The sequence below is a fragment of the Bidens hawaiensis genome, unplaced genomic scaffold (genome assembly GCF_021521415.1).
Source record: "Bidens hawaiensis isolate Kalapana, Puna unplaced genomic scaffold, B.hawaiensis_p1.1 tig00001960_1, whole genome shotgun sequence".
Lineage (NCBI taxonomy): Eukaryota > Viridiplantae > Streptophyta > Magnoliopsida > Asterales > Asteraceae > Bidens > Bidens hawaiensis.
The window spans coordinates 2518793-2662971 of record NW_027491108.1 but is presented as its reverse complement, the minus strand read 5'-3'; the positions used below and the strand labels follow the sequence as shown (position 1 = coordinate 2662971).

Sequence of the window (144179 nt, the reverse complement as noted above, 5' to 3'; positions counted from 1 at the left end):
TTAGGTTGTGCTAAAGGTACCTTACCAAACACAAAAGTAAAAACAATTAACATTAATTTCTTTTTGTCTTGTTCCGTTCCTCTCACTCTCAAAATTAGAACCGCTCGATTCTGCCTGTCAAACCCTCTCGTCCATTCCCTGATAAAAGCCGATATCCACATTTTATTTTAATTCCATACCATCTTGAACTAGTTTATGCCAGTTAACTTACCCTAGAACTAGTTTATGGCATCTTCACTTAAGCCCAATAGAACTAGTTTATGCCAGTTAACTTACCCTAGAGCCCATTTCACTAATTTGTTAGCCCATTTTAATTTCCTTTCAATATTTTCATTTGTAAATAATTGAATTGGCCCAAATTGGTCTGTTAGCAGCCCAATTTATTTTAACTTTTGGTTTCCTGGCAAAATCCACAATCACTTAAAATCTTTTAATGACCATTAAAAATATTTAAGAATGTTGAGGAGCATTCTAATTAGAATTATTGTTTTTATTTATAAAATTTAACTAAAAATACCTATATTTATAAAATTTATTCATTTTTTAAAATGTCCTAGATCGGATTCATCATATCCTCTATTCAGTTGAATAATATTTGTTCAATTTTTTTTATTATACTTTTTCTTTTTTGCTCACAAAATGAAAAAAAATATATGAGATGACTAGATGAGTATATGAAGTAAATAGTAATCCGTATCTGTATGAAATCAGTATTCAATTCACATATCAATACTATATTTTAGAGAATCGGAAGAAGAATTTGATATAAACCATCAAAATTTTCTTAAAATATATGATTGGAGATGATACATGAATTCTAATGTGAATACTTAATGTACCATTTCCAAACTATTGCTGTACACATTAATTTTTTCAAATCAACAAAATTTCTCTCTTTGCGTAATGTAAATAAAAACTTCTAATTTACTTTTTTATTTTATTTTTTTGTGTTACTTTTTTATTTGTTAATACTTTTATCATATTATTAATATAATGTTTTATTTATATGCATATATATTATTATACATATAATACTATATCCGTAAAGGCGTAAAGTAATATGAGAGACAAAATTTAAGACCTTACTTTTTTTAAACGGCTATGTATCATAACCAAGGCCTCGAGTTCAGCCTATAAAGGTACAAACACGAGCGTAATTAAAACATACAAGAAAATGTAAAGTAATAATTACATATTTAAGACTGACTAAAGTCATTAAAATCCATCACAAAGTATAATCTTCAAGTGGTATATTATATATTTGTGAATGATGAAGTATAGTTAGGCCGAACCAAATCTTTCACATAATAATGGTTTACTTCTTTGGGGACCAATGGTCTACCGGCTACATCAATCACAGCCAAATCTTGTAGAATACGACGTTGAAATCCAATTATGATGGAATGAAATCCAAACTGTCGGCCATGGAGATAAGACACCAACATATTTGAATTTGTTTCAACAATTTGTTCCTAACGAAGTTCCAACCAACAAAGAATCATGAAAGTGTGTTATGTAATTGTTTTCCTTCTAAGCTTCAAGCTACCAAAATAATGATTCTTTTCAAGTCACACCCGACGAGTAGTCGGACTCGGTTCTAGATATTAAGGTTGCTTTTGAAGATTTTAATAGAAACCCAAATTCGTACACCGTCATGCCAGTTACACTCTAAACTATCCTAAAATCTCTTAATCACACGCAACACTCCTCTCAAGTACCCTAAACCATATTACTTTTTGTATTCTTAGATACTTTAGGGCCATGAACTATATACTGCTTATTCTTAGAGGTTAAGTCCAAGTTTTCGAACATGATCGATCTATCCTTAGACGATGGTCCCGTGGTCCTAAGTATCCTCGTTAGGTTCCAAACCGACCATCTCAACTAATTTGTACATACTAAAGTTATGTGAAAATAAAGTTGGCGTTTGAACAAAACTTTAAAACTCTTTACTTTGCTTGCAAACGATCCGATTGGCTAAGGTCGACTCATCTAACTTGGGCTACCTTGACTTTGACTTCATAGCTCGTCAAAGCTTGTCTAGGCTAGCTTAAATAATATATTCAATAAACAAAACCCATTTAGTATATAAATTTACTGAAAGACTAAAACTAGCTTAGTTAAATAACTTAAAAAGTAACACGATTCAACAAAAAGATTGGTTGCATACAGTTATAAATTTCTTTCTTAGATTTATTAACTCACACGCCCTTTAAAATTACTCTTGAATCTACAAATTTATCTAAGATTAGAACCTTTAAATACTTAGGGAAGAACACCTAAGCACACAACTTCGTACCGCTAGGAGACGTATATGCAACTAGGGGTGTTCATCGGGTCAACCCGATCGGGTTTCGGGTTAATCGGGCCGGGTTAGTCGGGTTTTCCTTAAAAAATATCTAACCCGCAACCCGACCCTATTAAGGTTCGGGTTAGTCGGGTTCGGGTTATTCGGGTTGCGGGTTTGTCGGGTCGGGTTAATCGGGTTAACCATGTTACTTTATAATTTTAAGTTGTTTTTTATGTTTGTAACTTGTATGTCGAAAAATTTCTCATTCCACTCAATTTTCAATTTCTTTTACAAGAAATTATCTTATAATTACATATATAGACTTGTAAATGAATCGAACGGACATGAACAAAGATATGCCCGTGTTCTTTCATTTAACTTTTAATGAACACGAACACTTAATCGAACAAATATTTGTGTTCATATTAGTTAGTTAAAAACTAAGCATGTTCGTGTTTGTTTATGTTCGTTCATTTAAAATCTAAACGAAGAGTTCACAAACATAAATGGACATAATTAAACAAAGATAAACAAAGATGAAGGAACATATATGTACATACATTAACGAACACAAACATACATTAACGAACATAAATGAAAACATTTAAATAAACGCAAACAAACAAATATAAAACATATTAGGGTGATATAATTACTAAATGCAGATAGTATTTAATAATTTTCTATTAATATGTAAACGAACATGAACGAATGTAAACAAACTTAAATGAACGATCATAATTGAACATTCACAAACATAGATGAACGAGTGAAACATGTGTTCATGGTCGTTCGTTTAATAAATGAACACACCATAAATGAAATTTTCGTTGAAGCCTTCTAGCACCTCTCCTTTCAGTCGAGTGGCTTCCTAGATAGGGAGTACGAGCGGTAGTAAATGAGAGATGGTTATTAGTAAGAATGAATCGGCTAAACGGTTCATGAACAAACAAGATAATTAACTCCTCTATAAAGCTTACATTATTGCCTTTATAGTGCTTATTTCACCTTCTGATCATCGTATTTAAAGTTAAGTATCACCACTAATCGGGTTATTCGGGTTAACCTGAAACCCGACTTTTTTCCAAAAGTGAACCCGAAACCTGACCCTATTAACAATTCGGGTTAACCCGAATAACCCGATTAATACTTTTTGACCATATTTAACCCGACCCGAGTTTGCTTATCCAGGTTCAAGTTGGGTCGGGTTAATCGGGTGCGGGTATTTTGGACACCCCTATATAATGCAACTATATATAATACATAAAGCTTTAGAATAATAATAATAATAAAATACAATCCATAAAGCTATAGAGTAAGGAGCTTATAGCATGAACTGGACTCATTAAGTATTACATGCTTTTTTTTATGCGTACAAAAACTTCTAGCTTGAATTTGCTTGATAAAAGCTGGTAGACTCGTTCTAAGCCATAATCCCTGAAGAAACACTAAGGGACCCGGTGCAGATTATAGATAATCTGAGGGTTAAGTAATGTTTCCCACGAGAATGAGGTCCAACAGAGACGGTTGTTCTTCAGGGGACCTGCAAAACAAACACCGTAAGCTCGTCACTGAGAAGGGGGGGGGGGTTCCTCCTTGTGACCACCCTCCGGCGTGAGAATCAGACTAGATTGCTCTGAATATAAGTGTATATTAAGAGATTGCTAGATAACAGGATAGCAGATGATCTTACCATTCCAAGATGTTGTAGTATTTATAGCCGAAGGTAGGTTTCCTAGAAGGTACAGCCGGCTGAATAGTATTCCTGTTCTACCAACAGTGGACTATGCATAGGCCATACTGGTTGGTGGATAGGTTACGGCCAACAGTAACAAAGTCGGCTGCACTATTCCACCAACTGTAGATTATGCACGTCCCACCTACTGTGGATTATACGCCGGCCATGCTGGTTGGTGAATAGGTTACGGCCAACAGTAACACTATTCCACCAACTGTAGGCTGCGCACGCCCCGAAGTAAGGGTTGGTGAGTAGGCAGCGGCTAATAGTGACAAACAGTACTAGAGGGTGCTCCTCCTCGTACTGTTGTCGGTGAGCTGTCACCCTGTGATAGGCTCATGGGCTGTTCTGGTCAGATTGTCTGTCCTATCCATACCTTGGTAGGTATAGTACAGAAGATCTTTCAGAATCATACGGACTGGCTCATTTTGGCTGGATTGTTCCCGCCTTGCTCATTCCTTCATGTGACTACTGAAGTATCTATTGTCTTGTGCGTGTAGCCCTGCTGTCTGCGGGTAGCCTTCCCTGATGGCTTGTATCCGCAACTACGGGAACAGGCGGGGTACTTCACCATTGGGAGGCTTTCCCTGCGTGTACAGCTTGCGTACTGCGCGTAAGGTTCTCTGAGCATGGTGGGTCCTGCGGGAGCAGATGGCCTTTGCGCAGACGTCCCTGTTCAAGGTGAGTCTTGCGGGACCAACTGGGCTCTGCTGGGACCTACCTCTTCAAGTCCCCCCAGTCCAATGTTCTTCTCATGAATGTTTAATAAAGTGAGGTGAACTTTTGGACTTTAAGCAAGGGGTTTTGAAAAGGGTTTTTAGTTTTAAGGTTCTCCGTGGGGATTCTTCCCGCGGGTTTCCTAATGTCACTTGCAAAAATTCCCGATTTTTTTGCTTGATCTTTGGGTATGATGCGGGTAGGTATGTAACCTTCTCGCAAGTCAGGAGCGTTGAGTCTTACTTGTATATAGTCTCCATGGGGTTCTGGTGGTTTTCAACATAGTGATCAATTATGCTAAGACCACCAATTCCATCACGGAGTTTCAAACAATATAATTCTCGACGTTCCCGTTATGCGGGGATGTTATTCCTCTATCCGCAAGCATTGCCCATAAGATCCTTCTTGGTTTCAATTCTCTGCGGGGCGCTAGGTATGTGAAGGGTTTTGCCTTAACACTGTACCTGCGCTCGTCTTACGGTTACTTTACTTCCAAGGTACTGGGGTCCATTCCCTGCGGGTGCTAGGTATGTGAAGGGTTTTGCCTTAACACTGTACCCGCATCCGTCTTACGGTTACTTGGTTACCAAGGTATTCTTGGCTTCAATTCCCTGCGGGTGCTAGGTATTTGAAGGGTTTTGCCTTAACACTGTACCCGCATCCGTCTTACGGTTACTTGTTTGCCAAGGTAAGGGGTGTTTTCCCGCTTACTTTTGAATCTTTTTTGAATTTTGAATTTTGAATTTCGAAATTCGAAGAGTTGGTGGAAAGATAGGAACAGTCCAAACATTTGAAACGTCGTGCGACGGTTTCTTCTGACTGTGTCAGGACGTGCAGGAAGTTATGGTGACGTGAAAGTACATGGTCATTCCAGACGCCTTTTCAGGCGCGTGGGCGCGATTTTTCGGGCGCGTGGCCGCGAAATTAATGGTACGCGTCCTGTCAACAGCTGTTGCCAGCCTGTTTTTTGCCACGTGTCATAGTTTCATTGCACCTTCGATTTCTCTCTCCTCCGCATTAAATTCATCGCATTAATTGCGATTAGTATATAAAGGGGGAGAGGGTCCTTTGTAATTCACATCTTCACTTCTTCTCTTCATCTCTAAGGCGATTTCTGGTGAATACTCTCTTATTTAATTGAGCATTCCTCCGAAATCGTTTCTTCTTCCTCTGCAATATGTCTTCTCATGATGCTGAAGCTGTAGCCGACGATAGGAGTACTGCTGGCGAGTGCCAGTGTGCCCTACCTATCGATCTGTACCAGTATGTTGTCAGGAAATTCATGCTTGAGTCTCTTGAGCCTGAGTTTCCTGAACCTCATCAGACTGTGTACGATGCCCCCAGTGGCAAGATCGGGGTATATGCTGCATTCTTTGTTTATGGGAACCTTAGGTTCCCATTGACAAAGTTTGTGTACCGTGTCCTGGAGAGGCACGGTGTGCACCTGACCGAGGTGCATCCGATGGCGATTGCCAAGGTTCGGCACTTCGAGTGGGTGTGCCGAATTCTGGGCATTGAGCCCTATGTGGACCGCCTGATGACCTTCTATACTTGGAGGTGCATCCAGGGGTGGTACACCCTGACAACCCGGATCAAGGGTTTGAAGATTTGCGCGACCGAGCGCAGTCTCCGATCGTGGAAGCGGGAGTTCTTCTACATTTCTGCCCGCGCCATCCCCATTGCCATGAAGTTTAAGAAGGGGCAAGCGCTTCCGAGCCTTCACGCTTCTAGCTACCAGGAGGCGGAATGGTTCGCGAAGATATCTCTTGTCCAATCTCCGGTTTACCGGTTTCCGGAGTCCGGGATGGTAATGCTGGGGATGAGCCGGGTATGGAAGGAGGCGTCTCGGTTTCCCATCATTCTCGAATACGGTTTGAATTCTATTCCTTATGGTATGTCTTGTCTTTTTTGCTGATTTGAGTTTGGCTTCTAATTGTTTCTTTTCTTTCAGAGGGGAACAATTTGGAGTCGCTCCTGTACCCGCGGGAAGCTGACGGTCCCGTGCGGGTGGGTACTCGTGCTCTAGACGAGAACGAGTTGCCCATCCTGGAACAAACAGCGGATCGGTTTGTGGAGGTCTATCCGCTGGGCCACGAGATCCTGAGCCACCGGCGGCCAGGTAAGGCGTTATTCTATCCTCCCCCTCTTGATTGATGCCACGAGATGTGCAAGTCTTCCATCCTTGACAAATGCTTCAACAATGTCTTTCAAGGATGTGCACTCTTCAGTACCATGACCCTTTGTCCCGTGGAAATCACAGGACTTGCTTTGATCCGCATTAGGTTTCTGCCGGATCAATGGGGCTTTTGGCCATGGCAATTTTTCCGTGGCAAATATCTCCGTGACGCTCTTGGTGAGTGGCGTCCACCGGTGTTTTCGGTTTGAAGGGTGTGTGTTGTCCCTTCCGCCAACAAGAGGGCGAGAGCTGGATGAGGTGTCAAAGTTTACCCTTGACTGCCAAATACCTAGCCGCCTCTTTTTGTTCTGCCGGGCGGTCCTAACGTTGTTCTCCCTTGTCTTCTGCGTGTAGAGGTGTGTACTCTGGGGAAGATCTCTTCACAGCTGCTTCTCCGTCTCGGCAAAGCGCTTGGCTGCCGTCATGATGGCATCCCATGTGGATGGCATGCCGTCCTTACCCGTCAATGTGCGGATAAGCTCTGGGTACTCGGCGCCCTGGATGAAAGCGGCGCGAACAAGATCTTCACTTACGTTGCCCAGACTCAGCTTCTTGGAGTTGAAGCGGGTGATGAAGTCTAGTAAAGATTCATCCTCCTCTCTAACGCAGTTGAGGATCGTCCACTGCTCTTCAGTATACTTCCTCTGCTGGCTGAAGTGCTGGCTGAACTTGTTCTGAAAGTCCGCCCAGTCATATATGTGGTGGACCGGTAAACGATCGAACCATGCCCTGGCTGCTCCGACCAGAGTCATCTGGAACATGTAACACCACGTGGGTTCCGTCCAGTTACTGACGGTAGCCCCTGCAATGAACTTGTTCAAATGGTCGTCTGGGTCGGATAGACCATCATAAGTGCCAATGTTGGACATTTGTTTGGCACTTCTCGGGGCAATTGCTTCCGCAATGTCCCTTGCAAATTTTGACTTTCCTGCATTCGTAGCAGTTGGTCTAAAGGTTTTGGAGAAGTCACGCGGGTTTCTCTCCGCATTTGTTGGTTTAAAGGCTTCCCCAAAATTCCTTTTTGGCTGGGAGTCCGTTTCCTTACGCTTCCCTTTCGCCTTATGGCGAGGGTTTGCGTCGGTATCGGACTCCTCCCTCTCGTCGTCCGAGTACTCGCCCTCGCTGTTCATAATGAGGTGTTGGCGAGTACTGCCGAATTCGTCAGCCTGTTGAACTGAACGCAAGCGTTCGTCCAATTCAGCTTGGAACTCTTTCTGACGTGCTTCGGCTCACGCCTTCACTTGATCTAGTGTTTGGCGAGGGACCCTCTTTCGTTTTTCCAGCTGGGTATCGGTGAACCCCAGTGGAATATTTACTGCACTTGCCCCGGCTTGGGTAGTCGGGGTAGTGTTCGTAAGGATTGTATAACCGCCGGTGTTCCCCCCAGTTGCTGGGGTTGTTACCGGGGTTTCTTGGTCGGTTACTGGCCTTTGGACCGGAGTAACGTTAACCATTTCTTCAGAAAATTTGAAAAAACTAAATTAGTTCTAGCTTTTATGCACGGATGGCGCCAATGAAGAAACACTAAGGGACCCGGTGCAGATTATAGATAATCTGAGGGTTAAGTAATGTTTCCCACGAGAATGAGGTCCAACAGAGACGGTTGTTCTTCAGGGGACCTGCAAAACAAACACCGTAAGCTCGTCACTGAGAAGGGGGGGGGGGTTCCTCCTTGTGACCACCCTCCGGCGTGAGAATCAGACTAGATTGCTCTGAATATAAGTGTATATTAAAAGATTGCTAGATAACAGGATAGCAGATGATCTTACCATTCCAAGATGTTGGAGTATTTATAGCCGAAGGTAGGTTTCCTAGAAGGTACAGCCGGCTGAATAGTATTCCTGTTCTACCAACAGTGGACTATGCATAGGCCATACTGGTTGGTGGATAGGTTACGGCCAACAGTAACAAAGTCGGCTGCACTATTCCACCAACTGTAGATTATGCACGTCCCACCTACTGTGGATTATACGCCGGCCATGCTGGTTGGTGAATAGGTTACGGCCAACAGTAACACTATTCCACCAACTGTAGGCTGCGCACGCCCCGAAGTAAGGGTTGGTGAGTAGGCAGCAGCTAATAGTGACAAACAGTACTAGAGGGTGCTCCTCCTCGTACTGTTGTCGGTGAGCTGTCACCCTGTGATAGGCTCATGGGCTGTTCTAGTCAGATTGTCTGTCCTATCCATACCTTGGTAGGTATAGTACAGAAGATCTTTCAGAATCATACGGACTGGCTCATTTTGGCTGGATTGTTCCCGCCTTGCTCATTCCTTCATGTGACTACTGAAGTATCTATTGTCTTGTGCGTGTAGCCCTGCTGTCTGCGGGTAGCCTTCCCTGATGGCTTGTATCCGCAACTGCGGGAACAGGCGGGGTACTTCACCATTGGGAGGCTTTCCCTGCGTGTACAGCTTGCGTACTGCGCGTAAGGTTCTCTGAGCATGGTGGGTCCTGCGGGAGCAGATGGCCTTTGCGCAGACGTCCCTGTTCAAGGTGAGTCTTGCGGGACCAACTGGGCTCTGCTGGGACCTACCTCTTCAAGTCCCCCCAGTCCAATGTTCTTCTCATGAATGTTTAATAAAGTGAGGTGAACTTTTGGACTTTAAGCAAGGGGTTTTGAAAAGGGTTTTTAGTTTTAAGGTTCTCCGTGGGGATTCTTCCCGCGGGTTTCCTAATGTCACTTGCAAAAATTCCCGATTTTTTTGCTTGATCTTTGGGTATGATGCGGGTAGGTATGTAACCTTCTCGCAAGTCAGGAGCGTTGAGTCTTACTTGTATATAGTCTCCATGGGGTTCTGGTGGTTTTCAACATAGTGATCAATTATGCTAAGACCACCAATTCCATCACGGAGTTTCAAACAATATAATTCTCGACGTTCCCGTTATGCGGGGATGTTATTCCTCTATCCGCAAGCATTGCCCATAAGATCCTTCTTGGTTTCAATTCTCTGCGGGGCGCTAGGTATGTGAAGGGTTTTGCCTTAACACTGTACCTGCGCTCGTCTTACGGTTACTTTACTTCCAAGGTACTGGGGTCCATTCCCTGCGGGTGCTAGGTATGTGAAGGGTTTTGCCTTAACACTGTACCCGCATCCGTCTTACGGTTACTTGGTTACCAAGGTATTCTTGGCTTCAATTCCCTGCGGGTGCTAGGTATTTGAAGGGTTTTGCCTTAACACTGTACCCGCATCCGTCTTACGGTTACTTGTTTGCCAAGGTAAGGGGTGTTTTCCCGCTTACTTTTGAATCTTTTTTGAATTTTGAATTTTGAATTTCGAAATTCGAAGAGTTGGTGGAAAGATAGGAACAGTCCAAACATTTGAAACGTCGTGCGACGGTTTCTTCTGACTGTGTCAGGACGTGCAGGAAGTTATGGTGACGTGAAAGTACATGGTCATTCCAGACGCTTTTTCAGGCGCGTGGGCGCGATTTTTCGGGCGCGTGGCCGCGAAATTAATGGTACGCGTCCTGTCAACAGCTGTTGCCAGCCTGTTTTTTGCCACGTGTCATAGTTTCATTGCACCTTCGATTTCTCTCTCCTCCGCATTAAATTCATCGCATTAATTGCGATTAGTATATAAAGGGGGAGAGGGTCCTTTGTAATTCACATCTTCACTTCTTCTCTTCATCTCTAAGGCGATTTCTGGTGAATACTCTCTTATTTAATTGAGCATTCCTCCGAAATCGTTTCTTCTTCCTCTGCAATATGTCTTCTCATGATGCTGAAGCTGTAGCCGACGATAGGAGTACTGCTGGCGAGTGCCAGTGTGCCCTACCTATCGATCTGTACCAGTATGTTGTCAGGAAATTCATGCTTGAGTCTCTTGAGCCTGAGTTTCCTGAACCTCATCAGACTGTGTACGATGCCCCCAGTGGCAAGATCGGGGTATATGCTGCATTCTTTGTTTATGGGAACCTTAGGTTCCCATTGACAAAGTTTGTGTACAGTGTCCTGGAGAGGCACGGTGTGCACCTGACCGAGGTGCATCCGATGGCGATTGCCAAGGTTCGGCACTTCGAGTGGGTGTGCCGAATTCTGGGCATTGAGCCCTATGTGGACCGCCTGATGACCTTCTATACTTGGAGGTGCATCCAGGGGTGGTACACCCTGACAACCCGGATCAAGGGTTTGAAGATTTGCGCGACCGAGCGCAGTCTCCGATCGTGGAAGCGGGAGTTCTTCTACATTTCTGCCCGCGCCATCCCCATTGCCATGAAGTTTAAGAAGGGGCAAGCGCTTCCGAGCCTTCACGCTTCTAGCTACCAGGAGGCGGAATGGTTCGCGAAGATATCTCTTGTCCAATCTCCGGTTTACCGGTTTCCGGAGTCCGGGATGGTAATGCTGGGGATGAGCCGGGTATGGAAGGAGGCGTCTCGGTTTCCCATCCTTCTCGAATACGGTTTGAATTCTATTCCTTATGGTATGTCTTGTCTTTTTTGCTGATTTGAGTTTGGCTTCTAATTGTTTCTTTTCTTTCAGAGGGGAACAATTTGGAGTCGCTCCTGTACCCGTGGGAAGCTGACGGTCCCGTGCGGGTGGGTACTCGTGCTCTAGACGAGAACGAGTTGCCCATCCTGGAACAAACAGCGGATCGGTTTGTGGAGGTCTATCCGCTGGGCCACGAGATCCTGAGCCACCGGCGGCCAGGTAAGGCGTTATTCTATCCTCCCCCTCCTGATTGATGCCACGAGATGTGCAAGTCTTCCATCCTTGACAAATGCTTCCACAATGTCTTTCAAGGATGTGCACTCTTCAGTACCATGACCCTTTGTCCCGTGGAAATCACAGGACTTGCTTTGATCCGCATTAGGTTTCTGCCGGATCAATGGGGCTTTTGGCCATGGCAATTTTTCCGTGGCAAATATCTCCGTGACGCTCTTGGTGAGTGGCGTCCAAGAGTTCAGCCTATAAAGGTACAAACACGAGCGTAATTAAAACATACAAGAAAATGTAAAGGTACAAACACGAGCGTAATTAAAATTATAAAAGTTGAACCAGTTTTGGTACAAACAATTTTTCCGTGGCAAATACCTCGAGTTCAGCCTATAAATTACAAACACGAGCGTAATTAAAACATACAAGAAAATGTAAAGTAATAATTACATATTTAAGACTGACTAAAGTCATTAAAATCCATCACAAAGTATAATCTTCAAGTGGTATATTATATATTTGTGAATGATGAAGTATAGTTAGGCCGAACCAAATCTTTCACATAATAATGGTTTACTTCTTTGGGGACCAATGGTCTACCGGCTACATCAATCACAGCCAAATCTTGTAGAATACGACGTTGAAATCCAATTATGATGGAATGAAATCCAAACTGTCGGCCATGGAGATAAGACACCAACATATTTGAATTTGTTTCAACAATTTGTTCCTAACGAAGTTCCAACCAACAAAGAATCATGAAAGTGTGTTATGTAATTGTTTTCCTTCTAAGCTTCAAGCTACCAAAATAATGATTCTTTTCAAGTCACACCCGACGAGTAGTCGGACTCGGTTCTAGATATTATGGTTGCTTTTGAAGATTTTAATAGAAACCCAAATTCGTACACCGTCATGCCAGTTACACTCTAAACTATCCTAAAATCTCTTAATCACACGCAACACTCCTCTCAAGTACCCTAAACCATATTACTTTTTGTATTCTTAGATACTTTAGGGCCATGAACTATATACTGCTTATTCTTAGAGGTTAAGTCCAAGTTTTCGAACATGATCGATCTATCCTTAGACGATGGTCCCGTGGTCCTAAGTATCCTCGTTAGGTTCCAAACCGACCATCTCAACTAATTTGTACATACTAAAGTTATGTGAAAATAAAGTTGGCGTTTGAACAAAACTTTAAAACTCTTTACTTTGCTTGCAAACGATCCGATTGGCTAAGGTCGACTCATCTAACTTGGGCTACCTTGACTTTGACTTCATAGCTCGTCAAAGCTTGTCTAGGCTAGCTTAAATAATATATTCAATAAACAAAACCCATTTAGTATATAAATTTACTGAAAGACTAAAACTAGCTTAGTTAAATAACTTAAAAAGTAACACGATTCAACAAAAAGATTGGTTGCATACAGTTATAAATTTCTTTCTTAGATTTATTAACTCACACGCCCTTTAAAATTACTCTTGAATCTACAAATTTATCTAAGATTAGAACCTTTAAATACTTAGGGAAGAACACCTAAGCACACAACTTCGTACCGCTAGGAGACGTATATGCAACTAGGGGTGTTCATCGGGTCAACCCGATCGGGTTTCGGGTTAATCGGGCCGGGTTAGTCGGGTTTTCCTTAAAAAATATCTAACCCGCAACCCGACCCTATTAAGGTTCGGGTTAGTCGGGTTCGGGTTATTCGGGTTGCGGGTTTGTCGGGTCGGGTTAATCGGGTTAACCATGTTACTTTATAATTTTAAGTTGTTTTTTATGTTTGTAACTTGTATGTCGAAAAATTTCTCATTCCACTCAATTTTCAATTTCTTTTACAAGAAATTATCTTATAATTACATATATAGACTTGTAAATGAATCGAACGGACATGAACAAAGATATGCCCGTGTTCTTTCATTTAACTTTTAATGAACACGAACACTTAATCGAACAAATATTTGTGTTCATATTAGTTAGTTAAAAACTAAGCATGTTCGTGTTTGTTTATGTTCGTTCATTTAAAATCTAAACGAAGAGTTCACAAACATAAATGGACATAATTAAACAAAGATAAACAAAGATGAAGGAACATATATGTACATACATTAACGAACACAAACATACATTAACGAACATAAATGAAAACATTTAAATAAACGCAAACAAACAAATATAAAACATATTAGGGTGATATAATTACTAAATGCAGATAGTATTTAATAATTTTCTATTAATATGTAAACGAACATGAACGAATGTAAACAAACTTAAATGAACGATCATAATTGAACATTCACAAACATAGATGAACGAGTGAAACATGTGTTCATGGTCGTTCGTTTAATAAATGAACACACCATAAATGAAATTTTCGTTGAAGCCTTCTAGCACCTCTCCTTTCAGTCGAGTGGCTTCCTAGATAGGGAGTACGAGCGGTAGTAAATGAGAGATGGTTATTAGTAAGAATGAATCGGCTAAACGGTTCATGAACAAACAAGATAATTAACTCCTCTATAAAGCTTACATTATTGCCTTTATAGTGCTTATTTCACCTTCTGATCATCGTATTTAAAGTTAAGTATCACCACTAATCGGGTTATTCGGGTTAACCTGAAACCCGACTTTTTTCCAAAAGTGAACCCGAAACCTGACCCTATTAACAATTCGGGTTAACCCGAATAACCCGATTAATACTTTTTGACCATATTTAACCCGACCCGAGTTTGCTTATCCAGGTTCAAGTTGGGTCGGGTTAATCGGGTGCGGGTATTTTGGACACCCCTATATAATGCAACTATATATAATACATAAAGCTTTAGAATAATAATAATAATAAAATACAATCCATAAAGCTATAGAGTAAGGAGCTTATAGCATGAACTGGACTCATTAAGTATTACATGCTTTTTTTTATGCGTACAAAAACTTCTAGCTTGAATTTGCTTGATAAAAGCTGGTAGACTCGTTCTAAGCCATAATCCCCAAGCCCATTTTTGGAAACATCCTTCTCACCACCTTACCAAAAGAATAGTTGTGTTTATTATAGTTATAAAACAATACTATTTCAATAATAATGTTACTTTTTTAGAAAAAACTACGAGGTTTTTATATTAAAAATACACTTTGAGGCGATTTTCAAATATTTTGTTCTAAGCTGAATTTTGCATGCTTAATTAGTTAGATTTTCAAACATTTTGGGCGTATTTTAGCTCACGTGTAGATGCGACTTACATGGAAGTATTACGTGAGTGATGTGACATGGGAAAGAAGACAGAGCGATTTTTTAGCCGTTTTTTCATTGTGAGAGGGGCAAAGTCCATGCAAGGGTGGATGATGTGCTAGCATTTTTAAGCTTCTCGTTATGGATGCTCTAATGCAAATAGAATCTAACCTGTCCATAACTAAATAATCTAAATGAACGCTTCTAGTAAATGCAGTAAAAAATAAACAAGATTATGATCACCTCACAGAAAAGGGTTGAATCTTAGACCACTTGTGAGATCAGCTAGCCAGATTTCTTGATGGTTATACTTTTTGTCTAGATTCTTAAAGGGTTGCTGCTTCTGAAAGCAAAAGGTACATAATGGTTAGTGGTTACTAGGTGGGCACATGCTATGGGTATGCACTGTATCATTATAAGATAAGGTAACTGGACCGACAATATAAATGTAGAACACTAAATCTTTTATAACTTTATAAACAAGAGGGTAAAAGAAAAAGGATAATAAGGTAAGTTTAAAGTGTTTTGATAGTCTATTGAAATAATCCTTAGTCCTCCCCGTATATTTGTTAGTGAGTCCTATATATGATTGGAAGTGGTTGTGAATGGATAAAAAGAAATAGAAAATGTTATTATTAATTAGTATATATTTGAGAAGACATTGTTCAGTGTTTACTCATATTATTTTTTTAAAGTTGCAGTGAGTTTATTTAATTGAAAAAAAAAGGAAAAAAATTAGTAATTTTTAATATAATTTTAGAAACGAGGATGCCACTTCCACGTCACATAATAATTATTGTAATTTGAAAGTGGTTTGATAGTTGATATTGTACAGAAACATATACTACATACATGTTTGCATAAATAAAAAGAAGAATATCATTGTAAATTTAAAGTGTTTAGATACTATTGTATTGAATTACTACATATATGTTATTCCACTACGTATATAAAAAGAAGGATATCATTATAATTTTAAGTGATTTTATATTGACATACTACATATCTATGCTCTCCTATACCACGTAAATATTAAAGGACATCATTGTTATTTTAAAGTGTTTTGATATTGTATTGATAGACTACATATATGTTCCCCCACCACACAAGTAAGAAAAGGATATATGTCATTGTAATTTTAAAGTGTTTTGATATTGTATTGTATATTGAAATATTACATAAATATGTTCTCCCATCACATAAATATAGTAAGGATATCTATCAATGTAATTTCAAAGTGTTTGATATTCTATTGAAATATGTTCTCCCGTCACACACACACACACACACACACACATATATAAAGGATATCATTTTAACTCTAAAGTGTTTTGATATTGCATTGAAACACTACATAATATGTTCTCCCACCACATAACTAAAATAAAGGATATCATTGTAATTCTAAAGTGTTTTGATATTGTATATGCATTTTTAATCTCCCTAACTAAATGGCTTTTGCATGCCTGCAAATTGCAGGAGCTTTGTAGCACACTACTCCATTATTTTACTCTGTTGGTATACTTGCATGCTTGTAAACTTTTGCTACAAGTCATTGGATTGGATTGTGGAAGGGGACAGAGTGCATATTAAGCCACCCCACCCTGTCTCCATGATTTTGATTTTGGGTGGTGGGGTAAGTCTAGTTGGCAGTAAGGTACCAACACTTTGACCTTTATAAATTGAGGACTTCAAGGACAACTGAACATGTTGGATTTGGATCAAATATGAAGGTGGTAATTGTAGCATTTTCGTGGATTCTTATCTTCTTTTTCATAGGATTGCTGTTTCATAGGATTGATGTTGCATCTCTAGATTCTTCTAGAAGTGAAGGACTTCAAGAAGCAAGAAACCAAACCACCAATAGTGTAGTGATCAACAACAAAGGTAAAGCAAGTGGTGGTGGTGGTTATGGTTGGGGGTTTGGTTGGGGATGGGGCGGTGGAGGAGGTGGGGGTGGAGGTGGTGGCGGGGGAAAAGGAGGAGGAGGAGGAGGTGGTGGTGGGGGAGGAGGGGGTGGAGGAGGTGGATGGTGGAGATGGGGTTGTCGAAAACACCCAAGAAAGAGAAATCGCCGTCATTATGTTCAACATGGCGAGCATAGAAACTTTAATCCGACCGGAGAAAATTATTATGTGATTGGAGAGTTTGCCGAGTGCATGGGAGAAGGACAGTGTAAAGGGATGAAATTGGATTGCCCGCTTCATTGTGGTGGCCCGTGCTTCTACGACTGCACTTATATGTGCAAGCCTCATTGTCACCGTCGCAGCCACCATCACTAGCAAACCTCCTATGGTCACCTTCAAGTTTTTTATTTCTCTTTTCCATTTTCATGTCATTCATTTGATTGTTTTAAGGTTATGACTTATGATTTTCTTGTTTTATTTTTCTTGGATAAGCTAGATTGGTTTGTGAAGCTAGCATTGTTTGTTGTTATGATTTTGACTAATTTTGTTTCACTTGGCTTGGATATGATTTATCGCTTTTTATTATCTAATGTAACGAACTTTAAAATTTATCTATGATTTAACATTTTAACTAACCTTGAAGTTTGTTTATAGGTTGGTGCACTAGCTAGTAAACAAGATAGTGTGACGTTGGTTAAGGTGTTGTGTGGGTTTGTGTTTCGTAAGGCCTAAAAGAAGTTAAGAACCCTTGACAAGTAACCAACATATATCGCTAGTAACAAAAGTAGCTACGATAACTTTGATTGCTACAACTATACATAAAAGTTACAATTAGTTTCTAATTCACTACCAAAGTTAGGGGCCCATAAATAACTTGCCATTTTGTAAGCCACCTTTATCTCGATGACCTTTTTCGAATATTCTTAAAAGGAGTTGAGTAGGCTGTGTTCTACTTGAGATTATATTATTAAAGTTTGAATAATAGTTCAAGTTTAAAGAAGCTAAATGTCATGGGCCCTCGGTTGTTGGAGAGCCAATCATTTAGTCCGGCTTACAGTTAAGATCATCGGTTACGTTTTGTCTTGGACTCATTAGACGAGCGGCAACTACTCACGCCTAGTGATGCGTTCGGTTTGAAACACATCTTAACATGTCCATGTCTCCATCCCACTAAGGTAGCGTTTGGTACGCAGGAATGACAATAGGAATGGAATGATTCATTACGTAGGAATGAAAAAAGTGGTATTTGGTTGCTCAATGGAATGGAATCATCCATTACACATGGAATCCCATTCCATCAAATCCATTCCTTCCCACCCCCTTCTTTTTTTCATTCCATTCCTCTTTCACCCTACTTTCTCAACAATACCATCACCTAACAACCACCACCACCACTACCATCGGCACCACCACCAACTCCGCCGACACCACCACTGTTGCCACCACCATCGCCACCGCCACCACCATTTTCGTCGCCGGAGCTACCACCGTCACCATTGTAGGTTTTTTTTTTGGGTTTAAAAAGTATTCACTTTTTTTGAGATAGAAGTGTTTTTATTATTTCTATTTTATTTCTACAATTTTTTTAGATACCAAACAATAAAAATTAATAAATGATTTCATTCCTATAGGTTAACCAAACAAGGAAAATGAATGGTAATGATCCATTTTATTCCCTTGTCCATTCCATTCATTCTTCCATTCCATTCCCCTTTCATTCCATTACCTCCAACCAAACATACCCTAAATGATTCAGTGACACCCTTTTGCTTCGTAATGAGAAGGAAATCCGCCTAACAGAAACTATAGAAGACCAAACGAATCAGGTAGGATGTAACCGTGCTACCGCCTACTGAATACAAGATTAGTTTTAATTTTTTTAACAGGATCAAGTTTGGGTGTGCTATTAAGTGATCCTCATTTATAGCAATAAGAAATTAGAAAGTCACACCTCTTGGGACTTGGAAGGAGGAGAGGCCAATAGACCACCTTATGTGTGGAGCCAAATTCCAGATGGCCACTAAAATATCACACATGAAGAAACATGATCCTCTCCTATGTCACAGAAAAGAAAAGAGTAGAATTTCTAGATCATTCTTCAATCAAAGCAGTTTAAATTCAACAAACACAATTTATCCACTTGAAAATGTCTCACGGATCTCCCAAACCAGCGTTAACATGATTTTTCCTAACCAAAATAGTCCTAACGTTAACATATATCTATCTTCAAAATTGGAAAAATTCCCGACCCAAAATGACCCATTTGAAAAGAGGGATTCCAAAAATTGTCCCTCTAAATTCATCTTCACACATAAATTTTAAAGTCGGTGCGAGATTCAACAACCAATTAAAAACTGACACATGGCTCTCAATCTTATCTTCATGATGAGAATGGTCTTAGCATTGACTTTTGAACTTATGTGTGAAGATGAAGTTACATGTTATTTTAAGAATTTTTCATTTAAAATACATTTAAATCAGAATAAGTGAACCATGATAAGGTTTAGAGCATTCTCAATCCATCCATTATATTATGTGAGTGATGTTTTATAATATAGAAAATTATTTAGGGTGTTGTGAATGAAAAAAATAGAAAATGTTGTAATTTTTCTATATATTTAAAAAGTTTATGTAGAATCCTATAAATTTTTAACATTTTTTTTAGAGTAAAGGTGCATAGAGAAGATAAAAAATAATAATAATAAAAATATAAAAGATATTATTAAACTAAAATGAAGAGAAAAAATAGAATGATCAAATTTTTTGTAATTTTGAATTTAGAGATATGAAAGTGATCTTATATAAACATCAAACTTAATATAAAAAAAATATAGAAAAGCATTAATGATTATAATCTGTTTCCAAACAATGAACACGTTGGCTGACCAATAGCATTGCAGCAAAGATCCACATAGCCCAACACCATAAAAGCACGACACGTGGCAGTAACAATCTTATTAAACACGAAACAGAGCCTTTTAAGTTTTCACTTCCAGAGAAGGAAAAAAAATAGACAGTTAACAAATCCCAGCAAAAAAAACTCAAAAATGGCAAACAAATCTGTGATCATGGCTTCATCATTCACCGGAGAACCCTTCGAACCGGTCTACGTTGACGTCTCCGACTCCGATTCCTGGCAGGTCATCGATCCCTCCGATTCCGACATTGGAGAAGACTTCTCGTTCGACGAAAACGAGGATGGATCATCGGATTCCGATGATGTTCTTCAACAGCGTTTTGGGTCTCCGTCATCGGACATATCTGTGCAGTCTTTAGCAGATGAAATCAATCATCACTTTCAGGTAGTAATAATAATAATAATAATAAAATTGGGTCTTTTTATTTTCAAATTCAATTTGGAGTCAGATCTGAGTTTAATTGTACGGACAGGAACTTCAAAACGCATATGAAATCGATCACAATCGTGAAACAATTGATGACGTCACTGTGATGAAAGACGGTGAAGATGATCCGTACGAATCGGAGGCAGACGAAGAAGGAGGAGAAGAAGAAGAAGAAGATAATTTGGGTTTGGATTTGGATTTGGATGATGAATTGGTGCCGAAATGGTTGAATAATAAGTTCGAGAGGCAGAGGATGAGGAAATTGGGGAAAAAGGTGTATCCGAAGATGAAGAAATCCAAGAGATTGGTTTGTCAGTATAATAAACCTGGGTGTGTTCATGGAAAGCATGGGTTAGGGATGAAGCATAATCTTATTTGGTAAGGTTTAGGTTCTGGATGCTTTGGATTAAGTTAATTTGATGCTGAATTTGAATGGATTTGGTGATTGTTTTATGTTCATTTCAAATGTACAGCAGTTGTTTAGGGTTTGAAGTTGGGTTCTTTAGATCTGCAATGTATATATGAATTACTATCTGATCAAACTTCATATTGAATTATCTTATTGTTTCTTTTTGACTAGTTAGTAAATCGAATGCTCAGGGGGTGTTTGGGATTGTTTATTTTATGATTTATTAATTTTTGAAAAAGTTAAAAAGGTGTTTTGTATTTTACGTTATTGTGACGGGATAAGTTAATAAGTTATAAGGATGTAACTTATGGGAAAAGTTATAAGGAGATAAAATAAGCAATCTAAAACACCCCTTTAGTTTAATCTGTTTTGTTTACAATCATCAATGGTAAAGTTAATCATTTGGGTGGTTTTCATTAATTATGTGTTTGAATATTGAGCCGAACCGATTAAACCAACAAATAGCTGGAGTTATGGGTTTATTATGAGCAAATAGACCAGACATAAATTAACTAGTTTGCTTTTAATATAAACCGGAGAAAACTAAGGGAAAACTGTTAATGCTTGTCTCCTCTTTTAGAGATGAGCCGGTACCAGTATTTGATTTTCTCAAATTATTAACCGGTAACGAAAGTTTGGTGTGATCTTGGTACGATACCGGTGTTGAAAACAAAATTCAGAAAATACCGGTATCAAAAACTCAAATCTTACTGATTGATTACTGGTCGGTAACATTAGAAAGACAAAATTTATAAAATATCGATACCGGTACTAAAAACTCAAAACTTACTGATTGAATACCGTTTGGCCAATTATAAACGGATACCACATATTTGGGCCGAAATTGTATATGGTATGTTAGGCACTTTCCGGTCAATTGCCAAATATTTGGGTGGCTTTGGTGCAATAAAGTAGGATAAATGATAAAGATAATGATTTGAACATGTATGGTAACGGTTTAAAAAGCATTTAACTTTTAGAGAATTATCAAAAGTTGGGCTGGGTATCCAACTATTTTTCGTTGTTTTTAAAATTTGATTAATAATCAGCATGTTAAAACTATGAATATGGTAAAATTAGTTTTTTTTGATAAACCAGTTTGGGTGTTTAAATGCATTCGGTTACATTTTGTGTGATTTTTGCTGCTACGACTTTTCTTTCAAGTCCATTTTGTATGCCTAACAAGTCCATTTTATTCGATAAAAAATGAAAAAATAAAAACAGTTTCATGACAATTAAGAAACTACATAGTTGACAATAAAGTCGAAAATATCCAAATATTCATTTTGACCCAGTTAAATATTAAAATTGCTTCTTGAGAATTAAAAATTCATGCAACATCAATGGGGCTGATTAGCTTTTGGTCGGATGACAAAAATGTAATAGTTAAGGCTTGAAATTTTAAAGTCTAATATTTGAAACTTGACTTAATGAGGTTTTTTTGTAGTTGTAAACAGTTAACATTCCATTTCAGAAGGTCTCACTTGAAGTTTTGGAGACAGTTCCAAACGTTATTAACAAATATCATCAATGGGGTTCATGCAATTTTTAGAAAAATCAACAACAAAACAACACATGTCAATGTGAAGTGAATTTTGAGAATCACATGATCACTAGAAATTAGAAAAAAATGGCCAAAAAGGAATTTTACACACGTCCAAATTAGACAATTAATATTTTTTGGAGTCATGTATTACAATTTACGAAAGTCACATAGTCATATATACAAAAAAAAAAAAAAAAGGAGATATAAGATATTTTGAACTGATGAAAAATTGAAAATGACTCGTTGCCGGTGATACACATGTTGTTTCTATAATTATACCTTATTTTTATTTATTTGCTAAACTCTACATATTAATCTATATCGATTATCTTAAACCGATTTGGAACCATACACCATTATCCATACCGTTATGAATTATAACAAAAACTAATTACCCAGTTGATAAATGACATAAGATGTACTGTAGACAGGAATGAGATTTCACAGTTAGATTACATCCAATAGTTTTTATTGTTGTATGGGAGCTAAAAAACAAACTGTTTAGATATGTTCAACAATAATAAAACATGTATAGTTGTAGGCTATTGAACAATAGTACTAGTGTCGGTCTACTGCAACGACAGTAGAGACCATGGAATCTACACCGCATACGTTATGGCCTTTACATATCTTATAATATCCATTTTCTCCCCATTTTGGTCCCCAAGAATTCTTGATGATCCAATATGGTTTATCCTTCATTCTAATCGGTGAATGTTCACCGGAACCATTCCCAACCATTAACACACCATGGTCTAACCTCTTTGAGCATACATATGGACATGATACTCCCCCAACATAGGTTTGCATGTAAACCGCATTGACAGCCACTGTATTTGAACAAAATCATTAAAATGTTAAATGTCTGGTTTAAAATTTTACAAGTTATGATAACATATTTCATATTAGTTTTTTAAACTAGTTTTATTAAACTAATAGTTATATTATAAACTCATTCAAAATAATGGGGCAAATTAATTAGCGAATATTAAACGAATGTTATGTGTAGGAAATGATGCATACCAGCAAGAGGACCATGTTTTACAAGGTTAGCAGCAATCTGGTCCTCGTCAAGGGAGACGACACTGAAATTACGAACAGATGCTACGACCTTATTTTTATCAAATTTGCAGCTCCCGCTGTCTGATCCAGTGTATGGATAATCTTCTTCCCTCATAAGCCCACCGGCTTTGAGAGTGTACTCAAAGGCACTATTCATAAGACCTCCATCACACCCGGAGTCACATGATCCTTCTTCTTCTGGATCACACTTCAGACGATACCAAACTTATCATCTGTTTAAGGTTTATATGCATTTGTATATAAATAACCGAATCAATCAACTTAACTAACATTAAAACTATCCTTTCTATTTTTATAATTTGTAATTATTATATACGGAAAAGTTATGTTTTATACTTTTATAGAAAACATATTAGCGTCGTTTATTCTCCTATAAAAACATTTCTAATAGTGTATATAAAGCTCAGGATATGATTAACTTTATTACTTGAAGTTAGCTTGTATCTGCCTACATCCAAAGTCAGTTGGCTAACCAAATTAGCTAAACCACTTTCTATGATAACCTTATTTCATCTTCTACTACTATTATTGCTATTTCTAGTTATGCTTTTGTTTCTCATACAAAAATTTTATGCCATTAATTTGTAATTTGTAAATATAATAAGAAGAGGGTTTTTGAACATATTTTGTCTCACTGGTAGCAACATTTGACGAATCCATTTTCAAACGGTCATTTGACGAATCCTTAAATGGTTGTTTGACTATGACTTGATATCCTACCATTCAAACGACCATTTGAAGTCCCATGGCTTTTTCAAAAATATGAAGCTATGATTTAACATGTTAACTTTAAAACAGCAGTTTGAAAAATGTGTGAGATTAGATTAAACTAATCATTTATCCCAATCTAGTAACCGTAATAGGTTAAGTACGATTTAACTCATAAGTCATAACCAAACAGAACCGACAAGAAACACAAACAATAAAAGTCCAAAAAAATCAAACCTCATGATCATAATCTACAAGTTGCTGCTCACTAAGACTTTCAAGATTCCCAGTAGCAAGAAAATTGGCACCTTCTAACGCCCCAGTCGTACTAAACGACCAACACGAACCCTAAGTAATCACATTCACAATTTCAAATCAACATCGAATTAATTAGAATCATATTTAATATATTAACATAATAACATATACCAGATCCTTTACATCAGTAACAGCACCATGATCTCTCCAATCAAAATCACCCGGCAAATCCGCTGTCGGAAGGATCGGAGCTTTACTCGCATCGTCAGGGAGCCTGAGACGAGACCTCAGTCCGAGATGCTTTCGGAACTCCGATGACGTCATGTCGAAGAACCGAGTGACGTCGTGGACAGCAGTTGGATCAGCAGTTCGGCTCATGTTAGTCTTGAAAACGGAAAATCTGTAGTCATGCTCCTCTTGTGACGCGTACGATTTGCCGAACGTTCGCTTGAATACGCCGAAGTGGTACTCCTCTGAACCGGTCACCTGACGGATGATGACGTCATCGCCGGTGCCTGAAACGGCAGATGAAACTGCGAGAAGAGAGATTACAACGACAAGAAGGAATTGTAGATTCATTATTATCAATTATGCTTTCAATGGTGAAGTGATTTGTTGGGTTTGTTATATATGTTGTATGGATTGTTCGTCGTCGACGTGAAGAGCAAGGGAGGTTTAATAATATTAACCGTGGGAGGACACGTGGAAGGTTTTAATTGGTGGAGGTTGCTTGTTGGGTCGGTTATTCTTTATCTGTGCTATTGGACCGACCCGAATGAGATGCATAAAGCGGGATAAAGGGTAGTCTGTTACGTGGAATAGATTCATAGAATATCGTGTTTATTCATAGTTGGGCCAAGCAAGTTGCTAGTCACAGCCCAACCACAATAAGCAACAAACTCGTTTACATCTAAAACAACCTGACCCGGGCCCCACCTGACCTATTATTCTTTATGCAAATGTAATTAAACGTTTTAATATCTTCCACCATACTTACTTCACATCGTGGTGGTCATCTTGCCATCAAACACCCAAATATGTTAGAACACTTAAATATGCCGTTTAAAATAGAAACTTAAATATGCGTATTGTTTTCGAAACTTATATTATAATACGAAAATGTAGAATACATTTGTAACTTGTTATTTAACGATAATATTTTAGATAATCGGTTATTTTAGTATTTATCTCTCCATTTAAATTATCAATGCATCACATATAAATGTTAAGTTAGCCTACACGGTTTCTTAAATCTAGGAAGAGTAAAGACACAGCGGATCGAAAAATATAACAATGCTGAATAATGTAATATAATGTCGAGCAAAAAGACACAATGACGAAAATAAATAAAGAAACACAATAATAAATAGAACACACAATGATCTAAACAAAAATTTTAAAATCTACAAGTTAGAAACCAAAAAGCGAAAACTTAAAATCTAATGTCATAGAGTTTAACGAGACGGCTCCAACGCCGCTGGTTTGAGTTTAATCAGCGTCTGTCTAATACGCTTCCTAATTTAAGAAGAATATGTATTTGAATCCATACTCACGTTTAAATGCTTTTTGTTGTTTATCCATAGTCTTCAACATGGCCTATAAAGTGCTGGGCGTGGGATTTTGGGTTTTTAATATGAATATTTTTCAAACAAAAATCTAGAATGTTTAAAACATAATATTTTTAAACCCACTGACATTCAAAAAAATAAACCCAACTAAATCATGTAAGCTTTTTAGTTTTAGCTCATCTAAACCACTTGTCAATTAACCAATCAATACTCATTTAACCCAATTAAAAAAAAGTTAATCTAAAGCTACTTAAATAATAAACTATCGGCGAAAAGAAATTAAAAATCTGGGGGTGACGGTATGTTGACTCTGTTTACTAATCGGGTAAGCGGAACTAATTGCAATCGACGATCAGAGTTTTCGAAGGTCATTCAAGTAATCAAGTCTAATGCATGTCTATTCTTTATTTAAATAATTGATCAGCTATCAATAGGTCTCAAGTTTGTTCAAATCGATCAAATCCAAACCAATAAATAGGTTCAATAAAAATCCTTAAGCCTCATCAAATATATGGGTTTCTTCAAATGATTATTGCTTGATTACATGCTTAGATTAATATTTACATTATATGATTAGATTCTATAATTTGCTTGGTTATTGATTATGTCTATTCTCAAGTGATTATCGATTAATATTTACATCCCAATCGATCAACAAGTTTTAGGTTTGCCCAATCGATCAAGTTCAAACCAATAGACAAGTCCAATCGACAATCTTTCAATTCTCATCTCATCACAACTATCATCGCATTATTGAAATCTATTTCATATATGGGCCTAATTTTTCCAGTCATGGCATCCGATATCCACATTCTAAAATTTTGAAAATATACTATTTACATTAAAAAAATTATGAAGTTTAACATTATATTTATAAATTATGGTCATTAATACATGCCTTGCAAAGTAAAAACAAAACAAAGACCATAACTGTAAACATTTGATACCAATGTTTAGTGATCATTGTTTGAATTGGAGAGTTGAAGTTATCCGGCCATGAGTTTAGACTTAGTAATCAAGATTTGTATCAATAGTGTTAGTGGTCTACTGGTAAACACTTTGGAAAGCCTTTAAACACTTTGGGTTGGATGGGTTTGTGAGGTCTTTGAATTCAAGTACGATAGACAACCAAAAAAAAAAATCGTCGTTAAAAAAAAGTAACTAAGACTTGTGGTTGAGTCTAAGAAGGAACAATTTTTTTCTGGCATCAATTATGACATTGTTGGCATCATGCCAGATCATATCAACAAGCAAGCAACGATCATCAAGCAAAAAAATGGTATTTCCAACCCTAAGGTTACTAAGGGGATTAGTAGCCAGAGTGATATCATTAGTTTTTTAAATATGTACAATGGCCCGACATGAATTAATTGATAGAAAATGCAAGGATGGTTGACACAAGGAACCATGTCTAGAGCACGACAGGTAACCTCCGGATGGGTAATACAAGCAAGGGTCAACCAACGGCATTATAAATATAAAGATTAAAAACATGAGAATTTCAGAAAAATTTACTGAATGGAATATGAGAATTAGCCTTTTTTTTAAGAGCATTAGCATACAAACAAATTAAACAGAAGTAAAATGATAAATCAATTTATTAGGGCCGAAACCACGGGATTCAATTCCCAAGGAATCTTATAAAGCTCAATGTTATAATGAACTTCCTCATCAATCTTGGTCGAAAACCTTTCAAACACATCTTTCTTGGTCATAACTTAAGAAAAGAGAAAAGATGCTAACTTGGAAATGAAGAACGAAAGAGTCGTCGAAGAAGATAAAAGAGAAAATGGATGATGTAGAATATATAGGGATGTTAGTAAATGATTATAATTATTGAAATCGTCGTATTCAAGGCAAGACACCATGACATGTTAGACAGGAAATTAGAAACATCAAATAAAAAAAGGGGACTAGTACGAACGCTAGGCAGGAATGTTCAAAAAGACAGGGCGGTAAAATTGAAGCCTCATAGTAATAAAAATCAACAAGCAACAACAAGCCAATTGATACGAATCCAAAGCCTCGTACCAACTGACTAGGGCCCAAAAATAAAACCAACTAAAAATCAAGCTGCATCAACATAGACAATGACATCAAGTGGTCCTGAGAAGAGGTTACAGGTCGTTATCAAGAGTGGATCCCCAAAAGACCAAAAATATGTTGATAACGCAACGTTATGAATTAAGTGGTCCAATAGAAAGACCACTACCTAACATCATCATTATAGATGTGTATTCTATTTCTCTCTTGATTTTATTGTCATCTGCATCATATCAAATCTAAATTCTTTTTCTTTGATAAAGTGCATATGTTCAGTAACCTATCATTCCAGTGGTTTTTGCTTTAACACCGTGTTCATATGTTAATTTGCTTTAATATCGAAAGGAATAAAGTTGAATTAGTATCATGGATGGTAAGAACCTTTTGGTGAATGATTCTTGTTCGGGATCATATGTAGTAGAACGGTACACATGACTTTTCATTTGAGATCCAAATGTTTAAGTTTAGATAAAGTTAAATTTGTGAAAGTTATGGCAAATTGTTATGTTGATATCAATAACAAATCGCTGGCCGTCATTACATAAAAAAGCACCAAAAATATGTCATCTCATATCATGAATATACTAATTTTTAGAGACTGTATAGCGTATTAATAGCCAAAGATTGTACCAAACACCAAATGATCCATGCTATTGTAAACAAACCAAGACTATCAATATTTATGTGATCACCACCATATCCTTTTTTTTTAACGGAAATTAGTACTGATATTTGATATTTCAATTTACCCGTGTGAAGTGATCATCACTATTCTATGAAGAAATTTAAAAAACTACAGAATTCGCCTTTACCTTATTTTCTATTTAAATATATTATTCATGCATTGATGATACCTGCATAGTGTTAGCTTACATGATACACAGAGCCAAAATTAGTCAACCAAAGTTGAAGAACAAATCATATACATAACCTTAATCCAAATTAGCATATTATCGTAACCAGAATTCGCAGTCCTTTTTAACAAGAATATATAGACAGTAACACTACGATAATCAAACTATATATAACCCGATCATGGAGCTAAACATCAATAGTATGATGATGAATCATTGATCTTATATAGGAACCAAAGTATAAGGATTACTGAGAGAACCATAATCGTTGTGCAGAAATAGAAACAACATCTGAATGCTGTAGATTCTTTGCACTTGCACAAAGTTTTACCGCATCCGTAACAAAATGTGACACCACATCTGCACCAATTAATTAAGTTTAATGCAAAATTATAATTAGTTCGATAAAACCATATAACTTGAAATCTGATGTTTCCATTTGAATTTAATAATAATGAGTCCCAAAAACATAATATTAATATTATTAAAATAAACACAATATTATTACCTGCATTTAACACTGTTGCAACCTTTAACAAGGTCAACACAATGCCTACACTTTGGACACCTCTTCCATTTCTTCCTCTCAGACAAAACACCAAAAGCGACATCGTTTTGATCCCGAATTTCCCCAATCTCCTTACACTTATAACCAGTATGCCATGGGACCTTGCACCGAAAACAAAAGGGTTTCTTACAATTCGGACACGCACATCTCTTCAACTTACTTCCACCACCACACTCGTTGATAATCAAAGCCGAACAACCACTATTCGGGCAGTAAACCCGGTCAAGCCCGAGCACAGCCGAGTCACAGAGCATGTCGCACCATTTATCAAAAAGTTGGTGTGTAACTTTTGGGCGACATGATAACGGGTCCAGAGAGTGATGGCAGTCGAGAGCTGGGCAGTTGATGTCGGATACGTTGTCTTGGAGCTTGACTTGGATGTATTTGATGATGCATTCGGTGCAAAAGGGGTGAACGCATCGGTTACCGTTGTTGAATTTGGTGTTGGGGTGTGTTAATGGCTCGATGCAAATCTCGCAAGTGAATGTGGATGATGATGAGTCTTGTGGTTCAAGCTGTTGTGGGGTTGGTGTTGAGTTTTGTTGGGGTTTTTTATTAACGCTCCCCATAAGTTAAAGTTAAAACCAGAAGATGAATAAGGGGCAGTGATATTATTAATTGTGAGTATTGGAGGTATAAAGATTAAAGAGCAATAAAGACACAGTGGTAATTACATGGAAATTACTGCGAATGCCACTTTTATTTGATGAATATTATTATTATTATTATTATTATTATTATTATTATTATTATTATTAATATTATTATTACTACTACACTTAGTTGTTTTTAAGATGTTGAGTACATGTTATGTTTTTTTTTCAAGCATAGAGGATTTATATATATCAACTTATCAAATAATTATATTATAGGAAGAGGATATATAATAGTTTTTTTTTTTTTTGGAACAACAAATTAACAGTAAAGTCGTATGCGACGTCGCAATGTACGTCCCATCACCCCTTAGTAGCAGACGTGTTGTCAATGGGTCCACACTGGACCTTGGGGATCATCTGGTGTTTCTGGTAATACCCCCGCTCACCCCGCCCCGAAGGCACGATAGGTTTTTATGCATTAAGAAAAATCCGGGAAACATCAAGGCTCGAACCCAAGACACCCGGGTCATCCTATCATGTGTCTGGCCATCTGCGCTAGCCCAGATGGTTACATAAACACATAGTGACTAAAGAAACTTAAGTGTTCACCTCATTAAAATTACACCACGGTTGTTGTTGGTATAATTTATAGATACATTTCGGGTTGTTGTTTACCTATAAAAACTTTTTTTTATAATTTCTTCAGAAATCTTGGGGGTGACTGTCAGTTTATTGTTGAAAAGCTTGGCATTAAGTGTTTGTTAAATATACATTATTGCTAGTATTATGGCCATTAACATCATTTTGTACAAAGTTGGTATCTGCATTTGATTTCTTAAACTGTATGGCTCAACAAGAAAGTGCATTGTTGAAATTCACTTATCTCCACATGTTCATGCAACTCTCGCTTCCAACACCAGTTCTACGATATAGAGTTAATTTGTTTATTATATGGGTCCATTATTTTACACTTTTTAACTTTTTTACATCTCCAAGTCGAATAGGAATCTAAATTGGTAGTTTAATTTTATTTTTTAAGCATCCCACGGCCAGACCTCCTAAGAATTTTTCTTTTGCCCCAAAGGCCCAAACGTCTCCCATGTTACCCAACGTTTTTTAGTGTTTTTATTATTTTTCACAAAGGAACCTTCTTATTCCTTGTAGTTTCTAGATTATGAGTGAAGAAGTATGTTGGTATACTCCCCAAAACCAAAACCTCATTGATTAAACCAATGAGACAGTTTGGCTTAAAATAAAAAACAAGGAGCTGAATCTATACAAGCAAAAAACAAACAATTGACATGTTATGTAAACAAACTAAGTCTTATAATAACCAGAATTCACAGTCCTTACAGCCAATCAACAAGAATATATAGACGCTACGATAATCAAACTATATATAATATATTATATATAACCTAATCATAGTGCTAGATGTCTAGTTCTTTTTATATCTTTTGTAGAGTACGATAATCAATCTTATATACTAGAATAATTAGTGAGATAACCATAATCACCACGCAGAAAACCATAATCAATTCAATAATAGAAGCTTTACACTTGCACAACGTTTTACCGCATGTGTAACAAACTCTGACTCGACATCTGCACCAAAGTTAATTCAAAATTATAGATAGTTTGATAAGAACACATATCAACTTTAATCTGAAGTTTCCATCTGAATATAACAATGAATTAGTTATAATTCATTGGATTAACATCCCAAAAACATAATATTTTCCAACTATTTAGGCGATATTTATATCATTTTATTAGGTACAACTTATAATATGAATATTATTGCCTGCATTGAACAAGTGAACGCATCGGTTACTGTTGTTGAATTTGGCGTTGGGGAGTGTTGCTGGCTCGATACAAATTTCGCAGGTGAATGTGGATGATGATGAGTCTTGAAGTTCAAGTTTTAGTTGGGGTTTTTTATTTACGTTGCCCATAGTTAAAACCAAAAGATGGGTAGAGAATTTGCACTTTTGCAGTGATATTATGGAGAGTAAAAAGAGTATTAAGGAAATTAATGTGAAGGTCACTATTATTTGACGAAGACTTATTTTCTTATTTGTTTTTAAGATGCTGAGTACACGTTTAATATTTACTCTTTTTAACCGCATGGAATTTAGTATGAACTTAGTATATCGAACCATTCTAGCAAGAGAAAATATATACATGAGCACATAGTTACTAAAAAAGTTGGAAGTGTTCATCATATATACGTTTTGCCAAGCTCTTTACCTATTAAAACCGGTTTGTTTTATATTTCTTCAAATATTTTGGGGTAACTGTCGGTTTGTTGTTGAAATCCTTGTCATTACATGTTTGTCAGATACAACTTAATTATTGTCAGAATTATTGCGATTAACATCATTTGATTTGGGTGTCTATGATCTCTTTAATCGCTAGTGTCAAATCACAGACCAAACAAACTTGGCAATATGGAATGACGCAACAGGTGAATGGCAGATTCCAACGATTCGTTATATATAGTCCACACATCAATACTTTTCATATACAATAACTTTATTTTTAAAGGGTGATTAGCCTTGTCTAGCACTAGTTGATGCATTTCGGTTAACCCTTTAATTTGATATCCATCCCGAGAGATTATACTGGAAATTTGCCCGAGTTTCCATCTATCCGCACCCATTTTCATCTCTTTATGGCATTGTAATCTGACTCAATAAGGTAATACACTGTTGAAACTCCAACCGAAAGCACGTTAGTGTCAGTATCCTAACGAACTTAACCTATACCTATCGAATTCACGTTAATACATCGCCACAATGTGACGGGTAGAAACAAACTAAGACCTATAAATTTATATGTGATCATCACTATATTGTGAACTTTAAAAACCTATTGAGACCGGACTCATATTAGCAAGTAAATATATCTTTTTTAGTACAGCCTTTATCTTATTTTCATATATTGATGATGTATCTTTTGACCGAGATTCAAATTTATGCTTAGACACAATTGAGATCCGATCCACATAGTGTTAATTTACATGGCAAATTAATGAAGTCAACACGAGTCAACCAAAGTTGAAGAACAAATCATATACATAATTCAAATCCAAATTAGCATATTATCATAAGTTCATAACCAGAATTTGTAGTCCTTACAATTTAACAAAAATCTATAGACATTGCGATTATTAAACTATATATAATATACGATCATAGAGCTAAACCTCTAGTTGTTTACCAATGATATGATGCCGAACTGTTGATCTTGGTTTTAAATAGAAGAATGAGTAGAGAGACAAACATAATCACTATGCAGAAACGCGTAAGCCATTCGATAATAGAAGCTTTACACTTGCACAACGTTTTACCGCAACTGTAGCAAAATTTAACCCCACATCTGCACCAAGTTTAATTCAAAGCCATAATCAGTTTGATAAAATAACATATATCAACTAAAATGTGAAGTTTCCATTTGAATATGTTGGGGAGCAAAACGAGCCGAGCCGTTGTGAGCTACTCAAACAAAGCCTGGAGCCTAAGTTCGATCCATGTATGGCAAGATCGTTCAGGCTTGTCGAGATTAGCGAGCCTCAAGTATTTTTAAATTTTACCTTTTTTTACTTCAATGTATTAATTTAACAGTGCACAACCGAGCTCGAGTAGAGCCGTGACTTGTTTAAGGTACTGCACACTCGCTCGATCAAGCTATAGGATCATTAAGGTTTTTTTGTGAAAGTAAATAAAATAATTAAAAATGTATATAAATTAGTTAATAAAGAATAAATGAGCCAAGCCTGACCCGTGGTCGAGCTTGAAAAATTGACTCACGACCCAAACTCGGGCTCTGGTCGCTTCATTTACAATTCTATGAATATGATAATGAGTTAGTTTTGATTTGTTGGATTAATATCCCAAAAACATAAATTTCCCAAGTGTTTAGGTATGCAACTTCCAAATGTCATTCTCAAATTTGCAAATCAAGAGAGTCCGTACGATGTAAAACTTCCTCTTACTTCAACCACCCAGGCGATTATATCATTTTATTAGGTACAAGTTATGATCATATGAATATTATTATAAAAAAGAAAAAGACAATAATAATATTTACCTGCATCGAATCATGGAGCAACCTTTAACAAGCTCAACACAATGTCTACACCTTGGACACCTCATCCACTTCTTCCTCTCAGACAGAACACCGAAAGCGACATCGTTTTGATCCCGAATTTCACCAATCTCGTTACACCTGTAACCAGCATGCCATGAAACCTTGCACCGAAAACAAAAGGGTTTCTTACAATTGGGACACACGCATCTCTTCAACTTACTTCCACCACCACACTCATTAATAACCAAAGACGAACACTCTCTATTCGGGCAGTAAACCCGGTCAAGCTCGAGCACAGCCGAGTCACAGAGCACGTCACACCATTTATCAAAAAGTTGGTGTGTAACTTTTGGGCGACATGACAACGGATCCAGAGAGTGATGGCAGTCGAGAGCTGGGCAGTTGATGTCGGATACGTTGTCTTGGAGCTTGGCTTGGATGTATTTGACAATGCAATCGGCGCAAAAGGGGTGAACGCATCGGTTACCGTTGTTGAATTTGGTGTTGGGGAGTGTTACTGGCTCGATACAGATCTCGCAAGTGAATGTGGATGATGAAGATGAAGACGAGTCTTGTAGTTGAAGTTGTTGTGGGGTTGGTGTTGAGCTTTGTTGGGGCTTTTGGTTTACGTTGCCCATGGTTAAAGTTAGAACCAAAAGAAGGGGAGTGATGTTATATATTCCGAGTAAGAGTATTGGAGATTTGGAGGTATATAAAGAGCAATAAAGGTATGCTTACGAACGCGGAAGAGGTAGTTACATGGAAATTACTTTGAAGGTTACTTTTATTTTATGAATCTTATAAATTATTATTATTATTTTGGCTTATCAATAACTAAAATAATTTTGATTTATTTTTCAAGTTTTCCATCTCCATGTATATGTCATTGAATATTAATGTACTAGCTTATTGACTCGTTTTCGACACGAACGGAAATATAGAAATATTCAAGTAAACACATATATAATTTCAAACAACAAGTTGTTTTTTAATTTATTTTTTAAGATAGCAACATAATTTTTAATTGCAATTAATAAATATTCATACGCAAACAAAACACTGATATACATAATAAACTTACAAAAAATGACTTTACATTGTAGAATGTTTATGAAGAAAATTTAAAACTTTAAAATATAAACTTCTTAAACTTTAAAAAATAATATTAATATAAAACAAACAAGCTTCACTAACGTTAGTTTGGAAAACAAACAAATCAGAAAATAAGCATCTTGGAAAGATTCCCGATAAGCATCCAAGAATGATTCGTGCTTCTTTTCTTCCTGGACCGGAAACACGATTGATGACATAAACATTCATACACCAATCTAACAAACATGGTAACTAACCGAATACGAAAACTGTTTTTACATGTCATGTGAAAAGTCTTGCACCCTAATAAATTGAATCACGTCCAATGAGCATTTAAAAACCAGAATTAAATAGAAACCAAATTGACATGCTTTGACCAGAATCAAATCGTTACGCTTTGAGAATGACACATTTAACGCCTAACCAAATCGATATCTTCTAAACTTGACCCGGTTTGACTCGAACCAAGTCGATACGATTTTAAAAAGACTCGTTGAAACTCGAAACGAAATCGATATCTTTTTATATTGACTCGTTGACCAGAACTAAACTGATACCCTTCTAAAATGATCTGTGTTGACCCGAGCCAAAGCAAATCGAAACATTTCTAAAATGACTCATTTTCATAAATGAAAATTGAAATAATACACTTGAAGATTAAAAAGAAGACTGAAGGGCAACACATATTCTTAGCTTTTGAAATCCTTTTTACCAAATGCGAAATCATTATTACTTACTGTGAAGATCCAAAAAATATATATAAAGCTTCAACGACTTCAACTTACTTGAACGTTGAAAGTTGAAACTGATGTGAACATTTCACTTAATTAAAACAAACACCAAAGTGTAACATTCGTTAACTTTCAAACCCGAAACCTAACTGTGACAACCCAAAAACCAGGGTGCAACAAAAAGTTAGATTTACACAAAAACAAAGCCTTTTTATTGATAATCACAGCGGAAGTCTCAAGTATTTAGAAGCAAACCTACAACAAACTTGAATAAGGCTATGTTTATCAGAGTTCCTTGTGCCAAATATTTCTTGTGCAAAATAGCCACATGATGCCTTTTATAACACTTACTACTCTTATCCTGAAATACAAGCTAAAACAAGTCAGCTTTCGCTGGTGAGTTCTAAGTTTATAATTAATAAACAGTCAAACATAAAATGCTTTAGTATGTAAAATAAGTTTGGCACTGAAATTTATTTTAAGATCACGGTTACGGATTTTTAAGCCGCTCGTTTGGTTTCGGTTACCTATTAGAGTCACCCACTCTACGGTATCCTCTGTCTAAGCGTTGTTGGGTTATGGTTATCTATTAGAGCCACCAGCTCTACGATAACCTCGCCCTTTACTCGTCAATTCCAATGTAGCCCAGCTACTGAACTCTCAGTGTCACACTATACAGGTACACAAATACGCCAAAGCCTTAAGGTCTTACATGCGAGTTATCCAGCCCAAAGGCCCGTGTTACTAAACCACCCTCAATTGCACCAATTATTAATCACCCGAAGGTTAGTGGCATAACACCACCCTCCAATGCCCATAAGGTCTTACACAGAGTTTCCCAGCCGGCATACCCCGTGGTATAAAACCACTCATAAAAACATTTCGAATTAAATCATTTTTCCTTATGATCGTGCCAAGTTATTTCGTTATCTGCATACACAACGTTTCTAAAATCAATGTTTGAATTTAACCATGCTAATTCAATTAAAACCATTTCAATAATCTTTTTATTGAAGTGTTTTCTATAGTTTTAAACAAACTTTTAAAACATGTGAATATGAGACCATAGAATTTGAAAAGCATATGGTCCACATAATTAATTATTTTAAGCATTTATGGCTTAAATAAAATCAATATAAGTTTGTGTGTATGTCGGCTCAAAGTGATTAAGAATACGAAGCCTTAAAAACTTGTAGTTTTATTACAAAACTTGTAGTTTTATTACGAGACATTACACGAGCAGTATCTTAGCCCAAAAATAATATTAAAAGGGGGCAAGGTCATAGAACTCACCTATTAGTTGTTACCGGTACTCCAAGCCTTCTAGTTAGTATTGTCTTATTTTACAAATGTATCCTCGGAGTTGCTATACCTCGAATATAGACGACAAATACTCTGAATAACTTAGCGACTTTTATTTTACTAAGATAACATATGAACGAGTTAATCCGATATGATCTTTTTATGTATAAAACCCCCTCCTATATAAAAGTTTATTTCTTTATAAAACTTGTTTTTTATGTTTGATAGAATTCAGTTAGATATAAGAACTATTTGTGTTCATACAAGAAAATATAAACACTCACAATTCTCATTCATATAATTTTGGCATCGAGTTTTAAAGTGTTATTTAATATCAAACCAAATTTATTTTTCTTGGCATTATTTATTTAAACTTTGACTATGTATATTCTTATAAAATATACGCATTCCATAATCTTTATTCCTCACGCTCTCGTGTAGAATCTTAGTTATTATTATTATAGAGCATTCAACTCATTTCACTAAATGTTAGCCATATGTGAGAGCTAAACCCGACCACCTACTATATACTATTTATAATCAAATTTAATTCTTAAAAGTGTATATACCTTCCAATTAGAATAACTCGGATACACGTACCCAACCCGTAACCATTGTGTGCTTGTCATCGTCGTAAAACCGTTGTATCTCCGACATGGTACCGCCATCATCATGCAATAACCCGTCATCGGGACGGCCCTTGATTGTCATTAGTAGTGACCTTCGTGAGTTGCCGTTACACCGCCACGGTGATCATCTGAAGAAACACTAATCGACCCCGGGCAGATTACGGATAACCTGGGGGTTAAATAGATGTTTCCCACGAGGGGTTAGACCCGGCAAAGATGGTTCTTCTGATAACCTGCAAAACAGACACCGTGAGCTCGTCACTGAAAAGGGGGGGTACCTCCTTGTGACCACCCTCCGGCGTGAGAATCAGACTAGATTGCTCTTGAATATAAGTGTATATTAAGATATTGCTAGAGCAGATATCAGGTATAAGATGTAAGATACAAGATAAGATGAGATGATCATACCATTTGGGGTATTTATAGCCGAAGGTAGGTTTCCAAGAGGGTATAGCCGGTTGAATAGTATTCATGTTCTACCAACTGTGGCCTACGCACGTGCCATGCTGGTAGTTGGTGGGTAGGCAGCGGCTGACAGTGACCAGGCCTGCTGTGTACTATTCCTTTTCCACAAACTGCAGGCTATGCACGTGGTATGACAGGAGTTGGTGAGTAGGTAGCGGCTAATAGTGACATACAGTACAAGAGCATGCTGCTCGCCATACTGTTGTCAATGGGCTGTCGTATCTCTGGTCAGATCTTTTGCCCATACCTCGTCAGGTACAGTACAAAAGATCTTCCAGTATCGTACGGACTGGCTCATTTGGGCGGGAGTATTCCCCCTCCCGCCTTTGTGCGGGATTGTTCCCGGCTTTGCTCATTCCTTCAGGTGACTACTGAATTATTGAGAGCTAAGTGCCTTGTGCGTGTAGCCTTGCTGCGCGGGTGGCCTTCCCTGATGGCTTGTATCCGCAGCTGCGGGAACAGGCGGAGTACTTCACCATTGGGAGGCATTTCCTGCGGGAACAGCTTGCGTACTGCGCGTAAGGACGTCACGTCTCTGAGCATGGTGGGTCCTGCGGATCCAGTTGGTTTCTGCGCAGACGTCTCTCTTCAAGGTGAGTTTTGTGGGTCCAACTGGGCTCTGCTGGGACCTACCTCTTCAAGTCCCCCAGTCCAATGTTCTTCTCATGAGTGTTTAATAAGTGAGGTGAACTTTTGGACTTAAGCAAAGGGTTTTTGAAAAGGGTTTAGTTTTAAGGTTTTCCATGGGGATTCTTCCCGCGGAAGTCCTTATGTCACTTTCAGAAATTCCCGACTTTCCTGCTTGATCTTTGGGTATGATGCGGGTAGGTCTGTAACCTCCTCGCAAGTCAGGAGCGTTGAGTCCCACTTGTGTGGATGAGGTTTTGGTAGTTTTGAACATAGTGATCAATTATGTTAAAACCACCAATTCCATCTTGGAGCTTCAAACAATGTAGTTCTCGACGTTCCCGCTATGCGGAGATGTTATTCCCGTTTCCGCAAGCATTGCCCAGAAGATCCTTCTTGGTTTCAATTCCCTGCGGAGCGCTAGGTATGTGAAGGGTTTTGCCTTGACACTGTACCCGCACTCGTCTTACGGTTACTTTACTTCCAAGGTATTCCTGGCGTCAATTCCCTGCGGGTGCTAAGTATGTGAAGGGTTTTGCCTTTACACTGTACCCGCACCCGTCTTATAGTTACTTGGTCGCCGAGGTATTCTTGGCTTCAATTCCCTGCAGGTGCTAAGTATGTGAAGGGTTTTGCCTTAACACTGTACTCGCACCTGTCTTACAGTTACTTGGTTGCCAAGGTAAGGGGTATTTTCCCGCTTACTTTTGAATCTTTTTGAAATTTTGAAATTCGAAGAGTTGGTGAAAGGATAAGAACAGTCCAAACTGTTGAAATGTCGTCCGACGGTTTCTTCTGACTGTGTCAGGACGTGCAGGAAGTTATGGTGACGTGACAGTACATGGTCATTCCAGACGCTTTTAGAAGAACCATCTTTGCCTGGTCATTCCAGTACATGGTTCTTCTGTTTTGCAGGTTATCAGAAGAACCATCTTTGCCGGGTCTAACCCCTCGTGAGAAATGCTTGTGACCACCCTCCGGCGTGAGAATCAGACTAGATTGCTCTTGAATATAAGTGTATATTAAGAGATTGCTAGAGCAGATATCAGGTATAAGATGTAAGATACAAGATAAGATGAGATGATCATACCATTTGGGGTATTTATAGCCGAAGGTAGGTTTCCAAGAGGGTATAGCCGGTTGAATAGTATTCCTGTTCTACCAACTGTGGCCTACGCACGTGCCATGCTGGTAGTTGGTGGGTAGGCAGCGGCTGACAGTGACCAGGCCTGCTGTGTACTATTCCTTTTCCACCAACTGCAGGCTATGCACGTGGTATGACAGGAGTTGGTGAGTAGGTAGCGGCTAATAGTGACATACAGTACAAGAGCATGCTGCTCGCCATACTGTTGTCAATGGGCTGTCGTATCTCTGGTCAGATCTTTTGCCCATACCTCGTCAGGTACAGTACAAAAGATCTTCCAGTATCTTACGGACTGGCTCATTTGGGCGGGAGTATTCCCCCTCCCGCCTTTGTGCGGGATTGTTCCCGGCTTTGCTCATTCCTTCAGGTGACTACTGAATTATTGAGAGCTAAGTGCCTTGTGCGTGTAGCCTTGCTGCGCGGGTGGCCTTCCCTGATGGCTTGTATCCGCAGCTGCGGGAACAGGCGGAGTACTTCACCATTGGGAGGCATTTCCTGCGGGAACAGCTTGCGTACTGCGCGTAAGGACGTCACGTCTCTGAGCATGGTGGGTCCTGCTGATCTAGTTGGTTTCTGCGCAGACGTCTCTCTTCAAGGTGAGTTCTGTGGGTCCAACTGGGCTCTGCTGGGACATACCTCTTCACTAAATGTCAGCCATATGTGAGAGCTAAACCCGACCACCTACTATATACTATTTATAATCAAATTTAATTCTTAAAAGTGTATATACCTTCCAATTAGAATAACTCGGATACACGTACCCAACCCGTAACCATTGTGTGCTTGTCATCGTCGTAAAACCGTTGTATCTCCGACATGTTACCGCCATCATCATGCAATAACCCGTCATCGGGACGGCCCTTGATTGTCATTAGTAGTGACCTTCGTGAGTTGCCGTTACACCGCCACGGTGATCATCACATCCCCGCCAAGAGCCTTTGATTGTCGAAGGCAACCATACCATCTCTACTAAAACTACTCATCATCGATATATTCAGCTATAGTTGTTTCCTACAACTCTCAATTATCATCACCTCACGCTATTTTGCTCCTAATCTCCTCTGTTGGATTCTTCATTTTCCTTTCATTTTTATTTATTTATTTATTTTTTGTTTTTATCTGCTGATGAAGTCTACAGTTCATAATTATTTATAGAATAATAATATGGATGGTGACTCATCCTAAAAGAGACGTGGAGGATGCATAGTAATAAGGAAATGATGATTCATCATAGAAGGAAACGTGGCCTGTGATTTAACCGACCCATGGTATGAAGTTTCATAATGTTCCCTCAAAATAATTTAAAATAGCAATTATAAACCCTTAGGTTTTAATTTAATTATAGTTAACCTTTCAATTTATAAATATATTTAGTGGGTGTCACACCAACCCACTTTTTTTTTAAAAAAAAATTCTATTCTTTTTTTTTCGGATTCACACTTAATAAATAAATCAACGAATGCTTATTAATTTCTTTACACTATTTACATTTAAACTATCGGTTATGTGTATTTTAACCCTACACTTTGTTCAAGCAACTTTTGGTCAACATCCTAAACCCTAGGAAACATATTGCAAATATTTTAAAAGCCTTGCTTCCTCCCTTCCCTCTCCCATCGCCACTAACACAAACCCCCCCCCCCCCTTCCATTTGGCTTTGATTTGATCTGAAAAGTCATGGATTTGAATTCAATTGACCGATTCTTAATCAACACGCTAATGATCTATATGGTAAGCTTGGGTAATTGACAACCAAACCTTAACGAATTTGTTTAATTTGCTTCGACTCAAGAACGGACTGAACCGACCTTGTTATCCTATATAAACTCGTCCAACATGCAATTAAATTCACCATATCCTCACATCACCACGACGCAAAACCCCAACCCAAATTACACTAAGAAGCAGTCTAGAACCCATTTGCATCTCGTGTTCTAAGCCACTAACCTTAGGCTGCCATTCTTTGCCAATTCGGACTTGAAATCGGTAATCGTTATATAGTTTAATTTCGGATTTAATTGAGGAACAAAATCGCTCTGTCAATTTTAATTGACAGCAGGCAAACAATCCTCAATTGTACATTTGATGGATTTAAGGTTTATACAAGTTTGGGATCAATTTGAAATTTCATATAAATATTTTTTGTTTCGTAACATGTCCAGGTGAGACACCTGCCCCAGTGGCAAGTGCAAAACGTGTTACGGACGTTGAGCCAGCCATGGGCTCGGGTTCGAATCCCCTGATCTGGTTTGCTTCAATTTTGTTTCTCTTTTCTTTTTCTATTTTCTTTGTATTCATTATTTCTTAAATTCCTTTTATTAAAAGTTATTTAAAAGAACAATTATCAATTTTCACTCGTTTAACGGACTGAACCCCGTCAAACTTACAAAATACATTATCGATTTAACGTTTCCGTACATGTATATTTATAAATATACAATTTTATATGTAGTTATAAATTTATATTTTTCTCGATTTAAAAACCTAATATAAAAGGTAACTATATTCAAAATAGTTCTTTTTTACCACTAAACTTTCAAAGCGGGAGTTTGTTTATTATAAATGATTAAATATAATGTATAATATAATATTGGCTTTTTATGGAAAAGAAACTTGTAAATATATAAAAATTGATTACGTTTCTAATTCAACTTCATAAAGTTAATCTAAAATATATTTAACAAATTATCGATCCATGTCCGTTATAAATCCCCGTATATATATCATGTCTAGTTTATTTATTTTGATTAGATATTTATTCTATTATGCCTTTAAAATTAGGATAAATTGTCGGGACTTCTCGTGAAACTAACTAGTTCAGCTTACCCGTTACCATCTACTCATTAACGCTTTCCTTTATTCACATGAGTTTACATACCCCTGTTTATCTTTTACACACTTTGGGGGTAATATGTATACCTTATTTACATTACTTAGTTTTTGACCGTATCTATTCAAAACATAATTCAATTTATGTTTATGTGATTATTGCATGATCTATGACTCTGCTCTATGTGCTTAAGTATTTATTTTATGTTAGGTGGTTGGTATCTCATTCTTATCTAGCATGATCATACACTTACTCAAGTACGTTTTGTATTAATAGGAACGGGTTCACATCTATTTAGTTGTTTACATTTTCATAAGAATTGTAATGTTCATCATTTGCATATGAACTATTTAGTTGTAAGTGTTAAATAAGAAGTTTTAAGCATCCCACGCCCAGGCCTCCTAAGGAAAAAAAAAATTATGCCATAAACATCTCCATGCTACCCAACTAGTTTTAGTGTTTTTATTATTTTCCACTAAAGAACCTTCTCATTCCTTCTAGTTTCTAGATCAACATACTTCTCTATAGTAAAGCTCCAAACCACCTAAAAACAACAGGGAGCTAAATCTATACAGACAAAAAAAACAAACAAACAAACAACACCCTGCACCGTCTAACTATAACATTTTAAATCTATTGAGTTAAAATAAACTCAAAGTGAGTTGCACGAGTTATGTCATGTTATGATTTGAACTCTAGATCTATATTTCGTTCACTAGAATGCTTGAAACTTGATTTCTTCATCAATCTTCAAATGACAGCATCTATTCTTATTAGACATCAATCATTTATTGTTTTATAAATATAAATATAATGTAAAGTAGAAAATGGCATTTCGATTTTATATGCAACAAATGGGGCGATATGCATTTTGGTGGGGGTGATATACCCATAGACCACAGTATCAAGTACAATCAACTACGTATTTATAGAAACACAATTATAATGACACTTATCTTCCAATAAACAAAAATAATAAAGATGATGTATTCTAGCCACATTTATTTCTATCTTTAGTTTCCCTCATATTTTTCTAATCTATATTCTTCTTAATCCATGTTATAAATAGGTCATGAGTTTAATTTGGTTTAATATGTATAATCCATTACACTGCATTCTTGAGTTTTTTATTTAAGGGTTTGGAAAAGAAAAGATAAAAAAAAATTTCTTGTTTCATTCTTGAGTTTTTTTGTTAAAAGAAAAAGAAAGAGAATGGAAAGAAAAGTTTGGCATTTTTTCCTCTAAAACTTTCCTGTCAAATATGGCTGGATTGTGAAAGAAAAGTTTATATATTACTAATTTACCAATCTTTTCCTTCTAATCTAACTCAAGAATGGGGGCATAATTGTAAATTATAATTTTTTTTCCTATATTTTTCTTCCTATCTAACTCAAGAATGTAATTAACACTTTATTTTATTTTATTTTGTTTTATTTTAACTCTAGAATGTCTTTTAAATATATAATTCTTTTCCTTTATTCTATCATCCTATCTTATCATATATATTTTTTTTATTTTAAACCCGAGAATGCAATGTTAGTTCTAATCAATTAACTTAATTTTGAAAATCATGTTATCAAAATTCAAAATTTGAATGTTTCCGATAACTTTCTCTTATCTTTTATATTGTGGCTATTTTGCTTAAAATAATTTACTTAATTATAGTAAGTATTATTTAATAATATATGTAGAGTAGTGGGAGGTGTTGTAAACAAATTATGTTTTTAAGTTGATTTCAAAATTATATAACGTGCATATTTGTTTATTTGATTTCAATAACAATTTAATGTGCATATTTTTTAATTTCATTTTCACCATTTATTTTGTGTTTTCATATTAAATAACTGACCTAGTTAATTTTTCTAATTTAAAAAATCTCATATATCACACGGGCTTTTAAAACAATGCATACCGTAAACAAATATATTGTTGTTCAAAAGAAAAAAACAAATATGCACAGGTTCTTGCCGTCAAGTGAAGATGACACGTGGAAGACCTTTGTTGGTCAAGGTTGCTTGATGCATCGGTTATTCTTTATCGCGTACGATTTTGTAGGGACACAAATTAAAAGCATAAAGCGAGAGAATGGGTGTTTGTTATCTAGGGCTGTCTTTCCAAATGAGATGATTAATTGATAATATATTATTTTTTAAACAAATACTGGAGTTATTTTAGAAAACTTTAAAAAGAAGATAATCAAAGTGATGGATACAAATAACTATGCGTTGTAAATTCGTTTAAAAACTATAGAATTACTTCTAAAAAATATAGATTAATTGTCTCATTATTTCTCTACGAGATACTAACGGTATTGCATTGAAAAAACTAAGTTTAAAATAAAATAATGTGATCTCCCCTACTCATAACTTAATAACAGGGCACGTAAGATGTAACATTCGGCCTATCATGCCATCAATATTGTCTGATTTGTCCATAAATGACTTATCGATTTATTTTTGGTTGTCTAGGTGGAGACTTTCAAGTAAACACCTATCCTGATAATACTCTCATATAAGCATGCTGGTGAGTGTCGAATCCAGCAAATAAAATAAACCAACTTAACACACTAAAAATAGTATGAGTGGAAGTAAGGTTCGTGTCCTCAGGAATACAGATTAACTTTATTATACCAAAACGTTTTAAGTGCAAACACAATTGTTTTTAAGGGGGTGTTTCGATTTACAACTAGAATTAACGAAAATAAATTTATTATAGAAAACGTGAACTCAAATATTTAGAAACTAATTCCAATACTAAAGTAATTTCTTGATTTAATTTTAGCTTATGATCATTAACAATTATGGTGCAATGATTTTTACTTGAACGGTTTGTATCAATACTAGACGTCACGCCGTTCGGACATCCACTCTATCTAATGTCTAATCACACGTCGTTCGGTGATTAGAGCCAACCCGTTACTCCAAGCTCACGCCGTTCGGATCTTAGTGTGCGGGTTGCGTGATAGAAGTATCGATTATAATCAAACACTCACGCTGTTCGGAATGCTTAATTAGATCATGCGACTCTATAATAATTTTGGGCTCACAGACAAACTCAAAATATTATTTGTTACTTATATCAAAACTTAAAATCTGATTAGGGTTTTAAATCTTAATGAACTTTATTAGAAAAATTAATAAGTTGATCAGATTTATTAAAATTCTAATATATACCGAAGTAGAACCGGGTTTAAGATCAAGAATCACATAAACAAACCATTAAAACAAATCACACAATTGCTTCAAATAAGTTTCGAATCAAATCAAAATACCATAGTGTTGAAACTATATTGACTTAGCCGGACATGGTTGCTAAATCAATCAAACCGAATACAAAACAAAACATGAAATTAAAAACTTATGCCTTGCCAAAAAACTGCCGATGAAGTAGAACCCTCCTGCCGTCCAAGATCAGATATCTCCATTCGAACTCCTTCATCCTCATCTTAAAAACCTCCAAAATGTTGTGGGCCTGGTACTTGGGCTGGGGTTTTAAGCTAAAACCAATTAAATCAAATTTACGTTTTATCCCCTTGTTATTTGATGGCCACTCAACATAAATATTATATCTTTATATTGAGATTCAATCATTCAGTAATTTGTTATTCTCAATCGTCAGCTCTAACATCTTTAGCTCCTTGTCCAATGAACAATTGTTGACACAAATCCACCAGTTTAGCTCATGGCTTCTGAATAACGCTTTCAGTTCTTTCCAAGACCAGTTGTCACTCGCGACCGCTCCACACCTACAAAATAATAAAAACGATCCAAAGTAGACTCCGCTCCACAAAACAAATGTTTCACAAAATAACGGGACATAGGTATGATAATTGCATTATATATGGCGAAAATGAGTGTTTGAAGTGTTATAAAACACGCCAAAAAATGCAACAAATCTCCCCAAGCTTAAACCTTTCCTTGTCCTCAAGGAAATCAAAAATGGTATAAATCAAGAATTATAAATGCTAGGGATTTTTTTTTCTTTTTCTTTTTTTTTAATTATTTATTTATTTTTTTTACATGCAGATATTTATTTTTATTTTTTTAAAGCCCGTTTTGGTACCAGAAAGATTTGTAATGAGATCATAACCAGCATGCTATTTTTCATTCATTTGAATCCGGGAAGTACCGACACATGTAACTACAATTGTTAATATTCTGCGTCTCTTTAAACTCAAACCCGCTTAATCCCAACCAAATGCTTTCTGCTTAATAATATACAATATTACCAGCATATGTTCTATTGTCCCCACACCCGACACCTGTGACCAAAAACCTACCCGCTTCACGACTTATTGAAGATTTCCAAAACCACACTTGATGCGACCATGCACCCTAACCATAGCACAATAGCTATTATCTTTTGACCGCTTATTTTTTTGGCTCCGATTATGAAGATCGGGACTTTTCTCCCTTTATGATCCTCAAAACCATCGCTCGTGATTTTTTTTCTTTTTTTTATTTTATTATTATTTTTTTTTTGCTTTTCTTTTTCTTTTTTTTTTGGCTATATATTCATCTAGAGGTCAATTTTCACCTCTTTATCTTTTTCCGGTTAATATTTATGGAGGTGCTATGATACGAAGGCATGGTGTGTGATAGAGGAAATACAACTCAACCGATTTTAGTCGGGATTCAATCTATGACCACAAGCATTAGGATGGAATCTAAACACATATATTAATTAAGGTTATCGCATACAACATTGGCGTTCATAAACGGGCCGAGCCTATCAACACATTCCAAATTGTCACACCCCGACCAATGAAGACGGAAACATCGAGGCGCGACATGATTGCTCATTGCAAAACGACACTATAAAGTTACAATATTTTAACAACTCATTTAAATCCATATTATCATAAATAGCACAACAATTGTTCATACAAAATCCCAAATAGATAGACAAACAAATAACTTGTTCTTTCATTTTCTAATATCCTAAAGCCAAGATGATAAGTTTCTTCAAGTAATCCAATCAAGCTAACATCAAACCTGTAACATTGCATAAAATAGAGTTTGTCAACACAAAGGTTGATGAGCAATTTTCATAGTTTTGGACAATAAATATATAGTATGAAATCCACAACTAGTATATGAAAACAATAAATAATAGCAACAATTTAGATAATAAAACCGTCAATAAGAATACATTGACGACAATAATGAAATCATCAATAAGAATACATTGACAACACCTTTCTATATGGGGATACCATATATACTCGGAATTAACGTATGATCATACTTTGATGAGGCTACCCGCCTTAGCATTCAAGAATTTGCACATAATCATGTAAAGCATATAACACCAAATCGAGCATTTATTTAAGTAAACATTTGAATTTGAATAAGTATGCAATGCCACCCCCAAAACGAAAGATGGAAAACGGGGGATGAAAAAGTACTCACGTTAACAAGTAACTTGAAAGATAGTGTCGTGAATAATCGGAGAGATCGGTTTAACGAGCAAGACCTATATTAAATGGGTCTTGTGTTAGTAGGTAGTCTTGGAAGAGTTTAAAATAAAATACATGACAAATAAAGTAAATAAATAAAGTTTAGGATTTAAAATGTAAATATTTGAGAAATTAAAGAAACGAGTTTTGTAAAATAAGTTTACTCGAAACCGAGTCTCGGTATTCTATTCATTAGTTTTTTTCTTTTTTTTTTACTCAACCTATGTTAAGTAATAATGTGGGTTAACATGCAATATTGCAAAACCCTTGGTTATAAGAATACCAAAACGAGGTTTAAACGAGTGTTCGGGTTTGTTGGTTCGAGACTTGATAATTGACCAAGCTCGAAGTTAACTTCCTAAAATAATAAATGTTATGAGATAACTCCATAAAAATCAAAATAGACTTAACCAAGTATGTAGTTCTATTGTGAAGAACCTTAACGTTCGTTAAGCGAGTATACGACTTTATCGGTCTAAACTTGTTATAAGATCAAGTTGGTTACCGACATGCCAAGTATGTTTAGAAATTAACTAAAATTGATTTAAAATATAATCTTGAAGAAAAATATGAGTTTTGGTGGCTAAAAACACACTTGTGTGTCTTAAGCGAGTGAACTCGGTTTAGTTCGGTTTTTTTGGTTCGGTCCTTGACTCGGAATAAAACCGAGGATGGTTACCACATACCCAATTACCATGGAACTTGTAAAATAACTTATAAATAATAATACTCAAGTTTTACATTCAAAAAGTTAACAATAAAGCTTTTAAACAAAAGTTCGGTTTTTGGTTCGGTTCTCAACTCGGGATGAAACCGAGGCTAGTCACCACATACCCAATACCATGGAACTTGACAAATATGAACACAATAAACTAAAATATACAGAAGTTAAGCAAGTATAACAAGTGATATGGTTAGATTTGTTAAATATATAAACAAGGACTACAAAGTCTTCCATGTAACCTTGCCTTACTTGCCCGACATTTCAACCGGCCGAGATCGGAGAAATGAAAGACCGAAGGTAAACAAGGAGTGTATATTATATATATGTTGTAACCTCAAGCTTTAAGTATTGAGAAGTTAGTTAAAATAAAAGATTAGCTTATGAAGAACAACCTTAGAATTCAAGAAGTTGAGAGAGAAATGAGGAAATGAGCAAGCAAAAATGAAGAAGATGGGTGTGTATATATAGGGTAAGTTGAATGGGTCTTTCATAAAGGGTGTTGCATGAGAATGGGTTGGTTATAGACCCAAGAAAGCACCAACTACAAATAGGTCCTTCAAGTCTCCATTTTGGTAGTTTTAGTCCATTGAGTTCGTTTTGAGCGTTTTCGGGGCATTTTAAGAACTGAAAAGGGTGTTTTTTTTAGATCCAACAACTATAAAACAAATATGTAACATAAAATTCATCATTTTGATAATATCGAAAGGTTCGGGATACAATACGGGTCGGGTTTACATTAAGGATACAAGTATAAAATAACCCGAAATTGACAAATGTCACACAAATTATATATGTTTTCCTCCCCAGAATTACTATTTCACGTTTTAGCTTTAACATGCCAGTTTCCTATCATTTCTCATGTGTAACAAACATTTCAAACCATAAACGAGTCATGCAAATTTTTTATTTTATTATTTTTTTTACAAATCAAAATGCTATGCAAATATAGACTACTTATGCAAACTATATACAACCTAAATGCAATGCATAAACAAACTAGATGCACAACAAATACGAAACATACCTTTCAAATCTCCCCAAGCTTAAAATTCGGCTTCGTCCTCGAGGCTTGAAGTGAGGCGTGAAACGGAACTACTGAGGTGGAAGGAGTAGTCCGGCTTGAAGATTCTTTCTACAAACAAATAGCCGGTGGTGACGAAACGGTTCAAACCAATCTTTTGTCTCTACCCTTGAGTCAACGACCAACATAACCAAGTCAGTGTGATCTAATACCATATTATAAAATGAGAAACTCTTCTGTGAGCATGGTTGCCTCCCGACTGATTAATATTAAAGTCTTGAAATTTTGTGATGACAATTTTAAATCCCAAAACTGATTATCAAAATATTGAAGCTTGTTTGGAATTTAGGGACAGTGATGGAGGTGTGGATTCAGGATTAACGCTGTCGGAAATGGGCTCAATCGGTTATTTTGGGACAGTAAAAACAAGCGAGGGTGGATGTGAGAAGTGTAAGCAGCGGCAACGGAGGTGTAGGCGGCGGTTGAGGATGTGGATTGAAGGTGTATGGTGGATTGAAGGTGAGAGATGCTCTGTGTTTATGGGTTCAAGAAAACAAAAAGAATCTTATTTAAGACCTGGACACATTTTTTTTTTGGACATAAGCTTTACCCGGTCGAGTAAGTTATTTGACACACCCGGGTTAAACGTTTAGGTGATTGATTAAATTTCTACACGGCCGGTTCACTTTTATAAAGAATTTTTAGCACGGCCGGGTCACGGTTCTGATCAAAATTACCTTCACACCACTGGGCTGAATTTTTTTTTTGTTTGCAAAACAATACGAAACCACGGGTTGCCTCCCGCGAAGCGCCTTTCTTTATTGTCTTTGGCTAGACTTATTCTCTTTAAATTTTCCTTTAGCCGGGTGCCACCATAAACGGAAGAAGCCTTTGGCCAACAATTGGTAACTTTAGTTTTTGTGCTTTTGGCCTTTCTTTATTCTGTTTATCAATCTCCGTCAATTCCTCCCCAAGCTTGAACTTTTCAATCCGTTCTTTTGATGTAACTTCATCTGTACTTTTGTTTAAGACTAAGACTGAAGCATCATTGTTAGACAACTCAAAACCTTTATCGATTAGTGGTTCAACGACATCTATATAATTCAAAGATGAGACATCACTCGGGTAGCGTATAGCATCATCTATATTAAAATTTATTACTTCCCCGTCAAATTCCATAGAAAGAGTGCCATTATAAACATCAATTTTAGTTCTTGAAGTTTTTAAAAATGGTCTCCCAAGTAAAATTGAACTGGAATTTGGTTTGTCATCATCTTCCATGTCTAACACATAAAAATCAGCTGGAAATACTAACTCATTCACTAGGACCAACACATCCTCTAACACGCCTTTTGGGTATACTATGGATCGGTCGGCCAATTGAAGGGTCACCCCGGTCCTCGTTGTGACATCTGACCCGATCCGACCCGACCCAGGTACCCGTTTCTCTGACCCGATCTCTTTCTTTTATTATTTAATATTTATACTTATTTTACTTTTAATAATAATAATATACTTTTCCCTCCCGCCTCTTTCTCTCTCTTTCTTTCCGCCGTTCCGTCCCTCTTCCTTCTCTCTTTCCGCCTTTTTTTCCCTTTTGTCGCCGTCCCGCCCTTAAGCCTTGTTTCCCTTAACTCTTTGCTTGTCCTTTGGTTCTTCCCGCCTAAGGATGTCTGCAGCTCCACGCGCCAGACTCCTTACATGGAAGCCTGCGTGAAGACATCTTGTTCCTGCGATACGTGAAGAGAACTCTTCTCGCAGCGCGCTAAGAATGCATGTTCTTCCCGCAATGCGCTAAGAATGTATGTTCTTCTCGCGATGCGCTTAGAATTCTAGTTCTTCACGCAGCACGCTAAGGATTTGTGATTCTTCCCGCAGTGCGCTAAGGATTGTTGTGCCAGCCTTCGCGCTCGCGCACTCAGCCTTCCCGCGCTTAACCCTTGTATCTTCTGTTTATTCTAGCCGTTTGCTTTTGTCATGTCTTTTCTTCTGAGCTGTTGACCTAACCTATCTAATGTCTGAATAGTTTCTTTCGGCGCAGCATGCGTACCAACCCCATTGGTTGGTAGAAAAAGTGACTGACATTATCTTTTGAGATCTGCTTTTTCATGCTTTATCCAGTACCTTTATCTGATCCGCCCATGCCTGTTGCTGTTCCCTGTCAGCTTTTCTCTTGTCCCCTGCAGCTGCCATATCTTTTGATATCTTTACTTTTCAGAACTTTTTTACTGTTGATATCTTTTCTTTTACTTTTGGAGATCTTTTCTAGGGTTTGTGTCCCCTAGGGTTTGCCTATATATAGTACTATTTTCTTAACACTTCACACACTACACTTATTCTCTTCCTCCCTTTTTGCTCTCTGCCGTTGTTCTTCAGCCGCCTCCCTCCTCTATTGCCTCCGTTTTCTCCTCTCCTCTGCCCTGTTTTCCGGTAATATATATATATAATAATAACTTATTAATTATGCTAACTTATAATCAAGACTTAAAACAAATCATTAAAACAATAATCTTGTTTATAGGTTAACTTGTGCTTGTTTAAAGTTGGTTCTTGCTTTATCTTACACCGCATCGTTTATCAAGTGAGTTATCTCGTATCTAATCCCTTTTTATTTTAAATGCTTTGGGATGTTCATGTGTTCATACAAAACTTGAGTCTTAAACTGTTTATGAACTTTAGTCGCGCAGTATCCCATGTGTTGAGGACGTTTACTTGGCTGTTTATTTGTATGTGTGTATCATTAACCGCTTTGTTCGGCCTATTCCGCAGTTTTCATGGATCCATTAGATGAACACGGGAGACCTATCGTTTACAGTTTTCTTTGTTTACACTTGCACAGATGTTTTCTCGTTTTTGTGCTCAATTGGGAGCACGGATTGAACTATGAACTATGAGCTATGATCTATCTAGGCTTGATCACAATCTGATTGCACCCTTGTTAAACACCAGACATACACGTGTTGCGCGCAGATTTATGGCTATCTATGTATTGTATTAAACTTGATTTCTCACCAACACGCAAGTGTTTGACGTTTATTTTAACACATGTTCAGGTTTGCAGTAGCTGTTTTGGAGCTTGTGGACACGTAGGACGTTTTTACTTTTGGACCTAGAATTAAAATGTATCAAGACAAGTTAATGTTGTTTGAATGTTATAATTTATAATATATTGATTTATGTTTGATTTATGTTCTTTATTTTCCCCGCTGCGCTGTGCGCGATAAAATGTGTATTAATAAATATTGACACCAATAGTGTCGCGAGTAATGAAGCAATATGTGGCGCCCCGATGTATAATCCGCCTTTGGTCGGGGTGTTACAGATTGGTATCAGAGCTCGTTGACTTTAGGATAGGTGGTTAGACGTAACGGCCTAGAATACCTAAGAGTCCCTTCTCGCGCATGAGAGAAATCTCATGTTTGCGCGCTTATTGTTAATTACTCGTTATTTATGAATATGCTCGCACTTGCGCAGTATATGATTTTATGTCTTATTTCGCGATAGTTCGATTTTTGCTAAATTTCGATTTTTATTGATTTTTCTTGCCTATTCGTTTGTTGGGATTTGAAGATCCGAAAAGTCATGGTGATACATGAATAGTTGATTTTCAATTTCCATTTACGATTATGTTCTGAGGTTGGAGACTTGAAAAGTCATGGTGATACATGAATTGTCAACCTCCAATACTCATTTTCTTGTATGTTTTATATTGAGGATTGAAAAGTCATGGTGATACATGAATCGTCAATCTCCAATACTCGTTTGCTCGTATATTTTAAATTGGGAATTCGGAAAGTCATGGTGATACATGAATTGTCGATTCTTGATTCGAATTTGTTACCTTTATTAAGTCTGCATTTAGGATCATTTATTTTACTTTAACTGTTGACTGTAACTGACTCCGTGAAACCAAGCTTTATAAGATTAAAACTTTGCGCTAAAACCAAGATATTAACTAAAATTAAAATTTTTATAGAATGCCTCCGCTATCTCGCCGATTTCAGAGAAGAGAAGCCTCGCGCATGCGTAGACAGCAACGTTCCCAGGAAATGGCCGCCGCGATAGCCCAAGCCTTGAGCCAAAACAATACCTCGAGTTATAACATTAAGTCCTTTAACGCGGGTAACCCTCCAAAGTTCACAGGTCTTGAAGGAGCCACCGTGATGCTCCAGTGGCTTGAGAAAATAGAAAAAACTTTCCTTCACACCCAATGCCCCTCAGACAGACGAACCCTATATGCTTCCAGTGTCCTGGAATCCAGAGCGCTTACATGGTGGAATGGAGTAGCTCATGCGCGTGGCGCAGAAGCTGCTTCCAGCATGCTCTGGGAGGAATTTAAGGAAATTCTTACGCGAGAATTCTGCCCTCCCAACGAAGTTAAGCGCCTGGAGGAGGAATTTTGGAATCTTAAGCAATACAGTGGCGAAGCGCGCGAGTACGCGACGCGCTTCCACGAGCTAAGCTTGCTGGTCCCTCACCTTGTTACCCCTTCCCGCCGAGCCATAGAGAAATTCCTTGGGGGTCTTCCCATGGAAATTCAAGATTCTGTATGGGCCAGAAACCCAGTAACCCTCTCTGACGCCATCGAGTTGGCCGCTGTGCTCAGCGACAACCATGTCAGAGCAGGAACCCTGTTCCTGCGGGGAACAGAAAAGACCAAACCCACCAAGACTGTCCCTGAACCAACAGAAACCAAACCAGAACCCTCAAACCGTAACAACCTCAAGCGCAGGCGCAAAGCCTATGCGCTTACCAACCCGCCCATTACCCAACAACCCATTCATCAACCTCCAGTTCACACGCCTAACCCACTGTCAGCCTACCCAACTCCCCCTGTAGTTCACAACTATGCCCTAACCAATCCAGCACTCCCTGCCCCACCAACTAAGAAACCTTACACAGGAAACCAACCCCTTTGCCCAACCTGTAGACTTCACCACCCAACTCAGACCCCGTGTCGACAATGTAACCGATGTGGCCGCATTGGTCACTCAACCGAATACTGTAGAGTCCCTCCCGCCAACCCAATTGCGCCAACACCACCAGTCTACCCGCAGAACCCACAATCAATCTACCAAAACCCACGACCCAGGTCGTGCTATAACTGCGGTGATCCCAGTCATTTCCGGAACGCGTGCCCGAGACTGCAAGTGCAAATCACACAAGCGAATCCGGTGAACCAGATTTCAAACCAAGTGACGCTGTGGACGAGCTTTTAACATAACCGCGCACCAAGCGCAAGCGAATAATGACGTAGTTAATGGTACATTTTTGCTTAACGGATTTTATGCTTCTGTACTTTTTGATACTGGCGCCGATCGAAGTTTTATCTCTCGCGCCTTCGAGCAGAAGCTTGCGCGACCGCGCAACGATTTAAAAGAAGATTTTTCAGTTGAATTGGCTAATGGCGAAATTATTTTAATTAACTCGGTGATTAAAGATTGCACGCTTAACCTTAACGAAAACGATTTTCTGATCGACCTCATCCCTATGCCTCTTGGAAGCTTTGATGTTATTATTGGTATGGACTGGCTCTCGAATAATCGCGCCGAAGTTATTTGCGCCAAGAAGTTGATTCGCATTCCTCGAGAAAATGGTGATCTTCATATCTACGGCGAAAAACCCTCCAGTGGTCTTAAACTTATGTCTTGCGCCGAAGCCCAAAGACTCATGCGGAAGAAGTGTATTGCATTCTTAGCTCATGTGGTTAAACCTGCTGAAGAAAAGAAGCTTCGCGATATCCCCGTCGTGCGTGATTTCCCTGAAGTTTTTCCTGATGATCTTCCTGGTATCCCTCCCGCTCGTGAAGTCGAGTTCCGTATTGATCTTGTCCCTGGTGCTTCCCCCGTAGCCAAATCTCCTTATCGTCTTGCACCCGCTGAGATGCAAGAATTGGCAAGCCAACTTCAAGAGTTGACTGCTAAAGGATTCATTCGCCCTAGCTCTTCGCCCTGGGGTGCTCCGGTGTTGTTCGTTAAAAAGAAAGATGGATCGTTTCGCATGTGTATTGATTACCGCGAGTTGAACAAACTCACCATTAAAAACCGGTATCCCTTACCGCGTATTGACGACCTCTTTGATCAACTCCAAGGTGCCTCTTGTTTCTCGAAGATTGATCTCCGCTCTGGCTATCACCAGTTGCGCATCCGCGATGAAGATGTTCCGAAGACTGCTTTTCGAACTCGTTATGGCCATTTTGAATTCTTGGTCATGTCCTTCGGTTTAACCAACGCACCCGCCGTTTTCATGGATCTAATGAATCGGGTGTGTAGGCCTTTCTTGGATAAATTCGTGATTGTGTTTATCGATGATGTTCTGGTGTATTCTAAGACCAAGGCCGAGCATGAGCAACATCTCCGATTGGTATTGCAAAAGCTTAGAGCCGAGCAGCTCTATGCTAAGCTTTCCAAGTGTGAATTCTGGTCTGATGAAGTACAGTTTCTTGGTCATGTTGTTAACAAGATGGGTATTCATGTCGACCCATCCAAGATTGAAGCAATCAAGAACTGGATTACGCCATCCTCTCCTTCCGAGATCCGTTCCTTTCTGGGCTTAGCTGGTTATTACCGGCGATTTATTTCGAACTTCTCAAAGATCGCTTTGCCTTTAACAGCTCTAACGCACAAAGGTAAACCATATATTTGGGGCTCGAAGCAAGAAAAAGCCTTTCTAACGCTCAAGCGTTTGTTGTGTGAAGCTCCTGTTCTTGCGCTACCTGAGGGTAATGATGATTTTGTCGTGTATTGCGATGCATCCAACCAAGGTCTCGGTTGTGTTCTTATGCAACGAGGCAAGGTTATCGCTTACGCATCAAGGCAACTTAAGGTTCATGAAAAGAATTATACAACTCACGACCTCGAACTAGGCGCAGTGGTATTTGCCTTGAAGATCTGGAGACACTACCTTTATGGTACTAAGTGTATCCTTTACACCGACCATAAAAGCCTTCAGCATATCTTTGATCAGAAGGAACTTAACATGAGGCAACGCCGATGGAACGAACTCATCAGCGATTACGATTGTGAGATCCGGTATCATCCTGGTAAGGCTAATGTGGTAGCCGATGCGCTCAGCCGAAAACCCTGCCAGCTTAACTGTATTTTGCCGCGCACGCAGCTTCACTTCGCGCCGATTCAAAGCAACCTTGAATCGCGTATTCGTGACGCGCAGCGCGCATCCATCAGTAATAGTAACCTTCGCGCCGAGTTAGCGTGTGGCGCGGAAGCACTCTTTGTCCCTAATCTGGGTGGAATTCTCTGTTATCTTAATCGCATCTGGATTCCCTTTGATGAGAATCTTCGCGCTGATATCCTGAGTGAAGCGCACAAATCTCGGTATTCTATTCATCCTGGCGCTGATAAGATGTACAAGGATTTGCGCATAACTTATTGGTGGCCCGGTATGAAAAAGGATATTGCTGTGTTCGTAGCTAAATGCCTGACTTGTTCTAAAGTGAAAGCTGAACACCAACGCCCATCTGGTTTGCTCGAACAACCAGAAATTCCTACGTGGAAATGGGAATGTGTAGCGATGGACTTTATTACCAAGTTACCTTTGACAGCAAGCAAACATGATAGCATTTGGGTAATAGTGGATCGATTGACTAAGTCTGCTCACTTTCTGCCCATTCGTGAAAACTACCGTGTTGAGCATCTCGCGCAGCTTTATGTCAAGGAAATTGTCTGCCGCCATGGTACTCCTTTGAGCATCATATCCGATCGCGATGGCCGTTTTATATCTCGCTTTTGGAAATCTCTCCAATCTGCGCTAGGAACTCGCCTGGACATGAGTACGGCATATCATCCCCAGACTGACGGTCAGTCTGAGCGAACTATTCAAACTCTTGAGGATATGCTCCGATCTTGTGTTCTTGATTTTGGAGGTAATTGGGATTCGCACCTGCCTTTGATCGAGTTCTCTTATAATAACAGCTATCATTCCAGTATTGGTATGGCCCCATTTGAAGCACTTTACGGTCGTAAGTGCCGCTCCCCGATTTGTTGGAGCGAAGTGGGAGAAGCTCAAATCACAGGACCCGAACTTGTTCAAGAGACAACCGATAAAATCGCCAAGATCCGTGATCATCTGCTGACTGCCAGAAGCCGACAGAAGAGTTACGCAGATCGTAGGCGGAAGCCTCTCGAATTTCAAGTTGGTGATCTTGTTCTCCTCAAAGTGTCGCCTTGGAAAGGTGTTGTCCGCTTTGGGAAGAAAGGTAAGCTTGCTCCTCGATATGTTGGACCATTTAAGATTCTCGCGCGTGTGGGAAAAGTTGCCTACAGACTTGACCTGCCGCCCGCGCTCAGTAATGTGCATCCAACGTTCCATGTATCCAATCTCAAGAAGTGTTTAGCTGACGAGAACCTTCACATTCCACTTGATGAAGTTCAAGTTGATGAATCTATGCATTTCGTTGAGAAGCCTGTTGAGATTATGGATCGCGAGGTAAAGCAAACCAAGCGCAGTCGTATCCCTATCGTGAAAGTTCGCTGGGAGTCCAAGCGCGGAGCCGAGTTTACATGGGAAAGGGAAGATCAAATGAAGATCAAGTACCCGCACCTGTTCTCTGCGCAACCCACTTCGAGATAAATTTCGGGAAGAAATTTCTTAAAGTAGGGGAGACTGTGACATCTGACCCGATCCGACCCGACCCAGGTACCCGTTTCTCTGACCCGATCTCTTTCTTTTATTATTTAATATTTATACTTATTTTACTTTTAATAATAATAATATACTTTTCCCTCCCGCCTCTTTCTCTCTCTTTCTTTCCGCCGTTCCGTCCCTCTTCCTTCTCTCTTTCCGCCTTTTTTTCCCTTTTGTCGCCGTCCCGCCCTTAAGCCTTGTTTCCCTTAACTCTTTGCTTGTCCTTTGGTTCTTCCCGCCTAAGGATGTCTGCAGCTCCACGCGCCAGACTCCTTACATGGAAGCCTGCGTGAAGACATCTTGTTCCTGCGATACGTGAAGAGAACTCTTCTCGCAGCGCGCTAAGAATGCATGTTCTTCCCGCAATGCGCTAAGAATGTATGTTCTTCCCGCGATGCGCTTAGAATTCTAGTTCTTCACGCAGCACGCTAAGGATTTGTGATTCTTCCCGCAGTGCGCTAAGGATTGTTGTGCCAGCCTTCGCGCTCGCGCACTCAGCCTTCCCGCGCTTAACCCTTGTATCTTCTGTTTATTCTAGCCGTTTGCTTTTGTCATGTCTTTTCTTCTGAGCTGTTGACCTAACCTATCTAATGTCTGAATAGTTTCTTTCGGCGCAGCATGCGTACCAACCCCATTGGTTGGTAGAAAAAGTGACTGACATTATCTTTTGAGATCTGCTTTTTCATGCTTTATCCAGTACCTTTATCTGATCCGCCCATGCCTGTTGCTGTTCCCTGTCAGCTTTTCTCTTGTCCCCTGCAGCTGCCATATCTTTTGATATCTTTACTTTTCAGAACTTTTTTACTGTTGATATCTTTTCTTTTACTTTTGGAGATCTTTTCTAGGGTTTGTGTCCCCTAGGGTTTGCCTATATATAGTACTATTTTCTTAACACTTCACACACTACACTTATTCTCTTCCTCCCTTTTTGCTCTCTGCCGTTGTTCTTCAGCCGCCTCCCTCCTCTATTGCCTCCGTTTTCTCCTCTCCTCTGCCCTGTTTTCCGGTAATATATATATATAATAATAACTTATTAATTATGCTAACTTATAATCAAGACTTAAAACAAATCATTAAAACAATAATCTTGTTTATAGGTTAACTTGTGCTTGTTTAAAGTTGGTTCTTGCTTTATCTTACACCGCATCGTTTATCAAGTGAGTTATCTCGTATCTAATCCCTTTTTATTTTAAATGCTTTGGGATGTTCATGTGTTCATACAAAACTTGAGTCTTAAACTGTTTATGAACTTTAGTCGCGCAGTATCCCATGTGTTGAGGACGTTTACTTGGCTGTTTATTTGTATGTGTGTATCATTAACCGCTTTGTTCGGCCTATTCCGCAGTTTTCATGGATCCATTAGATGAACACGGGAGACCTATCGTTTACAGTTTTCTTTGTTTACACTTGCACAGATGTTTTCTCGTTTTTGTGCTCAATTGGGAGCACGGATTGAACTATGAACTATGAGCTATGATCTATCTAGGCTTGATCACAATCTGATTGCACCCTTGTTAAACACCAGACATACACGTGTTGCGCGCAGATTTATGGCTATCTATGTATTGTATTAAACTTGATTTCTCACCAACACGCAAGTGTTTGACGTTTATTTTAACACATGTTCAGGTTTGCAGTAGCTGTTTTGGAGCTTGTGGACACGTAGGACGTTTTTACTTTTGGACCTAGAATTAAAATGTATCAAGACAAGTTAATGTTGTTTGAATGTTATAATTTATAATATATTGATTTATGTTTGATTTATGTTCTTTATTTTCCCCGCTGCGCGTGCGCGATAAAATGTGTATTAATAAATATTGACACCAATAGTGTCGCGAGTAATGAAGCAATATGTGGCGCCCCGATGTATAATCCGCCTTTGGTCGGGGTGTTACACTCGTTAACGGTCCCACATTAAGTGTTTTGAAAATTGAGTATGGTAGGACGTTAATAGAGGCTCCAAGGTCCAGCATAGCTCGTGGCAGAGTAATATTCCCCAATTTACAAGGAACGGTGAAAACACCTGGATCCTTGCACTTTGGAGGTAGTCTCTTTTGTAACACTGCTGAAATATTTTCACTTACGTTGACTGTTTCAGTACCTTTAAGTTTTTTCTTGGATGTACAAAGTTGTTTTAGGAACTTCGCATACCGTGGAACTTGTTTAATGGATTCAAGGAGTGGAATGTTTACCTCTATCTTCTGGAACGTCTCCATGATTTCTTGTTCTTCCCGTTCTTTCCTTGTGCCTCGAAGCCTTTCAGGGAATGGAGGTGGAGGATAAAATTTCACTTCATTTTTCAACGGTTTTGATACTTCAGTCTTTTTACCATCCTTTTCTGCAACAATTTCTTTCTCACCACTTCTCAATTCTTCCTCCCCACTTTTCAAGGTAATAGCACAAACATTGTGTTTAGGGTTTTTCTCGGTTTGTGGGGGTAATTTTCCTTGAGATTCTATCTTACTCACCGAGGTGGAGAGTTGAGCCATTTGTTGTTCCAAGGTCTTAATGCTAGCTTTAGTTTTTTGTTGGAACACATGAGTGCTAGTGGCTAAACTTTTGACAATATCTTCCAAAGACATTCCCGAGCTACTCGTTTGTTGTGCAGGTGGTGGTTGTTGAGGCTGGAAGTTATGTTGTTGAATAGGAATTTGGAATGGAGGTTGTGACTGATATTGTGAAGGTCTTTGCATGTAGCTCATATTGGAAGGATTTCCCCAATTCTGATTACCTCGAGGATGCTTATAATGTCTCGAATTTTATCCCGAATAACCTCCCATTGCTTGTGCTTGCTCTACATCTTCTTGAAGTGTGGGGCACATATCTGTAAGGTGCCCAAATTGTAGACATATTCCACAAGCTCGGGCTTGTGGTTCTGCACCTTTGCTTTTCAATTGCATGACGAATTTTGTTAGTTCAGCAAGTTGAGTTTCAATACGGGGAGTGTTCACTTCATTTACTCCCCGTGGTATGTCATCATACCACCCATCTTCTTATGCCCAATGCTTTGTATCTTCTGCTATAGATGTGACCAAGGCTCTAATTTGAGTCGGCGTCTTGTCAAGTATAGCTCCTCCATTAGAGGCATTTATCAAGCGCCTCTCCATTGGCGCCATTCCTTCACAAAAGTAATGAAGGAGTTGATGCTCGGATATTCCATGTTGTGGGCATCGAGCACATAACTTCTTGAACCTTTCCCAATAAGTGTGTAAAGCTTCCCTTTTTGCTTGTTTGATCCCGATAATTTCTTTACGTAGGAGGGATGCTTTAACTTCTAGAAAGTACTTATATAGGAAAAGCCTTGCAAGACCATTCCAAGTGGTTACCGACCCCGGTGGTAGGTAATATAGCCAATCTCTTGCTGAGTCTTGAAGAGCAAAGGGGAATGCCCTTAGCTTGATTTGGTCTTCAGTAATGTTCTGTGGCTTCATGCCGGAACGCACAACGTGAAATTCCTTAGGGAACTTGTGGGGGTCTTCATTCTCTAGACCTCGGAAGGAAGGCAATAGGTGAATGAGACCGGACTTCAGCTCAAAGTTCTCCATGGCAGGGTAGTTAATGCAAAGTGGTTGTTGGGTGACATCATAGGTGCCCCACTTTCTAAGGGTCTGCTCAGCTACCATTGTGGTGGTTTCGGTATGTGAGTTTGGTTTTTGGGTAAGTGATTGTGGTAGGGTTATTTGCGGTGATAAGGTTTCGGGTTCACTTGACAAAGGTGTAACATCCTAAAAATTTTAATGACGAATAAAGGAAGTTATGTTTAGTGATTTCGCGTAATTAATTAATATCGGGTAGGGAGCGGGTCTTGGACTTGGATTAATTGAGATGGGTTAAATGAGAATGGGATTTCAGGGATATAAATACCCCCAAAATCCCAAAATATCTTCATTTTCACCAAACTCCCTAACACCCCAAAACACACACACACACCACACGCATACCGCCGCCGGCCGGCCGAGCCAAGGGAAGAGTCGGGCAGGTCCGAGAGAGAGCGATTAGTGTACTAGCAAGTAAACGAGATCCAAACAAGCCCAAAAAGGTATGATTCTTGATCTTTGAAGTTTAAAGATCCAAGCTTTTTTTAGTGTATAAGCGACCGAAAATGGTCGGGAAGCGTAGTGGGTGATATTGAACCATAGCAAGGGTGTTAAAATCGCTCAAAATGCTGGAAAGAAACCGAACAGCGGCTGTCTGGGCAACTTCGCCTGCATCTGGGCAACTTCGCCTTCAAAGCGATGAACTTCGCCTGCAAGCTAAGTTCGCCTGATGAACTTCGCCTGCAAGCTAAGTTCGCCTGATGACAACTTCGCCTGAGGCCAAGTTCGCCTGATGACAACTTCGCCTAAAGCCAAGTTCGCCTGATGACAACTTCGCCTAAAGCTAAGTTCGCCTAAGGTTTAACTTCGCCTAAAGCTACGTTCGCCTAAGGTTTAACTTCGCCTAAAGCCAAGTTCGATTAGGAAGTAAACTAAAAATCTAATGAAAAATGTGTTAAGACAGTTAATGGAAATAAATTTTTTCCAAGCTGACCTGGCAGCTCGACCCCAGCCAGGGGCTCTGCCCCTTAGACCCTGCTAGGGGCTGCCGCCCCTAGACCCCGCTGCCAGGGGCGCTGCCCCCGGACCCCCGTTCGTTGTGGGTCATATAAAGATAGACATACATTATGAGAAGTGATAGTTAATTGATACGTATACTTGTTATACAGTCAGCCGTGCACAACTGAAGAAAGGAATTACGATTAACGGTGAACGTAACCGTGTTCAGGTGAGTTTCTAGCCCCATTCCTTGTTATGTTTTCGGGGCTGTGTGCATACTTGATGTGTTGTTAATACATTTATCCTAAGTGATAAGTGTATGCCCTATGTGATATATGTGTTATGTAAGAATGATTACTTGATGGTACGTGAACGATCTTCGGATATTGCACGTACTGTCAGGTTGTAATGCTATGTATAAGGTAAGTATAATATGAATGCTTATGCGTATGAACGTGATAGAGATAATAAAAGAAGGAAATAATGATGTATGGTCGTATGGTTACGAAAAGGGGTACCGAGCCCTAATAATACTCGAGATATGATGTATGGTTGTATGGTTACGAAAAGGGTACCGAGCCCTAATAATACTCGAGGTATGATGTATGGTTGTATGGTTACGAAAAGGGTACCGAGCCCTAAAAATACTCGGGGTATAATGTATGGAACGAAGAGGGAATCGAACCCTACTAATATTCGAAAACTAGGGACCAGACCCTTATAATATCTGTGATGTTAGGGACCAGACCCTTATAATATCTGTGATGTTAGGGAATCGAACCCTTCTAATATTCGAAACTAGGGACCAGACCCTTATAATATCTGTGATGGTAGGGACCAGACCCTTATAATATCTGTGATGTTAGGGAATCGAACCCTTCTAATATTCGAAAACTAGGGACCAGACCCTTATAATATCTGTGAGGTTATAGGGCGAAAGGCTCTTTAAAACGTATGATTATGTATGTAAAGAAAGTATGAAGGTAAAAATGAAAGTAAAAGCACTTAAGTGTGTATGAAAGAAAGTTAAGAGGTTAAGTATGAAGTGTAAAGAATGTATTGTATGATTATGTGATTAACTAGAACTCACTCAGCGTAGCTGACTTTTGGTATGCACGCAGGTGAGTAGGATGAGACAGCTGGCTTGAGCGGGGACACATGGCAGAAGAATAAGAGCCTGGCTTCTGAAGACTTACGATGTTTTAATTTTAATGTTTTAATGTGAAAGACAAAGGACGTTTTGAGACAAGTTATGAAATATTGTAATGTTTTATGAAAGTTTTATATTCCGCGTAAATGTTTTAATTAACTCTGATATTTAGAACTGTGTTTATGAGTAAATCCAACACGAAAGTAGGGTTACCGGTAACGGGGCCTTACAAAAGGGGTTTCTTGTCTCGTGTTGATGACGGGAAATGAGGATGAAGAGTTTGAGAGGCTAGCTAAGTTCTTTTGGAGTTTTGCTTGCTTTCTTAATTTCTTTGTTGTTTTCTCTATCTCCGGGTCAACCTCAAGCGGTTTACCTGTACGTAAAGATCTGGATGCACCTGAATAAAAAAATCTTGGCATAAAACGGTTAAATTTGCTGTGTCCCCGGCAACGGCGCCAATTTGGTGAGTGTCGAATCCAGCAAATAAAATAAACCAACTTAACACACTAAAAATAGTATGAGTGGAAGTAAGGTTCGTTTCCTCAGGGATACAGATTAACTTTATTATACCAAAACGTTTTAAGTGCAAACACAATTGTTTTTAAGGGGGTGTTTCGATTTACAACTAGAATTAACGAAAATAAATTTATTATAGAAAACGTGAACTCAAATATTTAAAAACTAATTCCAATACTAAGGTAATTTCTTGATTTAATTCTAGCTTATGATCATTAACAATTATGGTGCAATGATTTTTACTTGAACGGTTTGTATCAATACTAGACGTCACGCCGTTCGGACATCCACTCTATCTAATGTCTAATCACACGTCGTTCGGTGATTAGAGCCAACCCGCTACTCCAAGCTCACGCCGTTCGGATCTTAGTGTGCGGGTTGCGTGATAGAAGTATCGATTATAATCAAACACTCACGCTGTTCGGAATGCTTAATTAGATCATGCGACTCTATAATAATTCTGGGCTCAAAGACAAACTCAAAATATTATTTGTTACTTATATCAAAACTTAAAATCTGATTAGGGTTTTAAATCTTAATGAACTTTATTAGAAAAATTAATAAGTTGATCAGGTTTATTAAAATTCTAATATATACCGAAGTAGAACCGGGTTTAAGATCAAGAATCACATAAACAAACCATTAAAACAAATCACACAATTGCTTCAAATAAGTTTCGAATCAAATCAAAATACCATAGTGTTGAAACTATATTGACTTAGCCGGACATGGTTGCTAAATCAATCAAACCGAATACAAAACAAAACATGAAATTAAAAACTTATGCCTTGCCAAAAAACTGCCGATGAAGTAGAACCCTCCTGCCGTCCAAGATCAGATATCTCCATTCGAACTCCTTCATCCTCATCTTAAAAACCTCCAAAATGTTGTGGGCCTGGTACTTAAGCTGGGGTTTTAAGCTAAAACCAATTAAATCAAATTTACGTTTTATCCCCTTGTTATTTGATGGCCACTCAACATAAATATTATATCTTTATTTTGAGATTCAGTCATTCAGTAATTTGTTATTCTCAATCGTCAGCTCTAACATCTTTAGCTCCTTGTCCAATGAACAATTGTTGACACAAATCCACCAGTTTAGCTCATGGCTTCTGAATAACGCTTTCAGTTCTTTCCAAGACCAGTTGTCACTCGCGACCGCTCCACACCTACAAAATAATAAAAACGATCCAAAGTAGACTCCGCTCCACAAAACAAATGTTTCACAAAATAACGGGACATAGGTATGATAATTGCATTATATATGGCGAAAATGAGTGTTTGAAGTGTTATAAAACATGCCAAAAATGCAACTAACACATGCTTAATTGTGGAGTTATCTTATAACCCACTAGTATTAAGCCTAAAACGTGTTGGTGATTTAAGAGGGGACATAACAATCCTTATGAACCAAGAATCTCCCTGTTCATGACCTATGTGGGATTCGATTAGGGTGTTACATTACATTCTTGATTCTGTTGTGAATTGATCGTAACACAACAAAATATAATCGAATTCATACATCATAAACTAGCTTCGATTGATGTAGTGACAATATTACAACTGTAGAAATCATAAACAATAGAAAAAAGAGATGGGAAGTTCAGGATTATAGAGTAGGGGATTGATGCATAAACAAAAGCAATCAAATGACTTAAAAACTCGGTGATTCAAATCAAAATTTTTAGCGAACCAAATGATTCAAAGAAGCCTTAAAGGCATTTTTTAGAATAATAAAAGTTCAAAAACTAAACCAGGGATCTCAACGAATAGTTGAGAATCATTGTTTAACTTGACAAGCAAATAAGATAAAACTAGTGTTCGGACTCGCGCGTTACGGCGGGACCATTGAATAACAAAGAATGCATGTAAAAACGTGAACCACACCTCTCAAAATCTGTATCCTATATCAAGTCAATATTGAAAAAGAACCATCTAATTTAAACAACCTTAATTGCAATCTGTATATGAAACTGAGAACAAAATAATTAAAGAAACTGAGAACAAAATAATTAAAGAAACCCAATTATTATAGTGGTTCATACGACATGAAGAGGTTTTTAATTATCAAGTATTAACCTAAATTAATAATAAATTATTAATAGATGGTCAAGAAGAGTGATAAGAATTTGGAAATTACATTACATATTACATAATCTGATAAAAAGGGAGCAATAGTAGGAAGGTAAAAAGGTGAATAAAACAAAAAAAGAATTCCAAAATGGAACCCACGTGTGAAAGGGAAAACATTTAGATCATTGACTAACCCACACTCTTACAGTACGCAGCAAGGAAAAAAATGGTACATGAAGCTATAAAGGTAGTAAAAAATTTCTACAGTAAATTAAATAGTAGAAAGCTCTCACAATCAGGTGCTGCTTTTTAATATGTATATTAATAGGAAACATAAATTCAAATAAAAATAAAAGATATGATCTCGATTAAAGCCACCTGATCGAAAGAACATCAACCCAATTTCGATTTATTATTATCATGACTGGCATAAACAGTTTAACCTCAAGGGTTGTCTCGCACTCTCGCTCGACTCTGAATATATACCACCTAATTCGAAGGGAGCATTGCATCATTTTGTTCACTCTGGATTTGAACATATGAGTAGCAACACACAAGTGCATGGTCTTCTTGAGGAAATCTCTTGACGAGCCATGCTCTTTTATTCTATGCGTCTCGCTTTTGGGCTTATAAGAACTTTAGGCCCACTTTATTTTTTCGTCGCATCATCAGTTCATCACTAGTGTATTGGACTAATTTGAAATTAATTATTTGAATTTTGAAGGCCCAGAAAATATCTTCACATTAATTGTTTAACACGTGATCCATCATCCATTCATAGATTCCATGGTTTTTTTTACGTGTAGCATTATATAGCCCATCTTTTTGTGTTGCAAATATAACGCCATAACGCCTAACGGTGTTATCTCCCCCCCCCCCCCCCTGCTTGGTAACTTAATAATATGACGCATAACGTTCTTGATTTGGTTGTAAATTGATCTCAACACAATCAAGTATAATTGAATTTATAAATCAACAATTAGATTCGACTTATGTCGTGACTGGATTACAACTTAAGAAATTATAAACAATAAGGAAAGGGGATGTGAAGATCAAAGATTACAGAGTTAGAGATAGGAGAAGAAAATCACAAAGACGTCTATCACATACGCCCCCCTTAAGCTCTCAATCGATCACACTTATATCCAGCCACGATTCTTTCTTCACTCCTATGGATCTGTAGGGGTATGGTACTAAAACCCGGTTCTACGACCCTAAATCTATTATGTTTGGCCTATTTTATCGCATGGACTAATACAATGTTATTGGGCCGAGGGGGTTTTGTGGAGGTAACCCTAACTGGGCTAGGCCCATTAGGGTACCATGATGGTGGCCATGAGACTCTATATAAGGAGGTCTCCACCTCCTTATCATAGATCATGCTCAATAAGAGCCACCACCACTTTTTGTGTCTGTGAACAAGAAATCCTCAGGATATCTTAGCAGTCACCTCCACACCCCCGAAACCATTGCAGGTGCCCAGCATTGCAGGTCGCAGGCGCAGTCGCAGAAAAAGAATAAGATCAAGACGTGGTTCGTTCATCTCGAAAATCCGTGGAAACATCGTCATGGATCAGGTAAGATTCATTTCGTGCTTCGACATTGGCGCCATCCGTGGGACGGCAACGAACTGCCCTTCGATCTTCATCTCGGCTGTCAGATCTCTCCCAAGAAAAACACAGATTTGGAAGTTTACAGAAAAAGGCTTCAAAGCTTGTTCTATTAAAGCTCAAAAAAGATCCATAGATCTAAAAAGAGGCTTCCAGATCTGGGCAAGAAGGAAAATCCGTGATTCGAATGATCAGATTTCCGAATCTGTGAATCTGTGATTCAGGATCTCCGAATCTGTGATGGTTTTAAATCTGCTCCGGATTTCAGATCTGTCCAGACCTGATTTACAGATCTAGGTCTAGATTACAGACCTGGATTTTAGGTCTAAAGTTGCAGATCTGACTCTTAAATTGCAGATCCAGAAGTTACTAGACTTCCGCCGCCATGTACGCACGCCCGGGGGTTCTCACTCCGCAGCCGTGCATGTGCCGCCGCGAAAACCACCATCTGGGTTTTGCGCAAGAGACCTCCGCCATGCACACGCACTTGCGAGTCACCACTCTATCGCCGTGCATGCGCGTATCAAGCAACGCGCCAAAACTTCAAGGTTGGGAATCCTCCTAATATCCCATATGGCTACGCGCCAAACTTCAATGTTGGGAATCCTCCTAATATCCCATATGGCTACGCGCCAAGGTTGGGAATCCTCCTAATATCCCATATGGCTACGCGCCAAACTTCAAGGTTGGGAATCCTAATATCCCATATGGCTACGCGCCAAGGTTGGGAATCCTCCTAATATCCCGTATGGCTACGCGCCAAACTGCAAGGTTGGGAATCCTCCTAATATCCCATATGGCTACGCGCCAAGGTTGGGAATCCTCCTAATATCCCATATGGCTACGCGCCAAACTTCAAGGTTGGGAATCCTCCTAATATCCCATATGGCTACGCGCCAAGGTTGGGAATCCTCCTAATATCCCATATGGCTACGCGCCAAGGTTGGGAATCCTCCTAATATCCCATATGGCTACGGGCCAAACTTCAAGGTTGGGAATCCTAATATCCCATATGGCTACGCGCCAAGGTTGGGAATCCTCCTAATATCCCGTATGGCTACGCGCCAAACTGCAAGGTTGGGAATCCTCCTAATATCCCATATGGCTACGCGCCAAGGTTGGGAATCCTCCTAATATCCCATATGGCTACGCGCCAAACTTCAAGGTTGGGAATCCTCCTAATATCCCATATGGCTACGCGCCAAACTGCAAGGTTGGGAATCCTCCTAATATCCCATATGGCTACGCGCCAAGGTTGGGAATCCTCCTAATATCCCATATGGCTACGCGCCAAACTGCAAGGTTGGGAATCCTCCTAATATCCCACATGGTTACGCGCCAAGGTTGGGAATCCTCCTAATATCCCATATGGCTACGCGCCAAACTTAGGGGTTGGGAATCCTCATACCATATGTTCACGCATCACATATGCTCACGCATATTACACATGCTTACGCATCACATGCTCGCACATGTCACAGTCTACACGCACGCGCACGCAACATCTGCGCGTGGCGCATAACACAAAACCAAAGTCTACGCGCACGTGCATGCAACATCTGCACGTGGCGCGTGACATAAAGTAGCTCGTAAGTCGCCTCACGCGCATGCTTTATTATTCACAGCTCATAAGACGCCTCGCGCGCAAGCTGTTATTATTCTTACAGCCCGTAAGTCGCCTCACGCGCAGGCTTTATTATTCACAGCTCATAAGACGCCTCGCGCGCAAGCTGTTATTATTCTTACAGACCGTAAGTCGCCTCACGCGCAGGCTTTATTATTCACAGCTCATAAGACGCCTCGCGCGCAAGCTGTTATTATTCTTACAGCCCGTAAGTCGCCTCACGCGCAGGCTTTATTATTCACAGCTCATAAGACGCCTCGCGCGCAAGCTGTTATTATTCTTACAGCCCGTAAGTCGCCTCACGCGCAGGCTTTATTATTCACAGCTCATAGGACGCCTCGCGCGCATGCTGTTATTATTCTTACAGCCCGTAAGTCGCCTCACGCGCAGGCTTTATTATTCACAGCTCATAGGACGCCTCGCGCGCAAGCTGTTATTATTCTTACAGCCCGTAAGTCGCCTCACGCGCAGGCTTTATTATTCACAGCTCATAAGACGCCTCGCGCGCAAGCTGTTATTATTCTTACAGCCCGTAAGTCGCCTCACGCGCAGGCTTTATTATTCTCAGCTCGTAAGTCGCCTCTCGCGCCAGCTTCATTTTTTTTTAGCTCGTAAGTCGCTTCTCGCGCTAGCTTCATTATTATTTTAGCTCGTAAGTCGCTTCTCGCGCTAGCTTCATTATTATTTTAGCTCGTAAGTCGCTTCTCGCGCTAGCTTCATTATTATTTTAGCTCGTAAGTCGCTTCTCGCGCTAGCTTCATTATTATTACAGCTCATAAGTCGCCATGCGCGCAAGCTTCATTATTATTATAGCTCGTAAGTCGCCTCGCGCGCAGGCTTTTATTACAACATGTCACCATCATGAAGAAAACCTCTCAAAACTCAAAAGACAATAAAGACAAAGCCGAAGAAAAGGGGAAAAAATCGCCTCACACCTTATAAAGTCCAGCGCTCCACCTAGACGCTTGCGCGCCCAGGAGCAACACTGGACTTGGGGGGCTTGTAGGGGTATGGTACTGAAACCCGGTTCTACGACCCTAAATCTATTATGTTTGGCCTATTTTATCGCATGGACTAATACAATGTTATTGGGCCGAGGGGGTTTTGTGGATGTAACCCTAACTGGGCTAGGCCGATTAGGGTACCATGATGGTGGCCATGAGACTCTATATAAGGAGGTCTCCACCTCCTTATCATAGATCATGCTCAATAAGAGCCACCACCACTTTTTGTGTCTGTGAACAAGAAATCCTCAGGATATCTTAGCAGTCACCTCCACACCCCCGAAACCATTGCAGGTGCCTAGCATTGCAGGTCGCAGGCGCAGCCGCAGAAAAAGAATAAGATCAAGACGTGGTTCGTTCATCTCGAAAATCCGTGGAAACATCGTCATGGATCAGGTAAGATTCATTTCGTGCTTCGACATGATCCATTAAACCTTTTGAGATGGGCTTGCTAAATCTATTTGTAAACCTAAGCGAAACCGTCTGAACAAATTATTTATTCAGTTTAAGAAATCTAAATTAGGTTCAAGCCGAATAAATTGATTATCAAAAAATGTTTGTTTTAAGTTTTGCCATTTTATCCCAATTCAAAGACTTATCGATATTATGATGATTGTCATTATATCGTGAAAAACTTTAAAAGACTTAAAACTATAGCGAGACAAAATCATATTAACGAGCATAAATTACCGCTTTTGTGGTATCTTTTTTATTACTACCTTATATCTTATTTTCAATTTAAATATATTTTTCATAATGACGTTTCGATGGGACTCCAATGCTTCATATTTAAGCTTAGGCCCTTTGAGATTGGACCCGCATACTAAAAGCTTAGGCCCTTTGAGATTGGACCCGCATACTAAATAGCTAATGTTTTGAAACCCGAACCGGACCGGCCGGTGACCGGGACCCGGTATGGATTCCGGTCGGGTTCGCATTATAAACCCGTTTTCTAATAACCCGGTCGGATCGACCGGAACCGGTGAACCGATAAAAAATGATGTATAAGATGGGAGTCGAACCCAAAAAACCAAGTTGAAAGTTTAATAAATATCACAAGAGCCAACCGACCAGGGTTAATCTGTCTACAACCGAATGGGGAGTATTTGAAGGAGATGCACTTGGTGAAGTGCACCCAAGCGCATCTAAATGGTGGGCCCAATTAAAAAACTAATTTAAAAAAAAAAAGAAGCCAAACGGTTAGTAAAAAAATGGTGATGTGGAAGAAAGAGGATGCATGTGGAAAGAATGGATTGGAGATAAAAACAGGAGAGGGAGTGCATGTGGGAAGGATGGGTAAATAGCTTATATGACATAGATGAATAGAATGTATGTAGTAAATGTAGCACCTTGCATTGCGGGTAGTCTTAATCTTAAATATGTAAAAAAGCGGCCCATATAACATTGACTTGACGACGGTGGAACAAAATGGTAATTGTTAGGTGCAATTGAGGTCCCTCAATTTAAGAAACTTTTATCATTCACATCATACTATAAATAAAAAAAAATGTTTATACTTAGGTGTCAAGCTTATATTTCTTCTAGTTTCTAATCTATTATCATTCATTCTAGCTATTCATGGTTCATGGGTCATAATCATTTGTCAATTGAGTTATAACATAGTAAGGATTTTATTAATTATTGAGTTAATTGTCGTTTTCATACCCGAGATTTGACCAACTATGCAACTTTAGTAACTTAATGCATAAGTATTTTAAGAATAAATGAAATAACAAACCTCATTTATTTTTATAATTTGATAAATTACGTATAATACATGGGTTCAAAAGCTAGTTTGTGATAAAAAGTTATAAACAATTGAAGCATTGATTTAGTAAAAATAACCTTTATCATTCACATTTGTGATATAAGCATTTATGGTAAATAATAATAGAATCACGAGCAAGTCTTTTTTTAATTAAGACTTTGATGATGCTCATTTATACATAATACATATATAAATTTTATATTTATGATGCCATCCGGGTCTACGTCCGGTCCGACCTCCCAGACTAGTACGACCTGTGACCCGGTAAGGTGTTCGGGTCAATATCTGGTTCAGGTCTAAAAACATTCACATAGTGTTAACTTACTGGCATTTGCATGATAACTGGAGTCAAAATTTGTCAACCAAAGCTCAAAAGCAAATCATATACATAATTCCAATCCAAATTAGCAATTATCTTAATTAGAATTCGCAGTCCTTACAAGCCATTTAACAAGAATCTAGAGACACTAGGATAATCAAACTATATGTAACCTAACAATGGAGGTATATATATAAATATATATATATATGATATTTTTGATATTTGTAAGGGCATATATAAAATTAGTCCTAGCTTTTCACACTAATATGATGATGACTCTTACGTAATAGAAGGAGTAGAAATGAACATAATATAATCAATAAGCATAAGCACCAAAACACAACACATGAAGGAGTAGGAGCGCCTTTACACGTGCAAATCCTTTTACCGCTTCTGTAACAAAATCTGACTCCACATCTGTACCAAGTTGAATATCATTTTATTAGAAACAAGTTATAATTATTATGACTATATATTATAATAAGTTTCCCCTTTTTATTACACCCACAATATTATAGTCAAAATTCACTAGAATTAACAATCTTTTTTCAAAAACGATTATATTCCAATACCTTATTTCCGATGATGAAGTCATATATATGGTTCAAACTGCTGATGGATAAATTCAACAAGTAGAACAGGAGATTGCCATATTCTGCCCTTTCTCTATTTCAGATATGTTTCTTTTATATATCTTTCATTATTCTTTTTCATTTTAAGGGGGTGTTTGGGTAAGCTTTTAGAATTGTTTTTTTGCTGATTTGCTTTTTGAAAAGCAAAAGCAACTTTTAAAAACCTTTAATTTGAAGCTTTTAGAGGAGCTTTGCCAAACAACCTTTTGTTTTTCAACAAACAAATAGCAAATAAGCAAGTTTTAAAAGCTCATCCAAACACCCCTAAAGTTGTGTGGAGAAATATTGAAAATATGATTATTTTGTAGGGTTGGTTGGAGATAATAAAACTTAAAAGGAGGTGCATGGGGAGGCAAGAAGCCCAAGGCTATATTATATTATATTTTATTTGTTAAGGTATGGAATAAGGATAATAAAAATTGATTAATTATGTTGATGTGAGCATTAGCGTGGAGAGGTTAAACTAACAGCCAATTCCAGTTTGAAGTCCGAGTTTGACAAAAGTAAAGATGCCAACAAAAATGGAGGTAATGGTTATATGGAAATTGAATTGTCGGGGTACGATTGTTTCTTTGCCTAGGATTTGACTTTCTCGGAGATGCTTATTATTATTTTTTTTTTTTTGGAAAATTCTCAAAATGTTAAATTTTTAAAAAGAGATTCAAAATATGTCCCTTTAAAATTCAAATTATCCATTTATTCTTTTAATAATTCGTCTTCAGCTTTACGTTAAAAGTCGAGACGACATGTTCTTAACTCACCGCCTCGCTGCCATATTAGCTCATAACCCGTCGCCTTCCTGCCATGTTAGCTCAAAACCTATCGTCTCCTATCCATGTTAGCTCAAAACTCGTAGTCTCCTCGTTGTGTTAGCTAAAAAAAATTCTACCTTATCTTTAATAAAAACATGGATTCAAAAGTTAATTAAAAAACATTGAATATTTTAAATTTTATTGGTTTTTAAGTTCTTGTATATTGGATTTTGGATGATAATATGATTTAGAAAACTCATGCATGTCATCAAATCATTTTATGTGTAACTTGTTTAGATATAACTTTTTAAATAACAAGATATTAATATTAGATTTAATTTTTTAGCTAACACAGCAGGGAGACGACGAGTTTTGAGCTAACATAGAGGGGAGACGATGAGTTTTGAGCTAACATAGTGGGGAGGCGACGGGGTTGAGCTAATATGACAGGGAGGCGAAGACAAGCTAGTAAATAGACAAAGAGGGATTTGAATTTTGAAGGGACATATCTCTCTTAAAATGAGATATTTTAGGAATTTTCTAAATTTTTTTGTCCAGTTGGACAAAAAAGTCAAAGTCAAAAGAGCTTAACATGATATCACGCATCATGACATCATGATAATTAATGTTTTGGATGCAATAGTGATAATGGGCCTATATGGAAATAATAGGATATGAGAAGGGAAGCTGTGAAGCTGAAGACCATATTAATTTGGTTTCGGGCCTAGAATATAAATGAAAGTTTTGAGGTTAATACCATTTTGGCATTGGATATTAACTCAATAATTAAAGGCAAATATGTCTTTTATACATAATTATGTATATATTCATTGTTTATGATGGGAATGAGCTATGAGGGGAAGGGATCTATATGTATTCTTAAGGGGGCTAAAGTGTAATATGGGAAGGTGGTATAAATAATTGAGGACCAGGCTTGTTAGAGTTAAGATTGAGTTTGTTTAGATCGTTAAGGGCTTGGGCTTGGGCTTGGGCTTGGCATAGCCCTGGGTTATCTTGTAAGTTTCAGTTATACAATCATTCTATCTATTTTGTTCCTATTACCTTCCCTAAATCCAATCTATCACAATCTACGCATATTAATTCCTATCAGTTTACCTTTAATTGTGTTTTATTATCATATGCATCATCATATTATCAATTGTAATTTGGGCTCTAAAGCTAGTACTAGTATACAACACAATAAGCTTCCATAATGAGAGTTACCTGCATCGAACAAACCAGCAACCTTGAACACGCTCAACACAATGCCTACACTTTGGACACCTCATCCACTTCTTCCTCTCAGACAGAACACCAAAAGCGACATCGTTTTGATCCCAAATTTCACCAATCTCGTTACACACGTAACCAGCATGCCATGGGACCTTGCACTGAAAACAAAAGGGTTTCTTACAATTGGGACACACGCATCTCTTCAACTTACTTCCACCACCACACTCATTAATAATCAAAGCCGAACACTCTCTATTCGGGCAGTAAACCCGGTCAAGTCCTAGCACGGCTGAGTCACAGAGCACATCGCACCATTTGTCAAAAAGTTGGTGTGTAACTTTTGGGCGACATGATAACGGGTCCAGAGAGTGATGGCAGTCAAGTGCGGGGCATTTGATGTCGGATACGTTGTCTTGGATCTTGACTTGAATGTATTTGATCATGCAATCAGTGCAAAAGGGATGAGTGCATCGGTTACCATTGTTGAATTTGGTGTTGGGGAGTGTTCCTGGCTCGATGCAAATCTCGCAGGTGAATGTTGATGATGATGATGAGTCTGGTAGTTCAAGTTCTTGTGGGGTTGGTGTTGAATTTTGTTGGGGTGTTTGAATAACGTTCCCCATAAGCTCAAACTCTTGGAAATTTGGATTGAGAAACACGATTCTGTGTTAACCCAATATTACTTTTTCAATATTGTTCTCTCTTATTTTATATACAAACAAACTTGTTTCCTACCCTAACTCTATTTCTTAATAATTCTTATAAACAAATAATACATAAACTCTAATAATTATCTCCTAATATTTAAACGATAAATCTAAGTTTATCTTAACAAACCCAATAAATATAACTAAATAAACTAAAACAAACTTTATTTCCTTTTAATCGAGATTAACATCTTCAAAAACCTAATGGGAAGAGAATTTGCAGTTATATTATCGTGAGTAAGAATAAAGTGTTGGGAGGTATAAAAAGCAAGATAAAGGATAAACGCGAAGGCTGTAGTTACAAGTAATTACTACGAGTCTAGGATGTCACTTTTATTTTATGAATAATTGTATTTTTTTTTCAAAACGACGACTTTCTTGTATATAGGTTAACGCACTCTTCAAATTTGAAGAGTACCGATACGTCAATTTAGCCAGACTATGTTATCTTAATCGGATCCATGTTGGGTTCAGAATTTGGTTTGGGCATTCCCACGAGAAACCATGCTGTCGGCTGCCACTTGACAGTCGTTGTGCCGCCACAATAGCAGACTTCTCTAGCATAGCACATGGTGGAGCGAAAACCCGGATAGGCTTGGAATCCGAACTAACAACCTTGTATAAGGCTCAGCTCAAATCATTCATTTGTCAAAAAGTGACACAAGTGAGGATCAAACTTAGATCTCCATTGGAGAACCCAAAATAATCCAAACTTAGAAAATAGGATTTTAATAATCTCAACTTAATACAGTTGGCCGATGATGGCTCTCCTTTCTGCTCTGAAAATCGCCTGGAAGGTAAAGAATGGCGTCTAGGGTCGTCAATATGTAATATAAAACAAAACCCTAACTTTCACGATTTTGGAGAGCATCGCGTAGCGCGATGGTCTCCTCTCCTGGCATCACGCTACGCGATGGACCAAAGTCAATGCAGTCATTTAAAGGACATCGCGTAGCGCGATGCCCCACCTTCAACACCCATCGCGCTACGCGATGGGTCACTTCAGTCAGCAAATCCATAAAACTGCCTCGGTAAGCGTGCTAGACATCCTGGGTCTTCATTCCATGCTCGTACGGGTCCAAATTAAGTGCGTTAAGTACCTGTGACCTGAAACACAATAAACATGTATGAAGTACCAAAGTTCCTAAACTAAACTAGTAAAACGACCAAGTTAACATACTAATATATGTACAAATAGACCGAACATCACATCCCCACAATTATCTTTTGCTTGCCCTCAAGCAAAACTCTAAAGTAAACATTAACCGCCATCATAGGTCAACCAATTATCACCATTAATACTAGTAAGGTTTAAGGTCATACCCAGTTTCCTAGACTGACATTTTCTAGATTGACAACCCACAAATAAAGTTAATGCTACCATAAAACTATAGAATCGCCCAAACGAGTGTACTTTGTTTCCGGTTAGGGCATACATGTTCACACCCCTCACACTATCAACACTCCTCTCGGTTTAATATCTGGACTGACAAAAGATGTGCCAGTATATGTTTCTGTTCTCAAATACCTAATATGAGTTACAACATAATATACTTGCAGGTTAGTCTTACCTCCACCCATTAACCACCGGTTGCATAAAGACTCGGACTGAGGGTATTGCTGAGGCTTAGGTTCGGGTGCGAATTAGGCATATTTAGTGACTCAGGTGGATGAAACCCAGTTAAACAAACCAAATTACAAACTCACGAATACAAATAAACTAGATACAAAATCAACTGCTATTTACGTACTCAACTGCTAATAACAACTGAAATACTGAACTGATAACTTCTTTTTGTCTTTTTGCTGATATTTTAATTTTTTTAGACGTCAATAATAACTGAAATGACTGATAATTACAACTCAGAACTTGACAACTTTACAACTCGTCTGACTAAGTACAACTCGATATATATACAACTCGATAACGAACTGGATTTCATCATACGGGTAAAAATAAAATAAAGGCCAAGGCTGAAATGGTGTGTAATATTCAGTTTAACAAACGAAAAAGAAATATGGTCCAAACGGGCTCCTAGGGGATAATGTCGGTAAGGAATTTATTTAGTGAGGAAAATATGTACGGAATGGGTTTCTAAAGTCCTAATCTCCATACAGGTGGTGATATTAAGATCTCGAAAAGCATGTGACAAGTAAGTTCTAATTCTGTAAAACATACCGGTTTCCCTCAATAAATGACAAGACATGTTTTATATCTATTATATAATATGTGTATTAAGTATAGGGGCTAATCTCACAATATGTCTGGAAATATGGGCTACCGATATGAAACATGTATACCCGTCCCCTTGACTCGTTATCCCGGCCTAAACGATTCCATTTTCCAACTTCTCATTTTAAAAACATTTGTCGGGAAAACTATCGAGAAGCTGAAAAACCAACAATGACCAAAAACCTCTAACTTGGCATTAATAGCAATAAGTGACAGTTAACAACTTAAGTTTCTGAATACTGTTCGAGGTACTATCAGGCTAAAAATTTTCAATTTTTCCCCATCCCCACACTTAAGGTTGACATTGTCCTCAATGTTAAAATAATAATAAAACAATTAATAATCATTTGGGGGACGGGGTTGAACTGACAGTTTGACCACTTAAAAAAACTCGGGGAACAAATGTGATGAACTAAAATAAATTATACAATTATAATTCTAAAAACTAAAATAAAAAAAATTACAACTAACAAAATAGTTTATGAAACTGAAATCATCTGATAATAAAGACAATGCAATGCTAAACTCGGCCCACAACTCTCAATACATTCGTGACACACGTCTCCACCACTGACCAATTATGTCTAACCAAATCTGCACAAATCTCGAGACATGTATGAGCAACCACTCACAAGTATAAGACTTAGGTCTTACGAGAGTTAATATTATTATTATATTATATAAACCATTACCAAGCCGAGTTAGTCAATTTCATAAAAAATTTAGTTAATTAATTAAAAATAATAAAAGACCTAACTCACTTTCGTAGGAATCACAGTTGCATTTAGCGTATGCGACAAGCCCTTTAAACCCCCCGGTAGCCCGGGTGGACGAGTGAGGTCTCGTGAGGGTTTATAGTGAACACACCCACAAAGTTCCAAAGCAACACAAACAAATATACATATCAAATACAGCAGACAAACATCACAAGATATATACAAATGTTACCCAATCGGTTACCCATACATGTTTTCCTAAATATAATATAATATACAGACCATATGAATAAAAACAAAATAAATGGAAAAACAACCCAAAACGGTAACCGGCGTCTGCTGCCAGCTACTCTCCTCCCGCGGGGTCAGGCTGATCAACTGCCTGACCCGAGCCAGATGCCTCCACCTGATCTCCAGCGCTCTGATGTATCTGTAAAGATGTTGGGATCGGTACCTGCAGATGAGTAAATAAAATGCGGAAATGGTCATCATGGCGGGCCATGTGGGCCCGCATCTCCATCTGCTGCTGATGTATGCTCTCTAATGTGACTGGCGGCTGCGGCTACTGTGGCTGCTGTGGCTAGCGGAGAGGGTGCTGCTGCTGGGGTCTCATAATGTGGGGGACATAGGCGGGCTGTCGGCGTAGGAATGCCCATCTGAAGAGCGACAGCCGCGTCTGTCCCCGGAGGTGGTGGTGCCTGAGGACCCTGTCGGACCGGGACGAGCATGGGTGGATCATGAAGCTCACAGTAACCGGCCCTCCGGGCGTCCTCTAAATCGTATGGGGTCGTAGCAGGCCCTCGGGTAAAATAATCAATCAGGTAACGGTCAAATACCTCGAGGCGCTCTACTAGACGGGTGATGTACGACCCCATAGCCAACTGGGCTGACCGGCCCTGCCAACTACGGCTCCAGGAGAACGACGCTAGAAGCAGCGTTGCTATATTGGCCTCTCGGCCCGTAATCATCGATAGCAATGAAAAAAGATCGATGTTGTTGCACTTCTTGTGGCCCGAATGACGGCCCATGATAGAGCAAGCAACAACGCGGTGAAGGTATCGGCGGGCGGGGTCCCGAATGGACGACTCGACAACGGTGCTCGAGTGGGCCCCGTCCGCTATCATGGCCTAGAACTGGCTCAACTGGGCCTCGGTCAGCAAAAACTCTCGGTCAGTCTGTGGTACAGACATCTCGAATGTTTGCCGGCCGAGGGAACTCCGGGGTCAACACCTCCTCCGCGGTGTAATACCCGGTGGCCACGACAAACTGTGGTACAGACATCTCGAATGTCTGCCGGCCGAGGGCAAACGACACCGCGTGGGGCTCTGAGAAATCGGTTGGCACGTGTTGGAATGTCGAAAAGAACTCACGTGTGAGCTCGACGTACTGTACTGAGTCACACGTGAGGACCTGGACCCACCGATCACTCAACATCACTCGGACGGCCCCCTCCTGGTCTACTGAACGAAGTAGTCCCCAATCGATTGTCCGATGTCGGAGCAGCTGCATCGCCATGAAGCGGCGATATGAAGTTTGCTCCTCCGACAAAGGAACGAATCGTAGAATGATATGGGGGATCAGGCGGCCGTCCCCCACGATCGACTCCCGATCTGTATCGGGAGTGATCGGGATCTCGTCCCCATCGTACCTGATGACCCGTGGTGGGCGTACCACGGGCTGCGGGGACTCTGGAGAACCTTTCGGACGGGCTACGGGACCACGTCGTCCCACGCCGGCTGGTCTCTGTCTCTTGCGTCCGGCGGCGCTTGACGAAGGTCCCGGAACGTCTGACATGCTGCACGACAGAAATAGAACATCAATATAAAACAAGAAAAACGAGAAAAAATTGGGATAACCTATTTACATCTATAAGAAATCCAGGTATCTCCGCCCGAATGGAGATTGAGTACGGGCGGATAACCTAAAAACGATTAACGCTCAAAATCCCGAACACGACATGACACACGACTCGACTCGAACAAAACTGACTCGAATGAAACTAACTCGAACGGACAGACACGACCAACAATTGTCTCGAAAAACGCGCACACAACGAACTCTACTCGGGACACACGGAATTGGGCGGATCGGGTCTCGAAATCCATTTATATATTATTATAATATTATTAACTTATATTAAATTATTTTATTATGTTATATTAAAATATTATTAAATTTATAGATTCATTAATATTATATATAAATTAAATTAATAAAATATTAAATTAATTTAATTAGATTTTATTAGTAGTATTATTAGTGGTAGGTAAAATTTTAAAAAATTATTATATTATATTATAATATTAAATTATATTAATATATTAGAAAATATTATAAATATTATTATTATTAATTAAAATATTAAAATATTTTTATGTGATATTATATATTAATATTAAAATTAATTTTTATATGTGGTCCCCAAAATCGTGAAAGTTACGGTTTTGTTTTATATTGCATCTTGACGACCCTATATGCCATTCTTCACCTTCCAAGCGATTTTCAGAGCAGAAAGGAGAGCCATCATCCCAAGTGTGGTTTATTTCGATCAGAACGACTAGTGTGCCAGTTGCTATGATAATTGCTTGTAGGATTTTTTTGACCTGTTAATTGCAAGAAAGCATACGTTTGCCCTTAGTTGAGTCACACTGGCAGGGACCGTTTGATAACCAGTGCCGTGTGTTAGCGAGCGTGGATGCCTAAGGTTTAACCGATTAGTCAATCTGTAGTTGACAGGATAGTTTATCTGTTAAGTTGCATGAGTTTGCTGTTAGGTTACGTATTTGGATTCCTGGGTGTGATTTGTCTTTGTTAATCGATTGAATACGTTATTGCTTGTTTGCTTATTATAAAAATATAAACTGTTTGCTAGTTTGATCAGCACTCTATTTGAACTACTTCATAATGTTAGGAATCAGTTTCACTGCACACTGACCACATACTCCTCGTGGTTCGACACCCTACTTACCCTAGCTTGCTTAGATGATTAGGAACACTGAATTAATAGTTTTTGACTAGATAGTGACAGTCTAGTATCAAAATGGCGTCGTTGCCGGGGAGTTAGTGTGCTTAGTGTTTTTGTGTTAATTGATTTCTTTGTTTAATTTAGTTTTTATTTTTATTTTTAGTTTAGTTTTATTTTCCCATTTTACGTGGGGTGTGTTATTTGTGCAGGTAACAGGTTTATGCACACCCGCTATTCAGGAAGAAAGTCGCCATTGATTTACGAGCCAGAAATTGAACGTTTAGCTCGGCATAAATGAGATCAGATCAGACAGTCAGATATGGAAGGTCAAAACCAGAATCAAAACCAAAACCCACCGCCCGAGATAAATGCTTTCCAACCTGAACCAAACCCACCAAATAACCAAAATCCACCAAATAATGACATACCACCACCAATCAACAACACCAAAATTCAGCCCGACAATCCAGAAACCGAAACCGAAACCTTGAAAGACCCGGGCCATCAGTCCCGAACAACACCCCTTATCACCGACAGCCAATTATACAGGATTTTGATCATGTCAGTATTCACACTGAAGACGAAGAAGAAGGAGATGAGGAAGAACGGGAACCAATGAATGACGGGTTTGAGCTGGGAAATGCAGATGAGGGTATACGGATTGAAGAGGTTGCTGAGGTTGAGGAACCGGTTAGGGTGAGAGGTAACCGGTGAAGGAACAGAAATCCGGATCGGGTTGGTCTAGGTAGATATCGGGAGGAACAGAGACAGCCGATTCAGGTTAATCGGGGAGGTTTTGAGGAACCGAGGGCCAGACAAAGGAATTACAGGCCTCCGGTTCAGGGTGTTAACAGTAGATTCAGACCGGCTATTTCAGATGGTGCATCACCGATTGTCCCACAGGTGCGTGTTCAGGGACAGCCGACATTTAAATCCCGTCCGTCCTACATCAACATAGTTCCCCATTTTCATGGACTGGGATCAGAAGACCCGTATTCACACTTGTCAGATATCTTAGCTATTTGCGGGTCTATTGGTGATGGTACTTATGATAAGGATGAGGTCCGGTTGCGGTTGTTCCAGTTTTCATTAAAAGACAAAGCAAAACACTGGTTCAACTCGCTACCGATGAACAGTATTGAGAGCTGGGCCGAGATGCAGCAGGTTTTCCTTAACGAGTATTATTCGCAGTCGAAGACTAACGAAGCCCGGATGGAGATTCGACATTTTGCACAGTCACTGGGTGAGTTATTTCATGAAGCATTTATTAGTTATAAGGAGATGATCAGGAAATGCCCGCACCACCAGATTGAGTTGTGGGAGTTAGTGAAGTGTTTTGTTGACGGGTTGACTTACGAGGACAGAAAGTATTTGAAATCGTCCTGTAATGGGATGTTGTTGAACCAACCAGAAGAGGATGATTGGGATTTCCTTGAGTTTATGTGTAAGGATTCCAAGTTAGAAGTAGCAGCTGAACGAAGACGAAAAGTCGGGGTTACCCGAACAGTTAAATCAGCTTCAAGCGAGTCAGTCAGAATTGTAGAATTGGAACGAACTCGCGAGTTATCGGAAAGAGAAGAAGAAAGAGGTTGGTAAAGTCGGGGTTAAATTCCTGGTTATGCAGATTGTGGCGAGTTGGGGCATAAGGTTGAAGATTTCCCCGGAGTTTGATGACGAGTATACCAATGAGGAGGAAGTCAGTTACGCGTACGGGGAGTCCAGGGGCTAAGGATTCAATTCGAACACTTATCACCCGGGTCTAAGGAATCACCCGAATTTCAAATACGGGAACGCGTCGAACCAGTCGAACCTGAACTTTCAGGGGTCCAGTCAGAACCGACAGCAGAACAGCTACCGACAGGGTGGTTCGAACAGTCAGTATAACAATCGAGGGTATAACAGAGATGGTTACCGGGGTAATAGTTCGTCAGGTAATCAGAATCAGGATCAGCAGAAGGATAGTTCGGGAAATTCAGATGAGTCAATACATTCAAAGTTAGATGCGTTGTTGAAGCTCGTGACTGATAATCAGAAGGAAACGCAGAGATTCGAGTTGAGAGACACGTCAGCAGAAGCGATGTCAAAGCAGATTGGTCAGCTCGTAGCACACGTGGCAAGATTTCAGAAGAACGCGGGTCAGCTACCAAGCGATACCACAGTAAACTCATACATGCCAGCTCAAGCTCGAAGAAGAGTAACAGTGTGCACATCAACGCGATAAGTCTTGTACCTCATTTTGAAATTACTTGTGCTGAAGTTGAGTCACCACCGCAGTTTGCTGAGGCAGTGGTGAATATGTTAATGATGTGTATGAATGTGTTGGTCAAAAGGAAACAATTTTTCAAAATGAATTGAAATCGAACTCTAATGAATCAACTTTTTGTGAAAATTACACTTGTGAAAAATATTTAAATGCCAAATTGACCAACACGGATGATGAGGAGGTGGAGGATAATACCACCTCAAGTAAACTCCAAGACCCAGGAGTGCCACTTTTATCAATTCAAATTGGAGATTTCAAAACTGATCGGACACTTCTAGATCTTGGAGCATGTGTTAGTGTAATGCCCGGCAGTTTATATGATCAGTATGAGTTTGGCCCGTTAGAGAGTGTAAACACCACTGTGGTGTTGGCGAACCAAATTCATACACACCCCCGGGGCATGGTCACTAATGTAATGGTTCAAGTGGACGATTTTTGCTACCCAGTTGATTTCCTTGTACTTGATTATGCTAAGGGTAATATTAACGACGTTAATTTTTTTTTTCCAAATTTCAAACTGATATATAGGGCTTTTGATCGGAATGAGGATACAAGTCCATTGATGTAAAACTTACCTCAATAGGGTGGTCCAAACGACTAAAGGATGCTTCAATTCCGATGTTTAAACTTTTAGCGTCACATTGCGTCCATCACCCATACTAAATGCGTAAGAGTGCTCCTCCTTATAAACCACTCAACGTTTTGACTCGCCACTTATTAAGACAAGTTTCCACTTAGTTTTGTCTTATATTTAGTTTCATTTTTCGCGGCTTTCACTACATTATACACACAAATTAGCATTGAAATCGCATTCAACGTAGCGCCGATTTGGACATGGTTTGGTTCGATGCGAAGCTCTCACAGCATATAACTCATACGAAATAGTTAGTACTAATATTAACCGTATTTACATATTATTATTTGTCCAAAACTGAACAAAAAAAATCATTTTCCCATATTGATGAAAAACCTGTTTTTTAATTTCTGTAACTTTTTTCTTTGTTATTAATACGCATCATTCTTAGCTTATCTTCATCATATTGTCAACCTTTTAAAAATCTTGGTTTATTTCCATCTTGTTCTTGACCTTCTTAGTTCATCACTATCATTCAACACACACCATTCTCCGTTACCACCAACCTCAACCACGGCCACTCGCATCTTAACACCGTCATGTTTGTAAAAACAACAACGACAGAAAAAGATTGAAAACCATAAATCAGTAGAAAACACATTAATAACCAAATCCCGTTCACTCGTCCAATTTGTTAAAACAAGAAAAAAAACACAAAGATAGATATTAATTCCAACCGAAAATTCAAGAGATTAACCAGAGAGACAGGAAAGACTTGAAAGTAGCCATATAAATTTTAATGGCCTAGAGCCACATTCTTCTGATCAGTCGCCATAAACCATAATAGAAACCAAGTGTAACTATGCCGAGGAAAACATCAGAAGCAGCAGATGCAGCACTTCCTTGACAAGTACTGCACCAAAGGTGAGATTGCACCTTGTTACCACAATTGTAGCAGAAATCAATTCCACATCTGTACCAAGAATTATTCAAAATCATAATCAGTTTCTCCTTTCCTCAACGATCAATACAAAAAAATAAATAAATCAAAAACAGAAAGATTAAATAGAAATAGGGGTGTTCTGAATCTACTTGCTTAAATCAATTTAATTAACTCGAAAACATTGAGATGCATCATATATTCATTTTATTTTGTAGAAAGAATGTTGTTGTTTAATACATAACCAATTTTAACTAGAGAACACGTTAACACTTTTATGTTTCTCTCTTTCATTAGATTTTTGAAACACTACGCGAGAATTAATTACCTGCATCGAACAAAGGGGCAGCCTTTGAGACGCTCAACACAATGTCTACACCCAGGGCACCTCTTCCATTTCTTCCTCTCACAAAGAGAGCCAAAAGCGACATCATTTTGATCCATAGTTTTCCACTCTCTTCGCACGTGTAACCATCATGCCATGGAATCTTGCATCGGAAACACAATGATTTCTTGCAGTTGGAACACACACATCTCAATAAATTACCTCCACCGCTACCCTCGTTGATAATTAAAGCAGAACAGTCTCTATTCGGGCAGTAAACCGAGTCAAGGCCTAGCACAGCCGAATTAAAAAGCGCATCACACCATTTATCAAACAGTTGGTGTGAAATTTGTTGACGGCATGATAACAAGTCGAGGGAATGACCACAGTTGAGAGCTGGGCATTTGATGTCGGATACGCTGTTTTCGAGCTTCACTTGGATGTGCTTGATCATGCATTAGGTGCAGTAGGGGTGAACACATTGGTTACCGTTCTTAAACTGCTTGTTAATTAGGAGGTACCACCGGCTCTGTACAAATCTTGCAAGTGAGCGTCTATGATGATTTTTGATCTTCATGCTTCTGTATTGCATTCTCCATTTATAAAACCTTAAGATATTATGAGCAGAGGAATGAAGAGCAAATAAAGGTGTGAATGCCGGAATGAATTCAGGGTATATATACATACATTCACAATAGAGAATGTTAACGATTTTATCTCTTATTTACCCGTTTCTTTTGTCTTAAGTTTATTGTTTTCCTTGATGGCTACAGTTTCTTTAGCTTCAAGTTTATTGTCTTTCTTGTTGGCTACAAAACAAGTTTCCTATTTCTTCCGCTTTATTATCGATAGGTAATTAATCAATAATATTAATTAACTAGTTTTAGAACCCGTGTCACACACAAGATAATTCAAATTATAAAATCATAAGTAAAACAAATAATTACATAGCGTATATGAAAAAAATGTATTACATCCACTACTAGAAAATACATCTTTAATGACGCGTAATGCGCATCATTAAAGGGGTAGATGACACGCAGAAACGTGTCAAGGAAGGCCATGTCATAAAAGAAAGATGACACGAATTTACGTGTCATCTGTTTATGACACACATTTACGACACACGTTTTTGACATGCATTTTTGACATGCGTTCTTGACATGTTTTTTAGACCTGCATTTGCGTGTCATTATTTTAAATATTTAAAAAAAATTGGTAGAATTATAATTTCCATATATATATATATATATATATATATCAAAATATATAACGCATTTCATATAATATTTCACAAAATACTAAAAAGAATTCAAAATCAACAACATTTCAAAGGTAACGATTCACGAATTCCATCAATACAAACTTTCACTGGTACATAATGGATGCCACAAAAGTCGACAATTCTTCACGAATTCCATCAATATCAGCATCCGTGTATGCATCGTTCCCTTCCCCAACCTGAGAAATGGGATTATACTTGCTGTTAGTTAAGTAATTTCTAATTTCATACCAAAATATTAAGATGCAGAAAGAGTAAAATCTAATGACAATGTTCAGTAGGTATTAAGGTAGTCCAAAATAATGTTTGAATTTATAAATCTACCTAGATAAATGGGATTATACTTGCTGTTAGCAACTTTGCCTAGATAATAACAGCAACTACACCTTAGCCCACATACGATTATCATCTATAAATCTGTCACAAAAAATATCAACCATAACCCTTCCCCAAATCCATGAATGAACACAGCACATGGCTTCCTAATTTTCAAGCAATAATTAATCTATAAGGTCTTCCCTTTACATGTATGTAACACCAGCAAATTAACTAGCCTCAAACGACAGAAGAATCACACACAATATCTCAACCAAGGGATTTCAGATAGCTTCTATTATTGTTCTAGACAAATACATAACAAAAATATTATCGTAACACAGATTCATATAATGAAGTTAAAGCCACTATATTTCAATAAGGAATTAAATGCTCACCCTAGCGTTAACCCCATTGAGTTTTACCCTCGATCCACTTTGTGTACCTTACAAGTCCATTGCACTACAAAAATAAGAAATAGATCAAATACTAAAATATAATGTTTCGATAAATTGTATTACTTACCCATTGATAATTTGCTTCAACTTGAAATTAACAAAGTCAAGCCTTAGAGAATCAAGGTAATAGCAAGTCATTGTTACTAGATTAAAAATATAACAATCAAAAATCATATAAGAAAGCTAGATAAAAAAGCATATGAATATATGCATTTGACTTAGAATAAAACTGCTATAGTAATCCATGATATTGGCACATACCCTGAATTTCTTAAACCCTAACTCTCACATACACACGTTGTTCTAGCCCTAACAAGCTACTACCGACTCAGATATATTGACTTTTGGGCATTTCTACCTATGTATCCTGGTAAGCAAGGATATGTGCAAGTTAAAAGCTGGAAAATAATAAATTTTGCATTCAAATTTAAGACAACTACTAAGAGGTTCATATGTTTACCACATGTGAAACCCTCTTGAATGTTAAATTTTGTTGGCATATATTAAGCTATATATCTTATTTTATACTTCTTTGCATGTTGTGATGCAGTTTTTATTTTGTTTGAATTTAACTTCCTAACGAAAACTTTGCTGTGATCAAATGATCTACTGTCAAGGGAAGAACTTTAACAAAGAGAGTTTATTTACAAGTTCAGACTCTTTTATGTCAATTCGGTTGTACTGTGTCATTTCCATATAAAAGTAGAAAATTGTTGAATTCTTTGATATAAGGGTTTCTCTTAATAATATATCATCATATTCTTTGTTATATTTAGCAATTTCAAGTAATTCATCATCAAATTCGAAAGTCTAATAAATTATTAGAAAATATTAATAAATTGATTTTTTGATTGGAGTTGAAAGTTTTGCAGCATCCATGATCGAAACATAACAAGTATCATCAGAAAATATTAATAAATTATCCTACTGTAAAAAGAGATGAAATCTGATTACTGATCAAAAGCCTAAATTTGTTATGATTAAAAAACCTAATCATCATCAGAACTATTGCTCACAATTTATGACGCAGACATGTGAAAAACACCGAGTTAAACAAAAACAGGTCAACTAAATTTGTGTCTTAAACTGGTCGACTAAATTCGAGTCTAAACAAGTTCGTGTTTGTGTTTGGAAAATCACAGTATTAATTGGCGTGTAGTTCAGAACCATGACGATCCACAAAATCATCCAAAACTCGCAATTGAAATATGTACCTTAAAGAAGGTAAGCAGCATACGATTGATCTAAACAACTCCACTAATTAAACAATATAAGAACATGAGCGATTAACACGAATCGAAAACAATCATGTGTGCGTATCAGTCTAATCTAGAAAGAATAATAATAACAAATCTAGCAATCAGAAACTCGATTTGTGTAACTAAAATCAAACAGCTACGATTAAAATACCTTATTACGAACAACGACAAAACAATTCGTAAATTCATCCAAATTGAAGAACATAAGCAACATATGATTGATTAACACGAATCGAGAATATCAGTCACGTAACAAATCAGCCAAATCTAAACAGATATCAATAAAATCATAAACAACAACAACGAACCTAGCAATTAGGGCAGATGAACTATATAGTAAACCTAATAATCCAATTGGAACAGAAAAGCATAATTGGAACTAACTATAGCTTAATTAGGGCAGATGATATACCGTGACAGCGAGCAATCAGAGCAGATTCGAAAATCCAGAACCCTAGAAATCGTCAATTGGACTGATGAAATGAGATGAGAGAGATCGATAATGAGATGAGAGAGCTTGAATGATGAGAGGCGGAATTAGGTTACTGCCATGAAGATTGAGCTTCGAATTTGGTGGAATTAGGTTGCTGCCATGGAATATCGAATGATAAGATGAGAGGTCGTCCGTATATGATGAGATGAAAGAGGGTTTTGTAAAAAGCCCTTAAACATGACACACTTGAAAGTGTAGACATAGGTTTTTTTTTAACCTTTAATGACATTAAAATAATGACACGTAAACGTGTGTCTTCGTTTCTTCAAATTTTGATAAAAGATGGCATGGTTTAGTGACACGCGCTTTTTACTTGCCATAAAATGACTGTGTGTCATGGTTGGCGTGTCATTAAAGGTATATTTTCTACTAGTAATCTATGCTTGTATCTATACAATGTGTATATAAATTGATTTTATTTATATCACAAAATGATTTTTTTAAATGAACTTAACAAACAAAATACCAGTGCAAAATCGTACCCGAGAATGCTTCTTTCTATTGAAAAATTAATTCTCGGTGTTATATATGTATAATTGAAAGAATTTTGGTTATGAACCAATTTCGAAAATAAAATTTTTATATGGTAGTAGTCCTAACCATTCAGCCTAAATACAAAAGAGGCGTTATTTTTATTGATATATTTATCAATTTACCACCCATCCAAGGAAAGTATGATATTAAATTGTAGCAATGGCAAGAACTATGTTTTTCTGAGCTACACCATAAAAAAGATTTTGATAAGTTTTAGAGGGCTTATCAACTTTGTCATAATGACACCATAAAAAATAACATGTTAACCCATTCAATTTTGTGAATATTTTGTTTCATTTGAGCATAGTTTTGCATGACATGCTTCCCATACACCGTTCTGATCATCATTGAAGGAAAAATTAATGTTAACATAAATATTTCAAATTTGATAAAAGTTAGAAGCATTGACAGGCATGGAGATGGCAAGTCGAAAGTGTTCGCAATCTTTTCTTAAATTTTAATAGTTGAGGGAAAAATAGTCAACTTGCTAAATCCCGAACCTTTTAATTATTTCAAAAAATGCCCTTAAAAATAAACTTGAAACCCGAATCATGTTTAAAATTCTAACTATCATACTTTTGACATTTTAAAGTCAACACTTTGAATCCATAACAAATTTGATGATAAATCTATTTTGCATTCTCAAACTTTCAAAAATACTCAAAATTTTCATTTTTGACCCGTAACAAATTTTGACCTAAATGTAGTTAACTTGTACCAAACAATCTATTTACCAACTTTTGACCCATAAAATCAAATTTAACTTCCACAAAAATTATGAAACAATTTCATTTGAGAAACATGATTTGTTGTTGATTTTTGGAATTTACCATGTATTTTGAAATATATAGTAAAATAATATGTTAATATTTATATTTATAAAAATATATAGATATTATATAAATATAATGTAAAAGAAAAGTGAATAATTATTGATTTATTACATATATTAGGGTATATTAATTTTGGAGGGAAAAAAATTGTGAAAATTAACCAAAACATGACAAGTGTCCACATTTATTTTACTTTATTAGAATATAGGTAGATAATAATTCTCTTATAACTAGAGGTGGCAAATGGGTTGGGTTGGGTCGAACGAGTCATGGGTCGAAATGAGTCATGCGTCAAAACGGGTTTGGGTCAGAATTTGTCAACTAAAAAAAGGATTGTTTTGGTTTGGGTCAGAATAGGTTAGGGTTGGAACGAGTCAAAACAGATTTGATTTTTTTTTTTTTTTGAAATGAGAATAGCGGCGGAAACATTTTAGTATTTTTAGATTTTTTTGTTTTTTATTTATATTTTGAGTTATGATTTTTTTAATATTTTTTTGAATTTTTTTCTAAGGGATTTTCTATTAAAATCAAAAACAAAAAAAGGTAAAAAAAACTAAAATGTTTCCTCCGTTGTCCTCATTCAGAAAAAAAAGACCACCTAGAAATCGAACCGAAACCGAAAAATCGACGGAAATGAAACAAAATGACAAAATCGAACCAAATCAATCGAAATCAAAAAAACGAAACCAAAAAAAACAGACAAAACGAAACAAAAAAACCAAAAACGAGTCCGGGATCGACCAAAAAGAAAACAAAACCCAGCCCGGCCTATGTGAAAACTCGTGTTGGCTTGAAACCTGAACCGAACTCGTTCCAATCTCAAACCCGTTTCGTGCCGAAACCCATTCCGTTCCGAAACCTGCCACATTTCTTTAAGACACTAACTCACATCAACCCATTTTCTTTGAATATGTCAACCCATTTTGACCGGAAAATAACAAGATGAAATTTCAAATGACCCATTTTGACCAGTTTTCGGATTTGTTGTAAAAAGGCATCCAATTTGTATTTGTGATCATTTTGATTTTCGACAATTATTTCATTTTTAGGTTCTAAAATTAAAAAGATTTTGTAACATGCGGAAGGATTTTTACTTTATGGTACAATTTTGATTTCAACAAGTATTTCATTCATTCTTGGAGCAAAGTCAGCTCAATATTCTTGATGCCTAAAGGAGAATCTAAATCATGAACTTTTTCAAAAAAAATCCTACGATCAAATATGTAGGGGAATTTCTTTCCTCTGTGTATTCATGACGATATATATCTCTATAAAAATGGTAACTCTCAATTACCACCCATCATCGTCAAATCCCCTCTCATGCATCAACCACCGACGCTAATCACGGTCCACGACTCCACGGCCACTCGCATCCTAACACTGTCACGTTTGTAACAACAAAAAATTGAAAACCATAAATAAGTAGAAAACACATTAATACTCTAAAAAATGAAAGCAAACAGTAAGTTTATATCAACAATTAGAATATGCTGAAGATCAATTATTTGAAACTAACTTTGACCATTGATTATTCATAGAATTGAACAAAGTTAATGTAAGGCCAATATTTGTGACTTGCGATATCAAATTACGAAACTCAATATTTATTAATGGTCAAGATAATAATTAATGTTGGCGAGAAATCCGGACACGAGACGAGAGCTTCGACACGCATTTAACTTCAATGAGGAAAAGACTTCTAGATTATCTATGTTTAGCTATAAATAAGACCTGTCTTTGTTTGTGTGTGTGTTTTCTAGTGTGTAAACAACTACCGAAGGGGAGCTCACCTTGGGTGAGATCGGTTCGTTTAATGTTATGAATCTTTTATTACCGGTTACGGAGTCGTTCAATATTATCTTTATATATTTGTTCGATCGTTTGTTTATACCGCACCCGTCTCGAGCACTTATCAAGAACAAAACCGTTCGTTTGTTGGATCCATTTTCGGAACCTACAGTTAAGCTCAAACATCTTGAGTCGGCATTGAATTCTTGTCTAAGACCCCCCTACGGTCCAAATGCTAATAGCTTAACCCTCACATATTGAAGAAACACTAAGTGAACCCTGGGCAGATTATAGATAATCTGGGGGTTAAGTAATGTTTCCCACGAGGATGAGGTCTAGCAGAGAAGGTTGTTCTTCAGGGGACCTGTAAAACAGACACCGTAAGCTCGTCACTGAGAAGGGGGGGGTTCCTCCTTGTGACCACCCTCCGGCGTGAGAATCAGACTAGATTGCTCTGAATATAAGTGTATATTAAGAGATTGCTAGATAAGATTGAGATATCAGATGATGTCCTTACCATTCCAAGGTGTTGGAGTATTTATAGCCGAAGGTAGGTTTCCTAGAAGGTACAGCCGGCTGAATAGTATTCCTGTTCCACCAACAGTGGACTACGCACAGGCCATGCTGGTTGGTGGATAGGCTACGGCCAACAGTAAAGGTCGGCTGTACACTGTTCCTTTACTGCCGGCTACGCACTGTTCCACCAACTGTAGGCTGCGCACGTCTCATCGTAAGGGTTGGTGAGTAGGCAGCGGCTAATAGTGACAAACAGTACTAGAGGGTGCTCCTCCTCGTATTGTTGTCGGTGAGCTGTCACCCTGTGATTGGTTCATGGGCTGTTCTGGTCAAATTGTCTGTTCCGCCCATACCTTAGTAGGTATAGTACGAAAGATCTTCCAGAAGCATACGGACTGGCTCATTTAGGCGGGAGTATTCCAGCCTTGCTCATTCCTTCATGTGACTACTGAAGTGGCTAATACCTTGTGCGTGTAGCCTTGCTATTAGTGCGGGTAGCCTTCCCTGATGGCTTGTATCCGCAGCTGCGGGAACAGGCGGGGTACTTCACCATTGGGAGGCTTTCCCTGCGGGTACAGCTGGCGTACTGCGCGTAAGGTTCTCTGAGCATGGTGGGTCCTGCTGGAGCAGTTGGTCGTTGCGCAGACGTCCCTGTTCAAGGTGAGTCTTGCGGGTCCAACTGGGCTCTGCTGGGACCTACCTCTTCAAGTCCCCCCAGTCCAATGTTCTTCTCATGAATTATTAATAAGTGAGGTGAACTTTTGGACTTAGCAAGGGGTTTTGAAAAGGGTTTAGATCTTAGGTTTTCGGTGGTGATTCTCCCCGCGGTTTTCCTGATGTCACGCAGAAATTCCCGACTTTTCTGCTTGATCTTAGGGTATGAAGCGGGTAGGTTTGTAACCTTCTCGCAAGTCAGGAGCGTTGAGTCCCACTTGTGTGGATTCTCCATGGGGTTTTGATAGTTTTCAACATAGTGATCAATTATGCTAAAACCACCAATTCCATCTTGGAGTTTCAAACAATATAGTTCTCGACGTTCCCGTCATGCGGGGATGTTATTTCCGTTTCCGCAAGCATGGCCCAGAAGATCCTTCTTGGTTTAAATTCCCTGCAGAGTGCTAAGTATGTGAAGGGTTTTGCCTTGACACTGTACCCGCACTCGTCTTACGGTTACTTTATTCCCAAGGTATTCCTGGTGCCAATTCCCTGCGGGTGCTAAGTATGTGAAGGGTTTTGCCTTGACACTGTACCCGCACCCGTCTTATGGTTACTTGGTTACCAAGGTAAGGGGTATTTTCCCGCCTACTTTTGAATCTTTTTTTTTTATTGAATCTTTTTGAAATTCGAAGAGTTGGTGAAAGGATAAGAACAGTCCAAACCTCTGAAACGTCGTGCGACGGTTTCTTCTGACTGTGTCAGGACGTGCAGGAAGTTATGGTGACGTGACAGTACATGGTCATTCCAGACGCTTTTTCAGGCGCGTGGGTGCGATTTTTCGGGCGCGTGGCCGCGAAATTAATGGTACGCGTCCTTTCAACAGCTGTTGCCAGCTTGCTGTTTGCCACGTGTCATAGTTTCATTGCACCTTCGATTTCTCTCTCCTCCGCATTAAATTCATCGCATTAATTGCGATTAGTATATAAAGGGGGAGAGGGTTCTTTGTAATCCACACTTTCACTCTTCTCTTCATCTTAAGAACGATTTCCGGCGAATACTCATCTTTCAGTCGAGCATTCTCTTGAAATTGTTTTCTTCTTTCTTTTTGCAAGATGTCGTCTCGTGATCTCGAATCTACAGCCGATGACAAGGGTACTGCTGGCGAGTGCCAGTGTGCTCTGCCTGGCGATCTGTATCAGTACATCGTCAGGAAGTTCATGCTCGAGTCTCTCGAGCCTGAGTTTCCTGAACCCCACCAGACGGTGTATGATGCCCCCAGAGGCAAGATCGGGGTTTATGCTGCATTCTTTGTTTATGGGAATCTTAGGTTCCCATTGACAAAGTTTGTTTACCGTGTCCTTGAGAGGCACGGTGTGCACCTGACCGAGGTGCACCCGATGGCGATTGCCAAGATCCGGCACTTCGAGTGGGTGTGCCGGATTCTGGGCATTGAGCCCTATGTTGACCGCCTGATGACCTTCTACACTTGGAGGTGCATCCAGGGCTGGTACACGTTGACAACCCGGATTAAGGGTTTGAAGATTTGCGGAACCGAGCGCAGTCTTCGCTCGTGGAAGCGGGAGTTCTTCTTCATATCCGCTCGCGCCATCCCCCTTGCCATGAAATTCAAGAACGGGCAAGCACTTCCCAGCCTTCACGCCTCCAACTACGAGGAGGCGGAATGGTTTTCGAAGATATCCCGAGTCCAATCTCCGGTTTACCGGTTTGCGGAGTCCGGGATGGTGATGTTGGGGATGAGCCGGGTGTGGAAGGAGGCGGATGCGCGAAAGATTCCGATCGTCCTCGAATACGGTTCGAACTCTGTCCCTTACGGTATGCTTTGTTTCTTTTTGTTGATTCTGAATTTCTTCTAACTTTTTTTCCTGTTTATTTCAGAGGGGAATGACTTGCAGTCGCTCCTGAACCCGCGGGAGGCTAACGGTCCCGCTCGGATGGGTACTCGCGCTCTAGACGAGAACGAGTTGCCCATCCTAGAACAAACTGCGGATCGGTTCGTGGAGGTCTATCCGCTAGGCCACGAGATCCTTAGCGCCAGGCGGCCAGGTAAGGCGCTATTCGACCCTCGACCCCTCAATGTTGAAACCTCTGCTGGAATTCCTTTAATCGTATGTTCTGATGAGGAATCCGCAGATGGTCCTCCGTTGGTGCGGAAGAAGAAGGCTGCCGGCGGGAAGGGGAAGGAGAAGGTGGCCTCCACTGCCGATCCGGCGCCTCGGTCTGATTCGGAGACCGAGAGCGAAGAGGTGGCGGGGAATCCCGGTGGTGATAAGACCACCGCTCCGGAGGCTGCGACTGTCACCTCCGGAGAGCCCAAGAAGACGACGGTGATCGGCGCAAAGAGGCCGGCTCCATCGGGTTCGTCCCCGCCTCTCCGTACCTTTAGGCTCAAGAAAACCCGTAAGTACAACTTCCTTTAGCTTTTATCTTCATAGCTTAATATATATCATTTAACACTTATCTTCTTTGTGCAGGCGTGGATGTTGACGCATTCCAGGGTGGAGCACAGAGGAGTACCTCTCCGCCAATGACGGTAGGCTTGGTCAGCCTACCTGAGGCGACGACCCAGGCGCCTGCATCCGCTGGTTCAGTTGCTCACTCCTTTGAGCCGACTGTTCCAGCTGTGATGACGTCACCGCCGGCTGTGAGTGCTGTTTTTACCGCCTCTTTCACCGAGCCGGCGGTTACATTTGCTGCGGATTCCGCGGCGGCGACCGCGGCGGCTTCTACCATGCCTCCGTCATCGGCAACGACGGCCGATCCGTCAGGTATGCATGGGGCTTTGCGCCAACCTCTTCCTCCTTCCCATCTGTCTGACCTCTTGGATGGATTTCCCTTGGGTTCAGGTGATGGGTTTGGCGGCTATCGGCCTGTAATTGACCCTACAGGTGCGTAGGGTTCTTTTGGCCCATTTTATATATATTTTCTTTATCATCTTTTCCTAACTGCTTTATGTTTTTTGCAGTGCCGGATTCCAATGAAGTGTATGTTCCACGATGGAATATTCGCCGAGGAACAACCCTTCGCACCCCTGTGGAGTGCGTGGAGTGGGCTCGTCACGCTGCTCCCAGTGGTGCGTTGGGGGAAGCCATGGCTAGCTACCAGGAGGGTAGGCTAACCAATGAGCTTCGGGTTCTCCTGGCCCGGATGCAGCCGCGCGTCGAGCTGCTTTGTCGTGAAAACGACAAGTTAAAAGCAGCGCGCCTTAAAGAAGTGGCTCAGGCGCGGGCTATCCGGGAGGAGAACCAAAGGCTTTCCGCAGTGACTGCGGAAAAGGAGAAGGCCTTCAAGGCCCTCGAGGTTGAAGTTCAGGCTCGACTCGAGGCCCGTTCCAAGGCTGCCCAAGCTGTTAATGAACAGCTTCGGCTGGCTAAGGAAACTGCAAGGAACGCAACCGAGAGGGCCACCAAGGCTGAAGCTGTTGCTGAGCCTCTACGCGTGGAGAATGAAGAGCTTAAAGCCAAATTAGAGGCTCTCCAGCAGGCTCATGATGCCTTGGCGTTGGAAGACGCCAAAAAGCTCCAGGAGATCTTGGACCAGAGGGGGGTGCTTGACCATACTGAGCGGAAGCTAAAGGGCGTCGAAGAGGCTGCGGCTAAAGAAGTGTTGCTTGCCAACCTCAACAAGAGTGAAGCCGAACGCGCCCGTAACGAAGCTCAAGCTGCCCTCCAAGAAGCTCTGGTTGCCAAGGAATGGCTTCTTCGAGAAGCGTTGTCTCAGGTATTGTTTTCATTTCTTTACGCCTTTCTGTGTAAATAGAAAAAGGTTTTGACACTTGTATATTTTCTTGTAGGTTGTGCATCGGGTCTTCTCAGAGACGTCTTATGATGATGCTATGAGCGCAGCCCTCAACGCTTCTCATGAGGATGGGGAAAAGGCTGGCTTCCTGCTTGGTCTAGGGTTCGTTGAGAAAGGCATCCCGCCTTCCAACTTCCCTTTGTATAATGTTGATACTGAAGCTGTTTACGACCAAGCAGTGAATCAGTATGCCGCCTTCCTGCATCCGGTGGTGGAGAAGGTGAACGAAGTCGCTGCTGCTGATGATGGGCTAGCTATCCTTAAAGCTTTCCTTGAACCACCACGCTCTACTGATGGAGCGGGTCCAAGTGGAAGTGGTCCTGAAGCTTGATTCTGAAGATCCCTTTCCACCATTAGCGTAGATTTTTGCTTTTGTATAGCTCTTTGTAATATTTGAATTTTGATGAAATAAAGATTGTGTTAGTTCTTTGCCTTGTTTATTTTACGCATGTTTTGATTTAACTTAGCAATTTCTTTAGTACTTAGATAAGTTAACTTTTTAACGTGGTAAATTATAAGTTTGTTTCGCTTCCTCTTTCATGATTGTGCGGGTATGACCGTCACTTACACTTAGTAGGATGGCTTAACTTTACTTATATCTGACCTGCGTGGAAGTTTTCCTCATCTTTTCCTTTGAAATTTTCTAAGTGTTCAGAATAAGTTAACCTTTGAACGTGGTAGATGATAGGTTGAAGTTTTGCTTCCTTGTTCGTGATTGTGCGGGTAAGACCGTCACTTGCACTTACAAGGATGGCTAAACTTTACTTACATCTGACCTGCGTGTAGGTTTTCCTTATTTTTAGCGTTGTGTTTATGCGGGTTTTGCCGCCTTCCACACGTAACGACTTACTTCTTCCCCCATTTATGCGGTGAATACCGGCACCAGTGTGGGAAGTTCATAAGTATAAAGGTAAGGCTATCAACACATTGTGAAAGGAGAATCATTTCCATTAGAAGTGGCTCTAGGCCTTTTCTTTACAAATTTGGAATTGATCTACATATAACATTTGCGTAATTGAGCTCCATTCCATGTTCTTGGGATGGGAGTGCCATCGAGCCTTTCGAGCCGGTATGCGCCCTTTCCCAGGACTTCTTTGATAATGTATGGCCCTTCCCAGACCGGGGCCAGCTTTCCTGGGCGTTCTTGGTTCGAAGCCTCGTTGTTACGCAGTATGTAGTCTCCTACATTGAAGTTGCAGAGTTTTACCCGCGTGTTGTAGTACTTTTGCATTTGTCGCTTGTAGTTCTCTTCACGCACTGCGGCTAAGTCTCTGCGTTCCTCGGTTAGCATAAGGTCCAACCGTCTTTCCGCATCATTGTCTTCTGGCTGAATCAAGACCCTTGGTGAGGGTAAACCAATTTCGACCGGGACCATGGCTTCAGTGCCATAAGTGAGACTGAACGGGGTTTCTCCCGTACTGGCCTTCTTCAGCGTTCTGTTTGCCCAAAGGACGTGCGGAAGCTCGTCCACCCAGCCGGATCTGTGTTCCAAGAGTCTTTTCTTTATGCCTTCGACGATGCTCTTATTTGCTCTTTCCACCTCACCATTACCTTGCGGGTGTGCCACTGAGGTAAAGGTGTGGGTGATTTGAAGTTCTTTCAGCCACTGTTGTAGCTTCTTGTCAGCAAAGTTGGTGCCGTTATCGCTCACCAAATTCTGTGGAAGTCCAAAACGACAAATAATAAATTCCCAAATAAATTTTTTGATATGTTTCGCGGTTGTTTGGGCTAAGGGTTTTGCTTCTATCCACTTGGTGAAGTAGTCGATGGCTACCACTAGGAACTGAACATTTCCTGCTGCTGTAGGAAATGGGCCTGTCACATCGATGGCCCACTTCTGAAATGGCCATGAAGAGGTGACTGGGACAAGTTCATTCTTCGGGCGGTGCTTGTTGGGTGCGTAGAGCTGGCAAGACCTACATTTTCTGATGTATGCCAGCGCATCCGTATGCATCCCCGGCCAAAAGTATCCCGCGTTGTTTAGCTTAGCTACAACAGCGCGGGGACCTGCGTGTATTCCACAGATGCCTTCGTGTACTTCCCTTAGGAGGTAGTCAGCATCTTGGTTGTCCACGCATCTCAAGAGTGGGCCAAGAAAGTTACGCCTGTAAAGAATGTCATCGATGAGTTGATAATTCAGTGCTTTACAGCGTAGTTTTCTTGCCTGTGCTTTTGACTCTGGTAGTGTACCTGCCGCAAGGTATTTTATTATTGGTGTCATCCACGTTTCTGTGCCGGTTTGGATGACACAAATTTCCTTGTGCGGGACCGAAGGTGTCTCGAGGAGTTCAATGCGGATATTCTTTCCTAAGTGGGTGAAGGCTAATGATGCAAGCTTGCTTAACGCATCCGCAGATTTGTTTTCACTTCGCTTGACGTGTATGACTTTGCAGTCGTTGAAATCGCTTATAAGGGATTTTGCTTGTGCGAGGTACAGGGCCATTGTGTCGTTCACGGCCGTGTACGTCCCGTTGATTTGGTTGGCTACTAACATGGAATCCACGTGGGCTTCTAAGTTTTTCACTCCCATCTTACGCGCAATTCTCAGCCCAGCCAAGAATGCCTCATACTCGGCTTCGTTATTCGTACTTGGAAAATCCAGTCGAATAGCGTAAGTGTATTCTTGGCCTGCTGGGTTGGTTAGTTTCAGCCCTGCGCCTGAACCCTCGTTACTGGCTGCTCCATCAGTGTAGAGTCGCCAGACATCATTGATGTCTTGTGCTGGAGAGGGTTGAGCCTCTTCCTGGCACTCTTTTTCCCGCGATGCAGGCACTTCTGCAATAAAGTCGGCCAGAACCTGGCCTTTTTTGGCTGGTCTTGGCTTATACTTTATCGCGTATTCCCCCAACTCAATTGCCCATTTGGCTAGGCGTCCCGATAACTCGGGTTTGCCTAGAACGTTTGCAAGTTTGAAGTTGGAGAGAATGGTGATTGGGTGACCCTGGAAATATCGTCTTAACCTGCGTGAAGCGTGTATAAGTGCTAAGACTAATTTTTCGAGGGTAGAGTACCGGGTTTCTACGTCTGTTAGGATACGACTGACATAATAGATTGGCATCTGGATGCCTTTTCGTTCTACTAGCAAGACTGCCCCGGTTGCTTTATCAGTTGCGGAAAGGTATAGGATTAACTCCTCTCCCGCTTTTGGTGCTGTCAGCGTTGGGAGTTCGATCAAGCGTGACCGAATCTCCTGAAAAGCTGCTTCCGCTTCTGGTGTCCAGCGGAAGTGCGTTTTCTTTAAACAGTTTCTCAATGTTGACACGAAGGGAAACGACTTATCCGCGTGGTTTTCCAAAAAGCGATTAAGTGCCACTAGTCGTCCATTCAGTGTCTGAGCCTGTTTGATGGTAGTAGGTGATTCCATTTTGATAATGGCTTCGACCTTCTCAGGGTTCGCTCTGAAGCCATCTTTAGTGACGATGACCCCCAAGAACTTCCCTTCTTCCATTCCAAAGGCACACTTGCTCGGGTTGAGCTTCATGTTTATCTTCCTGAGCGTGTTGAAAGTTTCTTCGATGTCTTTCAACATCGCTTCTGGGTCAGGGCTTTTGATGACCAAGTCATCCATGTAGACTTCCAAGTTCCTCCCAATTTGGGCATGAAACTCTTTGTCCATCAGGCGTTGGTGTGTGGACCCGGCATTCTTAAGTCCGAATGGCATCATTTTATAACAAAATGTGCCATCGGGCGTCCGAAAAGCGGTTTTGTCCTGATCATCAACGGCCATGTGGATTTGATGGTACCCCTTATACGCGTCCAGGAAGCATTTAAGGCGGAACGGTGCCAACGAATCCACCTTAAGATCAATTTCAGGTAACGGATAACAATCTTTGGGGCATGCTTTGTTCAAATCCTTGAAATCTATGCACATGCGCCATTGTTTGTTATTCTTCGGTACCATAACGGGATTAGCAACCCAAGTTTGATATCTACTAACGCGTACGATGCCTGCGTCAAGGAGTTCCTTGACTTGGGTTCTACACGCGTTAGTTTGTTCTGGCCCCATTACTCTGCGCTTTTGTACGATCGGCGTAACAGCCGGATCGCATTTGAGCTTATGCTCTGCCTTACTTCGGGATACACCAGTCATGTCAGCTGGTGTCCACACGCGAAGATGTCAGCGTTTTTTTGTAATAAGCGCTTGAGTAAGGTGCGTGTGGGATCAACAATTGTTGGGCCAATGGTGACGGCCTGGTCAGGGTACTTTCCGTTGAAGGCCCACCTTTCTGGTTCGGTGATGGTTGGTTTAACCATCTTTGGTTTGGGTTTAGATGAGACAGATGCGATGCATACCTGGGGAATGCCGGTGATCATCGCTACACACCCTCAGCTGTTGGCCATCCCATCATGCCGTGGACTGAGGATACCACGGCGTTGAATCTTGCCATCCCGTCTCTCCCGAAGAGAATGTCGTATGTGTGGTGTGGCTTTTTCATCACGACAAAGTCCACATCTTCTGTGCGGGAGTGTTTCCCATCCGTAAGAGTGACGGGGAAAGATAGGATACCCAGGGGGGTGTTTGTGCTGCCGTCAAACCCTTCCATCGTGGCGCAGATCGTTTCCAGGCGTTCCTTGTCTTCGTCATCTAGCTTGTCGAAGAACTGCCTGTACATCACCGTTGATGAGGCGCCGTTGTCAGCAAGAGTGCGAGAAGTGATGTAGTGCCCCAGTTGGCTTTTGATGACGATAGGGCCTTCTTTGCTGGGTCCTCCTGGCACTCGCGGGAAGCGCACCTCAGCTTCCTTCCACGCGCATGGTTCTGTTGTTCGCCTTTTTCTTCCTCTGATCTTACCATGAACCATGTTGATGCTGATGTCAACGGGCTTTCGTCCGTTGCCTCGGTACCGGTTGTCGTTCCTTCCTCCCTTCTTGATTGATGCCACCAGGTGTGCCAGTCTTCCATCCTTGACGAATGCTTCAACAATATCCTTCAAGGATGTACACTCTTCCGTACTATGACCTTTTGTCCCGTGGAAGTCACAGGATTTGCTCTGATCCGCATTAGGTCGCTGCCGGATCATTGGAGCTTTTGGCCATGGTAGCTTTTCAGTGGCAAATATCTCCGTGACGCTTTTCGTGAGTGGCGTCCACCGGTGCTTTTGGCTTGAAGGGTGTGTGTGATTTCTTCCGCCAACAAGAGGGTGAGAGCTGGATGAGGTGTCAAAGTTTACCCTTGACTGCCAGATACCTAGCTTCCTCTTTTTGTTCTGCCGGGCGATCCGAACATTGTTCTCTCTTGTCCTCTGCGTGTAGAGGTGTGTACTCTGGGGAAGATCCCTTCCCCGTTGCTTCTCCGTCTCGGCAAAGCGCTTTGCCGCCGTCATGATGGCATCCCATGTTGATGGCATGTCATCCTTACCCGTCAATGTGCGGACAAGCTCTGGGTATTCGGCGCCCTGGATGAAAGCGGCGCGAACAAGATCTTCACTTATGTTGCCGAGACTTAGCTTTTTGGAGTTGAAGCGGGTGATGAAGTCTAGTAAAGATTCATCCTCCTCTCTAACGCAGTTGAGGATCGTCCACTGTTCTTCAGTATATTTCCTCTGCTGGCTGAAGTGCTGGCTGAACTTATTCTGAAAGTCCGCCCAATCATAAATGTGGTGGACCGGTAAACGATCGAACCATGCCCTGGCCGCTCCAACCAGGGTCATCTGGAACATATAACACCACGTGGGTTCCGTCCAGTTACTGACGGTTGCCCCCGCAATGAATCTGTTCAAGTGGTCGTCTGGGTCGGATAGACCATCATAGGTGCCAATGTTGGACATTTGTTTGGCACTTCTCGGGGCGATTGCTTCCGCAATGTCCCTTGCGAACTTTGACTTTCCTGCATTTGTAGCAGTTGGTCTAAAGGTTTTGGAGAAGTCACGCGGGTTTCTCTCCGCATTTGTTGGTTTAAAAGCTTCTCCGAAATTCCTTTTCGGTTGGAAGTCCGTTTCCTTACGCTTCCCTTTTGCCTTATGGCGAGGGTTTGCGTCGGTATCGGATTCTTCCCTCTCGTCGTCTGAGTACTCGCACTCACTGTTCATATTGAGATGTTGGCGAGTACTGCCGAATTCGTCAGCCTGTTGAACTGAACGCAAGCGTTCATCCAATTCAGCTTGGAACTCTCTCTGACGTGCTTCGGCCCACGCCTTCACTTGATCTAGTGTTTGGCGAGGGACCCTCGTTCGTTTTTCCAACTGGGCATCAGTGAACCCCAGTGGAATATTTATTGCACTTGCCCCGGCTTGGGTAGCCGGGGTAGTGTTCGTAAGATTTGTATAACCGCCGATGTTCCCAGTTACTGGGGTTGTGGTCACCGAGGTTTCTTGGTCACTTACTGGTCTTGGGACCGGAGTAACGTTAACCATTTCTTCAGAAACTTTGAAAAAACTAAGAATTAGTTCTAGCTTGGTCCCACGAATGGCGCCAATGAAGAAACACTAAGTGAACCCTGGGCAGATTATAGATAATCTGGGGGTTAAGTAATGTTTCCCCCGAGGATGAGGTCTAGCAGAGAAGGTTGTTCTTCAGGGGACCTGCAAAACAGACACCGTAAGCTCGTCACTGAGAAGGGGGGGGGTTCCTCCTTGTGACCACCCTCCGGCGTGAGAATCAGACTAGATTGCTCTGAATATAAGTGTATATTAAGAGATTGCTAGATAAGATTGAGATATCAGATGATGTCCTTACCATTCCAAGGTGTTGGAGTATTTATAGCCGAAGGTAGGTTTCCTAGAAGGTACAGCCGGCTGAATAGTATTCCTGTTCCACCAACAGTGGACTACGCACAGGCCATGCTGGTTGGTGGATAGGCTACGGCCAACAGTAAAGGTCGGCTGTACACTGTTCCTTTACTGCCGGCTACGCACTGTTCCACCAACTGTAGGCTGCGCACGTCCCATCGTAAGGGTTGGTGAGTAGGCAGCGGCTAATAGTGACAAACAGTACTAGAGGGTGCTCCTCCTCGTATTGTTGTCGGTGAGCTGTCACCCTGTGATTGGTTCATGGGCTGTTCTGGTCAAATTGTCTGTTCCGCCCATACCTTAGTAGGTATAGTACGAAAGATCTTCCAGAAGCATACGGACTGGCTCATTTAGGCGGGAGTATTCCTGCCTTGCTCATTCCTTCATGTGACTACTGAAGTGGCTAATACCTTGTGCGTGTAGCCTTGCTATTAGTGCGGGTAGCCTTCCCTGATGGCTTGTATCCGCAGCTGCGGGAACAGGCGGGGTACTTCACCATTGGGAGGCTTTCCCTGCGGGTACAGCTGGCGTACTGCGCGTAAGGTTCTCTGAGCATGGTGGGTCCTGCTGGAGCAGTTGGTCGTTGCGCAGACGTCCCTGTTCAAGGTGAGTCTTGCGGGTCCAACTGGGCTCTGCTGGGACCTACCTCTTCACATATCTTTCTCAACATTTAGTATCTTGTTTGCTATTTTGATTGCGTGTTGAAACTATTGGAACCTATATAGTATTTAGGGTTTAAGTTTTACCAGTTGCCAATTGCCATTGATGAGGCACTAGTCAGCTAAAACGTAAATCACCCGTTCACGTCCAATTTGTTAAAGCGAGGAAAAAAAACACAAAGACAGATTACTTCCAAGAGAAAATTCAAGAGATTGATTAACAGCGGAGACATGAAAGAATCAAAAGTAAGCCTACAAATTTCGATGGCCTAAGAGCCCAAGCTCCAGTTATTTGATCAGTCGAACCACACCTACATAAAAAAAGAAAACAAGCACCCAAAAAGCTATGCAGAAGCTGAGAAGCATAAAATCAATATGCAATATGAAGCACTTCTTAGACAATTGCACCAATGGCCATGATACACCCTTTCACCACAATTGTAGCAGAAATCAATTCCACATCTGTACCAAGAATTATTCAAAATCATAATCAGTCTCTTTTCCACAATATTGATAAATACAAATAAACAAACAGAAATAGGGGTGTTTTGAATCTGCTTATTAACTCGAAAACAATTAGCTGTATCATACATTCATTATTTTTGTAGGAAGAATGCTGTTGTTTGATACGTAGCCAATTTTTACCTAGAGAGCGCGTATGTTTCTCCCTTTCACTAAATCTTTAAAGCACTACGAGAGAACTAAGTACCTGCATCGAACAAAGGGGCAGCCTTCGACACGCTCAACACAATGTCTACACCCTGGGCACCTCTTCCATTTCTTCCTCTCACAAAGAGAGCCAAAAGCGGCATCGTTTTGATCCCTAATTTCCCCACTCTCTTCACAAGTATAACCATCATGCCAAGGAATCTTGCATCGAAAACAAAATGGTTTCTTGCAGTTGGGACACACACACCTCTTTAAATTACCTCCACTGCCACACTCGTTGATAATTACAGCCGAACAGTCTCTATTCGGGCAGTAAACCCAGTCTAGGCCTAGCACCGCCGAATCACAAAGCGCATCGCACCATTTATCAAATAGTTGGTGTGTAATTTGTCGGCGGCATGATAACGGGTCGAGGGAAAGACCGCAGTTGAGAGCTGGGCAGTTGATGTCGGATACGTTGTCTTGGAGCTTGACTTGGATGTATTTGATGATGCAGTCGGTGCAAAAGGGGTGAACGCATCGGTTACTATTGTTGAATTTGGTGTTGGGAAGTGTTACCGGCTCGATACAAATCTCGCAGGTGAATGTGGATGATGATGATGAGTCTTGATCATCAAGTTGTTGTGGGGTTGTTGAGTCTTGTTGGGGTGTTTGATTTACGTTTCCCATAAGTTAAAACTGTTAGTGAAATTGGATTGACGAACACTATATTTTTGTGTTAACACAAATTTTTTCGTATATACTAAAAACAAACTTGTATCCTATTTTAACTCTAATTCCCTAATAATTATCAAAACAAATAGTAAATAAGCTCTAACAGTTATCTCCTAGTATTTAAACAATAAATCTAAGTTTATCTTAACTAACCCGATATGTAATAGTAAATAAACTAAAACAAACTTTATCTCCTTTTAACCAAAATTAACATCTTCAAAAACCTAAAGAAGAGGATAGAATTTGCAGTGAGTGTTGGAGGTATAAACCCGGTGTTGAAGGGGATAGAATTACCGTTTCAAGCAGGGCCGTCTCCGAGAATATAAATACCTAGGACGACTATTAAAAAAAGGCCCGTATGCCCTAACGAGTAACGAAATATATAAGATATTTGTTTAAACGACATTAACGTTATAACGATAAAAATAGCAAAATTATAGTAATAAACTCAAATACAATCATAGCTAACGTCTAATTGATAATTTTTGAAACTCTTCAATTTCCCTCAAGTTTTGTGGAAACAAAAATCTAAATAATTTCTCATAATTTTTGAATAGATCAAATCTTGTTTCAATAGAAGTAATAGCTTGATCAATAATATATAAAAATAATTTACTCTAAAATTCTCTTGAAGAGTAAATGAAGCTTCTTTGGCTTTGAACACTCATCATTTTGTTTTTCCTTTTAAATACACATTTTTTTGCAAATATCAGGTCAATACCCATTTCAAAAGCGATCTTCTCAACTTCATCAATCGTTTTGAAAAACCATTTTCTCTAAAATCCTTGAAGAAGTCAATCAATCGGTTTATTAGTTATTATCATTTTTTTATTAGTTTGGGCTTAATACCACAAATGGATTATGGTAACACAACATTGGGCCCAATATGTAATAAGGGGATTAAAATTTATTTCTATTGTATAAAGAAATTTAAAATATATATATATATATATAGGAGAAGTATAGTTTGAAAACCCTCTTGAGTTGAAAAAACCCGTGAAAACCCTATGTAACATCGTTTTTTTCTTCTTTTTTTTTGGTAACATATAATATATGTTGTTACATTTAATACAAAACACCGAAAACATAAAAAAAAATGTTTTGCTATTTTTTTAATATTTTTTTAGTAATTTATATATATGTTTTCAGGAGAGAGAAAATGTAAGAAAACTTAAACATTTTTTATTAACTTTAATTGTGGACCACAAGATTTAATCTTTAATTAAAAACATGTGGTTGAGAATAGGTTTCTAGAGTTTTCACAACTCAAGTGGATTTTTATTCTATATATATACTAGATTTTATCCCCCGTATGACGGAGGTTCTTTTACATTATTCGTTTTTAATATTTATATATGTATATTTGGATTTTAATTTTATTTATTGCAAGAAAATTAATAATTAATATACTTGAGGTTTGATGATAAAATTGTTTCACAAATAAATGATATGTTATAATCCGGTTTAAAAGCTATCTGGGTTTGGTGATACCTATTACCCGTTTATTTTCTTTATTATAAAATTGTTTCTTAATAATAAATAATATCTTTTTTTTAAATAAAATAGGATATTAATTTTTAGTATATCCCTATTTTATAGGATTTTCATATCAAATATTTTATGAGATTATTTTTTAATATAATGAGATGTTATAACTCATTTAAAAGTTATCTGAGTTTAGTGAGACCTTACCCATGAATTCGGGTCAAATGCGTGAGAAACCTCCATTTACAAATAAAGCAATCTGATGGTTTGAGAAAATGATTGTTTTACATTTTTCGTTTTTTAATATTTATTTTTTTGGATTTAATTTTCTTTATTGTAAGAAAGTTAATAATATACTTAGGGTTTGATGATGAAAATGTTTCATAAATAAATGATATGTTATAACCCGTTTAAAAGCTATCTGGATTTGGTGACCCATGACCAGCTTATGTTTTTACTATAAAATTGTTTATTAATTATAAATAATATATTTTTCTTTTTAAATTGGATATTAAATTTTAGTATATCCCTATTTTATAGGATTTTCATATCAAATAATTTGTAAGATTAATTTTTAATTTAATTAGATGTTATAATCCATTTAAGAGCTATATGGTTTTGGTAAAAACCCATACCCAGAATTTGGGTTAAATCAATGAGATGCCTTCATTCAATCTGGTGGCTTCCATAAAAGGCGGAAGCGACCATATCGCGACACGTAGGATTTTAGGGTTTTCGTTTATATATATTATAGATATGCAGTGGCGAAGCTTGAACGTGAGGGCCAAAGGGGCCAGACTCAAAATGTAAAAAATCATAAAACAGGAGGGAGAGACCAGTAGTGGAACCCGAACTTTTCAGTTGGAAGGTCGTAATAGAAAATCCGCTACGCCACCAATTCAATTTATTTTCTTACTCTTTTATCATTGCTTTTATTATCATTTAACAAATTTGATGAAGCTAACTGATTTAGTTCTTTTACCAAAAAAAAAAGTCATCTTCTTATTATAAGAAAATTTTATTACGTTGTGTATGTATGACAAAATTATACAAAGCGAGAAAACAATAAATAAAAATATAAACACAAAGTGTATTAATTTTCACTTACATATACATATATAGACTAAAATATACATATACATATATAGATAGATAGACTAAAAAGACTAAGAATGAGTGGCCATTTTTTCCTTTTAGCCCAGAGTCTATATCTTTAGTATAAATTATTGTGTTAAATATATTATTTTATCTTTTCATCTTCTACCTTTGGTCCTCAAGTAAAATTACAGACATGAGATACGCCAGAAAACTCCATTGATGCTCCTTCACTCCTTCCTGCAATCTACTTTTCTACATGGTATTGGTATATTTAGACGTTCAAATTTATGATACGGAAAAAAGCAGGGGCAGGGCCACCCCTGACTCTCACCATCCTTCGCCATTGTGTGTGTGTGTATATTTGTGCCCCCAGAAAGTAAGTGCCCCGGCCGGTTGTCCGGGTTGCACCACCCAAGAGTCGGCGTTGGTTTCAAGATAAGTTTTACATTAGTCGACTCGTATTATTCTTCCGATCAAAAGGCATAAAACGTCTGTTTGAAACTCGGAAAATAACTTAACAACGTTAAGTGTTTTTTAACAGAGGTTCATTAAGACAGCAATAGTTGAAATATTGGACCGTTGGTAGTGATTTTTAAATGTGAGATTATTATCGGTCAATATACAAAAGTAGTGATTATTTATTTTCAATCTACCTTTTTATATTTATCTATTTTTTAACAATTCAGCGTTTCACTAATTTTTAGTTTATTTTTTTAATATCTATATCTATAAATCTATAGGAAACCGTTCTATTTAATGAATTAAATATACAATACAATTGAAAAATAAATACAAACTAGAATTTAGACCCGCACGCTGCGCTGGGTTTTGAAGAAGGTATTGTCAACATCCAAAAACCAAAAGAATAATAAAGGCACAAACCAAAAGAAAACAATTCGAGACTCAGATATCCGCCATATGGTTGCAACATAGACTGCAGAGCTGGATATTAAACTGTCTTCATAGTTTAGACTGAAGTTTTACCAAAAATCTCCTTGTTACACAACAATGTCAATGGTAATCTGAGTGTAATTACTGTAGGCCTCAAATAAACAATGAAAGCTAAACACAAAGCTAGTAATCAACCATACTACTGCAGCTATAAAAGTAGCACAGAACAAAAGAATTACAAACTTTGCCTAAAAGCTAATCTCAAAGAATGCAAACAGCAACTGCTGCCATGAAGCCAACAATAAATATCAGCCATAAGTAATATCTAGCTAATTATCTATCAGTCAAGTAAACTAAATACCTAACCGAAAGCCATTTAGCTGCAATACACAATAGATTCAAGTAAAAACAAAGGGAAAATCCTAAACCCCAAACCCATCATCAATTATAACAAACATTAGCAGGTCTGTTCACTTAAGAAACACCAAAACATAGCACCTCTTGATATTCAAAACTGACAAACATGCTTTCAAAAAGTCAATGATCAAATTGAGGGCTTCTTAGTTCAAACAAATGTCATGGAACCAAACAATAGTTGAATGAACTCCTTTGGAAGCCAACAACAGTAGGTCAGCCATAGCAACATTAAAAGATCAAGGGGTTTCAAATATTGAAGATGTCGCACCACGACTACACCACCATGCAGCCACCGAAGCCCGACGTCCCCAACCGCATGCGGATGACCATGATTAAAGACAATTGTTACAATCTGGTTGGTGCCGCATACGGTGGATCAAAAGAGAGAAAGAGACAGTGACGATTAGGCTACGCAGGTGAGGTGTGGACGGTGAGGCGAGGTGGCCGGTGGTATAAAGGAAGAGAGAAGCCAGGGTAGTGTTACCGGTAGAGAGAGAGAGAGAGAGAGAGAGAGAGAGAGAGAAGCTGGCCATCAAGTGAAGGGGCGGTGCCACTGCCACCATTATATTATAAAGAAGCCATGAAAAGGGATTATAATATTAGTATGGTACAAACAACGAAGCATAAGGTATTATCAAGTGAAGCAGCAAATCTAGTGAACAGTGAATATGAGTCTTATAAAAAATTTGTAAAATAATATATGTAATAATTGGAAGCAAATAATCAACAAATAACAGGTGAAAAGAAACGCGAAGAATCACGTAGAAGCATAAATGTTGAGGACCGTGTTTGATACGGTTCTATAAAACAAAATTAGCATTTATCTCCCTTGTTTGAAGTTGTTGAGAGTATATGCCTCTCAAGATGCTCAATTGTTATTGATTCACCCGACTTGCAGAAATTCACATGCGTGTGCACATTCAATCTTCAGGGTTAGGAACAATATGCAAGGAGTGTTCCTCCTTATAACCACTCAAGGTTTTGTCACACCACCTATGTTAGGTGGGACAAGTTTCCACTTAGTTTTGTCTTATATCTGTTTCCATTTTTTGTAACTTTAACACATATGGCATAACTTAGAGAATTGATCTTAGCTCCATTTATATACAGTTTAGTTAGTTGTGAAGCTCTCACAGCATAGAACTCAAACAAAATGGTTAGTACTTATATTAATCACAATTAATATTTTTACTTATGTCCAAAATTGAAAAACTAGGTTAACGATTTTAAGTGCATGAAACTATAAAGTTCGAGTTCACTTGGCCTAGGTACCAAAGGTGGGCCTGCACGTGAACCCCAATTATGCCATTGTAATGACAACAAATCAACTATATTCTTAACTTCAAAAAACTTCGATGATACAATCAAATTGGACAAGAACAGAAAATGGTACGTACAATCAAACCAAGACAAAAACAAAAAATGGTACAAGTCATTACCTAGAAATCACCGTAGTTATTGAGTACATGTCAAAATCCAAAACTTTGGACATGTCACACTGTAAAAAACTTCTTTAAGTATCCTCCTTAATAAGATCGCACCAAGAACACCATCCAGTGTGTGCTATTTAAATTATTTAGAAAATGGGATTTCACAAGTGGTTTTTGCTTGCATGCCTATGTATTTTGGCATTGGATAATGGAGGTTTATTATTGCTCTCTAGTGGAGGTATTACAAGCTCTTTTGTTAGGAATGAAGAAAGAAGCATAGACATGCCCTTTGATAGTGATGTCTTCAGGGTTCCTCCTGGCTACAATGCCCCTCAACAGGTGCTGCTAATATTTTTCTTAGCATTTATATATTGTTGTTAAAGATATATTCTGAAAACATCCTAAATGATTTTGGTAATTAATTTTTCGGTTACAATGGTGGTGAAGAGGTAGGTCCCAGCAGAGACCAGTTGGTCCCGCAAGACTCACCTTGAACAGGGTTGTCTGCGCAAAGGCCATCTGCTCCCGCAGGACCCACCATGCTCATAGAATCTTACGCGCAGTACGCAAGCTGTACACGCAGGGAAAGCCTCCCAATGGTGAAGTACCCCGCCTGTTCCCGCAGTTGCGGATACAAGCCATCAGGGAAGGCTACCCGCAGACAGCAGGGCTACACGTACAAGACTAGCTACTTCAGTCACGTGAAGGCATGAGCAAGGCGGGAACAATCCCGCCCAAATGAGCCAGTCTGATTCTGAAAGATCTTTTGTACCATACCTACCAAGGTATGGATAGGACAGACGATCTGACCAGAACAGCCCATGAGCCAATCACAGGGTGACAGCTCACCGACAACAGTGCGAGGAGGAGCACCCTCTAGTACTGTTTGTCACTATTAGCCGCTGCCTACTCACCAACCCTCACTGTGGAGCAGGCGCAGCCTACAGTTGGTGGAATAGTATTACTGTTGGCCGTAACCTATTCACCAACCAGCATGGCCTGCGTACAATCCACAGTCAGTGGGACGTGCATGGTCTACAGTTGGTGGAATAGTGCAGCCGACTTTATTACTGTTGGCTGTAACCTACCCACCAACCAGTATGGCCTGTGCGTAATCCACTGTTGGTTGAACAGGAATACTATTCAGCCGGCTGTACCTTCTAGAAAACCTACCTTCGGCTATAAATACTCCAATATCTTGGAATGGTAAGATCATCTACAATCTCGTATAACTTACTTGATAACTGCTCTTATAGTATTCATATACTTTTATATTCAAAGAGCAATATAGACTGATTCTCACGCCGGAGGGTGGTCACAAGGAGGAACCCCCCCTTCTCAGTGACGAGCTTACGGTGTCTGTTTTGCAGGTTCCCTGAAGTACAACTTACTCTGCTGGACCTAACCTTCGTGGGAAACATTACCTGGCCCCCAGATTACCTATAATCTGCCCGGGGTTACTTAGTGTTTCTTCATTGGCGCCATCCGTGCATAAAGCTAGAACTACATCCTTCTCCAGTTTTTCAAAACTTCCAAGATGACTAGAGAAATTCCGGTAACCACAACCCCAGCCACTGGGGTAAACACCGGCAACACAATGTTTACAAACACTACCCCAGCCACCCAAGCTGGGGCAAGTGAAATACATTTTACGAACACTACCCCAGTCACTCATGTAGGGGCAAGTGGAGTAAATATTCCACTGGGATTCACTGATGCCCAGCTGGAAAAACGACCTCGAGCCCCTCGCCAAACACTTGATCAAGTGAAGGCATGGGCCGAGGCACGTCAAAGAGAATTTCAGGCTGAGTTGGACGAACGCTTGCGTTCAGTCCAACAAGCTGAGGAATTCGGTAGTACTCGCCAGCACCTCAACATGAGTAGTGAGTACGAGTACTCAGACGGCGAGGGGGAAGACTCCGACACCGACGCGAACCCTCGCCATAGGACGAAAGGGAAGCGTAAGGAAACGGATCCCCAGCCAAAAAGGAATTTTGGGGAAGCATTCCAACCAGTCACAGAAAAAAGCGAGCGTGACTTCTCCAAGGCCTTTAGACCTACTGCTACAAACGCAGGAAGGTCAAAATTTGCAAGGGACATTGCAGAAGCAATCGCCCCGAGGAGTGCCAAACAAATGTCCAATATTGGCACATACGATGGTCTATCCGACCCAGATGACCATCTGAACAGGTTCATTGCGGGGGCAACCGTCAGTAACTGGACGGAACCCACGTGGTGCTACATGTTCCAGATGACTCTGGTAGGAGCAGCCAGAGCATGGTTCGACCGTTTACCGGTCCACCACATTTATGACTGGGCAGACTTCCAGAACAAGTTCAGTCAACAGTTTAGTCAACAGAGGAAACACACTGAGGAGCAGTGGACGATCCTCAACTGTGTCAGAGAAGAGGATGAATCCTTACTGGACTTCATCACCCGCTTCAACTCCAAGAAGGTGAGTCTGGGCAACATCAGTGAAGACCTCGTTCGCGCCGCTTTCATTCAGGGCGCTGAATACCCAGAACTCATCCGCACTCTGACGGGTAAAGACGGTATGCCATCCACGTGGGATGCCATAATGACGGCAGCCAAGCGCTTTGCCGAAACAGAGAAACAGCTGGGAAGAGATCTCCCCCACAATACAAACCTCTACACGCAGAGGACAAGGGAGAATAATGTAAGAACCGCCCGGCTAAACAAAAAGAGGCGGCAAGGTATTTGGCAGTCAAGGATAAACTTTGACGCCCCCTCAAGCTCTCGCCCTCTGGTTGGCGGAAGGGACAAAACGCACCCTTTGAACCGGAAAAACCGCTGGACGCCACTCACCAAGAGCGTCACGGAGATATTTGCCACGGAAAAACTGCCATGGCCAAAAGCTCCAGTGATCCGACAGAAACCCAATGCGGATCAAAGCAAGTCTTGTGACTTCCATGGGACAAAGGGCCATAGCACTGAGGAGTGCACATCCTTGAGGGACATCGTCGAGACATTCGTCAAGGATGGGAGGCTCGCACACCTCGTGGCATCTATCAAGAAGGGAGGAAGGAACGACAACAGGTACAGGGGTAACGGACGGAAGCCCGTCGACATTAGCATCAACATGGTCCATGGTAAGGTCAGAGGAAGAAAGAGACCAATGACCGAACCATGCGCATGGAAGGAAGCAGAAGTGCGCTTCCCGCGAGTGCCGGGAGGCCCAAACAAAGAAGGCCCCATTGTCATTAAAAGCCAGCTGGGGCACTACATCACCTCCCGCACCCTCGTTGACAATGGCGCATCGTCGACAGTGATGTACAGGCAGTTCTTCGACAAGCTCGATGATGAAGACAAGGAACGCCTGGAGACGGTCTACGCTTCAATGGAAGGGTTTGACGGCAGCATGAACACTCCCTTGGGCATCCTATCTTTCCCCGTCACTCTCACTGATGGGAATTATTCACGCACGGAGGATGTGGATTTTGTTGTGATGAAAAAACCACATCATACGTATGACATCCTATTCGGGAGAGACGGGATGGCAAGATTCAACGCTGTGGTATCCTCAGTCCACGGCATGATGGGATGGCCAACAACTGAAGGCGTAGCGATGATCACGGGCATTCCCCAGGTATGCATCGCATCTGTCTCCTCTAAACCCAAACCGAAGATGGCCAAACAAACCATCACTGAGCCTGAACAGTGGGCATTCAATGGGAAATATCCCGATCAGGCCGTTACCATTGGCCCGACAATTGTTGATCCAACACGCACCTTACTCAAGCGCTTACTGCAGCGAAACGCAGACATCTTCGCGTGGACACCAGCCGACATGACTGGTGTACCCCGGGGAAAGGCAGAGCATAAGCTCAAATGCGATCCGGCCGTAACGCCGATCGTACAAAAGCGCAGAGTAATGGGGCCCGAGCAAACCAACGCGTGCAGAACCCAAGTCAAGGAACTCCTTGATGCGGGCATCGTGCGCGTTAGCAAATATCAAACATGGGTTGCAAATCCCGTAATGGTACCGAAGAATAACAAACAATGGCGCATGTGCATAGATTTCAAAGATTTGAATAAAGCATGCCCCAAAGATTGTTATCCGTTGCCAGAAATTGATCTCAAGGTGGACTCGGTGGCACCATTTCGCCTTAAATGCTTCTTGGATGCGTATAAGGGGTACCATCAAATCCACATGGCTGTGGATGACCAGGACAAAACCGCCTTTCGGACGCCCGATGGCACATTTTGTTATAAAATGATGCCGTTCGGACTTAAGAACGCGGGGTCCACGTACCAACGACTAATGGACAAAGAGTTTCACGCCCAAATTGGGAGAAACTTGGAAGTCTATATGGATGATTTGGTCATCAAAAGCCCCGAGCCAGAGACGATGTTGAAAGACATTGAGGAAACTTTCAACACGCTCAGAAAGATAAACATGAAGCTCAACCCGAGCAAGTGTTCATTTGGGGTGGAAGAAGGGAAGTTCTTAGGGGTCATTATTACTAAAGATGGCTTCAGAGCGAACCCTGAAAAGGTCGAAGCCATTGTCAAAATGGAATCACCTACCACCATAAAACAGGCTCAAACACTTAATGGACGACTAGTCGCGCTTAACCGCTTTTTGGCAAACCATGCGGATAGGTCGTTCCCTTTTGTGTCAACACTAAGAAATTGTTTAAAGAAAACGCACTTCCGCTGGACACCAGAAGCGGAAGCAGCTTTCCAGGAGATTCGATCACGCCTGATCGAACTCCCAACACTCACAGCACCACAAGCGGGAGAGGAGTTAATCCTATACCTCTCCGCAACAGATAGAGCAACCGGGGCAGTCCTGCTTGTAGAACGAAAAGGCATCCAGATGCCAATCTATTATGTTAGCCGCGTGCTGGCAGACGCGGAAACCCGGTACTCTACCCTGGAAAAACTGGTCTTGGCACTTATACACGCTTCACGCAGGTTGAGACGATATTTCCAGGGTCACCCAATCACTATTCTCACCAACTTCAAACTCTCAAATGTTCTAGGCAAACCCGAGTTATCGGGACGCCTAGCCAAATGGGCAATTGAATTGGGAGAATATGCGATTCAATACAAGCCGAGACCAGCCATTAAAGGCCAGGTCCTGGCTGATTTTATTGCCGAAGTCCCCGCTGCGCGGGAGAAAGAGTGCCAGGAGGAGGTTCAACCCTCCCCAGCACACGAAATCGATGAGGTCTGGCGACTCTATACTGATGGAGCAGCTAGTAACGAGGGTTCAGGCGCAGGGTTAAAATTAACAAACCCAGCAGGCCAGGAATATACTTATGCTATTCGGCTGGATTTCCCAAGTACGAATAACGAAGCTGAATATGAAGCATTCCTGGCCGGATTGAGGATTGCGCGTAAAATGGGTGTAAAAAATTTGGAAGCCCATGTAGATTCCATGCTAGTGGCAAACCAAATAAACGGGACGTACACGGCTGTAAATGACACAATGGCCCTGTACCTTGCCCAGGCCAAAGCCATCATGCGCGATTTTAACGATTGTAAAGTGATACATGTCAAGCGCAGCGAAAACAAATCTGCGGATGCGTTAAGCAAGCTTGCATCACTGGCCTTCACCCACTTGGGTAAGGACATCCGCGTGGAACTCCTCGAAACACCATCAGTCCCGCACAAGGAAATTTGTGTCATCCAAACCGGTACAGAAACATGGATGACCCCAATAATAAAATACCTTGAAGCAGGAACGTTACCAGAGTCGAAGTCACAGGCAAGAAAACTACGCTGTAAAGCACTGAATTATCAGCTGGTCAATGACACCCTTTACAGACGTAACTTTCTTGGCCCATTGTTAAGATGCGTGGACAACCAAGATGCTGACTACCTCCTAAGGGAGGTTCACGAAGGCATCTGTGGAGTACACGCAGGCCCCCGCGCTGTGGTAGCCAAGCTAAACAACGCGGGATACTTCTGGCCGGGTATGCATATGGACGCGTTGGCATACATCAGAAAATGCAGATCTTGTCAGCTTTACGCACCCAACACGCATCGCCCGAAAAATGAACTTGTTCCTGTCACTTCCTCATGGCCATTTCAGAAGTGGGCCATTGACGTGACAGGCCCATTTCCAACAGCAGCTGGGAATGTTCAGTTCCTAGTGGTGGCCATTGACTACTTCACCAAATGGATAGAAGCGAAACCTTTAGCCCAAACAACCGCAAAGCATATCAAAAAATTTATTTGGGAATTTATTATTTGTCGTTTTGGACTTCCACAGAATTTGGTAAGCGACAATGGCACCAACTTTGCTGACAAGAAGCTACAGCAGTGGCTGAAAGAACTTCAAATCACCCACACCTTTACCTCAGTGGCACACCCGCAAGGTAACGGTGAGGTAGAAAGAGCAAACAAGAGCATCGTCGAAGGCATCAAGAAAAGACTCTTGGAACACAGATCCGGCTGGGTGGACGAGCTTCCGCACGTCCTTTGGGCAAACAGAACGCTGAAGAAGACCAGTACGGGAGAAACCCCGTTCAGTCTCACTTATGGCACTGAAGCCATGATCCCAGTCGAAATCGGTTTACCCTCACCAAGGGTCTTAATCCAACCAGAAGACAATGATGCGGAAAGACGGTTAGACCTTATGCTAACCGAAGAGCGCAGAGACTTAGCCGCCGTGCGTGAAGAAAACTACAAACGACAAATGCAAAAGTACTACAACACGCGGGTAAAACTCTGCAACTTCAAGGAAGGAGACTACATACTGCGTAACAACGAGGCTTCGAACCAACAACGCCCAGGAAAGTTGGCCCCGATTTGGGAAGGGCCATACATCATCAAAGAAGTTCTGGGAAAGGGCGCGTACCGGCTCGAAAGGCTCGATGGCACTCCCATCCCTAGAACATGGAATGGAGCTCAATTACGCAAATGTTATATGTAGATCAATTCCAACTTGTAAAGAAAAGGCCTAGAGCCACTTCTAATGGAAATGATTCTCCTTTCATGATGTATTGATAGCTTGTAACCTATGAACTTCCCTTACGGGAAGAAGTAGTTGCGTGTGGAAGGCGGCAATACCCGCATAAACACAACGCCAAAATGTTAAAAAGTTCTAAGGAAAACCTACACGCAGGTCAGATGAAGGTAAAGTTTAGACATCCTTGTAAGTGCAAGTGACGGTCTTACCCGCACAATCACGAACAAGGAAGCCAAACTTAACTTACCATCTACCACGTTAAAAGGTTAACTTATGAACACTTAAAAAAGAAGAAAAACCTACACGCAGGTCAGATATAGGTCTGAAGTTAAAGCCATCCTACTAAGTGCAAGTGACGGTTACACCCGCACAATCACGAAAGAGGAAGCGAAAACTTTAGTCCATTATCAACCACGTTCAAAGGTTTAACTTAATGCCTTAGAAATTTCGAAAAGGAAACCTACACGCAGGTCAGATAGAGGGTAAAGATTAGCCATCCTACCAAGTGCAAGTGACGGTTTTACCCGCACAATCACGAGGGAGGAGGCGAAACTTTAACCCATCATCAACCACGTTCAGAGGTTCTTATTCTAAACACTTGGAAAATTGCTAAATCAAACTAAGTATGCAAGTCATAAGTTTATAAAGCAAGGAACCCAAGGAAGGAAATAACAATCTTATACGCAAAGAGATTAATATTTCACAATCAATTACAAGAATGGCTGGGTAACTACCCGCCTAAAAGAAATCTATACAAAGCTAAGTCTATCCTAGCAGCGGGAAGGGATCTTCAGGATCAGGCTTCAGGGCCACCTCCGCTTGGGCCAGCACCATCAGAGCGCGGCTGCCCAAGGAAAGCCTTAAGGATGTTTAGCCCATCATCAGCAGCAGCGACTTCATTCACCTTCTCCACCACTGGATGCGGGAAGGCAGCGTACTGATTCACAGCTTGGTCATAAGCAGCTTCAGTATTAACATTGAATAAAGGGAAGTTGGAGGGCGGAAAGCCTCTCTCAGCAAACCCTAGACCAAGCAGGAAGCCAGTCTTCTGCCCATCCTCATGAGAAGCGTTGAGGGCTGCGCTCATTGCATCGTCGTAAGAGGTCTCTGAGAGGACCTGACGCACAACCTACAAAAGAATACTTAGAACATTTTCTAATTACGAGCAGAAAGCGTAAAGAAAAAGAGGATACCTGAGGCAACGCTTCTCGAAGCAACCATTGGAGGGTAGCTTGACTTTCTTTACAAGCACGTTCGGCTCCGCTTTTATCAAGGTTGGCAAGTTGAACTTCCTTGGCGGCAGCTTCTTCGACGCTTTTGAGTTTCCTTTCAGTACGGTCAAGCACCCCCCTCTGGTCAAGGATCTCCTGCAGCTTCTTGGCATCTTCCATTGCCAAGGCGTCATGAGCATGCTGAAGAGCCTTTAATTTGCATTTAAGCTGCTCATTCTCTTCGCGAAGTGGCTCAGCAACAGCTTCAGCCTTGGCAGCCCTCTCAGTTGAGTTTCGCGCAGTCTCCTTGGCCAGCCGAAGCTGTTCATTCACAGCTTGGGCAGCCTTGGAGCGGGCCTCGAGTCGCGCCTGGACTTCAACCTCAAGGGCCTTGAATGCCTTCTCCTTCTCGGCTGCGGCAGCGGCCAACTGCCGGTTCTCCTCCCGAAGAGCCCGCGCTTCAGATATATCTTTGGCGCGAGCTGCTTTTAACTTGTCGTTTTCACGACAAAGCAGCTCGACGCGGGGCTGCGTTCGGGCCTGGAGAACCCGAAGCTCATTGGTTAGCCTACCCTCTTGGTAGCTAGCCATGGCTTCCCCCAACGCACCATGAGGAGCAGCGTGGCGAGCCCAGTCCACGCACTCCACAGGGGTGCGAAGGGTTGTTCCTCGGCGTATGTTCCATCTTGGAACATACACTTCATTGGAATCCGACACTGCAAAAGAAACAAGGCAGTTAGGAAAAGATGATAAAAATATGTAAAGGAAAAAGAACCCTACGTACCTGTAGGGTCAATAACAGGCCGATAGCCGCCAAACCCATCACCTGAACCTAAAGGAAATCCATCCAACAGGTCAGGCAGACGGGAAGGTGGCATAGATCGGCGGGAAGCCTGGCGCATACCTGAAGGTCCGGCCGTCGGTGCCGGTGGCGCAGGTATAGTGGCAGCCGCTGTGGTAGCCATGGTTGGCGCCACCTCCTCAGCAACAGTAACCGCCGGCTCCGTGAAAGATGCTGTAAAAATTGCACTCACGGCCGGCGGAGACACCTTCTCAGCTGGAACAGCCTCAGGAAGGCTGGAACCAGCGGAAGCAGGCGTAGACGCCTGGGTCGATGCCTCGGGAAGGCTGACCGAGCCTACCGTCATTGGCGGGGGAATACTTGCTCCAACTCCACCCTGAAATGCGTCAACATCCACACCTACACAAGCAAAAGTGTTAGAAAAATTTATTTTAAACAACAAATCTAGACAAGAATTATGGGGGTACTTACGGGGTTTCTTGAGCTTGAACGCACGGACGAGCGGGGGCGAACCCGATGGAGCCGGCCTCTTGACACCGGTAACCGTCGTTGCCGCTGCCTCCTCGGAGGTGACACCTGCAGCCTCCGGAGCGGTGGTCTCTTCACCACCGGGCTTCCCCGCCACCTCTGCATTATCTGACTCCGAGTCAGATAGGACTACCGGGTCGGCCGTAGAGGCCACCTTCTCCTTGCCCTTCGCGACGGCAGCCTTTCTCTTCCGCACCAGTGGAGGACCTTCTGCGGATTCCTCAGAAGAAGAAATGTCATGAACTCCAGCAGCAGGCACAGCTTTGAGAGGTTCAGGGTAGAAGATAGGCTTACCTGGCCGACGGTGGCTCAGGATCTCTTGGCCTGGCGGGTAAACCTCCACGAACCGACCCGCAGTCTGCTCGAGGATGGGCAACTCGTTCTCGTCCAGAGCACGAGTACCCATCCGCGCAGGACCATCTTCCTCCCGCGGATTCAGGAGCGACTGAAGATCGTTACCCTCTGAAATCAACAAGAAAGTTAGAAAAAATCGTAGTCAGCAAAAAAGAAACAAGACATACCATAAGGGGTAGAGTTCGAACCATATTCAAGGACGATCGGAACCTTATCCGCATTCGCCGCCTTCCACACCCGGCTCATCCCCAGCATCACCATCGCCGACTCCGGAAAACGGAAAACCGGGGACTGGACCCGGGATATCTTCGAAAACCATTCCGCCTCCTCGTAGTTAAGGACGGGAAGGTTCGGAAGCGCCTGGCCATTCTTAAACTTCATGGCGATGGGGACGGCGCGAGCGGATATGAAGAAGAACTCTCTTCTCCATGAGCGAAGACTCCGCTCGGTGGTACAAATCTTTAAACCCTTTATACGGGTTGTAAGAGTGTACCACCCCTGGATGCACCTCCAAGTGTAGAAGGTCATCAGACGGTCAACAAAGGGCTCAAGGCCCAGTATCCGGCACACCCACTCAAAGTGCCGGACCTTGGCAATGGCCATGGGGTGCACCTCTGTCAGGTGCACACCGTGCCTCTCCAGGACACGGTACACAAACTTTGTCAACGGAAACCTAAGGTTTCCGTAGACAAAGAATGGTCTACAGTTGGTGGAATAGTATTACTGTTGGCCGTAACCTATTCACCAACCAGCATGGCCTGCGTACAATCCACAGTCAGTGGGACGTGCATGGTCTACAGTTGGTGGAATAGTGCAGCCGACTTTATTACTGTTGGCTGTAACCTACCCACCAACCAGTATGGCCTGTGCGTAATCCACTGTTGGTTGAACAGGAATACTATTCAGCCGGCTGTACCTTCTAGAAAACCTACCTTCGGCTATAAATACTCCAATATCTTGGAATGGTAAGATCATCTACAATCTCGTATAACTTACTTGATAACTGCTCTTATAGTATTCATATACTTTTATATTCAAAGAGCAATATAGACTGATTCTCACGCCGGAGGGTGGTCACAAGGAGGAACCCCCCCTTCTCAGTGACGAGCTTACGGTGTCTGTTTTGCAGGTTCCCTGAAGTACAACTTACTCTGCTGGACCTAACCTTCGTGGGAAACATTACCTGGCCCCCAGATTACCTATAATCTGCCCGGGGTTACTTAGTGTTTCTTCAGGTGGTCTGTTATATAGAGAGAGATATAACAACCAAGACCCTAAACTATCATTAACCCGATCAAGTAAAAAGGTTCAACTTACGGTCGAATTGAAATGAGTTAGTTAAAAATGGTAGGATTGAAGCGGGTCAAGGTAGGATTAAATCTTAAAGCATATAAAATAAATTTTTTGGAAGTTACTAATAAAAATTGTTTAATGCATTTACTAATAAATTACACAAAATAATCAACTTATTTGTGAGTCATGCTAATAAAATTGGAACTCTTGCATTTAAAATAAACAAGATATGTCATTATGATGTTTTCATATGTTCAAGGTTCATATAACACAAGGAGATCATGTGGGAAAAGCAGTAATAGTGTCATGGGTCACGGTGGATGAACCGGGCTCAAGCAAAGTTCTCTATTGGCCTCAAGATGGCACCCAGAAGGACCAAGCGACAGGCCAAATCACCACTTACAAGTACTACAATTACACCTCTGGTTACATACATCATTGTATCCTCCAAAATTTAGAGGTCTATTTTCAACCTCTTTACATTTTAGAAGTGATATAGTAGTATGTTTTTTTTTATACTTTATTTGCATTGCTAGTATGATAAGTAAATATATACTGCAATGATGGGGAATACTGCAAGTGTTATTAGTTATTGTATTTCAAAGTATAAATATGAAACTACATTATTATTTATAATAGTATCCATTAATTCCTTGTTATATTAGTTTATTAACACAACATTTAACAAACTTATGACAGTCTAATACCAAGTATTATTACGAGGTTGGGATTGGTCATACTACAAGGACATTTTGGTTTGTGTCTCCTCCGGAAGTCGGTCCAGATGTGCCCTACACTTTTGGAATCATCGGTATGTTATTGGAACTAGATATTGTGTTTTGTTGCATAAAATGTGACTTGTTTACTTAAGTTGACATTGTGTAGGGGATCTTGGTCAAACATACGATTCAAATGTCACACTTACACATTATGAATTGAATCCGATTAAAGGGGAGTCAGTGTTGTATGTTGGTGATTTGTCTTATGCCGATCACTACCTATATCATGATAATCGGAGGTGGGATAGTTGGGCAAGGTTCGTTGAAAGAAGTGTTGCTTACCAACCTTGGATTTGGACCGCAGGGAACCATGAACTCGATTATAATCCATACATAGTAAGTAAACGTCTTAAAAAATGTTAATTGTATTTGGTAAGATGGGCATGCTAAACTTCATATGAAAATGAATCATTTTGTAAGTGAACTACCCATAAACATAATTTTGTCTAATTTAAGTTTATTATGAATAGTTAACGTGTTAATTAAATATGAACAATTCACAAGATTGCATTCTTTAAAAATATACTTTTAATGACTTTAATCTTATTCCTTTTTAAAATAAAAAAAAATTAACATTTTACACGTATTTAAGCGATGTATGGTTTGATATAGGGCGAAAGCAAGCCATTTAAGCCTTTTCTTCACCGATATCATGTCCCTTTTAACGCATCAGGGAGCACCGAACCCTTATGGTACTCGATCAAGAGAGCTTCGGCATATATCATTGTATTGTCTTCCTATTCCGCGTATGGTACGACTTGAATGCTGTTTGTTTTTATAATTAAATATTATTCCTGTACGAAAAACTATTAAATATGTTAAAACTATGACGCATTTAATTAATTAAATTGGTGTAGGAACATACACTCCTCAATTTATGTGGCTCATGGAGGAGTTACCAAAGGTTAATAGAAGTGAAACTCCTTGGTTGATTGTTCTTATGCATTCACCATGGTACAATAGCAACATGTACCACTACATGGAAGGCGAGACCATGCGAGTTATGTTCGAGCCATGGTTTGTTGAATACAAGGTTGACGTCGTGTTTGCTGGTCATGTTCATGCTTATGAGCGCTCGGTAAGTTGGATACAATATAACATTTATTACATATATCAATATGCATATATCTAATTGTGTCACGTAAATTTTTAATGATATCGGGACAATATTGTAATTTCTCACTTATTATTGTCAAATGAATACACACAGCATCGGATATCCAACATTGCTTATAACATAGTGAATGGGAAATGCACTCCTGTCTTTGACCAAAATGCCCCTGTGTACATCACCATTGGAGATGGAGGCAATATTGAAGGCCTAGCAACTTCGTAAGACTATGTTTGATATTTTAAATATCCATCTTTTGTCTTTTAATATTATTTGCTTCTTTCATTTTCTATTTAATTCATTTTTAATTTACGGAAGTAAGGCCCAAAAATGATTAAACATGATTCTACAATTTATTATAGTGTGATTATCATTTTAGTTGGACTATCACGTAGTAACTGCTCAATTAGTTTGATTTTCCTCTAATATGATGGGTCTGACGGTTTAGTATGATCTGGTTTGGTCACTTGGTGTCGAGGTTGTCGGGGTTCAACCTTTATCTAGAAGCTATAAATGGAAAATAGACCCTAATGTGCTAATTAATTGTACTTGCAGCATGACGGAGCCACAACCAAGCTATTCGGCATTTAGAGAAGCGAGTTTTGGTCATGCAACAATGGAGATTAAAAATCGAACACATGCGTACTACAGTTGGCATCGTAATTCAGATGGATATGCTGCTAAATCTGATTCAATTGTGTTTTTTAATAGATATTGGTATCCAAAAAACGAATCTAAAGTTGAAAGTTAGTCAATAAATCATTGTTTTGGATTTATAGGCAATGTATATTTGTTGTAATACTTCAATTAAAATGTGTTTTCGATTACATTTCATACATATGATTACTTTTACCTAATAACAAAATAACCCAGCAAACCCAAACTGTGAAACTTGTAACTTTTTTGTTTAAGCCACTATGTTAGTAACAGTTTCGTTTGGTTTAATATGATTTTTTGAACAAAGTTGCTCGATCATGTTGTCACACCCTAACCTAAGGCGGAAATACCGGGGCGTGATCTGATTGCTCACAGCTCGAAGATACTATCATAATATAAAAGCGACAATATCTAATTAATTATTTTAATTCCAATATACACACACGTTTTACAAATACGGTAGACAATTTAAATAAACAAATATGAGTTCAAATAAAGTTTAACTTAATTGTATCCTAAAGTCTTGTCTACGTGTCCAAGCTTCAATCTTCCATACAAGTCAACTGCATATGCGTGTAAAATGAAGTTTTGTCAACATAAAGTTGAGTGAGAATATCACTAGTTTGATACAACAAATAAATAAGAATAATGTGATAAGTGCGAATAATGAAATCAAACCGTAAACAAGTATGTGGACCGTTGCCAAGCAAGTCGGGCATTGGTCACCAGCAGGAACACCCGCAATATAATTGATTGAATAGTAATCCCAATATATGATTGATTGAATGGTAACACAAGTAAGCAAGTAGCACGTATGTTTGATTAAATCACTTCACAATAACACGTATGCATTTGTTTGAATATATATATATATATATATATATAGTATGAAAGTATGAATACGTACGCATATGTCCCCAAAACGTTTATGAAAAATCGAGTAAAATAGGGGAATGATAAACTCACCTGATCGAGTAAGCCAAACAGAAATGTATACGACAAGAAAGCGGAAATCACGCTCTTCGAGAATTACTGACAAGAATCTTAATTAAATAATATCATGAATGAATTATAAAGGATGTAATACGTATAACGAATTTAAGTTGTCGACGTGGATTGAGTTACAATTATGATTGGTACGTTATGGATTGAACGATTGGTCTCTACGGATTTTTATCATCATTTAATTATAAAATCATTGTCTAATATATAATCGAATCTACGAATAATTAGTTTAAATAAATCTGAGTTGAAATATACTATAATAATACACGTTCAAGTATATAATTATTATAAAATTTATATTTTAAAATCCTTAAAAAAGGTTGATGGTAAGAATATAGTTAACCCTATTAATACGTTTAAATACATTTATTATAGTTTTGCTTTAAAAATAATACATACATATATACATATACATACATATATACATATATATATATATATATATATATCCAAAAATTTGTAACAAAAACCCATTGACACGAAACGTTAACTTAGAATGTCGGTTTGAATGAAATATTGTTTATTTAATATTAATTATATATTAATAATAATTAAAACAAGTTTTAAATATGCAAGATACTAAAAAAAACCTCAAAAACAGCCGGCCGGGACTCGAACCCGCGACCACAGCCAAGCCAAGAGTTTAGCACACAAACACCAACCATGCGAGCTGTTGTGTCAGCTGGTTAGAAAGTATAAACAGACTCATATATACAGACCCTGACCAGAACCAGTTTGATTATGAAACCCTAAGTCCTAGATCGATAATCCGTCGCATGTTCGTTAAATTAAGATTAGGGTTATTGATCGCCAGATCATAACGATCTTATTCACATAATTAATTACCTGAATCAGTGATAATACCTGAGAGAACGGCGACCTCGTCGCTGGCGGCAATAAAGATATTAGAACAGGGGGTAGCGGATAGAGTTAACACAATTAGAGTTAGGGCTTTTGATCGTTGGTTTATATAGAAGATGCAGACGCGTTTAATTGAATTGTTATTATGATTAGGTAATGATTCACGAGTTGGGCTTAATACAGGTTTATTATTTATGTCAATACGCATCAAATTGGATCTCGAATCTTAATTACATGAGTTGTGAAGGCCGAATATAGTAGGGGAAATCATAAACATGATCTAATTCCAAGTTTAGATCGTTAATTGTGGCTTAAGTAAGCTAAACGGGTCACGAAATTGGGTTACGGGTAATGGGTTCAGATCTGATTAAGTGGGTTATAAAAAGGATATGAAAAATTTGCATTTCAATCCCTGTAGTTTGGTGTGGATACAAGGGTTAAAGTTTTGGTTTCGGGTTAAAAACGAATATTTTCCAAGGTTTAATATATGTTAAATAAAGTTAAACATAGATTTTATAATAATTCCTCGATAGACGTGATATTTTTAAATGCTTAAAATTTCCCGAACCTCAAACGTGTCAGGTCATGAGTACCAAATACAGGTTTTGAAAAATCCGAGATGTTATACATGCTCTTTTAACATTTGTTCTACTAGTTAATTACGTGTTGCCATAGATTGAATCAATTAGAGCGTTTGACAAGGATCAGAACAACTCCGATGAACCAGTGATACGATTTAAACAGTATTGAACGTAATTGGAGAGAAGAAGCTAAAGAGACAATGGGACAATTTTCAAATATTTTATTCAAAAGGCTGGCCGGTATACACCAGTGGGCAACCCCCACTGGTCCGATGTGGATGCCACCTCACTTGCGTGAGACCCTTGAACACCTCCCCTCCCCTACTGGTTCACGTGTGGCGTGAGGCCATTGATGGCCATCAGTCACGTCATTTTGTCTAACTAAAAAAAATTGTTTTTTTTTCTCTTTTAATAATATATATGCTAACCCATTTTAACCCAAAACAAACCAATTTCAACCATTCTCATCTATAAATTTTAACCAACTTCAAAATTTCTACACAACCCAAAATGGATCCCAACTTTAACGCGGTCCCGGAGGTAACGCAAGGTTCGGTTCAAGCTTACTACGAGTGGCTCAAGTATAACGCATACCCCCAACAACAAGGCATTTCAAGTGAAACCCTTCAAATTGGAGGTGGTGTCGGAAACCCAAACCGAACCCGAACCCGCGAAGAAGAAGAAGACGAAAAAGCATGCCACTAATGTAACCCAATCCCAACCCATTGAACCGTCGCACCGAGAAAAGTTTCTCATGTGGAACGCAACCGAACAGGTCGCTTTGGCAAGAGCTTGGGTTAGCGAAAGCGAGAATGCGTCAAAGAGTATTATTTTTCTTTTTATAATTCTTTTTAACGATCTCACAAGTTTAAATTTGTTTACGTTTTACATTTTATTAATATGTTATTAGGTAACGCGCAAACGAGAACGAGTTTTTTGAATGCCGTCACGAAGAAATATCATGAAATTTTACAAGCCCCGGCGTATCGAACACATGGTTCATTAAACGGAAAGTGGAGGGAGATGAATAGAAAGGTAGGATGGTATAACACTATTTACCTCAACGTCAAGAGTAATCCAAAGAGTGGTAGTAGTGACGTTGATCATTACAAGTTGACAAACAAACGATATGTTGCCAAACATAAGAATGTGTTTCCCTACGCATAACTTTGGTCAATTGTTCGGTTGTGTCCGAAGTGGCATTTGGTACCGAATGAGGTTGAGTATGTGAAGCGGAAAAACTTCCGAAAGTGGAGAGTTTAGCACGGGTGGTTCGGATGCCCGTTGTAACCAAGATCTTAATTTTGAATTTAGCGATGAAGATCCAGTTGAACCGGAACGTCCGATTGAGAGTGACAAGGCGAAGGCAAAGGGAAAGGGAACAGGATCGTCTTCAACCGACAACCCGAACTTGGATTTTATAAAGGATGAATTTGCAAGTTTTAAGGGGTTGCAAATTGAAAATATGAAAATGAGGCAAAAAATAAGTGAAGAGGTGGCCGAGATCGAACAGGAAAAAATTTGTTTAATGGAGGCTGAGCGGAAAGATTTCGATCTCTTAACGCGAGATCTTAGCCATCTACAAGGAGTAGAGCTTAATTTGGCGTAGGCATTGAAACGAAAAATCGCCCAAAAATATAACATAACTATCTAGTTTTTTAGATTTATTTTTTTGTTATCTATGTTTTACTTTTTATTAGTTTTTTTCTAGTATTTTAGTTTATGATTTGTATATTTTTTTAATTAATGTAATCGTTTCCACTTTTCAATTCATGCATTTTAATTTATTATATATTTTAAATATAAATTGTATTAAATAAAAAAAATATAAAATGAAGAATGATGCAAATAGTGTATACCTATATGTTGAAAGGTGTTAAGGGATGATGCTGAGTGAGAAGAGAAAGCTGATGTAGCGCTGACATGACGAACGAGTAGAATGGTGTTGGCGGGTAACCTTTAGCCTAACCAAAACAACCATAGTTAAGACAATAGCAAATGAGCAATAGTAATTATTAACCTAACAGCCCCTAAACTTCCAACTAATGACCCTACAGTCCTTATTATATTAGAGAGAACATATATTTGAATATTTCATCGTCCACTTCTTTTGCGGACAACAGACCTAATTTAGCCGACCAAAGTCGCCCGTCGTGGACTATGCGGCAGCCGATTCAAGCAGTTACAGTCGTCTCGTCTCTGGACTAAACCTAGGTACGCAATTCATTTTCAGTTTTCATTTATTTATTTGTTTATTGTAAAATTGGTTGTCATTATCAATGCTGTTATAAGTATCAATCCAGTTCAAGAATATTTGAAGCCCCCTATTGTTTGCCCTAAATCTGATTTGTTTGCAAATCCTCAGGTCAACGGTAGTTATGGAGTATGAAAACCCAACAGGTAGTGGTAAAAAGACACAATGCCTAGATTCAGATATCATCAGCAGCCTTCCTCAAAACATAATTGAGTGTATTCTTAGTCTAATGCCCATCCGAGATGCCGTGAGAACGAGCATCTTGTCAAAGAAATGGCAATATCGTTGGCAAAGCATGCCCAAGCTTGAATTTACAGGAGATATGGTCGAATTACCGCCTAATTCTGATTACACACCATTTATGAGATACCAGCTTGCCACTGCCATCTTCCATGTTTTGTTATCACACAACGGTCCAGAAATACTAAAGTTCGACTGTCCGGTTGCTTATCTAGATTTGGAATCAGAGGTTGCCAAGATGATGAGTTATCTTGCAAAGGGAAATAAATTAAAAAAACTGATCTTCGTTAATGATGGTGCGGCAGGTAGCCGCTTCTACAAGCTTCCTGTTTCTTTTCATTGCAAGGACTAGAGGTTATAGATCTCCTAAACTGTATTTTTGAACCTCCATTGGCGTTTAATGGATTTAGTCGCTTGACAACCCTGAGTTTTGGGAATGTTGAGGTTTCTGCTCAAACGCTTCAACGGTTCCTCTCCAAGTGCCCGATGCTTGAGAATATCCATTTGGTAACCAACTATTTGCAATGTTCATTTAGTTAACGATAGACGTTAATTTGTTATTATATATAAATTGGTATTTTAATGCAGGGTGTATGTCCAAAGAAGGACTTTATAGTAGGCGGAAACAAGATTACATTTGTTGATATTTTACAGTGTGTGCCTTTGATTAAGACTTTGGATGTCTCAGACCATTACTTGAAGGTAATCTTTAGGTTAAAGATTATATCTAATGCAAGAATACCCTCGTATTTGTTTGCTAATTTTGGCCTTTGTATTCGGTTAAAGTACTTATCTGCAGGTGGCATGCCACGTACGCTTCCAACTTCACTCGTCCATCTCAAAGATCTGTGTTTGCGTGGGTGCGTGATGGAACAAAACGAAATGTCTTGTGTCATTTGTAGTATCCGAAGCTCTCCTGTCTTGGAGAAAATTGCTTTTTGGGTAAATAGTATTATTCTTATTTATGGTAGTGAATATTGATTCGTTATACTTTTCCCTTGACATTTATAACATGTTTTCTGATTAGATGTATGATAATGACAAGTTGCCTGATCAACAAACTCCCGACTTTCTTGATCCAGAAGACCACCCAGATCTGAACTTGGATTATCTTGTGATATTGGAGATACAAATGATGAGTTACTCGCCTCTTGTGATGGAATTTGTGAAGCTCATCATGGCCAAGTCACCAGTGCTAAAGAAAGTACAAATTCACCTTCGTTGTACTGTTTCTGTTGATGAAGAATTGAAAATGATACTGCTCCCATTTCCTCGAGCATCACCTTCTGCTAAGTTAATCATCATTGGGCGCCCACCAAGGCTATAAAGGCTGTTGTTTCTTATGAAGCTAGTTATTTTCCTTTCCGTTGTTAGAATTAATTAAGGTTTGTCATCCCAGAATGCTTTCATGGACTATTTTGCATGTGTTTTGATGATTTCGCTTTGTGGTCTTTATGAAATATCACAAGTCTGAAGCTTTCAATTAAAGTAAATCATCTTGGTTTTGAACCTAAATTATCGAGAAAGTCCAACTCGTATGCCATTACATATTGCAACTAGTTTTCAATTATTAATTTTGTGAATGTATGACCTTCCTGTTTGGAACCTACTTGTACTGCCCAATTGTTTAATCTTGTTGATTGGGTTGCCCGTTCTAGTTGAATTTCATTAGAAGTGAAACTCCGACAGAACTTCGTTCTTGATGTCTTATACTTTTTCAATCATTGCTTTAATTTAACTTCACTAAGCTTTAAAAAGTTGTAGAGAAAGTAGCTTGAAAGTTGAAACAACCATTAGCCTTCCTCGGAGATGAGGCTATATTTTGTCACTCTTATTTTCACGAGCTACATATTTATTATTTCATTTTTTTTGGACAAATATTAATAGCATAAAAATAATAAAAAAAATTAGTAATTAAAGTGTTCTTCATGAGTTATTCAAGTTAAATCTTGTTGATTCTTTTCAACTCCTATCTAACCCGTAATTCTTCATATTTAGTTTTTCTTTCAATTCGACAACTTATGACTTCGTCGTCATGATCAACAGTGGTATATATAAACATCAATCCGGTTAAAGTATTTGATAATCGACCACACAATAATTTGATTTGAGTAGATTTCTAAAGTCCCCAATTTTTCCATTATTTGCCCTACATCTGATTTGATAGTAGGAAAAGAAGATTTGTGAGGCATGTAACTATGTAAGTGTGATAATAAATGTGTGTTTAGTGTTTACAAAGTAGTATTGGAGCAAGGATGTATTTGTTACCTTGTATAGACCATACAGGCTAAAACCTAAACAACGGTAAAAAACAAGCCGGGCACTTAGTTGGGTAGTTATGCCATATTTAACTATTGCCCAACTTGATTTGCATGACTTAAGTATAAGCTTATATAGCGAGTTTGTGTATGGGTTAGTATGTATAGTTTCATAATATGAACTTACTTTCAAATGTTTCATAAAATTAGGTGAAGAAAAATGTGTTAAATGCATAAAATTTGTACTGAGATTGATGATACATCAAACAATAAAGAAAGGTTACAAATGCATGAATAATAATAGGGCGTGTAAACGAAATAAGCACATATATAGAACTTCGATTTGATTTAAAAAATAAAAATAAAAAATAAAGAAAGGTTACAAATGCATGAATAAACACGTGTAAACGAAATAAGCACATATATAGAAAGATAAAATGAAGGTCCAATAAGACTGGACGTAATGAACAATAATAGGGCGTCATTATGATGACATGGCTGCCAAAAATCTTGCCAAAACCATTACGCGTATGATGATTTATGCATTAAAACTTTTGCCCGCCATGCCCTTAGCGGGCACCAATGTTAATAATTGAGATCCACATATATTATATATTTGTTAGAATGATCACGGCATGAATGTTATCTTAACATATTATTTGCATACTTTCATATTAAATGAAGTTCTGTAAAACCTTTGACACGGTTATAACTGAGATGTCATCACTATAAATATAAATTATAATTCATTAATATTTTTTGGAATGGCAGCATATCATTAATCAACGCAACGAACTACCGAGACGTTAGAGAAAACAAACAAATAAACAAACAAGAGGACCTAGCGATTTTTCTTTTCTCGAAAAAAAGGGACTTCTCTCATTTACCACCCGAAGGTGCTGTATTCGAGCAAAGGGAGAACGAAACCTATGCTAAATATCGTGTCAACAAGTAACAGTTTCTTTTTAATGTTTTATTATATTTATTTATTTATTTCAAGTATCCTTTTTTTATTTCAAGTATCATTTGTTTTTTTTCCTTCTTATTCGAGTATTGTTTTTTTATTTCTATGTGCTTGTAACTTTTATTTTACCAAAATTTTCTACTATTTTATTATGTGGTTTAATTACATTAATTATTATATTTGATGAAATATAATATATTAAGTAAAAAAAACGATTGAGTAATAATTGCAGTTAGTTAAAACCACTACGCTTGATTTAAATGAGACTTTAGTGAATTAATTTTTGTCTACATGGCGCGTAGGTAGGGCTGTTCAAAAAGCTCGAGGCTCGAAGCTCGAGCTCGTGGCTCGCTCGAAAAAAGCTCGAATAAAACTAGCTATAAAAAGTTGATTTGCAACATCCTGAGTTGATTTGGATCATTTTTGTAACCGAGCCAAAATTGACCCTGGCTCGGCTCGAGTCATGGCTCGATCTTAAGCTCGTTTAACTTCAAAATCAAACTTGAGCCTAGTTAAGTTGCCCCATTTAATTTCGAGCCTGAGCTCGAAACCACCCTGGCTCGACTCGGGCTCGATTCGTGAACAGCCCTACGCGTAGGTGGTATTTTAACTAATAAATTAGTTAAAACCATTATATATAGTCTAAGAAGCCAATAATTTTAAAACTTAACCTATCGCAATTTATAACTATAAATGCTTTTATATATATATATATATATATATATATATATATATATTGTAGGGCCAATATTCTATATTATTTTTAGGATTGTGTATGTCATTCTAGTTTGCTTTTAGTCGATGTATTACGTACTCGGTACGTTTATTTTGTATGGTTAAAATGTAAGCTATGGAGAAATGGGGACCCTATAAAAGGGTTACTTAACCCATTTCTCCACACAACTCACTATGAACACACTTTCACAACTTCCAGGATATAAAGTTTTCTCTTTATCTTCTTCTTCTTCTTCTTCTTCTAGCTTCAAGCAAATAAACCAAACAAACTAAGATCCGAGTGTTGTTGGTGATTTCCGCTAACCAACAACACGGATTGATCCGAGCAAAGTTGTTAGATCCATTCTAGAGAACCTAAAAATGGTATCAGAGCTTTCGGCTCAACTTTTTGTGGTTTTCGGGTCAAATTTTTCGGATTTTGATCTTAGTTTTTGTTGGATTTAAAGTTGTTTTTGCCTGAAAAAGTGGGTTGCGGGTTCACGGAAGAAAGCTACGGTTTCTTTGGTTTGTGGTTGTTGAAAGTTTGTGAAATTTTGAGATTTGGTGTGGTGTTTGGTATTTGAGTGTTTGGTGTACTGTTGTTGTTGGTGTAAACTAGAGCCAAATTCCACTCTACTCCACTAGCTCCAAGTTTCACTATACTCCACTGGAGCCAAATTCCAAACATTTCGGTCGACTCAAATTAAAAAAAAATCTCAAATCCATTCGAGTCGAGTCGATTTTTTCAAGTCCTTTTCGAGACGAGTTTTTCAAGTCAAGTTTTTCGAGTCGAGTCGAGTTTTTCGAGTCCAGTCGTTTTCAAGTCGAGTCGTGTTTCGAGTTTTCGAGGAGTTTTCGAGTTGAGTTTTTCAAGTCGTTTTCGAGTCGAGTCAAGTTTCGCGTCAAGTCAAGTTTTTCGAGTCGAGTTTTTCAAGTCGAGTTTTCGAGTTGAGTCATTTGAGTTGAGTTGGTCGGATCGAGTTGAATTAAAAAAAATGTCTTACGATCCTAAGCTTGAAGGAAATCTGGATATGGGAGAAAGCCGAAAGACAATGTTAAAAGGAGAATTCGACATGTTTGCACATATTAAAGGAGAATCGGTTGCCTCTCTCATCAACAGATTTGAGTCACTCATCATCAAAATGAGAAGTATCGGTATCATCAATGGTTTGTTTGAGATCAACAGAAGTTGTTGAATTCATTGCCTTACTCATGGTGCGTCAGTGTTGTTACCATAAAGAGAACCACAAACCTGAATACCATAACACTCTCAGAGTTGACTTCTACCATCAAGTCTTTTGAAATAATGGAAGATAAGCTCCGAATAAACAATCAGTCCAAAGAAAATAAAGTTGGGACAAGTGCTGCAGGTGGAAGCAGTCATGCATATCCTATCATTCCCGACACATCACCTTGCGATGAGGTAAACCACAACTTATGCACACTGGCTTGCATATACAAAGTTGCTTTTTATAAACAGAATTATGATGATGTTTTGAAAGAGATTTCAAAACTTAAGAAACTAAATGAAGAATATGTAAAAGCTGATAAGATATATATTGATAAGATTAAAACTCATCATGATGATCTTGCAAGTCTCCGACGAAAAATTTTTGTAACTCAACATGAAGTTAAATATTATAAAGACATAGCATCTGGTCAACATGAAAAGGCAGTCCATTTGAAATAGCATCTGGTCAGTTAGATGAGATTCTTGGAGCACAGATGAGTGCTAAACAAAAGTCGGGTCTAGGCTATGATTATTCAGCTATGTCTCCACCGTTGAATGATAATTACACTAGCCTACCTCAGTTTTTTTTTAAATCTCGGTTTAGCTAAATTATACATAAATGTATAATATGTACATATATGTATACATATGTTTTTTTCCTATACACATATGTATAATTTAAGGTAAATGATAATGTACATATGTGTACATTACGTGCCTAGAGATTAAATAAAAATATACATATGTGTATAGGTATTACGAATTAAAAAGAAAAAAAAATTTTGGTTTTTTTTAAAGAAATCGGAATGAAATATAAGAATTTTGGTTTTTTTACTTTTTTAAAATTTTGGTTTTTTTTTTGTTTTATAATTTTTTAAGTATTTTTTAGAGGTTTTTTTAGTGGTCTAAAATGGTTCTCAAAATTCTCAATTTGTCAATAGTTCTCTTAGGATCCTTACCCTATTTCACATACTAGCTTTAGAACACGTATATTACACGGGATGTCTACAATCGTTTTAACTATTTTACTAAAATTATAATCTTGACCCGGTCAAGAAATAAAATGATATTTTTGAGTTGTCCATTATAAATGATGAGGGTGACCCATCAATAATTTGCAATCAATCATGTTATAAGAATACAAACTTTCTTGTCTCAGTTTTTATACTTTACTTTTATTTTTTAAAAGTGTAAGAATAAAAATGTGAGTTTAGATTAATTAGTGAACCATCAACTAAACCTGCAAATTGAAAGCCCCGATAGTTCTTTAAGGAGTGTATTTTAGCATATCTGTTAACAATGTAAAGCAGTTTTTCTACCTTGTATAACAAACATCTATTGGAAATGGCTTTATATTATGTGTGCATTACTGCACATTATAAGTATAAACACCCCTACGGTAGTATTTATGTACCAAAAATCACCATTAACTTTTAGTTACCATTTTTGCTATACAATAAGTAAATAATCTTACTAAATTGTGATGGTCTCTTTTTCCAGATTGAATTGGAAACAGATCTCTAGCGCACTGCCATTTCCAATTATTGACGGGTCAAGACCCATTTTAACACAAACCATATTTACACTTCTCTAAAAGGTTTAATTGGTAAAATGTTTAAGAACCACATTTTTACAACGTTCTAAAATCAAATGAAAAACATATATCAAGATATAGACTTGAAAATCCTCATCAAATCCCTCCGGTTACTTGAGTTTCTCAAATAACTTAAGCACAACCTGCAGTAAACACAAGAATTAATAGGGAATTTTTGCAATTTAACAAAAATCAGCTTTAAAAAAAGCATTCTCAAGCCCAAGTAGAAGGTAACAACAAATAGCAATTATTGAAACACAAATATATAAGACCCCGTTTAACTATAACCTAATTTTAAACCCAGACCCGCCAAATATCTTCAAACCGCTATAATTAGTTTTAGCATCTTCTTGACTGATAAAAGACCCCGTTTATTTTTTATTTATTTATTTTTAAATAGTGTGAAGTGTCTACTAACGAATATGTATGGCATAACTATTGAGATGCTACTGGAAAGAATTTAGGCTGCCATTGCCAAGATCCATAAATTTTGAATTAAAACAGTTTATGAACTTCATTCCTCTCAAAATCACAACAAAACACAATATGATTATCATGAAGCAAGCATATCAAATTACAAAACAAATTAAGCATAGAAATAACATTTCAGTTGTGAATGAAAATCTCAATTAAAACAACTGTAAACAAATATATCATGTGATGTTTCATCTTAGGAATATGAATGAGCATCACAATTATGAATGAACATAACAATTAAATATTTTCCATACAAACTTCATAACTTAATCCAAAATAGAATACCAATAACAAAGATGAATACCTTGTCAATTCAAAATACCAGAAAACTTTCTAGCCAAGCTAGTTGACTTGTAAACATTTTGGACAAAGGCCGTCTCACCGTTACCCACGAACTTGGACGGGATGTTTACATATTGACTTTTACAAAAGTCATAGTTTTGACAGCTTGAATTTTAACATTTTTAGACACTTTCACTTTTACAAACAGTTTGACCAAACCAAATTACCAAATTGACACAATTGATAGTTTGACTTTACCATTTTGCCAAAAGTTAGATTAACTGTAGATGATGGATAGTAAACAAAAAAGAGTTGCAAATGGAATTACCAATAGGCTCGAGTGTATGTTCCTCTGATTCAGGTTTAATTTGGGATCCGTCTGAAAGGCGTATGCTTCAAATCGACGTAGTCGTAATTTGGATGAGAAGATCGACATATATCAGAACCCTAACTTGTTTATTGCAAACAATCAAATTAATCTAAATGCTATGTTGACAGAAGTCAAACCCTAATTAATCTAAATTAACTAAGAAACAAAAAAGATAAACATAGTGATTTTAATAACAAACCAAATACAATGAACCATATTGAAAATTAAATACATGTTCGCTTACAATAGATAAGAACAATATTTGATCATACGTTGAATGTCGAAGACAAAGGCAGAATCAGATCAGTGGATAGCAATTAGGGTTTAGGAGCGTTTCAATGGCGATAATTTTATTATAAAGGATCCGAATCCAATAATGAGATTGTGGATTTAATTCGGATCAAATAAATCCACGCCTAGAAAAAAGGAAAACTTTGGCGGCAAAACAATGCTCGGAATGGCTCTCCTATTGCCACGTGTGTTTCAGTATTTTTCTTCATTACTATACTAGTATACTAGTTTTAAAGCCCGTATCACACACGAGATAATTCAAATTATAAAATTATAAGTAAAAAAATAATTACATAGCGTATATGAAAAAAATGTATTACATTTATGCTTGTATCTATAAAATGTGTACATAAATTGATTTTATTTATATCACAAATGATTTTTTTAAATGAACTTAATAAAAAAATGTTCATGCAAAAACATACCCGAGAATGCTTCTTTCTATTGAAAAATTCATTCTCGGTGCCATATATGTATAATTGAAAGGCTTTTGGTTATGAACCAATTTCGGAGATAAAGCTTCTCATATGATAGTAGTTCTAACCACTCAGCCTAAATACAAAAGGAGCGTTACCTTTATTGATATATTTATCAATTTACCATCCATCAAAGGAAAGTAGAACATTAAATTGTAACAATGGATGTTTTTCAAGAGCTACACCATGAAAAAGATTTTGATAAGTTTTAGAGGGCTTATCGACTTTGTCATAATAACAACATAAAAAATAACATGTTAACCCATTCAATTTTGTGAATATTCATTTGAGCATAGTTTTGTATGACATGCTTTCCATACAACGTTCTGATCACCATTGAAAGAAAAATTAATGTTGGCATAAATATTTCAAATTTGATAAATGTTAGAAGCATTGATAGGCATGGGGTGGCACGTAGAAAATGTTAACTGTAACACCCCGACCAAAGGCGGATTATACATCGGGGCGCCACATATTGTTTCATTACTCGTGACATTATTTGGGTGTCAATATTTAATAAATATATTCATTCGCGCACGCGCAACGTAAACACAAGATAACATAAATCAACATAAATCATTATATTATGAAGCAAAATATTCGAACAACAATAACTTGTCTTGATACATTTTAATCTAGGTCCAAAAGTAAAAACGTCCTACGTGTCCACAAGCTCCAAATGTAGCTACAGCAAACCTGAACATGTGTTAAAATAAAACGTCAAACACTTGCGTGTTGGTGAGAAATCAAGTTTAATAGATAATAGATAACAATAAATCTGCGCGCAACATGTGTATGTCTGGTTTTCAACAAGGGTGTAATCAGATCGGGACCAAGTCTAAGATTCATAGCTCATAGTCAATCCGTGCTCCCAATTGAGCACAAAAACAAGAAAACTGTGCAAGTGTAAACAAAAGAGAAAATCATAAACGATAGTTCTCCCGTGTTCATCTAATGGTACCATGAGAACTGCGGAATAGACCGACAAGACGATTAATGATCCACACATACAAATAAACAGCCAAGTCTACGTCCTCAACACATGGGATACTGCGCGACTAAAGTTCATAACCAGTTTAAGACTCTAAGTTTGTATGAACACATGAACATCCCAAAACATTAAAAATAAAAAGGGATTAGGTACGAGATTACTCACTTGATAAACGGTGCGGTGTAAGATAAAGCAAGAACCAACTCTTAACAAGCAAAGTTATCCTATAATTAAAGATTATCGTTTTAACGATTTGTTTTAATGTCTTGATTATAAGTTAGCATAATTAATAAGTAAATCATTATATATAATATATATTACCGGAGAAGCAGGGCATAACAGGGAGGAAGACGGAGGCAGAGGGAGGAGACGGCAGAGGAAGAACAACGGCAAGGAGCAAGAGAGAACATGAGAGTTTAAGTGCTTTGTGTGTGTAGTGTTAGGAAATTAACATTATTATTTATAGGGAAACCCTAGGGAACACAATCCCTAGAAAAGGGGAAAAGATCTTCAACAGGATCAAGCAAAAGATAACAAAAGCAAAAAGGTTCCAAAAGCAAAAGATATCAAAAGATATGGCAGCTGCAGGGGATAAGGAAAAGCTGACAGGTAACAGTAAACAGGCATGGGAGGGTCAGATAAAGGTACTGGTCAAGCATGGAAAAGCAGATCTCAAAAGATAATGTCAGTCACTTTTCCTGTCAACCAATGGGGTTGGTGCGCATGCTGCGCCAAAAGTGGCTTTTCAGACATAAGATAGGTCAGGTCAACAGCACAGAAGATAAGACATCACAAAAGCAAACAGGCTGGATAAAACAGAAGAAAAGATACAAGTCTAGCGCGAGAAAGCTAAGGCGCGCCGCGGGAAGAATCACATTTCTTAGCGCGCCGCGGGAGGAACTACAATTCCTAGCGCGCCGCGGGAAGAACTATAATTCTTCGCGCGTCGTGGGATGAACTACGATTCTTAGCGCGCTGCGAGAAGAACTACCAATCCTTAGCGCGTCGTGGGAAGAACTACCGTTCTTAGCGCGCTGCGAGAAGAATTACAATTCTTAGCGCGCTGCGAGAAGAGTTCGTCTCGCGCATCGCTGGAACAGCTGGTCTTCACGCAGGCTTCCTTGTAGAGTCTGGCGCGTGGAGCTGCGCAGACATCCTTAGGCGGGAAGAAACAAAGGACACAAAATTGAGAGAGGGTTCAAGGCTTAAGGGCGGAACGACTACAAGAGAGAGAAATAGGCGGGACGGCAACAAGAGGGAAAAGAAGGCGGAAAGAAAGAGAATAAGAGGGACGAGACGGCGGAAAGGAAGATATTATTAGTAATATATATATTTTAAATGTCAAGTTTTAAAAGAAAATAATTAAATTTTAAATCATAAAAAGAATCGGATCAGAAAACGGGTACCTGGGTCGGGTCGGATTCGGGCAGATGTCACATTAACAATCTTTTCTTATATTTTAATAGTTGATGGAAAAATAGTCAGTTTGCCAAATCCGGAACCTTTTGATTATTTCAAAAAATGTCCTTAAAAATAAATTTGAAACCCAAATTATGTTTAAACTTCTAACTGTCATACTTTTGACATTTTAAAGTCAACACTTTGAATTTATAACAAATTTGACGATAAATCTATTTTGCATTTTCAAACTTTTAAAAATACTCAAAAATTTCATTTTGACCCGTTACAAATTTTAACCTAAATGCAGTTAACTTGTCCCAAACAATCTATTTACCAACTTTTTGCCCATAAAATAAAATTTAAGTTCCATAAAAAACCTGAAACAATTTTCATTTGAGAAACATGATTTGTTATTGATTTTTGAAATTCACCAAGTATTTTGAAATATATAGTAAAATAACATATTAATATTTATATTTATAAAAAATATATAGATATTATATAAATATAGGTTACAAATTTTAACCTAAATGCAGTTAACTTGTACCAAACAATCTATTTACCAACTTTTTGCCCATAAAATCAAATTTAAGTTCCACAGAAAACCTGAAACAATTTTCATTTAAGAAACATGATTTGTTGTTGATTTTTTAAATTCACCAAGTATTTTGAAATATATAGTAAAATAATATATTTATATTTATATTTATAAAAATATATAGATATTATATAAATATAGTGTAATAGGAAAGTGAATCATTATTGATTTATTACATATATTAGGGTATATTAGTTTTGGATGGAAAAAAAGTTATAAAAATTAACTAAAACATGAGAAGTGTCCACATTTATTTTACTTTATTATAATAGGTAGATATATATATATATATATATATGTTAAAAACCAAGACTTGTTTTTCTTACAAAAGTCGCTGCTAATGAAATGTAATGTACTAATAAAGTTGCTTATGGTACAAGCTTTTGTTGCAATTTAACTCCATGTATTATCTTTGGTCCACACGTGCAAATGACCGAACACTGATTTATGATGAAATCCGTAACCTAATCAACAAAAAAAAAGAGAAATAGAAGGAATCCTTTGAAAGAAAAAAGAACTTGCGGAATTCTTAACCCAATTTGCCGAAGAAGAAGCCAAATGATGATGGTTAGATTTTGTTCTCAATCTTTGTCATCTGATGAGAGAGAACAAAAAGAGAGAGAAAGAGCATTCTCATCCCACCCCTCATTTTATGTGAGGGGTGTTTTTATAATTTAGATAGTGATTCAGAGTGTTGTTAGTGAAGAGTTTTTATATTTTAGAGAAAGTATTGATTTTTCTGTATATTTGAAAAGTTACTGTTCATCCCCTATAATTTTTTAATATATTTTGAGAGTGGTTGTGAGTGAAGGAAAGAGAAAAGGTAATGATAAAAGGTATTTGTCACACCCGGCCCTGAACGGCAGAAACAGCCGGGCGCGCGCGAGTGGGGATTGATAATTAAGCACGGGCCATTGCAAACATTCAAAGTAAGATTTTCATTGCGCATGAAATGTTTAATACAAATACATTACATTGTTTAAGAATTACATAAAAAAAACATCCAAGTATAAAAACTGTTGAAGATTTCCACGCCATATCCCCTTGCGCGGCGGGAACAACCGCGCGCATCGAAGGGATAGAACTAAAATCTTCCAAAAAGCTAGTTTTAGATGTTCAGCGTGAGGTGCTCTAAGTGTGACTCCATGCGCTACCTAGTTATCTCCTGAAAGACACGTAAAACATTTGAATCAGTATAAACTGAGTGAGTTCACAAGTTTTAGTAACTTGATAAATCGTATTGCATCATAGTCTTGATAAAAATCATTCTGAAACATAATTCTGATAGCATCATTAGAACACATGCTTAGTAAAACATAGTTCTGACAACATATTCTGATAAAATCGTTCCGCGGGTTACGCGCGAACATTTCTGGGAACTGTGCTCGTCTGTGTAAGTGGCGCTGCCACTACGAGCGAAATAAGTAATACCGTCCCGCGGGTTACGCGCGGACACTTCTGAAAAACCGTGCTCGTCTGTGTAAGTGGC

At 39.1% G+C, this 144179-nt stretch overlaps 8 protein-coding genes and 2 pseudogenes across 9 annotated transcripts; 3 read left to right on the top strand and 7 right to left on the bottom strand.

Moving 5' to 3' along the window:
* Nucleotides 1-19719: 19719 nt before the first annotated feature.
* On the top strand, nucleotides 19720-20439 carry LOC143600894 (uncharacterized). The gene is made up of 2 exons (XM_077078445.1): nucleotides 19720-20010; nucleotides 20099-20439. Exons 1-2 carry the CDS (start codon nucleotides 19756-19758, stop codon nucleotides 20432-20434), a joined length of 591 nt encoding a protein of 196 aa, XP_076934560.1. The 5' UTR covers nucleotides 19720-19755; the 3' UTR covers nucleotides 20435-20439.
* A 2068-nt stretch (nucleotides 20440-22507) lies between these two features.
* Nucleotides 22508-24414, bottom strand: LOC143600883 (cysteine protease RD19A-like). Its single transcript, XM_077078439.1, has 4 exons — nucleotides 24228-24414; nucleotides 24036-24146; nucleotides 23031-23277; nucleotides 22508-22837 (listed from the first exon to the last, which is right to left on the bottom strand). Exons 1-4 carry the CDS (start codon nucleotides 24378-24380, stop codon nucleotides 22566-22568), a joined length of 783 nt encoding a protein of 260 aa, XP_076934554.1. The 5' UTR covers nucleotides 24381-24414; the 3' UTR covers nucleotides 22508-22565.
* A 4133-nt stretch (nucleotides 24415-28547) lies between these two features.
* On the bottom strand, nucleotides 28548-29658 carry LOC143600872 (E3 ubiquitin-protein ligase RSL1-like). The gene has a single exon (XM_077078429.1). The coding sequence runs from the start codon at nucleotides 29656-29658 to the stop codon at nucleotides 29026-29028; it is 633 nt and encodes a 210-aa protein (XP_076934544.1). The 3' UTR covers nucleotides 28548-29025.
* A 3245-nt stretch (nucleotides 29659-32903) lies between these two features.
* LOC143602271 (E3 ubiquitin-protein ligase RSL1-like) lies at nucleotides 32904-34471 on the bottom strand. The gene is made up of 2 exons (XM_077079445.1): nucleotides 33778-34471; nucleotides 32904-33066 (listed from the first exon to the last, which is right to left on the bottom strand). Exons 1-2 carry the CDS (start codon nucleotides 34413-34415, stop codon nucleotides 32904-32906), a joined length of 801 nt encoding a protein of 266 aa, XP_076935560.1. The 5' UTR covers nucleotides 34416-34471.
* Nucleotides 34472-50658: 16187 nt separating this feature from the next.
* Nucleotides 50659-61145, bottom strand: LOC143602260 (uncharacterized). The gene is made up of 2 exons (XM_077079439.1): nucleotides 60449-61145; nucleotides 50659-51083 (listed from the first exon to the last, which is right to left on the bottom strand). The coding sequence occupies exons 1-2, from the start codon at nucleotides 61143-61145 to the stop codon at nucleotides 50659-50661; spliced, it is 1122 nt and encodes a 373-aa protein (XP_076935554.1).
* A 4505-nt stretch (nucleotides 61146-65650) lies between these two features.
* On the bottom strand, nucleotides 65651-76285 carry LOC143602253 (E3 ubiquitin-protein ligase RSL1-like). Its single transcript, XM_077079433.1, has 3 exons — nucleotides 75654-76285; nucleotides 73379-73462; nucleotides 65651-65813 (listed from the first exon to the last, which is right to left on the bottom strand). Exons 1-3 carry the CDS (start codon nucleotides 76283-76285, stop codon nucleotides 65651-65653), a joined length of 879 nt encoding a protein of 292 aa, XP_076935548.1.
* A 9639-nt stretch (nucleotides 76286-85924) lies between these two features.
* LOC143602246 (E3 ubiquitin-protein ligase RSL1-like) lies at nucleotides 85925-88511 on the bottom strand (annotated as a pseudogene).
* Nucleotides 88512-106067: 17556 nt separating this feature from the next.
* Nucleotides 106068-107061, bottom strand: LOC143602236 (E3 ubiquitin-protein ligase RSL1-like). Its single transcript, XM_077079420.1, has 2 exons — nucleotides 106433-107061; nucleotides 106068-106185 (listed from the first exon to the last, which is right to left on the bottom strand). The coding sequence occupies exons 1-2, from the start codon at nucleotides 107059-107061 to the stop codon at nucleotides 106068-106070; spliced, it is 747 nt and encodes a 248-aa protein (XP_076935535.1).
* A 5514-nt stretch (nucleotides 107062-112575) lies between these two features.
* LOC143600862 (purple acid phosphatase 2-like) lies at nucleotides 112576-126214 on the top strand. Its single transcript, XM_077078420.1, has 8 exons — nucleotides 112576-112766; nucleotides 123815-124015; nucleotides 124255-124366; nucleotides 124441-124670; nucleotides 124947-125085; nucleotides 125192-125412; nucleotides 125545-125666; nucleotides 126001-126214. The coding sequence occupies exons 1-8, from the start codon at nucleotides 112581-112583 to the stop codon at nucleotides 126194-126196; spliced, it is 1407 nt and encodes a 468-aa protein (XP_076934535.1). The 5' UTR covers nucleotides 112576-112580; the 3' UTR covers nucleotides 126197-126214.
* A 4713-nt stretch (nucleotides 126215-130927) lies between these two features.
* On the top strand, nucleotides 130928-132370 carry LOC143602225 (F-box/FBD/LRR-repeat protein At1g13570-like; annotated as a pseudogene). Its single transcript, XR_013147795.1, has 4 exons — nucleotides 130928-131550; nucleotides 131632-131745; nucleotides 131830-131985; nucleotides 132071-132370. The product of XR_013147795.1 is annotated as an F-box/FBD/LRR-repeat protein At1g13570-like (transcript).
* The last annotated feature ends 11809 nt before the right edge of the window (nucleotides 132371-144179 follow it).

What these genes read in the sequence shown, in the direction of transcription:
- LOC143600894 (XM_077078445.1), top strand. Translation starts at nt 19,756, where the DNA reads ATGGCAAACAAATCTGTGATCATGGCTTCATCATTCACCGGAGAACCC. An exon ending in AAATCAATCATCACTTTCAG is followed by an intron (nt 20,011 to 20,098) that starts GTAGTAATAATA and finishes TTGTACGGACAG; the next exon opens with GAACTTCAAAACGCATATGA.
- LOC143600883 (XM_077078439.1), bottom strand. Translation starts at nt 24,380, where the DNA reads ATGACGTCATCGGAGTTCCGAAAGCATCTCGGACTGAGGTCTCGTCTC. An exon ending in TTGTAGATTATGATCATGAG is followed by an intron (nt 23,278 to 24,035) that starts GTTTGATTTTTT and finishes TATCGTCTGAAG; the next exon opens with TGTGATCCAGAAGAAGAAGG. An exon ending in AAAACATGGTCCTCTTGCTG is followed by an intron (nt 22,838 to 23,030) that starts GTATGCATCATT and finishes GTTCAAATACAG; the next exon opens with TGGCTGTCAATGCGGTTTAC.
- LOC143600872 (XM_077078429.1), bottom strand. Translation starts at nt 29,658, where the DNA reads ATGGGGAGCGTTAATAAAAAACCCCAACAAAACTCAACACCAACCCCA.
- LOC143602271 (XM_077079445.1), bottom strand. Translation starts at nt 34,415, where the DNA reads ATGGGCAACGTAAACCAAAAGCCCCAACAAAGCTCAACACCAACCCCA. An exon ending in TGCTCCATGATTCGATGCAG is followed by an intron (nt 33,067 to 33,777) that starts GTAAATATTATT and finishes AACTTGGTGCAG; the next exon opens with ATGTGGGGTTAAATTTTGCT.
- LOC143602260 (XM_077079439.1), bottom strand. Translation starts at nt 61,145, where the DNA reads ATGAGCTACATGCAAAGACCTTCACAATATCAGTCACAACCTCCATTC. An exon ending in AGGTGTTTTCACCGTTCCTT is followed by an intron (nt 51,084 to 60,448) that starts GTAAATTGGGGA and finishes TTTATGTGTTAG; the next exon opens with ACATGGAAGATGATGACAAA.
- LOC143602253 (XM_077079433.1), bottom strand. Translation starts at nt 76,285, where the DNA reads ATGGGGAACGTTATTCAAACACCCCAACAAAATTCAACACCAACCCCA. An exon ending in TGCTGGTTTGTTCGATGCAG is followed by an intron (nt 73,463 to 75,653) that starts GTAACTCTCATT and finishes AACTTGGTACAG; the next exon opens with ATGTGGAGTCAGATTTTGTT. An exon ending in CCTTCATGTGTTGTGTTTTG is followed by an intron (nt 65,814 to 73,378) that starts GTGCTTATGCTT and finishes ATTATTTTGTAG; the next exon opens with GTGTGGAGCGGTCGCGAGTG.
- LOC143602236 (XM_077079420.1), bottom strand. Translation starts at nt 107,061, where the DNA reads ATGGGAAACGTAAATCAAACACCCCAACAAGACTCAACAACCCCACAA. An exon ending in TGCCCCTTTGTTCGATGCAG is followed by an intron (nt 106,186 to 106,432) that starts GTACTTAGTTCT and finishes TTCTTGGTACAG; the next exon opens with ATGTGGAATTGATTTCTGCT.
- LOC143600862 (XM_077078420.1), top strand. Translation starts at nt 112,581, where the DNA reads ATGGGATTTCACAAGTGGTTTTTGCTTGCATGCCTATGTATTTTGGCA. An exon ending in TCGATTATAATCCATACATA is followed by an intron (nt 124,671 to 124,946) that starts GTAAGTAAACGT and finishes GGTTTGATATAG; the next exon opens with GGCGAAAGCAAGCCATTTAA. An exon ending in TTCATGCTTATGAGCGCTCG is followed by an intron (nt 125,413 to 125,544) that starts GTAAGTTGGATA and finishes GAATACACACAG; the next exon opens with CATCGGATATCCAACATTGC.